Below are 144,179 nucleotides of genomic sequence, written 5' to 3'. Positions count from 1 at the left end.
AAGCCAGCCTAGATCAACCTACTGGTAACCTACCCACAGAAAAGGAGAAAACCAAGCTAAGATCAAGAGAGCCATCTGGTCAACTCCCATCTGACTTCATTCTCATAAGCAGTATGTTTATCGTTGAATGCCACTGAGGTGTTGCAGTCATTTGTTACACAGCATTACTGAGGCAATAGATAACTGATTCAGACAGAATAGAAAATTCCCTCTAACATGCTTGATCAAAAAAATATTTATTATTGTTGATTTAGAAAAGTTTCAACTTCACAACTCATATTGGTGATGTCACCAATGTCAAGAATGGTTTGTTAATTTCATTATTCATAAAGTGATAACTTAGCAATATAATTTTTTAGGATTGTTGTCAAATTTTGGGAAAACTTTTCAGGCTTCCTTAACGTTTGTCACAGATATAAATGGTATTTATTTTAACAGTGCTGCTATTGGTTTGTGTCCTACAAACATAGGAATTCAGGTAAGATTTATTTTGCACAATTTTTATCAAAATAAGGCAGAAAGCATAGGTGCATTCACATTTGTATTTGCTGTATTACTGAATATATCCCTGATAGTCAATACCTTCCATTCAAATTGATCTCTATTGGATCTGAATCCTCTGCTTTTTTATACCTGATGGGAAGAGTTTTCCACAGACTATCTTCAGGCTTTGTACACTTCACACCTTGGTTTTCCTTTTGCATTTATGTACTTCTGATGCCAGGCTCTGTAGAAGATGTTTCTATTTTGCCATGACCGCAGGTCCTGCATCTTTCTCCCATAATAACCTGGTGAGTTGCCACATGTGGCAGCAAAAATATTGCAGGCAGACATTTCCAGGTGGGGATAGCCAGCAAAATTTAATCATACATGAAAGCAATTGTGAAACACATAAATATATTTTTCTATACTCAAGTTGAATGTATCACCAACTAAACTTCCCTGTAGCTGGACCCAAAAATGGTTATGACTATTTCAGATACCATCCAGTGGAGGGGAATTACAACAGAAGAAGACAGAAAAAAAGAAAAAAAGCACTTTTGCAAAATGTTAAAAAGACACGACTTAGAAAATACATTGCTCTGGTCCTTCCTCCCAGAGCTTTGAAGGGACCCAGGCAAATGAAGGGCCCTAAAGCAGGAGCTTCATTTGGTGCTACTAATATCCCCCCTTATAGTTTAGAGAGACTGAGAGAGGTTAAGTAATTTGCCCCAGGTCACAGGATTAATTTGATAAACTTGTGAAGAAGACCTGGAGGTTCAGCTAGACTTGACTGCAGCAACGATTACACAATCTCCAACTACGGAAAGAAGAGAAACCTGGAGGCTGAAAAGCCAGCCCAGCAGAGCCTGGAAGTCAGGTGGGCAAGAGAGGTGACCCTGGCGTGGGAAGATTGTCAAGTAGCTGAGAAGAAGGACCCCCCCGCCCACCCGCAGACTGAAGGAAGGAATGACTGAAATGTGTGTTGAGTGGATAAACAAATTATAGATTTTAGTGATTGAGTGGCATTTAAAAGGTTCTGCATGTTTCATGAGTGTGGTTTAACCGACAGGAAAATGTGCAACCTAAATCTTTAACAAACAATTGGTTTTGAAGTTTCAAAGAATAGAGAGTTGGGGAGAAGATGGAAAGAAAAAAATTCAAGCTGAGTATTAAAGGCCTATCAGGAAGAGGAGGAAAAAATTCATTGTCTCCTGTTCAAAACCTTCTACAGTTTGAAAACTATAACTAAGTCTCTTTCAAACTTCTCTATTAATCCAAAGTGTACCTTCAAGACTTCATCAAAGGTTATTCCCAAGTTTATAGTTGCTTTTGCCTTCTGAATATTCCTTAGGTTTCTCATTTTTAATTATAGTATCTCCAAATTAGCCTATTTTATGACCTTCTAATAATGATCTGGCTAAGGTTAGAAATGGAGAGAAAACCTTATTCCTACCAGTAAGCCACAGTCATGTGTTTACATCTATGATGATGTGGTGGTGCATCACCCCTATTGTATCAAATGCAGGTTTCACAATATTCAAGAATTTCAAGCTGAGCTAGTTAGTGTCTCCAAGGTCAATACCACCATGACTTTTCTTCCAGAGTTCATGGTTTTGTGTTCGTGACTATGGACATAAGGTCTAAACCAGATAACACTTGGAGACAAGGGCTAAAGCACTTTAACTCTACAATGACAAATGGACTGTGGACTCTATTCTTTCAAAACACTTTGCATGAAAAGAACTGTAATAAACTAAAAACATAGATGGACATGGAGAGGTTTATTTTTCTTAGCCAAATAATGAGAATAGAGCCCCACATTTTCTCCACTTGATTTTCTATTTAGACTGCAGCACTTCGTCTTTATCCTCTCCTGGGTGAAAGAGACCCCCTAGGCTAAGAGGAAATTGACTGTCAGCAGCAGTCTCCTCAGTCCCTTGATCTGCCTGTTGATCTAATGGGCTCCATCTTTTGAAGAGAGTTGAGGCCAAAACTTTCATTTCTGAAATGTCAATAAATTATTAAACTCATAACACAAATGACATCAAAGGAAACCCATGGTGCTTTTGGTGTCCCGGGGAAAATTTCATCTTATATCTCGGATTAAATATACAGTCTTGCATAAACAGACAAACAAATGAACAAACAAACAAAAATGCAGAGCAGTTAAATTGTCAGTGATTTGGAAAGCCCAAATCAAATATTCTTGAGGATATGGCTTGTTTAATAAATTTTAATGCAGTTTTGGCTGGCTTCATTACATAGAGGACTAACCAGTGCTGCTTTGAACCACTGAAAAGAACAGATGACCTTGGAGATACTGTTTTCACTACCTAATGAGAATAAAATAAACCAAATGTGATTGTTAAGAAATTGCTGTTAGGGGAAAAACCTTTCATTGTTTTTATATAAAGTTGCTATTGCAATGTACCTATTTCAAATCATTTTAAGGTTTAACAAGTTTGTTTATAAACATGGATTTCTTTTACTAGTACAATAAACCCATTTGGTGGGCAATGCTTTTTTTTTTTTTTTTTTTTTTTGAGACAGAGTCTCGCTCTGTCACCAGGTTGGGGTGCAGTGGTGCAATCTTGGCTCACTACAACCTCCACCTTCTGGGTTCAAGCGATTCTCCTGCCTCAGCCTCCCTAGTAGCTGGAACTACAGGCATGCGCCAACACACCAAGCTAAATTTTGTAGTTTTAGTAGAGACGGGGTTTCATCATGTTGGCCAGGATGGTCTCGGTCTCTTTACCTCAGCCTCCCAAAGCACTGGGATTACAGGTGTGCGCCACTGCTCCTGGCCTAATTTTTGTATTTTTTGTAGAGATGGGGTTTCACCATGTTGGCCGGAATGATCTCAGTCTCCTGACTTTGTGATCCACCTGCCTCGGCCTTCCAAAGTGCTGGGATTACAGGCCTGGGGTAATGCATATACTATTGCTACAGTTTATGTATGAGGAAGCTGAGGATTTGTAATGCCAAGTTCACTTACAAAAGGCCACACAACTAATAAGAAGCAGAGCCTGGACTTGAACCCAGGCTTCTGTCTTTTAGACCAGTGACGTTCTTATGTGTTAGTCATATTTTTAACTTTCTGTCTTTTATGACCTTTGATATCTTGGGTTCTTGCTAATGCTAGAAAATCTGCCCCTCCCATGGCTAGCTAATTCCTATAGACAGTAAACAACTTGTCTTTCATATGCAAACCAACCAATCCAAAACCCATACCCTAAACCACCTGCTTTCTTTAACTCTCACACACCAAACTAGTATTTCCCCTGCATTAAATCAACTTAGGACTAGGAAATGATAGCTAGGGACCACCCCTATATTATGGAGTCAAGTGAAATTTTTCAAACTAGCCAGTCCTCAACTGCTTACCTCGCCTCGACTTTTCCTTTCCCCCCAAAACCACAATAAAAGCCCTTTGCCCATACTTTCTGATCATTGTTTCTGCCTTCTGATTGAACCTGGTGCTTCCCCGTGTGGCCTTGTATGGCATGGCATGCCCCTCCACTTGGGAACTGTGGGTAATAAAACTCTTTCTTCAAAGGTAGTTGTCTCTATGGCTGCCACCTTGGCACATCTGATTTAAAAAAAAAAAATTCCAGATACATATCTAGGCATCTTCCCACATCAGCATCATACCACTTTGGTAGTTAGCATTACCCTTGCCCTGTCCCTGGACACTAAGGGAGGAAGCTACTTATAAGGTCCCCCAGAGCTTCTAAGTTATACAGGCCCCATGCAAATAATTTTTGTATGGTCCCTGTCCTTATTAACATTCTGATTAAAAATAGACTGCAAGATTCATCAGTCCTTGCAAGTTACAGTGTTTTATTGATGAAGATTTAGAATAATGGGTAGAGAAGAGGTACTTAGGTATTTGCTTATGATCCAATCAGTGTACTGAAGATTCTTTGTGGTGTCCAGGCATTGTCTTGTTCAGATCCGGAAACCATTTTTTAAATGTTCTTTATTGACAAATGTGCAGTTTCTGGCTAATTTCATATTTCTTACCACAAGCAAATGATAGTAATGCTGTTATTACTCAAAATGTGATGGATCTTTAGAATCTGTTTCATGGGGGAAAATATAGCTATTCTTGCCTCTGTTGTTGCCCACTGCCATTTGTTTACTGCTGGTTAGATCATTACTTTTGATGCTATATTGTCCATCATGCCACCCATGGATGTTGCCTTCCAGCGACTCTGAAAGGGTTTGTTTCTGTGCTTTGTTAATGAGGCCCACAAATGCAAGCCTTGCCCCATCTGTGCAAAAAATGTGAGCAATAATTTGTTTGATGGTCATGTTAAATTTGCCATTCAGAACTTTGTAGCAAAAGCATGTCTTCCAACTGTATCTCCTATAAACTCTTTAGACGATAATCACTGTCTTCTTAAAACTATCACTTTTTCAATGTCACCTGCACACTTTCCTCTATACACTGCTGTCAACAAGAGGTATAAGCAAGGGGCTAGTGAGTGGAGTGAGAAGGGCATTCTTATATGTGCAAAAAATGGCCTCCCTCATATGACATGATTCAAGACCTGAGAGAACAACATCATAATATCAATTAGAGACAAGAGAGGACATGGAATAAAAGGGCCCTTTGGAATAGCAGTGACTGGTCTTTAACACTTTCAGACTAGATAGGTGCAGCCTGCTCTGTGACTGTCAACCATATGTGGCATGAAGCCTGCTGAGAGGGTGGGGTGACCTCCCTGGGTCTCACATAAGCTAAAGGAAGGATGCCTTCTGCCACTCTCACCACCCTCAAGTGCCGTAGACAAGAGGTGGATCCTGGATGGAATTTGGGCTGGTGAAAGGCCAAGAATGCAGCCATAGGCCAAGAATCCACAGTGGACCAGAGGCCTGACTGAGCTCACGCTGCATCTTTCCAGAGCAAAAGGTACTTTGTGTGAGTGTGCCAGCACCACAGTATAGCCCAATTTCTTGTGATCACATGAAAGAAAGCAAGCAGTCAGTAGAGAGCTGCTTACCAGGCCATTCTCCTAGAACCAGGGCCTGACCAGACAGCCTGGGGACAACACCTCAGGCATAAATCAGGGCATCTGTTGATGCCTTGTATGGGAAAGAGAATCAGAGACTGCCCCAAATAGGAAGATGCAAAGACCAGAACCCACAGAGCCCCGAGCTCAGAGCATTCTGCCCTTGTGCCTCTGCCAGCTGGTCCCAGGCACCAGAGGGTCGTAGAAATGTCAAGAATGGCACTTCATAGCACAGGGCTCTTGAGCCGGGGCCTTGCTTGTCCAGGTGTTAGGGTGATACTGATTCCCTGCCCCCACTGCATTTTGTTACTTTTTCTGATTAGCAAGACAATGAAAAGCTCCAGAATACATGATGAGAAGCCTCATTTTCTGTACCAAATATCATCCATGTGCCCCTTCAAATCCATTTCCACCGCTTTTCACCTCCTCTCTGCTCTGGAGTGCTGACTGATAAGGACTGCATCTTCAAGGTCTCTGACCCTCTCACTTCCAGGTGGATTTCACCAATGGAAAGCCCTGGTTGGGGATCAGAGGGAAATGTCAAATGAAATAAGAGAACTATTCCCCCTCATTCTTTCCTTGTGAAATCATTTTAGGTTTGTTTCCCCATCCAAGACCACTGCCCCTCTTAGGCCGCCCTTCCCCATTTTAATCTCTCTCCTGGGTTCTGGCCGCTTCTCTCCCAGTGGTACCAACTTGGCTGCTTCTAGCGCAAGGGTTCTGCACTATCTACAGGGGTAGCGTTACTTCCTTTGTAATTAACTCTTCTAGAATTGTCTTATATTGATACACTTACAAATGCAATGCCTTGTTAAAACATACACAAGTGAGAGATAGGCAGCAACTGGAGAGGGCTCCTGCTTATTGGCCCATGGCCAGTGCAAGCTGCCTACAAGCCTCATGAACAGGCTAGTCTCACTCAGTTAGCTATCAGGGCCTGCAGTTTCTGTCTAAGACATGTGAGCTGTTTGCAACAGAAGACCTGGGCATCCCTCAGCTGGGCTCACAGATCATGACCCTCTGGCTGCTTCAGGGAGCTCCAATTCCTGGTCCTCCTCAGAAAATGTTATGGTTTGGCACAGGGTTATAGCCAGTCATCATGCTTTCCCATCTGTAAAATAAAGAGGTTGGATTAGGGGATGTTTAAGATCCCTTCTGGCACTAGCGTTTGAGATTTGGAGAAATTGCCAAAGTGTAAGTGCTTCCTTCCAGGTCCACCCCTAACATTTGCAGGGCTTAGTAAAGAATGCAAATGGAAGTCATCTTAACTGTGATTCTAAATATTTAGAAGTTTCAAATAACAGTACAAACAATTTTAAAAAATATGTTCTACATTTTCACCCTGACAAATGATTCTTTCATCACAATAAAATATTTTAAATGTGTAAAGCTATAGTTTATTTGCAAAATAGCAAAGATGTATGAATTTTAACCATGACTGCATAAATGTGACTATTATGTTGGTTGGCAATATTTGAATGAGTAATAAAATGAAGATGTGCATAAATTATAAATAATTTTGTATTACTTCCAAATCTAAAAAAAATCTTTATTGTAGTGAAGGTGCTAATTATGGCTTTGCCATCAAAATTTCTTTACAATTTTTGTTCTTCTAACAGGGTCTAAATGATTAAAAAAAAAGGCAATCATATTCAAAGTATACAAATATTTTAATAGATTTTTACACAAATATGACTTACTGTGTAAAAATTCCAAACATTAAAGTTATTTCTATATGTTAAATTAGTTTTCTTCTATTCAAATTTCTTCTAAATATTCAAAATAATAAGCATTAAGATGTAAAATAATATTAATGAATAACAAACATTCAAATAAAAATTATTTAAATAAAGCTAAACTTTTTATTTGTTTGAAAATTTAATTAAATTTTCTTTTATTAAAAATCTCCCACATTCTAGAGTTCATTATCAATTATCCAGCATCTATAAGAAACTTAAACAAACTTACAAGAAAAAAACAAACAATCCTATTAAAAAGTGGGCAAAAGACATGATCAGACACTTCTCAAAAGAAGACATACATGCAGCCAACAAACATGGAAAAAAGCTCAAGATCCCTGATCATTAGAGAAATGCAAATGAAAACCACAATGAGACACCATCTCACACCAGTCAGAATGGCTATTACTTAAAAGTCAAAAGACAACAGATGCTGGGGTGGTTGTGGAGAAAAAGGAAGACTTTTACACTGTTGGTGGGAGTGTAAATTAGTTCAACCATTGTGAAAGACAGTGTGGTGGTTCCTCAAAGACCTAGAGGCAGAAATACCATTTGACTTGGCATTCCCATTACTGGGCATATACACAAAGGAATAGAAATAGTTCTATTATAAAGACACGTGCATGTGTATGTTCATTGCAGCAGTATTCACAATAGCAAAGACATGGAATCAATGATAAACTGGATAAAGAAAATGTGGTACATATACACTGTGGAAAACTATGCAGCCATGAAAAGGAATGAGGTCATGTCCTTTGCAGGGGCATAGATGGAGCTGGAGGCCATTATCTTTAGCAAACTAACACAGGAACAGAAAACCAAACTGCATGTTCTCACTTATAAGAAATGGGAGCTGAACAATGAGAACACATGGACACAACGAGGGGGAACAACACACATTGGGGCCTGTTGGGGTCGGGGTTGTGGGCGGGGAGAGCATCAAATATAGCTAATGCATGCTGGACTTAATACTAGGTGATGGGTGGATCTGTGCAGCTAACTAGCATGGCACACGTTTACCTATGTAACAAACCTGTGCACCCTGCACATGTAGCCCTGAACATAAAAGTTGGAAATTAAAAATATATATCCCACAATTCTAGAGTTCAGTGTCCATCTAGTTGTCCACATAAAATGTATTCCTTTTACACATATTATTTCCACACCTGATATATACAAGCTTAAGATGAAGATGAATTGTTTAATAACCTAAAATCTTACTCACCAGTCATGTACAACTGTTGTGAAGAGTAGGCTAATTTGCAAAACCTCCAGAAACACAAATTAGAACACAAAAAGTAGGAGGAAAACGAACATTTGGCACTACCAAGAAACAATATTTCATTACTCACAGGGGCTGACATGTGGTTGGGCACAATAAAATGTAATTTTTATTAGTAGAAGTATCACTAGTCATGAGTAATAGTTGTAGTATTAATTCTGTTTATTTTAAAAATTTTGTTGCTTTCTGCAACAACAGAGAGCAACAAAAGCTTATATACAATAAGTTTGTATATATCAGGTCTGGAAATAATATGTGTGAAAGGAATACTTACTTTTTACATTGGCAGCTAGGTGAACACTGCTCTCTGCTTATTCTTTTGCTCTGTGTTGCAGAATTATTTGGGGGCTAATTTAAATAAATACAGCCTATTCAATTTCTCCTCTATTTAGACCAAATTAAATCCTAATTTCAATTCAATAGACAATTAGGGGGTTAATTAACTACTGTTGTCTCAATAGTTGTCTCAATCTTACCTAGAGAGAAGAGTTTTTAGTAAACAAAATCATAATTCTGTTAGAATCTAACTGATAAGTATTTAGCAAAAAGTTTTGATTCAGATACATTTTGAGCTAAATTGCCTTCATAATTTGAACACTGAATCTTGGCTTCTAATTTCAAGGACAGAAATGTAACTGCAAAGCAAAATTTTATACAAAGCCTGATACTTTATCTCTTTCAACCTCAACAGGGTAGGAGTATTATTAATAGAACTTTAAGAAATAATCTTTGCATTCCTTTGTCCTATATTAATTTTCATTTCTTTGCCTTTTGTCTTTTTAAAATGTCTCCACTACCTTATCAAAGAGAAATTGGCAATGATCACATTTTCTACCTCGATTTTCACAATGGGTATGTTTTAAAATGTAGACTAATAGACCAAAAGGAATGGAGTTGATCAGAGAGTTCTTGTGCTTTGGCTTTTGTGAAGCAAGCTCTTCACATCAACCGTTGCAAGATTTCTGTCACACTGGTACCTTTTGAAAGTTGGGTTCTTTCTCCTCCAAGAAGGAAAACAGAATTGAGCTTAAAGTGCTTTTAAAGTAGTAATGGCATCTGGAAAAATTATATTTTAATGCTATATGAAAGAACATCCCCAACAGAAATAACTTATCTTGAAATTAGCAGAAATGTCACCTAGATTGAGAATGCATGAGCACCTTTTATAAGTTAAGGTGGAACAATTTATAAATACAGTAATGAAACTACAGGTATTGGGATAGTATACTGCTTTTTTCAGCTGCTTACCAATTCCTTTTTTCCTTCCAAAGAATGAAAGAGAAGGATAGAAGCCACAAATCCTTCTCTGTTCTCTTTAGTGGAATAGTTATATGTAGAAGAATTCCCTAAAAATTTCCCAAGACATTCTGGCCTGACAGCAGAAAAGGAAAGCCCACAGTCAGATAGAGACCCTAAATCCATTTCCATCTGAATACAGATTATCCGAGACCTCTCTGCTTGTGGAAAATATTTCTAAATATCCAAACAAAGGAACAAGTCTCTGAAAAATGGGGCAATAATCAATGTTTGAAAAGGAACCGTCCTGGTAGTATCAAGCATGGCTTATGAATATTCAAATTTTAATATTCAGTGGCCAGGCCTCGAGAGCCCCGACACAAAAAAATAAAATAACATACAAATACAAATAGCCACTGCACCTGGTCAGTATCTTAAAGATTCTTAGAATGTTTGAACTGGCATGGATTCTAAGTACCACATTTTTCAGAAGAAAGAACACCAAGAGGTAGTGACCTGGCCAATGCCACAGCATTGGACCTTGGCAAAGGCAAGGACTGTGAAGATATAGAGGAAGTGTAGTGGGGTAGAAAAATCAAGGGTTATGTGAAGAGGCAGACTTTGGTTCTAGTCTCAGTTCTGCCACTTCCAAGAATGTTGAGGAAGTCTCTTAATGACACTGCCTTTGCAAAATTATGACTGAGACAGCGAAAGAGATCTAACATAACTGATTCCACCTTGCTTCTAACCTCCAAGCTGTCCTTGTTCATTCCTGGGCGTAGACTGAACAAACTTTGGGAGAAACTACTTTTTTTTTTTTTTTTTTGAGATGGAGTCTCGCTCTGTTGCCCAGGCTGGAGTGCAGTGGTGTGATCTCGGCTCACTGCAAGCTCCGCCTCCTGGGTTCACACCATTCTCCTGCCTCAGCCTCCCGAGTAGCTTGGACTACAGCTGCCCACCACCATGCCTGGCTAATTTTTTTGCATTTTTAGTAGAGACGGGTGTCTCACTGTGTTAGCCAGGATGGTTTCGATCTCCTGACCTTGTGATTCGCCCTCCTCAGCCTCCCAAAGTGCTGGGATTACAGGCGTGAGCCACTGTGCCCAGCCGATACTTAGTTTATAGTTTAAGCAAAGACGGTAACAGCCCTTTCCCAAAGCAGACCTCCTTCTTGCCTGGGGACTAGATTGCCTTTGCATGACTAACATTAGCCACAAGATTAGAAATTATGGTTTAGGAGTCATGCAGCTGGAGGCTACAAGATTCTGACCCTCCTTAAACTGCTCCTAAAATCAGTGCTTGAGATATTTTGCAGACCCTGCACTTGATGGATCAGCTGGCACCACCCATATCAATAAATTGGCTCATCTGATCTTGTGGCCCCCACCCAGGAACTGACTCAGCACAAGAAGATAGCTCTGACTCCCTATGATTTCATCTCTGACCAATCAGCACTCCTGGCTCACTGGCTTTCCCCCACCCACCAAGTTATCCTTAAAAACGCTGCTCCCTAAATGCTCAGGGAGACTGATTTGAGAAATAATAAAACTCCGGTCTCCTGCACAGCCTGCATGAATTGCTCTTTCTCTATTGCAATTCCCCTGTCTTGATGAATCAGCTCTGTCTAGGCAGAGGGCAAGGTGAACCTTGGGTGGTTACATTAACATAACAGAGCCCCTGTATCCATTTTCTTGTTTTTCAGAGTGAAGCATACTATGTGTTTATGGATTAAATAGACAGTATATAAAGTGCCTAGCACAGACCAGATGTGTTGTGAACATAGATTATCTCTTTTTTTCTCCAATCAAGAATTCTTTGAAATACAGACCTCTGTATGTGATCCCACTAAAGGCGCTGAATAAAGGGAAATGTATAGTAATATTTGAAAAAAAAAATCTCTGACCTAGAAAGTCCTTACTTTCAAAGCAATAGGTGTCAGTGACTCATTACTATTGGACTCAAACAGAAGAAAAGGGATGGGGGTTGGGAGGTTCCTATCAAAGCAAAATAGAGGACACAGATGAATAAAAATACACACATATATGTTTTATACACACATGTTAAACTATCTGCATTTAGGTGGAACTAAAGAGAGTTCAATCATAAGTGATTCTACCCTCTTCTGACTCATAAGCAGCATTAAGTAACTTCCTGTACTCTACTGAAATGAGTTTTCTCTCTGCCCACCCCAGCACCCTGTAGCCTGAGAACCTGGCTTCACTTCAGAAGTTGAGTCACTGCCTTTTTCTTAAAGACCATTTCTGCCAACACATTTCTCCATCTAATTTCAGAAAAGAAAGATTCACAAAGTCAAGGAGTCCCATTTGAGTAGTATCTTTTTTTCCCTGGTGCAGCTGTAATGCCACCATGCATTTAAGGTCAACATTAAAGAAACAGAAGGGCAATTTTGAGAAGTCATCTAACCAAAGAAAATTAAAATAAAATTCAAACAAAAAGAAAAATATCAATGTTTCAACATCCCTCACAGTTGAATTCAGCTGCAATTTCTAATTTGCAAAAGGAAGTGGTTATTCATCTTAGTTCATAACGCTCCCCAAAGTGCTCAATTTCTCTTGCTTCTCTTAATCACAGACTCTAACGGGACATGAGAGATGTGGATTAACAACGTGGAGATTTGAAATTGTTTTTAATTTTGGTACTATCAACTAAAATATATAATCTTTCATTAATTTAAGGAATTTCAAATTGAAAGGAAAGATAATTTTCTTTTCTTTCTTTCTTTTTTTTTTTTTTTAAGATGAAGTTTCACTCTTGTTGCCCAGGCTGGAGTACAATGGCATGATCTTGGCTCACTGCAACCTCTGCTTCCCGGGTTCAAGTGATCCACTTGCCTCTGCCTCCTGCATAGCTGGGATTACAGGCACCCGCCACCACACCCGGCTAAGTTTTGTATTTTTAGTAGAGATGGGGTTTCACCATGTTGGCCAGGCTGGTCTCGAACTCCTGACTTCAGGTGATCTGCCCACCTCGGCCTCCCAAAGTGCTGGGATTACAGGCGTGAGCCACTGCACACAGCCAATAATTTTCTTAATTCAAGAGCACTATAAATTCATATAGAATTAAGCAATAGACACATTAACAATAAAACGTGACTTATCACATGAAGTAAGAAGTTAATTATAGTGAATGTACTCAATTTCAATATTTTTTAAAACTCCAAGAGGAAATTGCTATGTTGAAAATAATAAGTGGTGTACACATGCATGAAAAGGAAGATCATGGGAAATGTGATGTATATGGTTACATCAGATGTACTTCTTTTCCATCCCTGTAGCTATGGTTTGGAGCAGGCTTCAACCAGGTTTGTACAGGCACGACCTGATAGTCTTGCTTTGAGCTATGTCATATACCTCATAGTGTGGCATGGGAAGCCACTTGGTGCTCACCCACGTGTAACCTGGAAGTACTGAAGAGTTAACACTGATAGAGCACACTTGACTAATGAAGGATGGGGCTGCTGGAAATGCTTCCCCCTTGGATCTTCTAGAGGGACAATTCTGACATTCATTACATAAGGCTCCTCAGAAGGTCCTGCTGGATGGAGCATCAGTTGACCATAGAAGTAACCAACACATGCCAGGCACGGTGGTTCATACCTGTAATCGCAACACTTTGGGAGGCTGAGGCAGATGAATCACTTGATCTCAGGAATTTGAAACCAGGCTGGGAAACATGGTGAATCCCCGTCTCTACAAAAAATACAAAAATTATCCAGGCATGGTGGCATGTGTCTGTAGTCCCAGCTACTCAGGAGGCTGAGGTGGGAGGATCACTTGAGCCCAGAAGGTTGAGGCTGCAGTGGACCAAGGTCATGCCACTGCACTCCAGCCTGGGTGACAGAGTAAGAGCCTGTCTCAAAAAAAAAAAAAAAAAAGAAGAAGAAAAGAAAAAGAAAAAAAAAAGGTGACCAACACATTCTTACATTGCCTTTCCCTCCTTCTCTGCTTGACTTCCTGTATCAGCTATCTATTGCCATGCAACAAATTACATAAAAATCTTAGTGATTTAAGACAACAATTTTTTTATTTTTGAGACGGAGTCTCGCTCTGTTGCCCAGGCTAAGAGTGTAGTGGCGCGATCTTGGCTCACTGCAACCTCCGCCTCCCGGGTTCACACTATTCTCCTGCCTCAGCCTCCTGAGTAGCTGGGACTACAGGCACCTGCCACCACGCCCTGCTAATTTTTTTGTATTTTTAGTAGAGACAGGGTTTCACCGTGTTAGCCAGGGTGGTCTCGATCTCCTGACCTCGTGATCCGCCTGCCTCGGCCTCCCAAAGTGCTGGGATTACAGGCATGAGCCACCGTCCCCGGCCTAAGACAACAAACATTTATTCTCACAGTCTCTGTGGTCAACTTCAGAAGCAGCTTGGCTGAGTGGTTCTGTCTGTCTCAGGGTCTCTCATGAGGATGCATTCCAAATGTGAGCTAGGAGTGCATTCATCTTAAGGCTTGGCTGGGGCTGGAGGACCCACTTCTAAAGTTACTTACAGGGATGTGAGCAGGAGCACTCAGTTTCTCACCACATGGACTGCTGCTCACAAGGTGGCAGCCAGCTTTCCCCAGAGTGAGCGATGCAACAGAGGGCAAAGGAGAGTGCAAGCAGGAAGCCACACTATCTTTAATGACCTAGTTTCAGAAGGGACATACTGTCACTTGTACTGTATGCTACTGGCGACATAGATCACCCCAGGTTCAATGCAGGAGGGGATTACACAAGAGTGTGAATGCTAGGAGGCAGGGAACTAGGAGGCCATCTTGCAGGTGAGGCACACTTTCTCTATGCCTCACTCATGATCCCTGGGGTCATTTCAGAAAAACCACTTTTCTATTGACAGCACATTTGTTAAATTCCCCCAAATTCAGATATTGAAATCCTAATCCCCAAGTGGTGGTATCTGGAGGTGAAGGGTTTCACCCTTGGAAAGTAATTAACCATGAGGTTGGAGCTCCTGTGATGGGATTAGTACTCTTATAAGAAGAGACACAAGAGAGTTTGCTTCTTCTCTGTCCCCACCAGGTGAAGATACAGCAAGAAGGCATCTACTCGCAAACCAAGAAGAAGGCCCTCACCAGGAACCGAGTTACTTGCATCTTCATCTTGAACTTCCTGGTCTCCAGAAGAGTGAGAAATAAGTTTCTGTTCTTGACGTCACCTATTTCATGTTATTTTTGTTATAGCAACTCAAGTTGACTAAGATACACTTGTATGAAACTCTTTCATCACAGGCTCTAGACTTGGATAAAAACTATGATAACACGGTGAATGATTTTCTCTCTGTGACTTTTCTAACGAGGTAGATCTATACGTGTATATGTTGATATATGGAAATATCTTTCCAAAAGATGTTATTTTGTGCAAAAAGTAAGTTGCAGAACTGTTCTATTGTATGCATAAAACCAAAACATTATAAAGGAAACTTAATAGTCGTAATTTCAGGGGAGAAGGAGATGATGAAAGACTTTCTAATTTTCATTTTATTATTCTGAGCACTACTTGAATTTTTGAAATATATTTATGTATTCCTTTAAACATAATTTGATTTTTTGGGGTGGTGAGATTGTGGGTCACTTTAAATTTCTCTATAATTATCTATACACAAAAGTATCATAGTGTTTTTAAAAATAACAATTTTAACAGTCAAAGAAACCCTCTTTTGTCAAGAACTATTAAAGATGTTCAAGAAACGGTTTAGTTAAAACAGTACATGAGGCCCCTATGTTTAATCTCTCCAGGTAGTGAGCTTCTGTGTTAACCCAATTATTTCACACAACAGAAGTAGGGAGACATTCCAAACTCCAAGAATCCACGCCCAAAGACAGCACACTTCTGTCAATCAGTCATTGTGCTGGCTGGGAGTCGATTCTCTTAACATTGTGTTAAACCCGGGAGCACATGGAAGAATTACCTGGAACCATGCTCCAGAATTTTGCTCTTGTCCTCTGTTACTTTTCATGTGTTTCAAATTAACATAAACCCCTCAACAATACAGCACCAAGATAATGTGAATCCTGATATAAAGCAATTGGCAATTGGTTGCTACTATTTTCTCAAGGGAGGTCAGGTAAAAGATCTTATCTTGGAAATGTCAGGCAACATTGTGTGATGAAGCAGGTGATAACGTGCAGGGTGGCTCCCTGCATCCTCGGTATTTTCCTAGCCTAATCTCCCACAGTTACAGCCAGAGAAATGGCGATCAAATAACCAGAGCTGGGGTTTCATTGAGCCTGTCCTGGAAATCTCCTGACCACTGAGATAGTTAAGCTGTTTGTGGACTACTGCCACCAGGTGGCAGCAAACTTAGTTGGGACTAGGATGGATTTAGATTATGCTTCCAGATCTCTCTTGTCAATTGGATACACAGATCCTACAAGCAACTCATTAACCTCGAATAATGCAACCCTGCATTTTACCCTTGACTTTTTAAAACCCCACTTATGTAGTTATGGCAAGATTTTACTATCGTAAGATGTCTCTTACAGCCCAGATGATCTCTCAATAATACTAATTTATATTAAAACCAGAAAAGAACCTATATTAATCTATTAAAGAATTTGAGTTTTCAACTTTATTTGACTGCAATTGTAAGGAATGGAGGAGACAGACCAAGATGCTAACAATGCTTTTTGAAATCATTTTTTTATAACAAGAAAAAAGGTGAAGGCATGTAGCCTTCCCAAATTATAGGAACATTTCTTGGTAAGAAAGTTTGTGGCCTGGAATTTTAATTGCAAATCCAAGTGTCCTTGCCAAGTTTTCCATGTTGTCAGTGAGGAACAGAGACGACTGTGGCTAAGACATTGCATCCTTTGGGTGCTGTGGGCCATGACCACGGTGCAGTGGACACTAGCAAGGTTCAGTATTACAGTCAGTATTGAAGTCTGTGAATATCTGGAATGCTAATATCAGTCAGTAGATTGGTGGATGCCTAATATATTGCATCACTTTCTGCTCATCCCAATATGAATTTAGTGTCCCCCACACTTCCAGCTTATTTTTGTGTTTAGCAGAGACACGAAAGCATGCAATGAGATCGAAATCTTGTTAACACGAAAGAAGTTCAAAATGTGACATAAATATAGAAAAAATGTGGAAAGTTTTTTTGTATAAACTGTCTGTCTTGTCCTATAAGTTTTGTCCCCTTAAAAAGTTGTTGGTCCGCTATACTCCTCTGAATGCCCCTCTGAGAGAAGTTTTGTTTACTCAGGACTGATACATATTGTTGGATTTTCATTTTTGCCTTTTTATGGTGAATACATAGTGTGTGGATATAAGATTTAGCATACAGTAGATATTTTTTGAGTAAGGGTAAATGTGGCTACAAATATCCTTGCCAGCAACAGAAAGATCAGTAGGTATAAATTTAAATTCTATGCAAACCCACTTCCTTGTACTCATTTACCCTTAGCTCCTTTTTATCAAATTAGACTGAGAGGTAAATATTAATAAAATGTGCATATATTAACAAGTTTTCTCAGTTATTTTCCTCTGTTGTAAAAGGTTTTGAACCATAGAGACAGCAATTCTTCTTCTTTTTCTCTGCTGATGACTCTTTTGGCTGGGAGAGACACTGCATTTTTGAAGCCCGACCCAGAATATTCTTCTCTTAACCCAATTAACTATTTTCATAATCACTGTAAAATTTAACCATAAAACTCATCTCTCCCACCTCAAGTTTTTTGTTTCTCAAGTGAAAGTAGAAAAACCTTGTTTATGTGAGTTCCTCATAATTGCTCATCATTTAGAGTTGTTGTTTGGAAAATCTTTGCAAAGATTCCTGTATCTTCAAGGATGTGGTAGCTCACTGACTGTAGAGACCAGACTTAACTGAAAGTTCTTTCTCAGATATGAAGAGTATAGTATTTACACTCTCCTTTTACTTAGGGAAATTAAAAAATATTATTTGGAAATTGATTTGTGGACATCAATGTAAATGCAAATAACAAAGAAAAAATTCTTTTCTTGGTCATATTCCAAGAGTTTCCACCCGGAGGAGACTCAGTTTTGGAGTTAACACTTTGGTGAGCCTGTTTGGAGTCTCCAGGGTTACAGGTTGACTGGCACCTGAGATAGATTTCAAGGCATGAGGGAGAGCTCTACTACCTGCTTAGGAGGGGAGAGATTTGAGACTTCACATGGGAAGGATGGTCAGCGGGAGATCCAAAGGCTGGTAACTGAGAAGAAAGGTTGAGAAAAATTTATGGCGATTTTTGGAGTTAAATACCATATGTCATGCAATGCAAGCTCTCCCTTAATGTCCTTTGCAAAATCATTGGTAAATTTGCATTGCTCACTCATGCTTCATAGAGAAGAGTTTCTGTTGGGAAAAACTAAAAAGTACTGAATTAAGGTTTGTATAAACTGAAAGAAGCTGTCTGCAGAAGAAATTACATATAAGATGAAAAAATATTTTAATAATATGATTTTCAAGCTGGAGAATCTCTTCCTTATCTAAGATGCCACACTTCTCATAATTTACATGAATAGAACATCAGTTTAGATGTCCTAAGAATAAATACTTACAGTATGTTAAAGGGAATGGTCATACTTAGTGTGTACCTCTCTGGGTTTGTTAGGGAGCAAGGACTTGAAGACAGAAACATGTAAGCCTGATGCCTGAAGTACCTGAAACCTCTGGAATTGTAAATTACATAAACCAATGATTTCCATTTAAGTTGGTTTGGTTTGAATTTCCATCACATGCAGTGAAAACTCTCTTGCCTTTGATGCATACAGTAATTCTAGTTATCATCAGAAGTGGTCAGAAAAGGAAGACTCATGGGGATAAGAGACTGAGAATAAGGAAGAAACCTGGTAACCATGGCGATTTGCCATCCTGTCTGCCTGGTCTGATCAGTATCCAAGTTCTAGCTCCAGCACTAGGCTGGGCGCCTGAAGAATTCCAAGGACTTCTTTATGTGAGAAACATTCTATCAAACCTTACCTGTGCCTTGGATATTGACGAGTGCTATGATTTGGATGTCCCCTCTAAAATTCATGTTAAAAGTTTAATTGCCATTGTAACAGGATTAAGAGGTGGCACGTTTAAGAGGTGATTAGGGCTTGAGGGCTCTGCCTTCATGAATGGTTTAACATCATTATCTCAGCAGTGGGTTAATTATTTCATGTGTGAGCTTTTGATAAAAAGGTGAAGTTCCGACTCCCATCCTCTCTGTCCCACATTCTCTCTTGCCCTTCACTATGTTATGATTCCTCAAGAAGGCCCTCAGCAGAGGCTGACACCATCCTCTTGGACTTCCCAGTTTCCAGAACCGTAAGCCAAATAATCTTCTATTCTTTTTAAATTACTCTGTCTGTGGTATTCTGTTATAGCAGCAGAAAACGGTCTAAGACAAGGAGCTGGCCAGCTGCCGACTTGATCACAGAGGATGGATCACTGAGGGTAACTGGGATGAGAAGTAATGCATAATGGTGCACAATGAAGCAAAAAGGTCATTTCTGGTCTAAAGATCTGTCTTACCTCTGAACTAGCCTTGACCCTCTTCCTTGACCATACTTCAGCCAGTTTTTCCAACTTGACTATGTACACTTCCTATTCATGACCCTGGCTGAAGCCATCTCCTTCATCCTTGACCCTGCTAACCCAGTCATTACCCCATACCTCCCTGGGGATTGCCTGAATCTATCTCCCACTGGGCTGACCATGCCCAACTCTCTAGCTATGTTTGCAGTTGTAAGTTTTGACTCCTGCCATCTGTTCCGTTTTTCACACAGGCCCTCAGTGGCCAGGCCAACATAATGTTCTATCCATCATGTTTTAACAAGGTGTTAACTTTGGCTCTTTGGGGCCTGTGATTTACTACTGTGAGAGTTTTATTTGGAGGCTTGTGGGCGGTAATAACTGAACATGGTAGTTTAGAGGAAAGAGCAGTGAGAAGACACAGCTTGGAGACAGAAGGAATAAAAATTAAAGATTATTAATAATCTTATTGATTGCTTAATAATTTTGATCTTCACTTTCTTTCCATTTAAAAAAAAAACTCTCTTGTGCTTTCTTCCATCTCCTAAAATTAGAGGAAGAATTCTAGTCATGATTCCCCAGGGTTTTGCGGTGAGCTACCATGATGGTTTCTAACCTTTGACATCTGGGTATATCAAGGCCTGAGTCAGGGGAGGTCAGCTGAACAGCAGAATACCAAGTTAATACTAAAATTTGTCTTGACTCCCAAATTCTTCTATATTTTCTATAGCTCTCTCAATGTGGCTTTCACTTCAATCTTCCAAAATAAATAGCTCCTGTCAAGGTCACTAAATGAAGTCCACTTTTTAAAAACCAGTGGGAAATTTTCAGGTTGCTTACTTATCACAAGTGATTGCACAGCAGATCCTCCCTCCTCACTTGGCTTCCAGGGCACCATACTGTCTGGTTTTCTCCCTCGTAAGTTGATGCTTCTTACCAATCTTTCTTCTGATTTCTCGTCTTTCCTATTCTTAATATTGGAGTGGCCCAGGGCTAAATCACTGGACCTCTTCTATACTCAGTGTGTTAGTGATCTCTCATGTAATCTCGGGGCCTTAAGTACCATCTATTTGCAGATGCTTCCCAAATCAATATCTCTGAGCTGATCTTCTCTCTTTAATTCCCAGGTGATATATACAACTTCCTACTTGATGGCTCTACTTGGATGTCTAATTTGCATCTTAACTCTAACATCTCACAAACTGAATTCTAGATCTTCCTCTTCAAACCTTCAACCTCCTCCTCACATAGGCTTCCCCATCTCAGTGAATGGCAACACAAGCTGTCTAGTTGCTCACACCAAAAACTTTGATGTAATTCTTGTTTTTTAATTTAATTTAATTTACTTGAATTTATTTATTTTTATTTTTTGGAGACAGAGTCTCACTCTGTTGCCCAGGCTGGAGTGCAGAGGCACGATCTCAGCTCACTACAGAACTCTCTCCTGGGTTCAAGAGATTCTCCTGCCTCAGCATTCCAAGTACCTGAGATTACAGGTGTCTGCCACCACGCCCAGCTAATTTTTGTATTTTTAGTAGAGATGGGGCTTCACCGTTTTGGCCAGGCTGGCCTTGAACTCCTGATCTCAAGTGATCCACCTGCCTTGGTGTGAGCCACAGCACCTGGCCTGACGTCATCCTTGAATTCTGATTTTTTTTTTTTGGTGATGGAGTCTCACTCTGTTGTCCAGGCTAGAGTGCAGTGACATGATCTCGGCTCACTGCAACCTCCACCTCCTGGGTTCATGCCATTCTCCTGCCTCAGTCTCCCGAGTAGCTGGGACTACAGGCAGCTGCCACCACGACCGGCTAATTTTTTTTGTATTTTTAGTAGAGACGGGGTTTCACCACGTTAGCCAGGATGGTCTCGATCTCCTGACCTCATGATCCGCCTGCCTCAGCCTCCCAAAGTGCTGGGATTACAGGCGTGGGTCACCGTGCCTGGCCCATCCTTGAATTTTTTTTTCTCGAATACCTCCCATCCACTCCACCAGCAAATCCTTTTGGTCTAACTTCAGCTTATACTCCACCCACACTACCCTATCATCAGAATCCTGTGTCTGAAATAGCCTCCTACTGGTCCCATTTCTATCCCTGCTCCCCTAAAGTTTATTCTGAACATAGCAGCTAGAAAGATTCCTTTGGGGGTGGGGGGGAAGGGAGATTACGTTTTTTCTCCACTCATAAATATCTAATGTCTTTCAGTGTCTTCCAGAGTAAAAGCCAACAGCCTTATGAAGGACTATGAGTCCTATGCAATGTGCCCTTTTTTACTCCTCTGACCTCATCCTCTCTGCTCTCCCTTCAGCATACCTCCTCTTCAGGACCTTTGCCCTTGCTGTTGCCTGGGCCTGGAACACCTTCCCACACTCCCTTGCCCTCTCTCTATCTGGGCTTCAATATCACCTTCTCAGTAGAGCCTTCTCTGACTACCAAATCCCACACCCCTTCCCCGTCTCTGTTTTGTATTTCTGCATACTTATCACCCTCTGACACATTCCATGTTTTGTTTGTTAGTATTCTGTCTTTCTCTAGTTAATCTTATGCTCCACCAGGGCATACAATTTTGTTTCATTTACTTCTGTTCTCCACCTAATACAGTGCCTGGCACATCAGAAGTACCCTATAGATATTGACCGAGTGAATAAATGACGAAAAATAAATTAATATTTCTACTTTTACTATGTAATCTCCCCTACCTCCCACAGAAAGAAAATTAGTAATAAACACTATCTGCTAGAGGCAGTGTTAAAGACATGGCTCTTTCCCCACTCATATGTATGCAGCAGAGTTTTATCATACATATTTCAAGACATTTAAGTATTAAAAATAAAGTTGATGCAGAAAAAATTTATGAATATAGTTTCTGGAAAATTAAATGTAAACAAAAAGTTTTAAAATATATAATTGTAAAAGATTTGGGGGGAAATTACATTTGGAGGATATGAAAGTCAAAGTAAACATTTTAAAATTATCAACAGGTAGGTATAAACTTAGTTTTAAAATTTGACACCAGATGACAAATTTTTATTCTTGTTATTGACCTGTTATGAAATATTTTAGATTACAGATAACCTAATAATTTCAAGGCTGGAGAGACTTTAGCTTAGCCAAGAAACAGTTTTTCTCATCCACATAACGCCAAATGGGAAACTTCTGAGATAATTACAATGACATTTAGCAGTATCTGACCAACTTTAGAAACATACAATGAGAGTCTGCCACTCACCATTGTTCTGCTGAAACATTAATTTATATAAGCAATGGCATTGAACAAAGGGAAAGGTCATTATTTAAATGACAAAATTTCAATAAAATATCACTTTAATCAGAGGATAAATGAAACCTTACTTTATTATATTTAAATTCATTTAGGGAATGTATTTTACCAACAATTTATCTATAAATCAATTAAATCATTGAGATTTTCAAATATGATTTTGGAAAATATATGTAGAGATTTTTTTTCTTTTTCTTTTTCTTTTTTTTTTTTTTGAGACGGAGCTTCGCTCTTGTTGCCCAGGCTGGAGTCCAGTGGCGCCATCTCGGCTCACCGCAACCTCTGCCTCCTGGGTTCAAGTGATTCTCCTACCTCAGCCTCCCAAGTAGCTGGGATTACAGGCGCCTACCACCACGCCCAGCTAAGTTTTGTATTTTTAGTAGAGACGGGGTTTCACCATGTTGGCCAGGCTGGTCTTAAACTCCTGACCTCATGATCCACCTGTCTCAGCCTCCCAAAGTGCTGGGATTACAGGTATGAGCCACCGCACCCAGCCCGAGATTTTTTTTTCTTTCACCAAAAGAATATTTCAGGCTATCCTCAAAAGACTAGTTTCAATAATTTGAGATTGATGCTGAGAATTCCAGAGGTGCAGATGGGTCAATATAGATTTAGGTTTGCTAGTGATGAGTAGGAACACCTAGCGGAAAATGTCAGATAAACCAGGGGAAGCATACACCAATATCCTGCTTACCTTGTTACTGTGCCTGACTTCTCTCTATTTACCTATTTACTTCCTCTGTGTCAACCTTGGCCTACTCTCCTCTCACCTTCTTCTTCCCTAACCCACTAGAATCATATCTTATCAGAAACACTCTTAATTAAACAGACACACAGCATTTTATACATACACAAACCCTTCCACACACCCTCTTGCACACACAAGGGCACACATACAGACACACAGGAGCACACATACACATGTCCCATCGTATTCTCATATATATCAGATTTTATACTACATTTAAATATGGTGCTTCTGTAAACACAGGTACCAATAAACTTGTTTATAGACCCTAACACAAAAGCTGAAAAATGAAATATTAAGCCAACACAGGACTTTTATTTGTATACAATTTATTGATACCAAGTCATTGAAGAAATGTTACTACAATAATGAAAATAAAGTGATACTACAATTTGCTTTAGAATGTTCTTGTGAAAATTATTTATTCTTTAGTGTTCAAGTTTCCTTTATTTTAGTAATTTGGTTCATAACATTTGGTTTGTTTTTTGTTTGTTTGTTTTTTTCTTTTGTTTTCTTTTGAGGCGGAGTCTCGTCTCGCTCTGTCGCCCGGGCTGAAGTGCAGTGGCGCAATATCGGCTCACTACAAGCTCCGCCTCCCGGGTTCATGTCATTCTCCTGCCTCAGCCTCCCGAGTAGCCGGGACTACAGGCGCCTGCAACCACACCTGGCTAATTTTTTTTGTATTTTTAGTACAGACGGGGTTTCACCGTGTTAGCCAGGATGGTCTCGATCTCCTGACCTCGTGATCTGTCCGCCTCGGCCTCCCAAAGTGCTGGGATTACAGGCGTGAGCCACAGCGCCCGGCCAATAGTATTTGTTTTCACCTCATTTCCTGTGATTGTTCCCCCTCTGTCTTGGAAGGTATAGAAATTGATGTCTTATTTGATCTATTTATAAGTACATTGGGAGCATTTTAGCATATAATTTGTAAAAGAAGGGGGAGAATGGGGAGAGGGGTTACATAAAAGAGTGTGTTTGTTTTTCTAGGGTAGTGTAAAGGGTAGGTTCTAAGCTCAGTGGGAGTTGAAGTTAGTTCCAGTGTCTTTGGGATTGTGCTATGAGAACTATACTCAGAAGGAGCGTCCTTATCCAAGTTTCCAAAGTTCTAGAACTGTCCTTAACACATGAACCAGTTTATGTGTAGCTGAAGTGGATTGTGTATATTCCCTTTTCTCATCTAAATGCTTTATGTTACTTTGAAACAAGCTTTAGAGTGTTTTGCACACAGTCAACAATCTTTAGAGACTTTAAAACATATTTTTAGAGGAAGCATAATGAAATAGTCATCAAAATTCTTTGTGCCTCTGCAAATAGTTGAATTCAGAGGGTTAAGCAGCTCAGCCAGAAAGTGCCGCTATGATGTGGATGAAACAAAATGAAAGCAAACTTTATTCAATGAGAAAATTAGCACCAAAGAAATATTATAAATGCTTACTACATAAGTATTTACGCTATGAGTCATGACCCATGGTTAGTGAAGTATTCCTCTTCAGCTTTCAGTAACCATGAAGGTAATTTTTATAAAAGTAGTTTTTACCCTACCCATAGTGATAGCTGGAAAAGATAAACTCCTACACAAAGTAGTGGGGGCGGGTATCGGAGGAGGAGGTTACGATCTGTGTGGGAAGCTGTAGGTTGTTGGGGACGCTTTATAGTTCCAGATGGCTCCTACTCATTCAGCATTAGCAATCCCCTGCTTCTTTTTCGTTGCTTAATTGGTCTGTTCTCTCTCTCTCTCTAATCCAATACATAATTTCAAAAAACAGCTTACAGTTCTTATTAAAACGCTTGAGTTTGTATCAGATTGCATCAGCACATGGAATGAATTATTAAGATCTATTCACACACATTTTATTATTCAAGCTGTGTGTTCCTGTAAATACCTTATTGACTTGTTCCATTTTAAAATAAAGATGCTGTGTCATTCAATATATTAAATTCAGCATTTCATTTGAAATTATCCAAAGCCTTAGGTAATACTGTTCACAGCTTTTTCCAAGGAAATAATTTCTATCTTTCATGGTTTGATTTAAGATTGTGGCTCAAAATTACCTTAGTGGAGAATGTTGTCCCCCACAGAAGCATTTACCAAACAGGGATTGCTGCTCTGAATTTCTATGTCTCTTAAAACTGACTGAATGAATCTTCAGATCTTAATAACAATTTTAACTAGTTTTTATCAAAAAACAAAGAATCTCAAACTTTCAACATAATACATGTATTTATACAAATACATTTCTATGTACTATAAGTATCTATGTCTTATATATACTCTGTGTGTGTGCACAAACACACACACTCATATATAGAAAAGTAAATGAAATGAAAAAAATAAAACAGAAGTCACAGCAGCAGCACACTGCAGTTTCACAACCATTCTCAGGTATTTTTACAAGTTCACCTCACCTGAAGAGGTCTCTGGTGTGCAACGCTAATTTGAAAATCTGACATATAGAGGTAATCCCAAGCACCCCCAGTTTCCCTAAGGAGCTCTGATGATGAGGCTATGCCCCTCTGTCTTTTTAAGAACTCTTTTGCTCCTCATAGTGTGGGGTAAATTGAGTGTGATGCTTACTTCACCAGTCTCAACAGCCTGTCACTACAACCCAAACAGGAACTTCCTCTTTATCCACAATTTTGGCACAAGTCTCTGGCCTAATTTCCAAAACTTAGCTTCTCTCAAAATGTCATCTCAGTCATTTCTGAGAACCCAAGGGAACCATACCATATATCCCCCAGGACAAATGTCTCCGGGTTTTCAGATTCCAGCAGACTTGCCCGACAGTTGCTCAGCTGCCGCAGCTGAGTTGACCTTCACAAGCTTGTGGCCTTCTGTGGACACCAGTCCTCCAGTGTGATTCTGCTGGTGTTCCCTAGATGGCTTCAGGGAGGGTGGCTGCTCCTCAAAATTCCTGTTGCACAACTGAGATCAGGCTGTAATTTTTATCAAGAATTTCCTGAAAAGTTAACAGGAATGTAACTCAGAAGGCAGCTTACAACTGCTACTAGAGATCAAAAGTGGCCTTTATCTTCCTGGGTAGCCTGTGATCAAGGCCAGCTCAACTCCCTCTATTCCCATAAAAAATTTTAAATGTCTAAGCCTCATGATCCAGGGCCCTTCTTTTTTGCCCAAGCTGATTGACATAACATGTCCTAGGTACTGTACATACACCCTCTTCAATTCTCACAACAACTCAATAATAATGATTATAACAACAATAATAATCCTACTTGCAGATGTGAAAAATAAAGCCCAAAGAGGTTAAAAGTTATCCTAGCCAAGATCACAAAGCCAGGATTTGAAAATCATCTAAGTATCTGACTCCCTCACATTTAGCTTTGGGAATCTAGAAGCAACTAAAACTCTGATAGTGTTTAGAGCACTGACCTCAAGTACACATTTTAATGAAACTCTAGCAGGCTTACCATTTGATGCAGCAGTTCCACTACTGGGTATCTACCCAGAGAAAAATAAGTCATTATATGAAAAAGATATTTGCACACACATGTTTATAGCAGTACTGTTACCAATTGCAAAAATATGAAACCAGCCCAAATGCCCTTCAGTCAGTGAGTGGATAAAGATACCGTGAGTCCGGATGCTCACGCCTGTAATCCCAGCACTTTGAGAGGCCGAGGCAGGTGGATCACCTGAGGTCAGTAGTTCGAGACTGGCCTGGACAACATGGTGAAACCCTGTCTCTACTAAAAATACAAAGAATTAGTGTGATGGCAGGCACCTGTAATCTCAGATGGTTGGGAGGCTGAGGCAGGAGAATCGCTTGAACCTGGGAGTCAGAGGTTCCAGTGAGCCGAGATCATGCCATTGTACTCCAGCCTGGGCAGCAAAAGCGAAACTCCGTCTCAATCAATCAATAAATAATTTTAAAAATTATATATATATATCAATACTACTCAGCCATAAAAAGGAATGAAATAATGGCATTCTCAGCAAATGGGTAGAATTGGAGACCATTATTCTAAGTGGTTATACTCAGGAATATTATACTCAGGAATGGAAACCAAATGTCCTATGTTCTCACTCATAAGTGGGAACTAATCTATGAGGATGCAAAGGCATAAGAGTGATACAATGGACTTTGGGTATTCCGTGGCAAGGGTGGGAGGAGGGTGAGGGATAAAATACTACAAATTAGGTACAGTGTACTCTGCTCCGGTGATGGGTGCATCAAAATCTCAGAAATCACCCCTAAAGAACCTATCCATGTATCAAAACACCCCCTGTTCCCCTAAAACCTATGGAAATAAACAATAAAAATAATAAAAAAAGAAACTCTGGCAGTCTTGAGTGAAAGAGATGAGTGGGTACATGGGCAGTGAGGAAGGAGCCAGGAGCAGGAGAGCAGCAGCTCATATTGTGGATAGGCTAGGAGGAAGAGATGACTCAGGTAGACCCACATGGGAAATTTGAAACACCTACCTTTTTGGCCCAGCAATCTCCAGCAGAATTAAAGCTTGTGTGCTCTGAATTCAGAGGAAGAAATGTTCCTTCCCTCTGGCTGCCTTGCCTTGTGGCAAGAATCTCAATAGATCTGGATACTGCACCCCAGTATCATGTGTAGCAGGGAGAGAGGGAGGCAATGCTGTTTCCATTGTCCTTAAGCAAAAGTCTCTTCCTATTCCAAAGAAAGTCCAAATCCTACAGGTAAGACATGAGTTAAGCCATGGTTCATTTGATGGCTTGGACGTGAAGGTGGTTCTCTATAAGCCATAAGTCACCGTGTTGTTTGCAGAGGTGTGGAATGTGATGTGGAGACATTAGCACCAAGAGCTAGAACCTGGAGATCCAAGGCCAAGGCCAAGAAAGGCGTGTGAGCCCCAGAGAGGAAGCTCACCATTGGAGAGGCCAGAAATCAGAAGAAGCAATGGGTGTGTAACTGGTGGGCAGCCACAAGTCAAGCAATAAGGTCAAGGCAAATTATTCATCAGTGAGACAAGCAAGAACACAAGTTCTCTTCAAAAATGTGGATAACAATTTATAGCTGTATCTGCTTGACATAATTAACTGCAGATGGTACAATTCTTTGTAGTGTCATGTAGATTTCACAATTTCTCTAAAATATAAAAATTTCTCTAATTATTTGGGGCAACGGTCTCATCTTCAAGTCATTTTACCTTTACCTTCAAGATTCTACATGCTCTTATCAGCAAAAAGAGTGACAACAATTCTTATAAGTTTGTATATTTGGGTCAAAATCTGAGCTGAGAAAGTAAAATGCCTTTTTGAGATTTTATTGCAGAAATTTCTGTGTTCCAACAGCATGCTACTATCTTCAAGGTAATTTATACAGAACTAAGATAATACACTTCTTCCTCAGTTGTGATAAAAACATGATTATTGAATATGTACATATATTCCTGAACAACATATTTTAGCTCTACCCTCTAAGTATAACTAAACCTGACTTCATAATCCTAAATTCTCAGGTCAATAGCCAGAAGGCTCCTTTTGACCACAGAACTTCCAGAATTGTACAAGCCTCATGGACAGACAAGCCATCCTCCTTTCTAAAGAACAGTACTCATATGATAATTCTAGAATCTGCTCTACTCAGAACCACCTTCCTCAGGGAGTTATATTTTACTTAACTTTCCAGACTCTGACCTAGCACTTTTGTTCAGTCACACTTTGTGTGTGATTTCAAGCTATCCTTTCACTGGTCAAGATTTCCAACAGATGGCAACTGGATGAACTCATAATCACTGAGGGAATTCTCCAGGTGAGAGATTGTAATTTTTTTTTTTTTTTTTTTTAGTATTTATTGATCATTCTTGGGTGTTTCTCGGAGAGGGGGATTTGGCAGGGTCATAGGACAATAGTGGAGAGAAGGTCAGCAGATAAACACGAGAACAAAGGTCTCTGGTTTTCCTAGGCAGAGGACCCTGCCGCCTTCCACAGTCTTTGTGTCCCTGGGTACTTGAGATTACGGAGTGGTGATGACTCTTAAGGAGCATGCTGCCTTCAAGCATCTGTTTAACAAAGCACATTTTGCACGGCCCTTAATCCATTTAACCCTGAGTTGACACAGCACATGTTTCAGAGAGCACGGGGTTGGGGGTAAGGTTATAGATTAACAGCATCCCAAGGCAGAAGAATTTTTCTTAGTACAGAACCAAATGGAGTCTCCTATGTCTACTTCTTTCTACACAGACACAGTAACAATCTGATCTCTCTTTCTTTTCCCCACATTTTCCCCTTTTCTATTCAACAAAACCGCCATTGTCATCATGGCCCGTTCTCAATGAGCTGTTGGGTACACCTCCCAGACTGGGTGGCAGCCGGGCGGAGGCACTCCCCACCTCCCAGACGGGGTGGCTGCCGGGCGGAGGCGCTCCTCAGTTCCCAGACGGGGTCGCGGTAGGGCAAAGGTGCTTCTCACTTCCCAGACGGGGCGGCCGGGCAGAGGCGTTCCTCACATCCCAGACGGGGTGGTGGCCGGGCAGAGGCGCTCCTCACTTCCCAGACGGGGTGGCTGCCGGGCAGAGGCACTCCTCACCTCTCAGACGGGGTGGCCGGGAAGAGGCACTCCTCACCTCCCAGACGGGGTGGCTGGGCAGAGGCGCTCCTCTTCCCAGTTGGGGCAGCTGGGCAGAGACGCTCCTCACATCCCAGACAGGGTGGTGGCCGGGCAGAGGTGCTCCTCACTTCCCAGACGAGGTGGTGGCCGGGCAGAGGCGCTCCTCACTTCCCAGACGGGGTGGTGGCCGGGCAGAGGCGCTCCTCACTTCCCAGACGGGGTGGTGGCCGGGCAGAGATGCTCCTCACCTCCCAGACGGGGCTGCCGGGCAGAGGTGCTCCTCACATCCCAGACGGGGCAGCCGGGCAGAGGAGCTCCTCACATCCCAGACGACGGGCGGCCAGGCAGAGACGCTCCTCACTTCCTAGACGGGGTGGCGGCCGGGCAGAGGCTGCGATCTCAGCACTTTGGGAGGCCAAGGCAGGCGGCTGGGAGGTGGAGGCTGTAGCCAGCCGAGATCACGCCACTGCACTCCAGCCTGGGCAACATTGAGCAATGAATGAGCGAGACTCCGTCTGCAATCCCGGCACCTCGGGAGGCCGAGGCGGGCAGATCACTGGAGGTCAGGAGCTGGAGACCAGCCCGGCCAACATGGCGAAACCCCGTCTCCACCAAAAATACAAAAACCAGTCAGGCGTGGCGGCGCACGCCTGCAATCCCAGGCACTTGGCAGGCTGAGGCAGGAGAATCAGGCAGGGAGGTTGCAGCGAGCCGAGATCACGGCAGTACAGTCCAGCCTCGGCAACAGAGGGAGACCGTGGAAAGCGGGAGAGGGAGGGGGAGTGGGAGCGGGAGCAGGAGAGGGAGATTGTAATTTTTAACCCACAATATCTTTTCTACAATCTCCAATAACCACACAATTATTTTATTGAACCTTTCGAAATACTTTCAAATCTGCTTTATTGGGAGTAACTGCCACATTGATGTTTACCTTGATTCCTCTTCTTTTTGGTCAACCTAGTTTAACTGTCTACCTCTAACTATCACAGCAAAAAGTCAGGAAGTAGTTTCAGCTCAAGCCAAGACCTTTGATCTCCAATATTACTGTTCTATGATTGTGCAGATGTGGACCCAAAGAAAGGTCCTGGGAATTGGATACCCTCACAACCCTTTGATCTTTTCCACCCTTTGCTGCTCATAGGCAATGATCCTAAGTCTCACCTCACTGCCCATCCCGGGATTTTCTGAAGCATGAAGCAGGAAATATTGTCTAGATGAACTTTCCATTTATAGGATGACACAGACCCCTTATAGGAAGGGCAGGAACGGGTAGGAAATTTTAGTCTCATCTCAAAGGGTCCTGGGATACAGTAGTTGTTCTGACTACTGATGCTAATGGTTGATTCCACCATGTGATCTCTGACCCTGATCTAGCATGTCCTCCTGTCTGACTACTCTGGCCTGTCTGCCCCTTGGTTCTGTGTTTTGAGTTTCTCCGGTAACTTAATATCCTGGTTCAATGTTTTGACTGGGTTTTCTGTACTCTCTGGCAAGTCAGACATCCTGGCCTCCCACAGAGCACTCTGCTGCCCATAGTCTAGCAGTTCTGCCAGCTGAAGCTCAACTTGCACTGAGACATTTCCCATTAAGGCTTTAGTAACTACTATAACAACAGTTGCTTTCCAATTTCTGCTTGTTCTGAAACTACTTGCTAACTTGAGGAAGTTATAAAAAGTTATCTTCTCATTCTAAACTTTGTTTGCACTAAGCCTCGCCTCACTTTGTTTTTTCCCCATTTGAACTCTTAGTTCGGGTACATCCATTGGGGATGACTTTGGCAATTTATCCAAAAGGCGTATACAGAACTCTACATGAATGTGTGAATCATTCACAACTCTGAGGCTCTTTTATTTTCACTTATCAACCCCAGAAGGTTTTGCTTAGGTGCAAGGTGGATATCTTTTTCTGAAAGAGCTTTAGGAGTTTTTCCCATAAGAAAAGCAATCAAAGTGAGAACAGAGCCCAGCTTTCCAAGGAGCACTGGCCACAGCTGTCTTTATGAGCAAAGGACCAGAGGACGTGCAGCTGCTGGATCTTCAGGCTACCCCAAAATAGGCAGGGACAGGTCCCCAGAGTCACTCCCTCAGAGAGGCAGCAAAGCATGGCTTTGTCAGAGACGGGAATTGAGGAGCCTGGGCGGAGAGTGTGCTAGGCAGAAGTTTGAGATGTGGTTTCAGAATGAGGAAAGAAGGTCTCCAGACTTGCTTGAGAGATGTCAGAACAAAAAATAATAGGTAATCATTTGCATTATTTGTTTCTTTTCTTGGAAGTGGGCCTGTGGGCTGTGAATTGGATATCCTTCAAAGTTTTCCAAAAGACAAAAGTAAAACTAGAATTAAATTGTAATGTTTAATAGTTGTACATATTTTAGTACCTGATAAGGCAGTCTATTAGTTTTTGCTGTATAGCAAATCACTCTAAAACTTAGTGATATAATATAACAACCAATTATTTAGCTCTTAATTCTTACAGAGGCTGGTGAGGCCGGGCAATCACACTTCTGGGGCTTGGCTGGCTTTAACAAGGAGGAGAGTGAGTAGGGCATGGGAGGCACCTGATGCTATGTCTCTACTCTTGATGGAAGACAGTAAAAAGTCACATTGCTTCTTTTATTAAGAGGTGGAATCTATTTTTCCAGGCCTTGAATCTGGAATGCCCTTGTAACTTGCTTTGGCCAATAAAATATGCAGGAAGCATAGTTGTACCATTTCCGAGCCTATGCCTCAAGAGATCTATTCCCATTTACTCTCTCTCTCTCTTTGTTTTTTTTAGAACTCTGCTAGTCACCAATGAAATATTAATGAAATTTCATTGAAATCTGAATTGCAATTTTGGGAAGAATGCATGGTTTAAAACTGGCTATTTCAGGTAGAGAACCAAACTTACACAATATTGAGTTGCTTCAATAATTTAAGGAAAACTCATTATCTATCTTATGAAGCGGTAAATCTGCCATTACCTTTTACCCAACTCCATGAAGCACTAAATTTCTTAGGAAACAACAAGTGTTTAGGTTATTATTATTATTATTTTGGGACAGAGTCTTGCTCTGTTGCCCAGGCTGAAGTGCAGTGCCACAGTCTCAGGTCACTGCAACCTCTACCTCCCAAGTTCAAGCAATTCTCCTGCCTCAGCCTCCTGAGTAGCTGGGATTACAGGCGCCTGCCACCACACCCAGCTAATTTTTGTATTTTTAGTAGAGACGGAGTTTCACCACATTGGCCATGCTGGTCTTGAATTCCTGACCTCAGATGATCCGCCTGCCTTGGCCTCCCAAAGTGCTGGGAATACAGGCATAAGCCACCATGTCCAGCCTTATGTTTGTTTTGATTATCACAGACCTACTGCTCTGCTTCACTGATATAAACCAGATTCCATATGGAGGTAGCTATTACTGTATGACTTATAATCAAGCAGGCTTTTGAACCATGTGCATAAATTATTTTTAACATAAACTAGAGAAATTCATAGAAAGCACTTCTCTAAGATCCGGAGAAACAATTCTGAGTTTTGTTAGAATACACTAGTGACACAGACAGCATGGAAGCCTCAGAGTTTGAAAAAAATCAACAGCCAAATATGAGATTCCAGACCTCAACTCTGGGGTGGCTCGTGGTCTCAGACACATACAAATCATATAGAATGGCCTCACTGCCCAAGAACAAGTGGTCTAGAGTAGACAGTGACTGAGATTCACATGATTTCCTGTTCCATTTGGAAGGCAATCACATAGATCAGGTGGGAGAAGTGACAAAAAGATGCTTGAACAAACAGAAATAGGCCAAGTCCAAGTGAAATACACTTATAGCCAAGAATGGCTGAAAAATCTTGATACTCCCACACTAGGATGAAATACGAAAAGATGTTTCCAGTGGCCCTTCAAGGGCAGGACAATGAAGGAGATCCAATTCGAGAATATGTGGACTCTGAGAGCTGGAAAAAATGTAAGTTTGCCATAGCTTCTGAAGTCAGACCCAACAAACAAGAACCTGGGGCTAGAAATAAGCAAGTTCTCCAATTGCAGTCAGCAAACACCTCACCTATAACTTTATTCTCTGACTCCATACACTCCGATCAGACTGGATCTCAGTTTGGAGACCCCATTCACTAATTTGTCTTCATCAGGACGGGATGAGTCACAAATGGGAGGGGCACTTATCGCTGGTATTCACAAACTCTGCTATGGATAGGTAATGAAAACACTATCTCCTTGATAACATTCTGCTTCTTGATGTGGGTGCTGGTTACGCTGGTGTATTTAGTTTTTGAAAACTCATCAAATGCAAATGTATATGTACTATTTCTATATATTATGCATCAATTTAAAATGTAAAAGAAAAAAAAGAAAGATTACCTCCTAAATGCTTTCAACATTGAGGTTTGGACATAGGCCTGTATTTTTTTCCAATGAGTTGAAAAGGGACATCTAGAGGCAGCTTGGCTTGTAACTTGAGACGATGTTTTCCAGAGAAACAAATACTCTCTTTCATGTTACCCATGGTCCCAGCCCGAGCACACTCCTCTTCCCAGTCCTAGGAATGAAAGAAGGAATCATCCAGACACTACTCCGCTAAATCTGGCAGAGGCTCCTGAGTGCAATGACACTGACCAGGAAAAACAAAGATGAGGATCCTGCTGGACTGTAACTAGGACTCTGGAGTGCAAAATGAATGTTGACTTTCTCAATGTGGACAGTGACATACGTTTTACTACAGTTTCGCCAGAAATGCTTCATAACCATTTATTGTGAGAATTACAGTCAAGAGAGAAAATTATTACATTCTTTAGATGGTCCTTTTAGGTAAATGACCCAATCTGTGGAAAGTCAGGTTCTATCAGTCCTCAAGGGGACTGGGCTTTGTTTCATGGTGGCTGAGACATCAAACTACTTTGGTGGGGTCTGGATATATTCAAGAGAAGTAAAGCAGAAAAAATGGAAGTGAATGCAGAAGTTGAATGGGCAGAGAGAAATTGGAAACAATGAAATCTTTTCAGTTTAGCTTTGGATCAGGTTTTCACCCCAACTGACTTTAGAAATTCTTGGTTTATTTGTATAAAAGTCATAATAATCACTGTATGAGATTGTGGGAAAAATACAGGCTTCTGAGACTCACAAACCAGGGTGTGTTGGGCCTTAGATTCTGCATTGCTATCAATTTTCCTGGTAATACCAGCACTGTTGATCCAAAGACTCCACTTTAAGTAGAAAGTAGATAATGTTTGTAAAGCATCTGGTATACCATAGATGATCAGAAATAATTGCTAATCATTATTTTCAATCATCATTGTCATCAAAATCACATGTGTGAATTCCTTCCATTACAATTAATTATATACCACAACAATGATAATGTTATTAAGTTAATAATTGTAAAATACTTATTTCAGCAATAAACTCTGTCCGTATATGCTTATTCCTTATATTACACAATTTTTTAGTATTTACAATTTTAAAAACAAGAGACTATGAAAGCCTGTTGAATTTATGACATTTTTTATTCTCTCTCTTCATTGTAATAGATATAGAAGATTGTGTGAAGTATTCTTAGTATTGCCCAATTAGAAATATTATTACCAATAAGAATACTTTTGGCTTCATTCAGTAACAAAATGTTATGCCTCGTACAATATCACTTATTATATGTATAGAGGAGATAAATATTAGAAGAATATACACCAAATTTTCTGAAAATGACTGTCATCTTTGGAAATCACATTCTAATAATAGGAGTCTACTTCTCCTTCTTTTTCCTTTTCATGTAGTATAGTTTTATACTACTTAAATTTTGCATGATTCTTATGTTTGGCTTTGTAATTTAAAATATTTTTTAAAATAATTATTATTTTGGGTCTTTGGCTATGCTTGACTTTCCAGAATCCTAGCATCTTTGCAAAATAGAGAAAATTGTCTTAAGACTGAAGTGCTTCTTCTTAATGTCAAATGTTTTTACAGCACAATGAAGTACACAAGAAGACAGCTTTTCTAAAGGCCTAATTACTCCTTTTCAGGAAATTAAGCATTCAGTTATATAACTGTTAAATTGTACTGGGAGTCCAACTCTTTTAGGTCTTTGGTACTTTGGTTTAATATCTGAAATCAGTTATGCTATTAATTCTGTAAGTAGAATCAACTCAGAGTATACCCACTGTAGAGCAATGTGAGGGTCATAGTTTTGGGATATTTTTTCACAATGATACAAAGGACCTGAAGAAGACTATTGATTTCATGCCATAAAACCAATCAAAATGGAAATGTGTTGTTTGCTATTTGGGGTGATATCAAATTAAACTCTTCGACTGGGAAGGGATTTTTAGGCACTATGTATACCAGTCTCATTTTTAGATAAAGGAATTGAAGCCTCCAGGGATTAAATGAATCTGATATGTAATAAGTATGTTAGAACAAATGCCCCTGGAGAATAATGCATTGGTTTAAATTAAACTTCTATAAACGGTTTTCTCTCCTTGGTGTATAAAATTACTTTTGATACAAGCTTTAAAATGTCTTTGTGAGTTTCAAAGTGCTAGAGGTAAACTTTTACATTTGTTATATAATCTTTTGGGTCTTTTGGGATAAAACAATGAGGGCTCTTCTCAAACTTCAGCTTAGTGAATGACTTTACCTTAAAATATCCATAAACTTAATCATTTTCGTAACTGTTTTGATAGTTCCAGAGTTCCTGTCTATTCCCAAGTGCATGAACCCCACAATACCGTAGAGCTGGAGTGAAGATCTGAAGATCATATAAAAACAACTGACTGTAAATGAAGGTCATAGAAGGTGGAAACCACAGCTTAACATTAGAAGTTATTTTTCCATTTTAGATTTTCAACTGAAAACAAGAAACTGCTATAAGAAAAATGTCCCTTCAAATGTCTCTATTAAAAACAGAAAAGGATACAGATATGGTGAGGGTAAAAGTCAAAAGGCCCCAGTGTCGAAGAGTTCTCTGGGGACTTCTCTGTCAACACCTGGGATTGTCTTTTAAAGATCACCATGTCTTTTGGGCCTGGCCTACAGTGATAACTGGACTTTGGTCCCAAACAGCTGCATTTCTGATTTATCTACATCCATGGTTCATCTCCTTTTTTTCATCCTCTTTAGTAAGGAGATTTATGCCCATCCTCTGTCCCAATAGTTTACATGATATATCCTCTTTTTGGCAGCATTTTACAGAACAAAAGTTGACTACAGTTCTTAGGAAAAAGCAGAACTGTGATACTTTAATGATTTAAATCATGTGTTGTTTACCCCTTTGCTATCCATGTCAGAGTAAAGACAAAAGCACATATACAGTAATGGAAGAGAATGTAGCAAAAATGCATTGAATGACTTGTTTCTCTAAAATAAGAGTCATCAAATATTGAAATCAGCTAGCCATACTTCTAGTTGTGATATGAGTTTGTATCTGTGAGAAAAAAAATGCCATTCTTTTTTATGAAGAGCAGAAAGCCCAAACTAACACTAAAGTTTGTTCCTAATAAACTGAGCCAGGAGAGAGCAGAACACAAGCCCATATTATTACCCTTTCTAGTTTGATATCCAGTCCAGCTGAGGCTTCTAGCACAGCCACCCTCTGTCCTTTAAGTAATATTACAGATGATGTTCTGAAGTTGCCATGGGAATATACTCTCTAGTTTGCCTCTCTCATCAAAACAATAAAGACCAAAGTTTGGCAAGAGGCCATGGCCTCCGTCTTGAAAGACACCGGAGGGTCATTAAATGTCCCTAATCCACAGAAAGCTCTCACCTAACAGACAAAATCTAGATCAAACACTTCCTGAGGAAACTGTACTTAAATGGGACAAACATTGCCAGGTTGGCTTTATCACACTTTGTAGAAACACCCTGTGGTGGTGAAGACTTTTAAAATAATTTCCTCAACTGTGACAACTACATTTATTGTCTCCACTCAACCTCCATTTCTTACCCATGATTTGGAACTTGGATGTTGGGAGGCCGAGAGGGAAAGCAGCCTGAGTCTGTGGTGGAGAGGGAGGGAGGAGAGTGCCTGGAATCTCGCCAGAAAGTAAGCATGTGGAAGCACTTTGCCTGTCTTCTCGAGGACACCTGTGGACAGCCTACACACGAGGCATGCGGTGAGGTCCGTGAGACCTTACTCTTGAGTGACGCATTCAGCTCATCTTCAGAGACAAGTTGGATTTTCCCTTTCTCAAGCCTAAAGCTTGGAAATTTTGTTATCTTAGGCTCTTTAATACTCTCGATGAATAAAAGGAGAAACATTGAATATGACTGCTTATTTCCCCCCAACTCTAAATGGCCTTGTCTTACTTCACCAGGTCTCATTTTCTCCTTTCCTCCCCCATTTCCTTCAGACACTTGTACCCTCAGACATGTGAAATTAATTTTGGATCGATCACTTTCGACACTGGTCTTCAAGTTTTATTAATTTTTTTCCTAACTCATTTCCTCATTTTTCCCTGAAGGTAAATCACTAAACAAAATACTCTATTGTGAACAGTAAAAATCATTTAGTTGGCACATTGCCAGTTTCTGCTCACAGTTGATGTCAGGTGGCTTAGATGTATACAAGAAGCAATACAGCATTTTATGTGCAAATAATGCATTTATTTCATGGTGGCATTCAACAGAGTCCAGTTTCCCCTCTACAGTTAGAACGGTGAGAAGCAGTGATAACAACATCTCTCTGTTTTATAGACTCTTCTCCTCCGCCAATAACAGTTCCATGAGATAAATAAATATGGTGTCTTTCTACATTTTCATTTGACTAGCATTACCATCCTCACCATCCATCTCAGAGTTTGGGGTTTTTTTGTTTGTTTGTTTGTTTGTTTGTTTGTTTGTTTTGAAACGGAGTCTCACTCTGTTACCAGGCTGGAGTGCTGTGGTGCGATCTTGGCCCACTGCAACCGCTGACTCCCTGGTTCAAGCGATTCTCCTGCCTCAGCCTCCTGAGTAGCTGGGATTACAGGCAGGCGCCACCACACCCAACTAATTTTTGTATTTTTAGTAGAGATGGTGTTTCACCATGTTGAGCAGGATGGTCTTGATCTCCGGACCTCGTGATCTGCCCGCCTCGGCCTCCCAAAGTGCTGGGATTACAGGCGTGATTTGTTTTTTTTTTTTTTTTTTTGGAGGCAGAGTCTCACTCTGTTGCCCAGGCTGGAGTGTAGTGGTGTGATCGCAGCTCACTGCAACCTCCACCTCCCAGGTTCAAGCAATTCTCCTGCCTCAGCCTCTTGAGTAGCTGGGACTACAGGTGCATGCCGCCATGCCTGGCTAATTTTTTTGTGTTTTAGTAGAGATGGGGTATCACCGTGTTGCCCAGGCTGGTTCTGAACTCCTGAGCTCAGGCAATACGCCTGCCTTAGCCTCCCAAAGTACTGGGATTACAGGCGTGAGCCACCGCACCCTGCCACGGGTGTTTGTTTTTTTAGAGGCAGAGTCTCACTATGTTGCCTAGGCTGGACTAGAATTCCTGGGCTCAACTGATCCTCCCACCTCAGCCTCCCAAGTAGCTGAGTTATCCCATAGTTTTTGATGGAAATAACTTCTTGCTTGGATCAGCACTCTCTGAAATATGCTTCTGTACTCTCCCTCCACACTTTAATTGATGTGATTGTCAAATGAAAAGACATGTGGCTTAAGACAAGATCGTCTTTCAACACACTTTGGGAAAACTTCAGTTCTAATAATAGCAATCACATTGTGAATTTGCATAGCATTCTGTAATTTTAAAAGTACTTTCAGGAAAGAAAGACATTAGTTAGATCTGAAGATTCCAGTCTGTAGGGATGGCTTAAACTTTAAACCTCCTTGCTATTGACTGATTAATTTCTCCTTGTTCTTTTGATATTGCACTAAAATAGCATACTCTTATGAAATATTAAGTAATTAATTTTCTCACATTGAAAGAAACTAACAGGGTAAATGTCATGTTGTGTTCATTTAAAAGGCTTTTTAAAAGACATATTCAAAATGCTTTAGAGGACCTTGAAACAATGGAATTTTCATATCAGATGTATTTAATTTAATAACTCAGGTTAAGGATGGACTGTTTACTTCCTAAGCTCTGTTTTGATTTTCTTTTTCAGTTCACTGCATATGCAAGCTACATCATATAATAGATTATTTTTTAAAATTTTTGAAAATACAGAAACATAAAATACAGTACAGAAAAAGAAAATACAGTAAAGAAAAATGTAAGAAACAGTTACAGCTTTACCAACCAGGATTGATATTTACAGCATTTTGTAATGAAAAAGATAATGTTGAGGCCCCCTTTGTCTCACACTTCCCAAGGCATGTCTGTAGAAGTGGAAGTGTAGAAGAGGCTCATCGTTGTCCATCTGCTTTTCTGAAGTCTTAACGCCTGTTGTGATGAGAGTTAAAGTAGAGCAAACAATCAAGCTCTGAGACAATGTCTCCTCCAGCATATCGCCAGTATGCTAGCTGCCATTTTCTTAATCTTACCATGCCTATCTGACAAATGAATACTTCAATATAAGCAAATGGTATAACTAATCAATAATAATCACTATTAGGCACTTCATCAGCAAACGTTTTATTCCCAAACTGGTACAAATGTCTTTAGCAGTTTGGAGAGGTTTGCCACTACTAATGATTATGCAGACTGTTTTCTGGTATGGCAAGAAAAATTCACATAATTCCTCATGATATAGTGCCAGTGAAGCCACATAGAGACTCTAAATATAATTTCCCCTCTAAGTAAGAAAACACTCAGCAAGTCCTATTTTTAAAAGGTAAGCAGCTTATTTCTAAATTACTTTAAAGGATGACTGTTTAAATGTTAACCTGGGTGCTAGCTCTCTCAGGGAAAGAAATAGGAAGATGAAACACAGGAACATTCCTAGAAATGAGTGTGTGACCCATGTGGTCCTTACAGTAAGTTATACTAATTCTAAATTTATGTTTATGTGTTGTGGCCCTATTAAGCTGATCTAACTTTTCCATTAAGTGGGCAGGTAGATTTCCTGTAGTACTCCTGATTGCCTGAAGAGGTATACTGTTTTCTTGTGTTTCCATTACAACATAGAGACTAAGAGGGAATCCTCTGTGGTATTTTCACATAGGTTGTGAATCTTTTATCTGTAGGTTGTATTTGTATCTGAGAGGTGAATATTAATAGTCTCTTGGCAGCTGAATGACTTTCTTAAAAAAGGGGTTTCCCTGTGTATGGGTGGATTAACCTTTCAAAATACATGTTTCTACTTAAACCACTTAGTTACTGTTTGATTCAAAGAGTCTTAAAGACAGGTCTCCGTATTAGACCTTGTAGTACGCTTACCTAGATCTGAGAAGGACTTTCAGGATAGAACATGGTGAGTAACATAATGTCTTGTGCCTTTACTTTCATTTCGCTTACTTACCAGTGTTGGTTGTAACTTAATTTCTTTTTTAAAATGCATAAAGTTCTCGTATTAAAAAGACATATATAACTGATCAGGAACTCAGTAATATTAACAATTAAGATAAGGTTTTATGTGTTCCCGGTGAGAAATAAGATAGAACTTGTTGTAAATGTAATAATGCATGCTGTTTCCTTTACATTTTTTATTTTACAGCTTTTGCTAGTTGGCCCCTTTGTGCACATCAGATAAAATAAGCTTTGGAAATGACACATTTAACTATGTGAATGTTACCCTATTTGCTTTATTACTTCTAAAAATGCTATAAATAATAACTAAATGTAAGTACTTATATGAATAATTATGCTTTCCCTCTTGGGATATTACAGGGTTGAACAATCTTGACTAAGCAATGAGCAGAGCCAGCACCCATTTAGTGTATTCCTCTGCAGGGGACATTTTTCACCGTGTTCTTCATGGTGCTATAGAATCACATCAACGGGGAGCATAAAACATTCTAAAAGAATGTATTTCTGAATATAAAGTTACTGGACTGTTTTATTTAAACAGTCATATTTCCCAAATGAGATTGCAAAATAAACTTCCCTAGGAATAATTTAAGTGTGAACAGTTAAACTATCCTGCAAGGAAGGTTCATTTTAAAAGCCAGCAGTAGACAAAGGTAGACTAGATGCTTACAGGCGCAGTGCTGATATTTCTTGAATCTGATAACATTTGCTTTCTGGCTTAACCGCAAACTCCCTGCTGTGAAATGCTGAGAACTTTGTTCTTCTTAGGAATCTCGATCAATGCCCTGTGGCAGAGACTCCCAGAGTGTCCTTTCAAGTGGCACTGCATGCACAGACCTGTCCCCACAGTGGAAGGCCTGAATCGGGCCTTAACCTAATGAGCAAAAAGCAAATATTTGTGGAATGGATCAACGTTAACAAACTATTTTCAGACATGATCTTCTCAACTTTTTTAGTCTATTTTTTATATCAGAATTTTAATGAATTTTTAAAGTCTAGAAGAGAAAAACATTATGCCTTTTCATTTTCTCTTTTCCTTTTCACTCTGTCTCTCTTTCTTTGTGCCTCTGTCGCTATCTCTCTCTGTCTTTCCTATGTGTACCTCTGCCTCTGTCTGTTTTCCTGTCACTCTCTGTCTCTGTCCCCGTTTGTCTGTTTCTGTTTCTCTCTTTTTTGTCTTGATCTCTCACTGTGCCTGTTTTTCTGTCTCTCTCTCTTTCTGTCTCCCCTTCTGCTTGGTCCTACTGTCTCTCCAAGCATGTATTTAATTATCATTGGCTTCCAGTACAATTCTCTCAATGAAATTTGCAGCCATTATACAATTTCCCAATTTTAATGACATTAATGAGGCATGAATGAGGAAGAAATAATAATTTTTAAACATGGGAAATTGACTGTTAAATACAATTCCTCCTGTTAAAGGAACCTAAAGCACATAGCTGTCAAAGAGACCTGTGGCACAGTGTAGAAGAGACAGGCAAAGTTCCCATTTATCTCATCAGTCAAAGTCCCTGATTCCTCAAAAGTCCTGGGGGCCTCCTTGTCCAGGTCAGGGGCAAAGGTAGAGAAGGAGTGAGAAGGGGAAGGCAAAGGTTCTTACTAAGTTTTTGGCCAACTAAATACTTCCTGCTGAGGATAAAACCTTAGACCTCACTTTAACTGTTAACTTTTCAAAATTGCTCTTTAATACTTTACTCTTCAGCTCTTTTTCTAAACACTGCTTTCTTGTTAAGATCAGATAATGATGAATTATTAGAGGAACACCTATTACTCATAGTTGTACTCCCATCTGTTTGGAGTTGTGACAGTTTGGATCTTTCAAATATTTATTTCATGAAGGATAAAGACCTTAGAACAAAAAGAAATCACTTTTCACGTGTACATCCACAAGTCTTAAAGAAAAAAACAAGAATAAAAAATGCTTTTCTAATGAAATTGCACAGAGCATGAGTAAAAAATCAATTATATTTGAAAACATGGCCAAGATTAAATATCCCCTTTGTTTTGAAACAAAGACGTCATATGGGGGGAAAATATTCTAGTGGTTGCAAAGCACAATCCAAACAAATGAATCTCTTGATTAATCTAAGTATGTAAAAAACATTGGATGACAGTCACAAGGGGCAATTAGTACATAGTTAATGGATCATTGTGATAAGTAATAAAAATTAATCATTCTCTGCCATTGCTAATCTGACATGTATGAATTCTGCAAGAAGAAAGGATATAGGATGTAATGTAGTATTAAGCAGTATAGTTAATAAAATACATTTGAAGGCAAATGATCCCTTTCTCAGTTTTCAATTACATCTTAAATTTCAAATATGGTGAAATGTTTCCTTTTGATGTGAATAAATATAGATATATAGATTACAGCCAGATGACTCTCGGACACAGTGTATGCTGACACACTATATTCAGTATGCTGTTCAGTATGTTGTCATTTTTTTTCAATATTAGAGAATATGTTGTCATTTTCCCCCAAACTCTTTACTTAGAAAGGTGTTCAAAAATCTTCTAGGAAGATAGTTCACATTTTTTAAATTACGAAAGGCAAAACAATTGTAGATATTAAAATAAGAGAAAAATTGTTCAGCTTAACTTTAAGCTATAAAAATCAAATTTTATTTCTAATGAAAAGAAATACCTAAAATCATTTAACAGAAAAAAATGAGTAGAAAGATTATCAACTTTAAAGAGCTTAAGGTAGACAAATTAAAACCTGCCTAAATATGGGTGAAAACAATAAGATGAATTTCTAATTAGAGAGTGTTCTGTCACTTGTTTAAAAGCAAGAAAAATATCAAAAAACATAACCATGAATAACATGAACATTAAAATATAATTAGTCTGAGAGGATCATGAGCTTTACAGGTAAAAGCCAAAGTGTGGATTCTGTATCGGAAGTCCAGTGCTCAGGGATCAAGTCTCATTTCAACTTTTCTTTTTCTTTTCTCTTTTTTCTTTTTTTTTTTTTTTGAGACAGAGTCTTGCTCTGTTGCCCAGGCTAAAGTGCAGTAGCACGATCTCTGCTCACTGCAACCTCTGCCTCCTGGGTTCAAGTGATTCTCCTGTCTCAGCCTCCCAAGTAGTTGGGATTACAGGCGCCCACCACCACATCCAGCTAATTTTTGTACTTTTAGTAGAGACGGGGTTTCGCCACATTGGCCAGGCTGATCTCAAACTCCTGACCTCAGGTGATCCTCCCGCCTTGGCCTCCCAAAGTGCTGGCATCTCAACTTTTTATTATCAGCAGAGAGTACTAATTAAAATCAGAGAGCTGAGATCATTCATTATTATTCATTATTATAATTGAACAGTCTTCCATTTATTTTCATTTGAGGAATTGAGACAGCATAGTTCTTTGTATTGATGTTTGTTAATCTGGGGATAATCATTGTGTAGCCTCCCGTGGTTAGATTTAGCACAATTGATTGATTTTAATAGTAATAATGTATGTTTTTTTGAAAGAATAGTCTCTGATATGGCTTCTATTGCTGAAAATTTGATGGAAATCAGAATTCATTATACTCTTTCCTCTTAGTTGCTAATGATCTGTTGACAGGAGTAGATAAACTAGTATTACAATTATGCATATACCTACTGTGCTAATGGATAGGGAAGCTAAGAAAGGTGTTCAAGGACACAGCTCTGGCTTCTGCTCTTCATGCTCTGAATCTCGTAAAGCTATGATGAAATACAAATGTGATAACGAGGCATTTTACCTTTTCTAGTTTCTGTAGAGCCTTGTAAGGTCTAAATAAATGTGGTGGAATTTAAATCTTGTTTGATATTCAAAACTCACTGGAAAGCAAGTAGCAAAAGCGATTTTCTTATAGGACATGAATATTATTGTGTGTTATTATTTAAAACCATCTTTCAGCTACTTTACCATGCAAATAATGAGAACGAATCCAGCATTAAAGTTTGAATTGTTTTTGTACAAGACCAGGTTTAAGTTTGGTCATTGCTTGCTAAGCTGCATTCAAAATTAATGCATAGTTATAAAACAAAATTTATTACTTCAGAACAAAATCCTGGTATGCAAAGATATCTGATAAATTGGCTCAGGCTGTCCTTTACTTCCCTTTCAAGCGGGTGAGCATCTGCCTGGAGGAACTGATACAGTTAGCAGGAGGCTAAGGATGGGCCAATGCTGGCACACCTGTAATGGATATGAAAGCGATCCGTTACTAGTTTCACCTGAAGTATATTCTCATAAAAACAAACACACCTGGCTGGGCGCGGTGGCTCACGCCTGTAATCCCAGCACTTTGGGAGGCCGAGGCGGGTGGATCACGAGGTCAGGAGATCAAGACCATCCTGGCTAACACGATGAAACCCCGTCTCTACTAAAAATACTAAAAATTAGGCGGGCGTGGTGGTGGGCGCCTGTAGTCCCAGCTACTCGGGAGGCTGAGGCAGGGGAATAGCGTGAACCTGGGAGGCGGAGCTTGCAGTGAGCCAAGATCGTGCCACTGCACTCTAGCCTGGGTGACAGAGCGAGACTCCATCTCAAAAAAAAAAAAAAAAAAACGCACAAAAAACACCCTCAGCTCCACATTTTCATGATTTTCAGCAGAACAACCAACTATTAATAACTAATAACATGTATAATAACATTTATGTCCCATAAAAATCACTTTCTCTACAGGCTTTCCAGTGAGTTTTGAAGATTAAACAAAATTTAAATTCTCTCACATTTATTTGGAGCTTACTATCTGCCATGCAACACTAGAAAAGTCATCTTATAGTGCAATTGAGGTGGAAGTTGCTTGTAAATGCAGTATCTTGTTTAATCATTATGGACTTTTCTTTGAAGAAGGGAAGTATTATCCTTACTTTGTAGGTAAGGACAGTGGGGCTCAGAGTATTTAAATAATATGCCCAAAGACATATAGCTTGTTAAACGTGAGAGACAGATTGGAATACACATCTTTTGACTCTAAACCCAATCATCCTTCCAATACACGTTTGAAAAAGCGAATTTGTAATTTGGGGTGCTTTGATGAAATTTATCAGTAGAAATCCACAATACAGGAATATTCCCAAATAGAGCTGAATAAAGACTCAGAACAAGGATATGCTCATTTTTCTGCAGAATGAAGGAACATTCTATGGAAAACTAGGTCCTCTTCGCAGGGGAAAAAATTCACTAATATTTCACTAAGCCTCTAAGATGCATCAAGAGCAATATAGCAACATTGCAAAAATCCTAGGATGACCAGTTTTCATAACACTTAAGTATTAGGAGCACTCTTAGCTACTATAATGTACAATCTGTTCTCGTTTTAGAGCCGGTGATTGACATTCAGGGACAAGCAAATGTAGTGATAGCCCTGGTGACAGACAGAATCTTAGTCTCCTGACTCCTGGTTCGGGAACTTTTTTAGATTCAGTCCTCAAATGTCAGTTTTGCATGAAGAAGAAATGCAGGTGTTCTGATGTGATTGAGCTGTAGAGAATCTGTGGTGGCAAAATACTTTAGTGCTATAAAACAAAAAGACTTCTTAGAAGGAAATAGGTGATGAAAGTCCCCTGATTTGACACCTTTCTCAGAAATATGAAATGGAAAAAAAAAATAGTTACAGCTCTTTTGGGTAGTTCTTTCTTTTGGTTTAGCCAAGCGATGTGTAGCCAAAAATCTCTTTCTTGTTCTCAATTTCCCTTGAGCCATTACTGTAAATGAGAGTGGTGTGTAATTTTCCTCTCCTCCAATTTCTTCCACACTGTAATCAAAGGTCCTTAAGTACCTGTTGGGTATAGGAATCTTATTTGCTAGAGGGAATAAATGAATTAAAATGTGTAACATATCCTTTTTTTGAATATCATTATCATATTCTTAAAAACATTGAGCATTTGCCTCATTTTGCATAGAAATTACCTGAAATCTTTTATTGCTGTTTTAGCTTTGTGCTTGTAAATTTAGGTTAGTTTTATAGTCACGTGATCTGCTTTACTCTTCTGTTTCTAGGCTAAGTGAATTCCTTTTTCTTTTTTAATGTTTATGGAGATAAAATGACTGATAGGGAACTTTAAGGATAAAACTTCTTGAACATACAAACTGGGTATTTTATATATTAAGAGTGATTTAGACTGAATATTAAAGATATTATTAGAAAAACATAACCAAGATTTTATACTAAAAATGTTATAGTTCTTTACATTTCTTTCTTACCAATAATAGCAAGGATCTCAAAATGTTGTCCATTATCATCCACGTATTGGCAACAAATATCTCAAGCTTTGGAAACTGCAAAAGGCCATGAGAATTGCTAACAGTAAACCAAAAATTTTTAAAGAGCATTATGTTTTATTTGTTCTCATTGATTTTTTTAAACAGAATTTTAATACCTTTGGGGAGGATATGTCTTCACTTACTCACCACAGCCCCTACCACCACTTGTCACCAAATTTATGTCAGCTTCCTGACTCTGCAGGCATTTTCCCACTCTTGACTGAACGTATTGCTCTTTTTCATCCCCTACTCAGCCAAATCACAGCAGGAACGAATCCTGCTGTCCATTCACTCAGTAAAACACACAGACTGGCACTTAAGGCATGCTGAATGCTCACAGCTAAGGACATTCACTTATTTCTGACTCTAAAAGTTAAGTGGTACGTTTACCCAGGATCAGCTTTGTTTATTCCCCCACGCTATTTATGACAATTTTACTTTTTTGCAATTATATATTTAAATAAAATGTATATAAGCCGATAATACGTGAGTACCAAAAGGTTAAAAAAAACTTTGTTTCAATACAAGCTAGTTTTAGCATCTTGGAAACATCTAGTAAAGGTTAAGTTACCAAATTTGAATTGGATGTTGGTGAGGGCAAATACAAAAAAAAAAAAATAGTTAATTATCATAAAAACCTAAAAGCATTCTGTTTTCAGATTGCTTTATGTCTTAAAATTTTTGCTCCCCTGTAAAGAAACCAAAACTAGAATTCACCAAGGATTTATTGTGGGCCAGAAGACACATGTGGACAACCATTAATAGATCTCTCCTTAGAAAACAGAGCCTAGCAATGATGTTCACCTATGTATTTTCAGTGACATTAAATTAATATGGTATTAATGTATTATTCTTCATGAGTCCCAGCTTTAACTAATATTTTGATTAACTGACTGCCTACCTGTAGGTCTCTTACGTGATCAATAAGAAAGCTTTTCATGTATTCTTAAATGGTATAATGTCATTTCTAAAAAATTAATATGTGCTTTTATATCTGTAAGCATGTGAATGTACACATATGTATGGTTTTCAGCCTATTACTTTATAGAATCTTTATTATTTATTATATATGGATACAAGGATAGTAATTTTCGTGATGGTTTAGTACCTGATGAGGACATTTTATCCTAAATGTATTGAACCTGGTTAACATTTAACGTTAATTTAGTAAAGATAGTGAAATGAAACAGTTTCCAGGAAGGTATTATGAGTTGTAAATTGTATGACCCAGAAAGAAACACATTTTATATAAATAAATATGCCTTGTCAGCTTCTAGTCCTTTCTACCTTAAGTAAAGTTTTCATGCCTTTGATTGTATGTGAATTACATTTGGACACCTCTCAATGTATAACATAGACTTGAGCAACATAAATGTAAACAATAGTACAAGAATTCATTGGTAATTTTTTATATAACATTTTCAAGGTCTGTAAAACCTATGTGAGCAAACTTTGACTATGACTGGTAATACGAACAACCTGCCCTTGAATCTGACTTTAGAAATCCAAGTATATTAAAAGCTGTCACCAGAAATGTCCAAAAGCTCATAAAACTTGGTTAACTTCCAAAAGTAAGTTTATCCTTCAAAGTTGGGTTATTTTGGAACTATGGATTGTGTAAACTTCTGCTTAAACAATCAAACAGCTTATGATCTTCACTGATGTGCTGAAATGCATCCAAGAATAGAGGACATCTTTCGGCTAAGTGAAACAGAAAGCAACAGCTGCTTCTTTAGCAGTATAGGAATTCCTAAAAAAAGAGGAAAAGGAGGAGGAGGGAGGAAAAAGGAGAAGTAATCACAAGATGGAAACAAAGACATGTGTTTGCTTTTAGCTTCAGAGGATGCTCAGCCAGTTGGGTACTCTTACTTCTATGGGTTTTTTGTTTGTTTGTTTGTTTGTTTGTTTGTGATGGAGTTTCATTCTTGTTGCCCAGGCTGGAGAGCAATGATGTGATCTCGGCTCACTGCAACCTTCACCTCCTTGGTTCAAGTGATTCTCCTGCCTCAGCCTCTTGAGTAGCTGGGATTACAGGTGCACACCACCACACCCAGCTAATTTTTGTATTTTTAGTAGAGACACCATTTCTCCATTTTGGTCAGGCTGGTCTCGAACTCCTGACCTCAGGTGATCCACCTGCCTCGGCCTCCCAAAGTTCTAGGATTACAGGCGTGAGCCACCATGGCTGGCCACTTCTGTGGTTTTTAATTGTAAATCTTTTTGTTCTCAGAAATTTTATGTGGCTATAGCTAGGGAAAGTAGTGCACACCTGTAGTCCCAGCTACTCAAGAGGCTGAGGGAGGAGAATTGCTTGAGCCCAGGAGTCCCAGCTACTCAGGATCCTGAGGGAGGGGAATTGCTTGAGCCCAAGAGTTCAGAACTATAGTGCACTGTAATGGTGCCTGTGAACAGCCACTGAACTCTAGCTTGGGCAATATAGTGAGACATCGTCTCAAAAGAAAGAGAGACAGAGAGAGGGAGAGGGAGAAGAAGAGGGACGGGGAGAAGGAGGAAGGAAGGGAGGGAGGCAGAAAGGAAGGAAGCAAGGAAGGAAAGAAGGAAGGAAGGAAGGGAGGGAGGGAGGAAGGAAGGAAGGAAGGAAAATAAACTATTGGAAATTATAATTATGCCTTGGATATTGACTTTTCTGATTGTCACTGGTTAATATTTTTACTTCCTGGATAGAATAATAACAAATGTAAAATTCTAGCCTAGGAAAAGGCAATTTAGGAAGGAAATACAATGTTCAGTAAACTAATTAATGTCTTTGAGACAATTTCCATCTTGTCTGTTTCCAGTGCCTCCAAGATATTATTTGTAAATCTTAAACTATACAATATTAAGTCTGGAGATTTCCCTTTGCACATGCCATTTTTGGGGTGTTTACTACCAGAGTTCAAACAATACAATGCCATTGCCTAAGAAATGTAGTTTTATGATGTTGTATCTGTAATGTAAAAATTTTGTAGGTTAGTTTTAAAATATATTAGTATTAAAATATATCAGTATCTAATTTTATTTTATTTCAAACTTAAAATTTCCTCTGTATAATTTTCAGTTATGAACAACAATGGAAGATCATGACTAGGAGTCAGATGGTTTGGTGTCTAATCCTAGATCAGTCATTAATTAGCCAAGTCATTTGTTTTCTCTGGAGTTCTGTTTCCTCTACTGTAAAATGATGGCATTATAATTCTTAGCGTGTTCTCCACAGTGTCAGATTCTATCATTCCCTGATACTCCAGGACTCCATGTGTAATTTTGCATATGCTTGGAAATTAGCATTTTAAAGGTAATTTTTGACATAGTGAAAGAATATAAGACATTTTAAAAACCTTACTACAAATTTCTTTATTAGTTAAATATTTAAGACTTCATGTTTCAGAAATGGGCACTTATTGCAGTCACTCTATCAGATGGTTATCGCTTGGTTTCCTCTTCAACATATTTGCAGAATTGTGTAATATCTCCAGCCTTCCATATAAACAAGATGGGCAGTTTTGCAATTTTGCATTTTTAAAAGATAGCTCTACTAGTTGGTGGTCCAACTCCTCCAGTCATCCAGAAAGGCATTTGCTTTCATCTAGTAACTGGCTACCATGGTGGTAACAGATGATTTTTAAACAGCTGTCACAAGCCGAAAACAATACAAAACAAAATAAAAAGCCACCCGCCAACACTATGTACAGCCAGCTTGCCAATAGCTGAAATGAATCTTTCCTGGAGCATTTTAACGAACTTTTTTTTTTGGTTGTTGTTACAATTAAACAGAAATGCTTGAAACTCAGACAAAGTGGCTTCGTGTTTCCCATGGGCCTAACTCCTAAATTTTCTGATGGGGTCTCAGCAATTGGTGGTTTCCAGATGCATTTAAAATGTGTTAATTGCCTGCAGGAATTGGCTTTTAAAGCATACACAAATCTTCAAATTCTTCAATCTCAAGATTCTACTGTAAGTCCCATGACATACTATGTAGTCTGTATAATATTTGTCCACAGTTTGGTGCTTAAGTTGCACCAAACTTAAGTGAAATTTAATAATACATTTAAAAAATGAGAAACAAATTCTGTCGCAAGTACAGTTTTTTTTCTCTTTTTTTCTTTGTCCCATTACCACTTCCCTTGTTACCCTGAAAATCATAGAAATAATCAATAACTCCTATTGGAGAAAAAGTTGGCATGAGCGGTCTTCCTAGAAGAAAGCTGCTGGCGTCCTGGGGTCAGTAGGCACTCCTGGAGAACTCATTCCTAGACTGGGGTTAATTAAACTACAAGCATGTCAGTCTGACAACTTTAACCGTTCATGCTCTATGTATTAGAATGCCTAGCTTTCTTTTACTTGCTCCTGGACAATTTCTCCCTGTCATGAGATTCTTCCTTAACTCACTGAGCCTGTGTTTACACCCACTGGTTTACCTTTCATTGAAACTAGGCAGAAGGCAGGCTTGTGGTCTGTCTTCTCAGGTCTGGCAGGGCTGAAAACAAGACATGAGAATAAAAACATGGCTTTTGATGAAAAATGCATTTAACAGGTGGTTTTCTCCTTTGGTGACTGACATAGTTAACTTCCCTGACGTACATCTGAGCCTCATGTCCTTCGTATTTTCTTCTTTTAGATTCCACGTGGATGGCTCATGAACAAAAATGAGAAACACGACGATAAACTGGTAATGTTCACCAATCAATCTGAAGATTCTGAAAGGTAATAACGGTTTATTTGGAGATAATATGCTTCTAATACTAATATTCTAATTAGAGCACTTCTGCTTTGTGGCAATGATAGTGTATTAAGAGTAGAAGAGAAGCTGTCTGAATGGAGCTATATAGAATAGAAAAGGAAAAGATGACGGGTAACAGTATGGCCTATCTATCTGAACATATTTTCTTTTATTGCTATCCAGAGGGCAAAAGTCATGATAGGTTATGAAGATAATTTGATTTTTAAAGTATTTGTAAATTTCCATTGACAAGCCTTGGTGGATGGTTTTTCTGTAATTGCACAAATTTTTCTCCTAGGAAACAACTGTATTCCACCAGTAAGTTGAAGGGGTTGCTGTATCTTTTCTCCTGATTTGCTTAATCCTTAGCTCACCTGAAGGAGGGTGAGAAGTTTACTGAGTTCCTTATGAAAAAAAATCCCTTACTTAGGCACTTTCCACATTCTATCAATCTTTCAATGTTTTTTTTAAAGCCTCCTTCTATTCGTTGGTTCAGAGTTATTTCTTTTTTTTTTTTAATGTGGCACCTAATACATGCAAGATATTGTGCTTGTTCCTTGCAGAAGAGGAATCAGATTCAGACCCTATACTCAAGCTGCTTAAAGTTTAGAAGTGAAAAGCCATGCAGATGCCTAAGCATCATATATGGTAGGATGCTCGGCCTCATGAAAGAGGCACAGATAAACTGTTCTTGGAAATCTGAGGAAAGTGAAATTTCCAGAGAGTGGGATAGAAATACACGAAGAAGTGGTTTAACTTAATTTCTGGCAAAGAGAAACAGGAGAAAGATGGAAAAATAGAAGGAAAGACTATTCCAAGCTGAAGGCAGAATGTGTACAAAGACGTGGTGGTAGGAAAGTCACGTATTTGTGTGTGGATCAACTAACAGTTTGTTTTGGCTTCCACAGGTGGTGTGTAGTAAAAAGAAGGAAACTCAGTTGATACTCTCTCTTGAGTGAGAGACTAAATAGCTGAGAATTTATTCTACAGGCCAATATTTCTGTTTATAAAGACAAAACTTCTATTTTGTGATACCTTTCAAGTGAAAGATAATTTCAAGATATAATAATGATCAAGTTCTTAAGTCAGTATTTCTTAAACTAGGGTTCTGAGATCCTGTGTGTCTGGAGTCATATTCTCAGATTCTCTATGAGAACGTTTTCATTAAAAGAGGCCCATCTGTACTTTCAATATGAAAATCATGACTTGACAAGGGGTACCATTAAGAATTTTGAGCCAAGGATTTCCAATAGGCTACTCTAACAATAGTGTTTAAAATTAATTGGAAAGGGAAAAGATCTGAAGTTCAAATAAATATAGAAATATTGATTTCTCCCATTCACCTCAATCAATTACATTCAGTATCTTTAACAAGCATTTTAGCCTTCAATTGTACATAATTTAGCATTTTCCTGTGCACTATACTTTATGATTTTAGAACTGTGTTGGGTGTGTAAGTCTCTCCTTGTCAATATGATTTTACCTACCTCAACGGAAAGACTCGACATGCAGCAGAATATTCCCCTCGAAGACTGTGGGTCTACAATAAGCATTGATCTGTTTTATATACATTTGAATAAAATATTAGTAAAATTGAAATTTACATCACAGGAGTCATTTAAGGATGAAGTTATTATACTGACAACCTCTAAGATACTATAGGCATTACAGAAGCAAAAAATATATGATGTGATGTTGAACAACTTCTAGGAAAGATGATACCCATCCTCCTTTGGTAGCAGAAGCATATGCTTGGCAAAATTTCACCGTGTAGACATGAAAGAAAGAAGGAAGGGAAAAAGAAAGGAAGGGAAAAACCTATTATTTCTAAGAGGTAGGGGCAATCCTCACCCGGCCACCTCTCCTCATTCACAAGCCATTTCCTTCCACATGGAGAATTCTGAGGACTTTGTGTGAGCTCCTGAGTCCCATTCTCTTGCCTCTTCTCCACAGCCAGCAATGCAATTTACTGTTTAGTTCTATTTACCAATGATGAAAATTATGTAGAATTTAGTAGTTAACATTTTTTCTACAGTGGTTAAAAATTTGTATTTCTGAAAGAAATAGATAGGGTTAGGTTCTTTAATAGTAATCTAAAATGTTCAGAAGCTGGTTTTCAAGTTGCCTTCTAGGGTGTATATACCCGGAAGTGCAGAAGGAAGGATGAGGGATGAGGCAGTGAGGCAGGGGCCATGGTCCATGTCTTTGTCTGAGGGAAGTGGGAAAGAAAAATAAAGACGAGAGGCGAGAGCCAACAGGACAGGAAGAGAATAGTGAGCACCTGAGTCATCTTTCCCTCTATCACTTCTGAACTGACTCCTTTCTCATTGAAGTGCTTTAGGTCCTACGTATTGATATTACGGTAGCCACACCAGGTTTCCTTTCAAAGGAAAATAAAGGAGCGGAAGGAATAATTTTGATTGTCAGTGTGGGGGATTATCAAAGTAAACATGATGTTTTATAGTTTTTATACTTCCCTTTAACACAGTTTTGAAGCATATTGTTATTATGAAAGCAGTCCCACTCAACATGTATGATCGTGGGGTCATCCTTTTTTTGAAGTGCTCTTGTAATACCAGTTCCTCATTTTAATATTTTAATTTTTCTAAAGCAGATGGTTTCCTGTGGTAATATTGTAAGAAGAACGTCTTTTTTTGTTTTTTTTTTTTTGAGACGGAGTCTTGCTCTGTTGCCCAGGCTGAAGTGCAGTGGCACATCTCGACTCACTGCAAGCTCCACCTCCAGGGTTCATGCCATTCTCCTGCCTCAGCCTCCCTAGTAGCTGGGACTACAGGCACCCGCCACCACGCCCAGCTAATTTTTTTGTATTTTTAGTAGAGATGGGGTTTCACCGTGTTAGCCAGGATGGTCTCGATCTCCTGACCTCGTGATCCACCTGCCTCGGACTTCCAAAGTGCTGGGATTACAGGCGTGAGCCACCGTGCCCGGCTGAAGAATGTCTTTTTTTAAAAAAAATGGATTATGCATTCAGAAAATTATAATTATAACCGTGCAAGAAAAACGACTACAATTCATTTTAGCCTGAAGTAGAGCTCATCTCAGAAGACTGAGATGACTTTGTGTTCTCATGAAGTGACCCTTTTACCTGGCATTAAATTCATTCACAACAGCAGTCATTCAACCTAATATTAAACAGGATCAAATGCCATCAGTTTTTCATGCCTTCTGGTAACGATATGGTGGATTTCAGATGCACTTAAGGAGCTCTGTGTCTTTCTTCATATTCAAGTCATTCAAATGTCTTTATGTAAAGCATTGGTGGACATTAAGAAAATTAAACAATACTTTTGTCTTTTTTTCTCCATGTGAGTAGCATACTCTCTTCCAGATGCAACATTGAGCAGCCAAACAGCTGCTGGCTATTAAAAGTCCCTTAAAGCTCTATTTTTTTTTTTTCTCATAAAAGGAAGAGAAGTGTAGGAATGTTTATGGGGTGACAGGCAGATGTTTTAGTTGTACTATGTATGTGGTAAGTGAAAACTAAAATGATCTCTTTTATGATATCATCGGCATTCTTACAATTCTTTTGGCCTCTTTATTTTTAACCCCCTTCTTACCTGACTCTAAATTAAACTATTCTGGAAAGGCAGAAGAAAGAATCATTTATACAGTTGCGGTAAGTTAAGTTTATCTCACACCTTTTCATAAAGACAGACATCCCTGAAAATGTATCTTCTGTCCATTCATATTGTTTTGTTAAGTAGAAGAGAACCTTATAGTTTGAAGAACTAAATAAAAGTATTTTTCTTTTCACTAAACAAGGAGCAGCACTGATGAATAAGTATTTTTAATGACAGGCAAAACATCATAGACCAATCATAATTTTTTTCATAAATTTTACTAATTTATTTGCAATTCAAATTTGTTAGTTTTTCAGAAATTACATGTCTTCAAACTAATAAACATCAAAGTCACATTGGGTTTCTGGACAATAGACTAAGTTTCTTCTCTTTCCACACTAAGAAAGCAGTCTCTCAACCTTATTTATTTATATGTAATATATTAGATGAAATTAAGTTTTATTGGATGGATAAATTCACAGAGATTTGAGAAAAGGAGCTTTGGGACAACTTGTGCTTTGAACCAGGCTCTGTAAAGCACATTTCAGAAAAGCCTCTTCCATGCAAACAACGCCCATGGGATAAGCACAGATTTCCATATTCTGAGGCCTACCTTATCCAGAAGGTCCAAGAAGATATTTAGAGTACACCTTTTGTTCTGTCTGCCTTGAATACTTTATGCTTGCATAAACTCTTGGATTCAATGTAGAAGTTACTTGTAAGGCTATTACTGTATGCTAGAAAGTGTTTGGGAGATGTTGTTGAAAAGAATACCAAATTAGAATTTTCTCAAGAATCAACTTAGCATTTTTCTGGGAAGTACTGGTACCAGCATAAAATTTGTGTGTCTAGAGACTGGAAATCACTCAGCTTTTACCTCCATGGAAATGTCTTTGATAAAAGCTGTGGTGGCACAGAGCTTGCTTGGAGGTCTGTAGGAGGCCCCAGGCAGGCCAGAGACAACCTGCAGCCAGCTGAATGAATTTTAAATCTGTCCTTTCTGTGTGTGGTAACTCTAATGAGTTGCTCTCTTTTTGCAGAAGGCTTCAGAGTTTATGCTGAAAACATCTCCTCTGAGTTGATAATTCAATATACAGACCCTCCATGGCAGTACATTCCATTTCTGTGGCTTAAATTTGAAGCAGTTTCAAAGCCAGTTAATATAATAGAAGGTATTGCATTAGTAAAATTCTAGTTTTCAGGGCAATTTGGAAATACCAAATTCACAACTCTCTGTGCTACTCTGACAGGAATTTGTGTAAATGCACTAAGTGAAGAAATAATGGGGGAAATGAAGAGACTAGAGTTTGGAAAATTCAATTTGGCTTTGGTTTGAATCTTTTTGTTTTTATTCCTTCACGTAAATTGAAAATTTAAATGTAATATCCTCAGTGAGTTGGGTTTTCATCCCTTGTAGGCTTTGGCTTGGGATACTACTTATGTCTCTGTTCAAATATGCATTTAGAGAGTAGGCAGGTTACACTGAGGATTTGTTTTGAATACCTTTTTATTCCTCTTTTTAGTATTTTATATCATTTGCTAGTATTTATATTGACATAAGACTCTAGCTGTCACTTCATATTCTAAATATTCTGCTCTGTTAGTTAAATTGGATCATAATTATTTAAATCACACATCACCCCTCTTTCCAAGCCAACTGAACTAGAGAGTCACTTTTCAGTTTCACATCTAGGTAATATTTCTATGTCAGGGACATTTCTGCTTTCCAAGTCCAGTTATTTTCATTGTTCTAACCATGTAAGTTCCTTTATTTTCTTTATATTTACCAGATCAGGGTTTTCAATTATGACAGAAAACACCAGCATACTAAAATGCAAAATAATATTTATTTTAAGATCCAAACCATTTGATGATTTCTCTTTTTTGTTTTCATTTTTTGCTGTGCTACATCATACTTTGTTTTAGAACACAAGAGTGGGACTGAATTGTGTCCCCCTAAATTCGTATGTTGAACTCCTAAACCCCAATGTGACTGCATTTGGACATAGGGCCCTTAGGAGGTAATTAAGGTTAAGTGAAGTCATAAGGGTGGGGCTCTGGTACAATAGGATTAGTGCCCTTATAAAAGGAGACACCAGAGAGCTTGCTGTCTCTCTCCACACATGCACAAAGAAGAGGTCATTTGAGCACACTGCAAGCCTTGAAAAGAGGCCTTAGAATGAAACCTACCTGCTGGCACCTTGCTCACAAACTTCCCAGCCTTCAGAACTGTGAGAAATAAATACCCATTGTTTACACCCAATCTATGCTGTTTCCTTATGGCAACTCAAGAAGACTAAGACACTATTTATGCTACAGGTACTTAATAAGGATTTTATTTGCTTTTCTTGTTGATCTATAATGATTTCAGAGGCTGTGTGAAGGAGTTTGGCTTAAGCGGCTATTAATATCTAATAAACATCTAGAAGTCCAGGCAATATATTAGAAGATATTCCCTTAGGGGACCACCAATACTGCTGTTATTCAAGATATCATTACTAAACCTGATTCAACTTCAGGCTATTAAAAAATGTTCCAGAAAACAAGGACTTATTTTATCTCTATGTAATAGTAATTTTTCCTTTCTTTATTATAAATTATAATTCATTAAAGGATGGTGAAATACCTTTTCATCCATGGGCTCAGGGTACCTCATACCTACCCTTTTGAGCAAAGCTGATAGCAAAAGTTCTTATTTATTTAGAAGTGAAAAGCATCCACTATCTCAATGACACCATTTAAAATCAGTATTATGGTTAAGAGTGTGGTTTCTTGAGTCAGACTCCCTGAGTTCAAATCACGCTTCTTAGGTAAGTCATTGACTCTAAAACCTTAAAAATACTTCAAATTTTAATAATTTTCTCTTTTCTTAGAAGCACTCATGTAAAATTCAGCAAAACTCTATACATTACCAGAAAAATGTGCCACCAACTAGTTTTTTACAGTAAGAAATATACCATAAGAAGTACCTAGAATAGTTCTTGGCCTGCAGCAAACTTCAATAAATATTTGCTTAGTGAGTGAATAAAAGTTGCATAACTAAAATGATCAGTAAAACATCAATAAAATAATATAATTGATATTTATCTCTTCCTATTTGGAATAAAAAATAGAAGATCTTGAATCTTCTGTATTTGTTTAATGGAGCTTCAGAGGTACAAATATGTGTGATATTTGCCATAACTTTATTGGTCTGAATTTACAAGGCTAATCTGGAGCCTAATTATTTCCTCTGGGCTCACTGTTCCTTCTAGGAATAATGCTGCTTGCTTGAGTTCATTTAAGCATCCATTATACCCAGCGTGACATCTTTTTTCTGACCACAAATGCGTAGTTTTTTTCCCACAACTCTCCATGCCAACTATGTGTCCAACAATTCAATTTGGTGTTGACACTACCAGAAGTTAGTACAGACCCCACATGTTAAGGCATCAGTCCCACAAGACTGCCCACACTTCAGAGGCCAGTTATAAGTCCAGTGACCACCCATACTTCTGACCAACATGCTACAAATTCAGAGGTTACCACAACCCCATCCTCAGGTTTGGTAATTCATGAGAAGGACTCACAGAACTCAGGAAACACATGTTGCCAGTTTATTATTAAGATACAACTCAGGAACAGCCAGATGAAAAGAATCCGAAGGGTGAGGCATGGGGATGCTGTCACACAGCGTCCTCGCCCTTAGCAAACCTGCCATCTTCCCAGCACATCAATGTGTTACCAACCAGGAAGCTTTCCAAATCTCCTTGCTCAAGAGTATTTATATCCATACAGAACCCAGTAGACATAAATTTTTTAAAAGAGTATTTACATCCCAATGTCCAGCTCCCTCCCCTTCCTGGAGATTGGGGAGCTCCCTCCCCTTCCTGGAGATTGGGGAATGGGGCTGAAAGTTCTTACCTTCTAATCACAAATTTGATCTTTCTGGCGGCCCCACCCTGAAGCTCTCCATGGATTCCACCCTGACAGACTTCATTAGCATAACTTAGGTGTAGTCCAGAGGACTGTATAGTTAAAATAACAAGAGACAGTCATTCTTATCACTTAAGAAATTCCAAGGGTATCAGAAGCTCTGTGCCAGGAACCAGAGACAAAGAATGTATTTTTTATTATATCACACCAACTTGTAACAGCCCAATGGATTCTCCTTGCCTGTTGCCTAGACAAAGCCAACTTATCAAGACAGAGGAATTGTAATAAAGAAAGGATTTATTTCAGGCATAGCCAGCTGAATGAGAGACCAGTTTTATTCTTACTCAAATCAGTCTCCCTGAAAATTCAGGGATCAGGGCTAAGGATAATTTGATGAGTAGGGGATTGGGACACGGGTAGTGCTGATTGGTTAGGTTGGAGATGAAATCATACGGATTTGAAGCTGCCCTCTTGTGCTGAGTCAGTTCCTGGGTGGGGGCCACAAGACCAGATGAATCAGTTTATTGATCTGGGTGGCTCCAGCCGACACATAGAGTTCAGGGTCTGTAAAATATCTCTTCTTGGGTTTTACAATAGTGATGTTATCCCTAGGAGCAACTGCGGAGATTTCGAATCTTAGTGTCTATGGCTGCATGACTCCTAAACCATAATTTCTAATTCTGTGGATAATTTATTAGTCCTATAGAGGCAGTCTGGTCCCCAGGTAGAAGGGGGTTTATTTTGGGAAAGGGTTGTATATTAGTTCATTTTCATGCTGCTGATAAAGACATACCTGAGATTGGGAAGAAAAAGAAGTTTAATTGGACTTACAGTTCCGCATGGCTGGAAAGGCCTCAGAATCATGGCAGGAGGTGAAAGGCACTTATTACATGGCAGCGGCAAGAGAAAATGAGGAAGATGCAAAAGCGGAAACCCCTGATAAAACCATCAGATTTCATGAGACGTATTTACTACCACAAGAGCAGTATGGCGGAAACCACCCCCATCATTCAAATTATCTCCCACTGGGTGGCTCCCATAACACATGGGAATTATGGGAGTACAATTCAAGATAAGATTTGGGTGGGGACACAGCCAAACCATATCAGGTTGTTATCATCTTTGTTTCAAAGTTAAACTATAAACTAAATTCTTCCCAAAGTTAGTTTGGCCTACATCCAGGAGTGAATAAGGTCAGCTTGGAGGTTAGAAGCAAGATGGAATCAGTTAGGTCAGATCTCTTTCACTGTCATAGTTTTCTCAGTTACAATTTTTGTAAAGGCAGTTTCAAATTTTTGGTCTCCTTGTCTAAATTGCTCTCCTCTGTGTGGCTGCCATGCCCCAAATCTGCAAGCTTATTGTTTTTATTAACTAATACCTTAAGTCAGTGTTAAAGTAGTTAAATAAAGCATTTAAACATCACTGAAATTATGAAATAATACAGAAAGTAAGATTTAAAGATATATAGCATCTGAATATAATTAATTGCCTAATCCATTAACATTTAACTATTATAAATCATTCATTGACATATCCTGGTTTCTATGAAACTTTAATAGATTTAAACTGAATGGAATTTTCTTGATTTTCCTGGGACTTGTTAGTTGCTCTTTTTAATTTAGAAGTTTCTGCTTTATAGCTATCAATGCTTAATGTCTATTTTATGCTTTGAGTTAAAATATGTCATTGATCATTGTTTTTTACTGTTCTTGAGGCTTTTTTTCTGTACTTCTGAACAATTCTCTGAATATTCAGGCTTCCTTCCTCTTCTTCAATTTCCAGTCGTTAACAACAGCAAGCAAAACAAAACAAAACAAAGAACCCCAGATCACACATACTATATTTTCACTAATATGATCTTCCATGACTGTTTTTTTCCAATGAAAACATTTTCCTCTACCTGATCACATTTTTTTGCCTTAGCTGTTTGCCCTTTGGAGTCTATATTTGAACTTATTTCTATTTTAAATTGAAAAGTTGACCTTTGAATTCATGTACAACTGCCATGAATTCAAAATTAGGTAGCTCTGTACCCTCAGGAGCTTAGTGCAAGAAAGAAAACATGGCTGGGCTCAGTGGCTCACACCTGTAATCCTAGCACTTTGGGAGGCTGAGGCAAGTGGATCCCTTGAGTCCAGGAGTTTCAGAGCAGCCTGTGCAACATGGTGAAACCCCATCTGTATTAAAAGACAAAAAAAGAAAAAATTAGCTGAGCATGGTGACATGCACCTGTAGTCCCAGCTGCTGTGGTCTCAGTTACTCAGGAGGCTGAGGTGGGAGGATCTCTTGAGTCTGGAAGGCTGAGGCTAGTGAGCTGTGATTGCACCAGTACACTCCAGCCTGTGTGACAGAGGGAGACCTCAAAAAAGAAAAGAAAAGATAAAACACACACACACACACACACACACACACACACACACAAAATATATACAAATTTAACATCTCAACACCTTTAAATACATTTATATTTTAAAAGTCAGAACAATAAATTTATGATAAAATTCATGTGAGAATAATGAATAATTTACAGATTATTTTTAAGGAACAAGTTGATTATCATTAAATTTAACTTAACCGAGGATCAGGGAATAACAGCTCCTTCCTAATTGTGTTAAGGTGAGGATTAAATGAGATAACGCATGCAAAGTGTTTAGCAAAAGGTTCATTTTGATTAAGACTTGTGTATTCATCTACCTAATCAACATGTCTACTTGAGAAGTCTAAAAGACATCCCAAGTAAGAATCTCCTAAGACTAGTCTAAGTTTGCTCTTCTTTTGGTCTTCCCTGTCTGATATTGTTTGGCTATGTCTCCACCCAAATCTCATCTTGAATTGTAGTTCCCATAATTCCCAGGTGTTGTGGGAGGGATCCAGTGGGAGGTAATTGAATCATGGGAGTAGTTACCCCCATGCTGTTCTCATGATTTTGAGTGAGTTCTCAAGAGAGCTGATGATTTTACAAGGGGACTTCCCCCTTTACTCGGCACTTCTCCTTCTTGCCATCCTGTGAAGAAGGTGCCTTTCTTCCCCTTCACCTTCCGCCATGATTGTAAGTTTTCTGAGGCCTTTCCAGCCATGCAGAACTGTGAGTCAATTAAACCTCTTTCCTTTATAAAGTACCCAGTCTCAGGTATTTCTTCATTAGCATGAGAACAGACTAATACACTGTCTCAATAAAGGGCAACTTTATTATTTCCAGTTTCTTAATCTGAAAGAACTTGGAGGCATCCTTGAGCTTTTTCTCTCTTTCCCTTTTCCCTCCTACTGGCTAAATTCAAATTATGCCCAGAATCCCACCTTTTCTCTCCACATCCCTCACTACCATTCTGTCCAAACCACTAGCATCCCTAGCCTGCATAATTTCAAGAGCTTCTTAAACTGTCTCAGTACCTTTACCCATGCTTCCCTACAGGCTGTTCTAAATCCACCAACGAGAGTGATCTTTCCAAACTATGTCATATCATATCCCTCCTTTGCTGAAAACCCCCATTCACTCAGAGTAAAATGCAAAGTTTTTACAATGCCCACGAACCTCCTTGAGCTAGCTCCCTTTTACCTTTCTGGTGTAATCTGCTACAACCCCCCTTCTTACTCCCCCAACTCCAGCCATATTTTCCTTCTTGCTGTATGTTGGAAAAACCACACAAGCTCTAGCCTCAGAGATTTTGCACTGGCTACCTTTACAGGGAATGCTATTTCCCCAATAAGCCACATGGCCCATACTACACCTCCTTCACTCCTTGCTCAATTGTCACCTTTCAATAAGTCCCACCTTTGATCACTCCATTTAAAATTGCAATTCCCATCTCCCCAGCTAACACCTCATAACCCTGATTCCACTTACATTGCTCTATATTTCTTCTATGACACTATTACCTGTTAAAATGCTAACTAGACAAAGAACTACTACAAATGGGAAAGGGAAAAGACACCCGTAATGAAAAATCAGTCAAGAACCAGAATGAACAATTACGGAAGAGAAAAGCAAATGAATAATGAACATACTGAAATATGATCAATATCACTGGTAATTAGGAAAATACAAATTAAAACAATGGAATTCTTTGGTTGGCAAAAATACCAATAACACCTAGGACTGACTTCAGTTGTAGGAAAATAAGAATTCTTACACATAGCTGATAGAAATGAAAATTATTGTAACCAATTTAGAAAATAACCAAGAAGCACTATTAAAAGTTTTAATGTCCATACCCTTGGACCCAACAATCTAACATTGGTAAATCTATTCTATATAAATAAAATACTAGTATGTAAGAATTTATCTAGACAGGTATTTCTATTGTGCATTGATTGTAGTGACATCAAGAGGAAAAAGTAATTAGAAACAACTTGCTATTCCATCATAGAGAAATGATTAAGTTGTGAACCCTGAAAATCTGAGACAAGTCTCAGTTAATTTAGAAAGTTTATTTTGCCAAGGTTGAGGATGCACGCCTTAGGAGGTCCTGATGACATGTGCCCAAGGTGGTCAGAGCACCATTTGATCGTATACATTTTAGGAAGATATGAGACAACAATCAATATATGTAAGACAACCATTGGTTTGGTTTGAAAAAGGCAGGACAACTTGAAGTGGGTAGGAAGCTTCCAGGTCATAGGTAGATAAGAGGCAAATGGTTGCACTCTTTTGACTTTCTGATTAGCCTCTCCAAATGAGGCAATCAGATATGCATTTATCTCCATGAACAAAGGGGTGACTTTGAATAGATTGGGAGGCAGGTTTGCCCTAAGCAGTTTCCAGCTTGACTTTGCCCTTTAGCTTCGAGATTTTGGGCCCTAAGATTTATTTTCCTTTCACAAAGTAAATTTGGTCCATTCATAATTTTCAAATATTATTTGGCTATTTAAAATAATTAGAGCAATATGTATGAACTGATGGAATAGTCAGAGATTTTTTTCATAAATGCAAAATAACCAAATAGCAGTTATATATAATACAATATTTGTTTTAATATTAAATATTTAATTTAAAAAATATATGTATTTTAAAAAGAAAGAAAAATATTTTGTGTATTAGTATATATATATACACACATATATTGTATATATACTCTACTTATATTTGTATAAACACAGAGAAAAATATGGAAGAATGATATTAACACTAATTATTAGAGTAGAGTGGAACTGAAGGAAGCATAAGAATATTGTTAACTTTTTTGTGTTCTCTAATGTTTGCTTGTTAAAATGGGTATATTTCTATAATGTAAAATAGCCATTAAAAAATAAAACAGGCTACTATTTGAAAATACATGGTCCAATAACCTGATAAATAAGTTTATGTATTATATCAGATGACCTAAGTTGTTTTGAATGTTTTATTTTAATAGGTTTTTGGGGAACAGGTGGTGTTTGGTTATATGAGTAATTCTTCAATGGTGAATTCTGAGATTTTGGTGCACTATCACCCGGAAAGTGTACACTACCCAATGTATAGTCTTTTATCCCTCACCCCTGTCCCATTCTTTCCCCTGAGTCCCCAAAGTCCGTTGTATCATTCTCATGCATTTGAGTTCTCATAGCTTAGCTCCCACTTGTGAGTGAGAATATATGATGTTTGTTTTTCCATTCTTGAGTTACTTCACTTAGAATAATGGTCTCTAATTCTATCCAGGCTGCTGCGAATGCCATTATTTTGTTTCTTTTTATGGCTGAATAGTATTTCATGGTATCTTTCTATCTATCTATCTATGTATCTATCTATATATCTATCTATATCACATTTTCTTTATCCACTCATTGATTGATGCGCATTTGGGCTGGTTTTGTATTTTTGCAGTTGTGTCTTGTGCTGCTATAAACATGCTTCTACAAGTATCTTTTTCATATAATGACTTCCTTTCCTCTGGGTAGATATCCATTAGTAGGATTGCAGGATCAAATGGTAGATCTACTTTTAATTGTTTAAGGAATATTCACACTGTTTTCCATAGTGGTTGTAGTAGTTTACATTCCCAACAGCAGTGTAAAAGTGTTCCCTTTTCACCACATCCATGCCAACATCTATTATTTCTTGATTTTTTTGATTATGGCCATTCTTGCAGGAGTAAGGTGGTATTACATTTTGGTTTTGACTTGCATTTTCCTTATAATTAGTGAATTGAGCATTGTTTCATGTTTGCTGGTCATTTTTATATCTTCTTTTGGGAATTATCTATTCATGTCGTTAGCCCACTTTTTGATGGGGTTATCTGTTTTTTCTTGCTGATTTCTTTGAGTTCCTTGTAGATTCTGGATATTAGTCTTGTGTTTCATGTGTAGATTGTGAGGATTTTCTCCCACTCTGTGGGTTGTCTGTTTACTCTGCTGATTATTTCTTTTGCTGTGCAGAAGCTTTTTAGTTTAATTAAATCCCATCTATCTTGTTTTTGTTGCATTTGGTTTTGGGTTCTTGGTTATGAAGTCTTTACCTAAGCCAATGTCTAGAAAGGTTTTTCCAAGGTTATCTTCTAGAATTTTTATGGTTTCAGGTCTTATATTTAAGTCTTTGATCCATCTTGAGTTGATTTTTGTATAAGGTGAGAGATGAGGATCCAGTTTCATTCTTCTACATGTGGCTAGCCAATTATTCCAACACCATTTGTTGAATAGGGAGTCCTTTCCCCACTTTATGTTTTTGTTTGCATTGTCAAAGATCAGTTGGCTCTAAATATTTGGCCTTATTGCTGGGTTCTCTATTCTGTTCCCTTGGTCTATGTGCCTATTTTTATACCAGTACCATGCTGCTTTGGTCAGGTCACTATGGCCTTATAGTGTAGTTTGAAATTGGGTATTGTGATGCCTCCAGATTCATTCTTTTTGTTTAGTTTTACTTTGGCTGTGTGGGCTCTTTTTTTGGTTCCATATGAATTTTAGGATTGTTTTTTCTAGTTCTGTGAAAAATGATGGTAGTATTTTGATTTGAATTGCACTGAATTTGTAGATTGCTTTTGGCAGTAAGGTTATTTTCACAATATTGATTCTACCCATCCATGAGCATGGGATATGTTTCCATTTGTTTGTGAGATGACCTAGATTTTTATCTCAATGCTTCAAAATAATGTGACATTTAAAATAAATTATATGATTTCAATGTTGGAGTTTAGGCAGTTTCCTTAATTTACATATGAGGAAAATGTGATCCTCATGTACTGATACATAGCAGATTCTTGATATATAACTGTTGAATAAATGAATATGTGTGTATTAATTAATATACAAATGAATGAGCTAAGTAATTGCCCAAATCATAGCTAGTTGGTTAATCTAGAATACAACTCTTCTGATTCCAGGTCCAGGGCTCTTCCCATCATGACACAAGCCTGGGAGAACAACATGCAGACATGTATTGCATGAAGCTAGATAGGCTTAGCTAGAAAACTCTTACAAACATTCTAGCTCTAAATTTGCCTAAGGCAAAAATCATGATACTCATGCTGTAGAGCCATATTTATGTCTTCTTAGAAAACCTATTGTCTTTTATTTTGGGAGTTTTGTTTTATTTTGAGACATACAATATAATGCTTAAAAACTAATTTTAAACACATGAGATACAAAACAATGCCTAGTAACAAGATGTTCCACTCTGGACCCTGCTGCTCTGTAAGAAGCCAGCCATTGACCACACGCCATCTTGCATAGAACGTCCTTGTGGTTTCTGCAGTAAGCCCTCCTGTGGTCCTTCCAAGCACTAAATAAAGCATCAGTATGGCCACTCAGTTGTCCCCTTTCATGGAACATTTGATTAGCATGTTTTCTGGACTTTCCTCATACCTCAAAACTTTCTTTCCTGCCCCCTACTCATCCAGACTCATCAGAAGCATCCATTTACATAGCTTAGAGTCCATTCATAAATTAATCATGGTTATTGCAGCCACCAAAGTTCCCCTTGACCTTCAACTCCTACTCTCTTCCCCAGCACACAGTTCCACTTTTGCTAATATTCAGAGTATCTTACCAAAAAGTGACCTTTACTTTCACTCTCACCAAGCAGATCCAAAAAGCCAGTTTCACTTTGTGACACTTCCCTCCGGGTTTATTTCTACCCATGATAAGTGATTTTCCAGTACAGTTTTGTTTGTTCTCTTAACAGAGCCTGAACAGAGGACTTGAAATGGCCAGCTGAGCTGGGGTTCCAGAAATCTGCTGGATAAAAAGGAACAAAAAGCTCTCTGAGGGAATTAAAACAAAAATAAACAGCAACAAAGAATCTGTTGAAAAAAAGGTAGCCAAGGTGCCTGATTACTGGTAGTAACTCCAGGATCATTAAACCAAGAGCTTTGGCATTAAGTGTTTGCAACAGTTCTCTTTGAACTAGATTGTTCTATCATAGGAAAAGACAGAAGTTTGTTGGTGGTTACTAAAAGCACCACAGGAGCCCACTGGTCAGGGTATGTGTGCTCGGGGGTCTCTATGAATCCAGAGACTGCCAGGGACCCCACAGCTGCCAACTGTCAAAGCTCTGCGTAAAGATGAAAAACGTTGCTCAGAAGTGTGGAAAACCCCCTCAGCCTGATGAGTTCTAACTAGGTACAGTTTTGAGACATTGTGTCTAAATAAAGTCTACTGAGGGCCCTACTATAAAGTTTTTGAGAAATCTTGGACTGTAAATATTCCTCTTCTTAGTGGATTATGCAAAAGGGAATTTGTAATTTTGTAGCATCTCCGTCGAAACTCTTCTGCAGTTGTCTCGGTGAACCCATTGTTCAGCATTCTCAGGGGTGGTTTGTGTTACTTATTTGGGTGAGAACCAAGGCAAGAGGAAGCTCCTTTAGCATGTCTGTGCCCATCTGGGGGCAGTAAAGGAACCCAGTGAACGTGGTCACAGTGTTGCAACACACAAAAGAAAGAAATGCCAAATGCCATCTCAATATTGACAGGTAAGGGCTCTGCCTCTGACCGTGGTTTTTGAGGGGATGCAGTTCCCAGGACAATGCTAGCTTGTGTAGTACCTTTGTGTGATTGAGAAAAAAGCACCCTTTCTTCTGGGCATATGCAGCCCCACACGAGGTGTCTTGGCTGGGCAAGTAGAGAATGGGCTGTATCCCAGCCTTCGCTCCTAAGCCATGTGCTGTTACACAGCAACCTACACAACCGTCCTCAGGTACCTAGCCTGACAAGTTACCTACTCTGATGCCACTTGAAAAGATTAGGCTTCCTTGGTTTCCTTTCTTATCTGAGGGTACCAAAAGAATGATGCCTCTATTCTGGGCATTGTGAATTTGTGTTTGCATGATCAGCTTTCTCTTCTCCAGGCCATTCTTCTCAGGCTGCTGAAGCTTGGCGCACACACTATTCTTAATTCCAGTGAAGAACAGAGGAATGTGGGAGATAAAGATCAATTCAGTGATAAGCTTAATCTCAGATCTCTCAGCTTGTCATGGGTTGAAATCTGTAATCAATGGTTCCCAGGCGTCACTTCCTCCTCCCATTCATTGATCCCTGCTCATAACCAGGGCCTTTGAAGACCTTGCTTTTCCTGCCCATCTACCTCTGCCAGAAAGGGGTATTTCTGGGCTAGAAACATAGTAATATTGTTTTCTTATAGACCTCATGTCCGACTTCTTTTAAGTGCAAACTGCTGTCTAAGTAACAACTAGCTTTATAGGATATCTTGAAGCTTAGTGTGCTGTAGATACTATCAGTATTTTGCTAACAGTTTCCCAGCTCTAGCATCCATCCCTTCCTGGTTCCCTGAAGTTGTATCGCCACCATTTCCATGAGTGTGTCCCAGGTTTCCCTAAATTTTCTGGTTTTGTTTTTTGTTTTGCTTTGTTTTTTGTTTCGAATTATCTATCCACTCTCTCTCCTTGCTCAATGCTTTCAGCTGGACCTGCCATGTCACATCTGAGTTTTCTCAAGTCCCTTTGTTTGTTTGGTTGGTTTTAGGATTTCACTAAACTTCCTCTTAATTGTTTACAACTTTGTGTCTCTGGCCATCAAAGAGGATCTATACCCTTTTCAAAGATCTCTTTTAAAGGTTTACATGTTAAAGGCAGTCTCTTTCTCATTATCCTCTCTAATTCTTCATTTTTATTTAAAAATTTTAAATACCTCAGAGCTATATGTATATTTTATGACAGCTCAGGCCATCATTACTTTGAAAGAACAGCTTGTTCTCATAACATATTCCATGATTTTGTTAACACTCTCTTTGAACTTATATTTTCCAGACACATAAACCAACTTTTAAAAATTTTGCCTTAAGGCAACCCATCTTCTTGATCAGTTGAGTTGGCCTTCACTAGATCTTTCAAGCCATGTTTATTAAGCAACTTGAGCGTAAATTCACTATAAGTTTGTTTAGAGGCAAAATAATGCTATAGTTTTTGTTGTTTTTAACAGAAACCTTGAAATGTAAGCTCCATGAAAACAGGGATTTTTTTCTGTTTTGTTCATTGACATAATATGCTCACCACTAAGAAACGCATCTGGCCCATAATAGGTGCTCAGTTGTTATTTGCCAAATGAATGATAAAATCTAGTCATTGAGAAATTTTGCACTGTAGCTCTGTGAGAATGATTTCATAAGCAAACAATCTAAATGCCTTGTAAACCTCTTTGCACCAGAAAGTTTATGCTATATATATCAAATCCATATGTTTTGGGTTATTTTCTTCTCTAAACGCAATTCTTTACAATGAAGGTCATGTGCTACTTTTCAGCCTATTCCTACAAATTTGTGCATTTTCTCTGTAGCTTATTCCTTTTGCTTTAGCATTTTGGTTTGAAAAGTCCTAAAAATGTCATTGCTTACTTTCTCTTACAAGTAATTTCTAAAAAAAAAAAAAAACAAGAATGAAACTTCTCCTAGCCAAGGTCCTTAAGAAAGAACAAATATTTATACTCACCCAGAAACACATCTATTATCCGCATCCTCTAGTTCTTTTCTAGGATCTATTTTTAAAAACATGATGAACATTTTCATAGTTACTCAATATTTAAAATTGCCTTTGCCTGTAATATCAGTGAATCTTTCACATGTGTATTTATTCAGTCAAGCAAGATTCGTCATTACAGAAACTTTTCTTTCCATAGCGCAAAACACTTGAATAGTAGTGAATCTATACCATGACATTCCATTGCTCACTGATAAGGACTTTGACTTTCTTATATGGCTCTCCTTATTAACAAGAATAATACCAACAATCTTCATTTCTCTTTCATGGTGGCTAATGTATTTTGAGGAGGATTTCTAAATTTGCCCCCAAATTGCTTCAGAATTCTTGGGTAATTCCCAGTTTTTTGTTTATGTTTAGTTTTCCAGCTAGGTTTGGAATAGATTTACATGTTAAAGATAATCTCTTTCTCATTACTCTCTTCGATTCTTCATTTTTATTTACACAATTTAAATGCTTCAAATGTGTATTTTAGCTCGAACTTAGGTGTTCTTTTTTTTTTTTTTTTTTTTTTTGAGACAGAGTCTCGCTCTGTCACCCAGGCTGGAGTGCAGTGGCCTGATCTCGGCTTACTGCAATCTCTGCTCCGCCACCAAGCTCAAGCGATTCCCCTGCCTCAGCCTCCCAAGTAGCTGGGATTACAGGCACCCGCCACCACGCCCAGCTAATTTTTGTATTTTTAGCAGAGAAGGTGTTTCACCATGTTGGCCAGGCTGGTCTCGAACTCCTGACGTCAGGTGATCCACCCGCTTCAGCTTCCCAAAACGCTGGGATTATAGGCATGAGCTGCTGTGCCCGGCAGGACTTAGGTGTTCTTAAAGAGAGCATTCATGTAAGAACATCCAAAGTCTTTAACAGTAAAGCTAAACAACAAGTTTCTTAACTCTTAGCAGCCATCTGCTTGTAATTTATGAGTACAACTTTTATATTGCACTGATAAATAGCCCACTGCTTTCTAGTTGATTTTTTCCCATTTTTGATGTATTTAACACGTTGTATTTTTTTAAGTTCATTAAGACTTTGAGTCAAGTCTATTTGTGTTTGTTCTTGAATGCTTTAAACTGAATTCTTATTCTACCCATGGTTCTTTGAGTAAAAGGAGGAGAATTTTATTTCTTATGTTTTTTTAATGACTGATAAAACACTAATCAGAAAAAATAAAATATAAAACACTATGTATCTCTAATCTCAATTTTAAAAATACGTATATAAATAGAAAGAAAATAGAAGCAAATCTATCATAGTTTTATTTTAAATTTTCTATGTTGAAATTGTATTATTATAACAATTATTATAAAAACCTTTATACAGAAGATTAAAGTACTTGCTTTTTCTATTTATTTATTTATTCAGCATTTGTTGAGCCTTTGCTAAATATTTATAGTTATCTTTGGTATTAATGTATATTACTAAGCAATTGTTAATTTTTTTCATCTTCAAAGTTGTATATACTTTATATCTCAGGTAATTTGTAATTCCATTAAAAAAACAAATTCTTTGGTTTTCCAAACTGGGAATTTCACATTTAATTGTTATGATTTCTATTACATAGTCAACCACACACAATTGCTTCCTATACCAATTCCAGAATTTTAGCTCTTTAGAGCCAAATATTATATTCGTCGATTTATTTTCTAACTTAAAAAAACCCCATACTTGTTACAGGAAAAAACTTATTAAAAAGACCTACCTCTACCATTATCACTAGTTGATCTGTCTTAATTCTTTACCTTTAGCAATTTACAAACACAGGTTTAAAATGGATTCTTATCACAGTATTAGTTTTAGACACAAAAGCTATAAAAAGAAAGTATTGTGGACCTTGTCAATTTATTTCTGAGTACAGAAAATGGATCATTTATTCCTGAGTAAATGCAGTGGTTAAGAGCTCACCGTGAGCAAATTACTTAATCTCTGTGAGTCTCAGTTCCCTCAACTCTAAGAACAGGGAGACAGTTTCCACCTTAAAAGGGCCTTCTGAAGACTTAATAAAATCAAGCGTATGGTGTTTAATGCAGTGCCTGGCTCCATGAATCCTGCCATCACTGTGACTAGTCTGGGCAGGAGGTCTGTTTGTTTGTATGTACTTCTACAAGCATCAGCAACGTGAGTGTAAATGTCATTTATTTAGCAGAATGCTACTGTTTCCCATTCATCCTGTCATCACTCACAAAACCAGTTCACTTCACTCCCTGCTGGTCCTTGTTCTTACTACCGAATGCTATCAGCCCTGGTCAGTTTATTTCTGAAATGCCAGCTATAGTCAGACTTGCCATTGATGCCAAGTAATCTAACTTACCCAGTTTTAGGAATTTGTCTTCTAGCCTTTGTATAGCTGCATTACTACAAATGCTAGATTTGCTTTTATGTCAATCATATAAAGAGGATTATGAAGAACAACAAACAACTTTATTCCAAACAATTTTAATACAAATAACTTTTAATTTCCTGGTCTCTCACATTGTCATGACCCTTGTTAATTCCCATCTGAATTCGATTGTTTGACATGTTATAATAAACAAAGAGAACCCAATGTTTTTGACATTTCACCTGTGAAAAAATGGTCCACTCTCTATAATCAGAAATAAATAAACAAGGTCCATAATACTTGGGTTTTATAACTTTTCTAGCCAAAGGTAATGCTGTGATATAATTCCATTTTAATCCATGTGATGCTGTCTGATGTCAAGGCTCATACCACTGTTGTTTAAAGAATAATTTAAAAAATTCCGTTATATGCACATCTCTTCCTTCTATAATCCCATCTGAAATTATGAGCATATAGACAGTTGATTTTGAAGGTGTACGGGGGTTACTCAAAGACGTTTTTAAAAAATATTTATTGACTTAATTGAGAAGTTTTTTTTTTTTTTTTTTTGCTTTTTCACCCAGGCTGCAGTGAAGTGGCACAATCTTGGCTTACTGCAACCTCTGCTTCCGGGGTTCAAGCAATTCTCCTGCCTCAGCCTCCTGAGTAGCTGGGATTACAGCCACCTGCCACCATGCCAGGCTAATTTTTGTAATTTTAGTAGAGATAGGGTTTTGCCATGTTGACCAGGCTGGTCTTGAACTCCTGACCTCAGATGATCCGCCGATCTTGGCCTCCCAGAGTGCTAGTATTACAGGCGTGAGCCACTCTACCCTGCTGAGAAGAAGTCTGTGTGTGTGTGTACGTTTTTTTTTTTTTCTATTGTTCATGGATAGTAGCACTCACTCATATTTCCAAAGGCAGGTTTCTATAATCTGAGGATTCCAACAGAGCCTATTTGTTTATTATGAGAAGTCCACAGGGAGGTGAAATGCCAGCCATTAAATAGAGCAAAGATGAAGACACTCAAGGTTTAGGGGTTTTGTTTATTTTGTGTTTTTTACTATTTGAACTTTAAATATTATAATGGGAGTATTTCATTTCATTTTCTGGAATCCTTGGGCTAGAATACGCCATCACAGTAATATGATGCACACAAATGCTCTTCCTCCACAACCTTTTAGAAAAACAAAACAAAAACTAAATCATCTTAGTTGCTTTGGTTTGCACTAATTTCGTAAACCCCAAGAAAGATTTATTGGTCTGCATCTTAGTTCCTGCTACATAATGAAATGCTAATTTCATTTTTATAAAATAATTTCTACATTGAGCAAAAGATAATTTTAAGATCAAATAAGATCTTATTTTTTAGGTTTAATATTTTAATTGCTTTTTTGCACATATAAAATAATTTTAAACTTATCAAAAAATTTTTAAGAAGTGCACAAAAATATTTTTTTCCTCAGTCATTTGGAAATAAGTTACCACTGAAAGTTTAAAGTCTGCTTTGTGAGAAAGAAAAAAATTTTAAAAAGGTACCGCTGGATGATTTAGTATGCATATCCTTAAACAAGGATATACCACAAGATAACCATCAAAATCAGAAAATGAACATCAATACGGTACTACATCTAATCCTCAAACTCCATTCAGGTTTTGCCAATTATCCTATTAATATCCTTTGCATAAAAAAGGCTCCAATCCAGGATCTTACATTACATTTAGTTTTCATAAGTTTTATTCTCTTACAATCTGGGTCAGTTTCTCAGTCTTGGCTTAACTTTCATGACCTGACACTCTGGAATATTATAGGCTTGATATTCTGTAGAATGTCTCTCAATTTTCTTTTGGCTAATGTTTCCTTGTAATTAGATTCAGGTTGTATAATTTTGGCAAGAATATTACAGATGTGAAACTTTTTTTATGCATCTTGTCATATGATCATAGTTTGGATTTTTCTCATTACAGGTGATTTTAACCTTGATCATTTAATTAAAGTGGTACCTGCCAAGATTCCCCAATGTAGCGTTATTCTTTTACATTTCCCCTAGTATTCATTACATGCTTGGTGGTAGGAGTATGAAATTATGTAAAGATCCCATTTCTTATCAAATTTTCAGCCACCAGTCTTAGCATCTATTGATACTTCTTACCGAGATTATTACTATGACGGCTGTCAAATAATGATTTTCTAATGGGATAATGTTCTCTACACTTATCAGTAGGCATTCTAATGTAAAGAAAAGCCTTTTCTTATCCCCATTTATGTTTATTTTAACATTTGCATCAGTATAGGTTAGTAATTCCTACTTTATTTGATGAATTCTAATGTATTCTTATTATTACATATTTTGATATTGAAAGTATGCCATATTTGATCAATTCTTTGAATCCTGCCTAATTTCTGGCACGAAAAGAAATTCCAGGCTCATCAATTTCACATCCATATGAAGATCACAGAAGAAGAGAATGAATATGAATTATTGCAATTTTTTATAAAAATGAGCTTACATATGACAACATAATGTCTCTTCTCATCTCTGATAGCGTGTCCCAATCTTTTTGTATAGCTGATAAAGCAGAAGCCACTTTTTGTCAGACCCCTTGCATTAGTTTTGTTAGAGATGATACGAAATATTCTGAATCAAATCATGATCTGTTGTTATGTATAGGGTAATTCTACATATATATAAAATGAGAACTGTTTCTGAAAAGCTTCTACAGAGCATATAGGAGGAAAGTTATTGGATGTAAGTCTATTATATAAATGTCCAACAATGATTGCAACTTAAAAACCAGCTTTATTAAGGAATAAATAATTGTGCTCACTTCAGCGGCACATATACTAAAATTGGAAGAATACAGAGGCAATTAGCACGGCCTACATGAAAGGATGCAATGCAAATTTGTGAAGCATTACATATTTTTTAAAAAAGTTTTAACATAAATGAGACAAAGGAAATGAGTTATAATTATTACTCACATGTACACCACAAATTCTCTACACCCATACCCCTTCTCCGGAACTCAAAATTCAAAATGAAAACCTTGGGGAAAAAGCGCAAGCAATCTCAGAAACTATTTTCGACCTGAACTGAGTGCAGAGTGCCCTCTAGAGGCATCATTAAATCAATGCAACTTTTCCAATGGCAGAGGAACTGTTTAAAGCTCGATAGCTTTTCAGAAGCAGTTCTCGTCAAATAGGTAGAATTACCCTACACATAATAACAACTGATCATGATTTGTTTCAGCATATTTTGTAGCATCTCAAACAAAACTAATGCAAAGGATCTGACAAAAAGTGGCTTGCGCTTTATCAGCTACACGAAAGGACTGGGAACGTGCCATCAGAGATGAGAAGGGAGGTTAATGCTGTCCTATGACATTTTGTAAGCTGTTGTGACGTCTTCCAAATATTTCACGCAGAAAGAATGTCTTCAATAATTTATTCCATTATTTCTTAACATTCCTTAACACCCACAGACAGTTCAGGCGTCGACTGAGATTGGCAAACTGCTTCAGCGGTCAGACTTGGCTCGGCATCTCTTTTGTGTATGCACACGAACTTAAAAGACTCTGGTGAGGTAGAATCAAGACTTGTAATCATGTCTTGAAAGGAAATTCCAATATAGATGTGAAAAAAATTCACATTTAAACTGTTGTTTCAAATAAATGTTATTTAATGATTAAACAGAAAGGTAATGCATTTCTATTATAAAATTTTTAGACAGCTCTTAAATATATGGTATCTAAATAACTTAATATGCCAGATATACTTATACAAATTATGTCTTTATCACCACCTTTGTCATAATTTCCAAAGATTTGAATAAAATTATTTTTATCAATGGCTGTGTCTTAAAGAAAAAGGTCCTTTCAAATATTTGTCCCAATGAAACTCAGCCTTAACAATATTGGTTTGAGTTGAGAGAATAATTTTAAGATAGTAGTGTTTTGTTATAGGATAATAATCTTTACTTAAATACATAGTTAATAAATAACAATGAGATACTAGGGAAAATTATTAGACATGACTCAAAATTTAGTCTTCTCATATTCCTAGAGAATGTCACAACTTGGAACTGTACCTGTCTAAAATTCAGGTAGCGATTTGAGAGAAACATTTTGATAAGTTAAAGGACAACTATAGTTGACACAGGATGTGGTTACATGAGGTGAATGTATCAGACATAACTTATATACTCTACTTCATTTTGCAACATAGACGCAACTGTAAAATACATCATTTAAATGTTCTTGTTGAAATGCCTATTTCCAAGAAAACTAACAATAAAATACATAATTTTTCTGTGCATGTGTAGCTAGGTTAACTTTGTTCTCTTCCAGGTGTTTATCAATAAACCCATCTGAGTGTATTTCCACTGTAGAACAATGGTGCAAACACATTAACAGGTGATACAAATGTTAGATCAAGTGCCAAGTTTTTCTTCACCTAAATATAGGGGCTCAGCCTTGTTCATAAAGTTGATTAGGAGCCAATGTTTCCTATTCTCTAAATCTTTGATTGTGCATTCCTTATAGTCTCTGCTTCTTCACGAAAATAGAATTTCAAATAAATAAAAATAACCTTAATGATAACATGCCATACTAAAATAACAACAACAACAACCAAAACAAAAACAACAAAAACAAGGAAGCTCCCCTCTGTTGACCCAAAATGCTATTAAGCTATGTTCTTCCTGTGTCCCTGTCAGAGGGTAAATTTTGTGTAATTTTCAACTTTGGAATAAACGGTAGTGAGAGTAACAGTGTTTGACCCTCTTCTTAGTTTTGTCCTTTTTCTCTACTAGGGTCCTAGCTCCCTGGGTAGAAGATCACATCTTAGCATAACTTGGTCTTCCAGGCTTACCTTACCCATGAAATCTAATGTGACATCATTTTTCTTTGAGCTTTTATGAAGAAACTCTCTGAGAGTTTGTTCGGGGAGTATTGAGCTCAACACTTACCTTCGGTTAAGGTTCTACCCTTATTCATATTTATTTCGAGTATTGGCCTGACTATGGCTTTAATTCCAGGGAACTTGGAAAGGACTTCTGAACTCCAATATACCTCCAGATCCCTGCTCACTGACATTGACATTCTATGGCTTGTAGCAGACAGGTGTGTCCCCTGTTACGCAACTCAACTGTTAAGGCTTTGTCAGCCCCTTTTCCCAGAATAGGATTTACTGAGGCTGAGAAGGAAAGACATAATATGGATAACTTAGATAGAGTGCATCTGAAGAAGACAGGGGACCAACTTGCACAGGACTTTTTAATGGGAGCTTCTCCTCTTCCAATTCAGATCTAGTTATTCTTGTCAATTTACTCTCTTGTCAAATACTTAATAAGTATGTGAGGCTCTGAAAAATACAATGATGAGGCTCTGTGAGGCTCTGAAAAATACAATGATTAGCAGGCTAAACCTGTCTCTGCCTTCATGAAGTTTATAATCCAAAGGATACTAAATATGAGTAAACACGCCAGGCAAAAAGGCCAAGATATGCATGTATCAGAATATCTTCTGTTAAAACACTGTGTTTTCAAAAGCTCTATATTCTGCTTTAATCTGTCACTCTGTTTTGTGAATGAGATTGTTTCACCCATGCAGAGCAGTCCCAAGAAGAAGGCCAAACCTATGTCAGCAGGATGCCTGTAGGAGGATGTGGTTTCTACACAACTCTGTTCACTCCTAACCTCTCACTGGGGCTAGCACCAGCACCTGCAGCCGCACTCTATCTCTGCTCCAAACTGGCTCCTCTGCCTGCACGGTCCTCCTGGGCACAGCCACAAGAGGTTTGGATCAAGTTTGTGGCATCAGTATAGTGAGCTGGCACATCACAAAAGCAGGGAGGAAATAAACAGGGAGCTAGCCAAGAATGCAGATTGAGGGCAATAACAGAGCCCAGGTTTATAAGAAACATTCCCCACCCTATTCTCTGGGCTTTCATTTCAGACATGCAAATACAATTCTTCGATATCTATTTAAATTTTTAAACCACATAGCCTCGGGTAAAACTTTAGAAATGTTCCTTCTTGTCTGAGGAAAATGTTACTTTCAAAATTCTCTCAGCAAACCCTCTCTCTTCTACTACACTCTTAAGCCACAACTGTTAATATTTCCAATTACTCAAGTAATTAAGACACCTGAACTCAGTGATCTAAAACACACATACACAGAGTAACTTATGAGTCACTTGTTTCTTCCCAAAATCACCAGGAGCATACTTAGAGTAAATCATAAAAACAAAAACTAAAACCTAAAAATTGCTGCTTGATTAGCATCTTTTACACAACACTTCTCATTCTGGGCCACTCAGATTCCTGATGTTTGAACATCTGGAAGCATTTCCATTATAGAAGAATCTACTGTCAATTCTTCCTTTTCTCATATTTGAAGATGAGCTTTGTTCTCCAGGGTCTTTCCTGAAAATAATGGTTTATGACATAAGATCAAAGCAGAAAATGTGACCTTGGCAATGGACTGGGAAGAAATGTGGCATTTGAGGTAGGCGAGTGTGTGGAGGAAGAAAGAACACTAACATCCTAAATTCTTATTCTGGCTTTGCTATCACTTAGCCCCACTGAGCCTCATTTCTTTTTTATGTTAATGCAGGAGGTCAATGAAATGATTTTTCAAGTTATTTCTAAGACTGTGGTTATGTGTTTTTCCTATTGAATGTAATTATTTTCCTCTAGAATTTACACTACTTGCCAATACTAATGAGGCAACCATACCATGTAACCATAAAAACCAAGTCTGGTGGTTTGGGGTTGCATGCTCACCAGGCATCATTAGTGTCAACTCGAAATTCAATGGTCTTAAAGTACTGATATCCAGGGGTGTTAATGTATAATTTACAAAAAGTTAAAAACATGATGTTCATGCAAACAAAATGAACCCATGTCCAAGGTTTTATTCAATGTATTAATTAATGAGGTATCCTGAAACATGAGACAGCTCATTTCAGGAGCATTTGAGGAGCTGGGTATTCATAAACAATTTAATGGAGAAGTGTTAGAATAGGATGATTAGATACAAAACTGCCATTCAAGGCAGTAAACCATAACCTTTTGGATTATCTTCTCTACCAGATAGGATTCTACAAGTTTAGAATCCTATTGATTTAGGTTCTAATCAACTAGTAAAATTTAAATAAACTTTAGATGAGCTCATTAAACAATGACATTCAACAACATATTGGACCCTTTAGATAATTTTTTGGATACGTCTGTACTGGAGACCTTTGAACAAGTAACAAAAATATGAGGGCTCCAAACACCTGAAAATCATTGATCTCTTCCTGTGTCCTCTCTGGCTGCTCACAGAGATTACAGGGCAGATTGTTATTTCCCAATGTTAGTCTTGGAAAAACAGTTCACAATAATATATAACTTAGGTGAGAGTTTTTTTTTTAGTTTCATTGTCAAATTGGTTAAACCTACTATCCTATTGATAAAATCTAATTCATATTAATATCATTTCTATTTAATTTCTATGTTGATTTATTCTTGTGAGTGAAGGGCAGGAAGGAAGGAGATTTCTGTCCATGTAACTTTAAAATAAGCTGTGGAGAAGCCAAGACCCGACAGGTATTTACTGAGTTTCATTTATTTCTGTCACTCTCACCTCAAACTCTTAGCCTAATAATATTGCCTCCATAATTCTCTGTTCATTTATAATTTAGTCAAGAGGCCCCCTTAAATCAAGATTTTAGTAATAGTATTTGGTTCAAAGAGTCATTTCTGAATTTTTATAATTCCTGGATGGTTAAAAAAAAGGAAAGAAAGAAAATGTAGTAAAAGCATACTCTTAGACCAAAAACAGTAGTCACATGTGAAAGTAACTAAAGTTGGGTCAGGGCTTTTAAGCTTTTGAGAGGTCCAGAACTTGCTAGAGACCCTATCTTCAGGAAGAGACGATAAACACATAGCACACATATTATTTTGTATTTAATTTGATTGAATCCCATCCATGGACTTTGGTCAAAAATATAAAAGATAGACCTGATCCCTATATCTTATCTCCCAAGCCTCTCTGAACATCTGACTTTACAAATCAGCTACATTTCAGTTGGAGGGACCTATAGTTGTTTTCTTTAGAACTAGAGCAGAAATGCCTGTCGAAATGGAAAAACCTAAAAAAATTCTTTGGAAATAACATAGCCCTCCATGGTCCTTCTTTATTAACAGTGGCTGAGGTCACTAAGATCCCAGATGTAGAGTAAAAAGTCACAAGCTTCAGCATGAAATCTTACCCTGCTCTTCGTGAGTCAAGCGACCTGGGAGAAGGGGTCTAGCCTCACTGCTTAGCCTCACTGATGCTCAAGCTTCCTATCTGAAAAATATGTATGAGTAAGAGGTAGGGCCCAGAGCAGAGATCATTGGAGCCATAACTCTCAATCAGTTGAGCAGATTCTTGGAACAGATCCCAAGGTGGGAACAACTATGTACCCACAGAACTAATGCAAGGGTTATATAGGATCTGTTCTATTGGTGTTTAAAAGTTTGGTAGGGTGTTTTTGTTTGTTTGTTTGTTTTACCCTCAGGTCATAGTGTTGTATTAAGAGCACAACACTGTTGGATGCAATTATTAAGTGATCTCAAGAAAAAAGGAGGATTTTCCAACTTTAGTTAATTCTGCCTCTCAATTGTCAGAATGTTGAGCTTTATAGGAAAAAATGAACTTTGATAAGCACTTTCTTCTGTGAAATAAATCTAGGTCAAATCGAAATTTATGAAACATAATGAATTTCACTAATTCAAAAGAGAATGTAAAATATTTTTCATGTACAAATTCCTACATTAATTAAAGAATAATCTAAAAGGTTTCCTAAGAATGTTATAAAGCCCAAGTAGGTGACATCATTCTCATTTATTTGAGGTGTGACTAAACTTCTTGAGAATATTTTGAACCCAATGAACATTTTTTGTGCTTTTCTTTTCTTTATGGTGGTATACTAAATTTATGGCTCCTACTTTCCAAACTTGTTTGTTAGAATGTTTGGTAACTATTCCAGACCCTCAGAATAATAACAATAGTATCGGTCACTGAGCATCTATGGCATGCCTGGCACTGTGCTAAGCATTGTACATATGGCATCACTAATCCTACTGTCAGCCTCACAGCATTACATTGTTTTCCTCCGTTTACAAAACAGGCCAAAAAGGTTCATAGAAGCTAAAGGACTTACACTAGGTCCCACTGTTATGTTCAACTCTAAAAGCGTGTTGATTTTCTACTGCATCACAATGCTTCTTTCAGAGGGTTCATATGCAAGTTCTGAGGCATATTCATTATAGTGACAGTGACAATGTCAATCATATTGGCAATGAGAAAAGACAGTGAGTGCAAGTCCTTACTGTGCTACAATCCCTGGAGCTCCACCCCTCCTGTGTCCTTTCAGTTCCCAGCTGGATTCCTGAGTGCTCAAAACGTATCCCTCCCACAGTGGTCAACACTGACGCCCACTCTCTCCATAGGTGTGACCAAAACCCCCCACGTCTGGTCACCACCATATGGTTCTCTTTTTCTTTGCTGCCACTTCTCCTCTTTCTGTAGTGGCTGAAGTTAGTGAAGCTGTAGTCACCACGCTCAATCTCACTGTGCGCCAAGCCCAGAAAACCACTATCCTCATGAGGGCCCGTCCCTCTTTGGTTGTGGTCCTGAGGGACGTGTGCTGAACCAGGCTCACGTGAGAGGATGCAGGGCCCCCAGCTCTGAGGCTGATCCTTCACCACTCTGTCCAAATGAAGAGGGAACAGTAACTGCTGGCTTCTAACATGCTTGCCACTGAAGTTGAAACAATTTTAACAGTGATGACTGCATGTGATTATTTCTGCGAAAAGTCAGTACCTTGCAATAATGGATACTCAATTGTTGTTTAATATCAAAGAACACATATAATAAAGTAAAAAAGAACAAGGCAGCCATGAGGGCAATACCAGCTGAGCTTGAGTGTCCATTCTGAAGCTGCTGCTAGTGTTTCCTTGCTTACTGATTTGTGTTTCCACTTTATCAGTCCTATGAGTTTGAGTTTATTTACATACATTTTAGATAAGCACTTAATTTATTGGTTAGATTTGAGTTAATAGTTAGGTATTTTGAGTTAAATCTCTTCCTGGAGTCATATTTATTCAATAACAAATCCTTATTGACGTCCTACTGTGTGCTAAGAGACTGAGCAGTGAATAAACACAGACAAAGGTCTTTCCTCTTTCCTGGGACATAGATGGGGCAAGGGAGGAGAAAAGTAAACAAATAAGAAATCAAAATAATAAAAAATTCAAAGAAGAAAATAAAACAGAATTAAGGGACAATAGTGATGGGGCTCAGAAATCTAGTTCAGATAGGTTAGTCAGCAGAGGCTTTCGCCATAAAATGACATTTAAGCCAGCACTGAATGAAGTGGGAGAGCAAGTTTTGCAGAGGAAGAGCAAACACCAAGGCCTGGAGTGGGAACTGCTTGGTATGTTCCATAAAGTTTGACGATGCAAACGTGTCTGGAAGAAAACCAGCATGAAGGAAGAGAGTAGAAGGTGAGATTAGAAAGATAGCAAGGAAACGAGATCATTTGAGGACTTGTAGATCATGATGAGTTTTATCTCTAAATGATCCTGCCTGGGATTGAAGTGGCTCAGTAACTTTTCTGTCACAGAGGGATGTAGGACCAGAAAGTCTTGTGACATCTTGGCAGGCAAGTCTGGTTCAGAATAGGTCCGAAAGCTGCCTCAAGAGCTTAACATTTAGACTAGTCCAATTCTGTTGCTACTTGGGAATCTAATTAACCTGAAGGATTTAAGGCAGTTACTAAACAAATTTTGTGACTTTCCTCCTCACAGGTTTGTGGAAAAAACCTGAAGATAGGTCCAAACTCATTGTTATGCATATGCAACCTTTTGCACCATGAAGGATTTACCGTAGACCCAGTAGCCCATATTTTACAATGGGATCATAAATGGCACATGATGTACAGATATTTCACAGCCTGAAAGAAACAATATAAATATGAAAGTCAAGGTGCATATATAGGGATTTTTGATTATAGATAACAGAAACCAAGCAAAGCTAGCTTTAAAAATAATGACAGAGAATTCATTATAATGACATGGAGTGTTTCACAGAATCTAAAAGTTGGAAGGTAGTCAGGCCTTAGAAGGGGCTGATTCTAAACCAGAAAATTGTCAGGACTCTCTCCATCTCTCAGCTCCGCATTTCTCTACCCATATGCTTCATTCTCAGCTCGCTCCAGACACAGAGGAGAATCCCACTGGCCAAACTGGGATCAGTTGTTTACTCTTGGTCCAATCAGTTATAACCGAAAGGCAAGTTCAAGTCATATCAATGGAAACATGGCTGTCAGAGCCTACTCCTGTGAGCTACTCTCAACAAGCGTGGTGGATTGAGCAGACAACCCTAGCAACCTCTGCCATACAGGCATTTGATTAGGCCATTCATCTAGTTATTTATTTTATTTGGAGACAACTTTGAGAAGTACTCCTGCAAGAACTCCTCCCTCAATCCAAGAGACTATTTTCAGGGGGTGAGATATGATGAGGCAGGCAAAAAAATATACATATATAGAGAGAGAGAAAGAAAAAAAATCACACAATTAATGCATTTTTCCTTGTGAGTTGTTTTTAATGAGAAAATTTCTCCATTATGCCAACATCATATAAAGCAGTAGTCCCCAACCTTTATGGCACCAGGCACTGGTTTCATGGAAGACAGTTTTTCGATGGACTGGGGCAGGGGGTAGGATGGTTTCAAGCACATTACATTGATTGTGCACTGTATTGGTATTATTATTATATTGTAATATATAATGAAATAATTACATAACTCACCATAATGTAGAATCAATGGGAGCCCTGAGCTTGTTTTTCTGCAACTAGATGGTCCCATCTGGGGGTGATGGGAAACAGTGACAGATCATCAGGCATTAGATTCTCATAAGGAGCAGGCAGCCTAGATCCCTCACATGTGCAGTTCACAGTTAAGTTCTCACAACCTAGACCCCTCGCATGTGCAGTTCGCAATAGGATTTGCGCTCCTATGAGAATCTAATGCCACTGCTGGTTTGACAGGACGTGGAGCTCAGGGAGTAATGTGAGCCATGGGCAGGGGCTGTAAATACAGATAAAGCTTTGCTCACTTGCCTGCCTCTCACTTCCTGCTCTGTGGCCCTAACAGGCCAGACTGGCAGTGGGGGTTGGGGACCCCTGGTATAAAGGAAAAATAAAAATTTGATTTGAGTAGGAAGCTCTGGTTTAATTTTGGCGTTATCAGCTAATGGCCATGTGACTATGAGCAACTCCCTCTGGGAAGCAGCTGGACTAGATTCTCCTAAGGGGGCTTCCAGATACTCTTCAGCTGTAATATATTATTTCCATTTGGTGGCAAGTAGCTGCTTAGGGATTTGTTTTCAGGTTAATTGAAGACATACAGCAAAAATGGTTGAGACAGACTGTATAATTCTACAGGTCTGAGTTTGATCTTGGCCCTGCCAATGTTTCAGTTTGACTTCACTTAAGTTAGTAAGTTAGTTAACTTCCTAAACTCAAGTTTACTTACCTGTCTAATGCCTGGGACAGTGACTACTTTAATAGGTTGCTGTGCACATTGAATAAGAAAATGCATGGAAGAACCTGGCTCACCGTGAGTGTTCGATTCAATTCTTGCCATTGTTCTCAGACTGAAAATTCCTAAACTTGTCCGTATCTTCCTTTGTAAGTGAAAATTAAACTCTAATGCTCTTTCAAAGTGCTCTCATGGCATGGACTAATGAAAACATAATGAGATTAGAGTTTGGGAGATCGTAGAGAAGTATCATACATAAATAACACCTCCATGTCATCCATAAACTCACTCTACGCCTGAATAATTTTTAATTACCTTTGTATAATGTAACTTTCCCATGTCTTTCTGGGCAGATGTGAAAGCATGGAGCTGGACAAAAAAATCCAGGATCTGATTGAGAGAAATGCGTCTCCTCATCCAAAACGGTACACCCCAGAGGCCATGCCAACTCACAGAAATCTATGTTCTCCGAAGGTAAGAAAACACCTTTTTTCTCCTTATCTCGATGTACCCTTCAGCAGTTTATTCATCAAGAAGAATTTGTGGGGACAGTCCCCAAGTCATTTACAGTCAGTCATGTACTTCCTTGTCAGCTGAGAGGATAAACTGAAGCAGTATAAAACTTCTCTCACACAGCCACTTCCTGTTACTAAAGAAATTCTTCAGCAGAAGAATTTGCTGGCACTTTCCAGTTTAAAGTGTCCAGGCAGCTGTGACTACGAGAAGGTGAGGAGATCATGCTACTAGAAAGAATGTTTAATGCAGGGACAACTCTTTCCTGGGAAGAAGTAACCCATTTAAATTGGGTTACCAAGATCAGCACAACTCATGTCGATGATTTTTTGTAGTTGTTTTTGTTTCGTTTCGTATTTTTGTAAGAAAAAGCAAGGTTTCATTGATTAAAGGAGTTGTTTGACTTTGAACTTCCACTCGTTTCAGGGTATTTGTCTATGGTGCTTTATATAAGCAAATAAAATTCAAGGGTAGGCTCAAGCTAGGAATTTTACAGATGACTTTCTTGACATGCATCCTATGACAACATGAACTCTTAAACTCTGTAATCCTCCCAATTAAAAACTATCTTTCATGATTCTTACTAAAAAAAAAAATCTAATGTGAGAATGTGAGTAGTTTGAGAGCATGGCTGGCATTTTAAGCAGTAATTTATACTTCTTTATAAAAATAACATTAGTTCCTCTTTCTAAAGAAGTTCTTACTCAGTGTTGAAAATGTATATGGATAAACACAGAAAACTATAAAAATCATGTAGAGACAGATTCACTGTGGAGATAATAGAGTGTGGGCTCCCTTAAGCAAATATTTACTTTTATAACTAATTTGCATCCATAAATTTGTTTCTTTTTTCTTTTAAAGGAAATCCCAGAATTGTATAGGCCTCAGACTTCACTAAACATAGAACTGCCTCTGAAACCACCAGTAGGCTCACCACCTATAGAGACCGTCTCTTAGCATTTGGGATACCTCTGTGTTTTACACACACACACACACATACACACACACACACGTGTCTTATTAACTTACCCTCTTCACTTAATATGCTGTGGATACTCCTGTACCTCTTTCTTTCATTCATGTCATGAACAGTGTTGTGTGCTTTCTGCATTTAGTCACTTTTTCATGTCTGAAAACTCACTTCTTCCTGAACAGGTTGTCTTTATTTTTGGAGTTACAGATGAATGTGTACTAATGGTTATGAGGTCAAATAAGGTCTCTTTCTTCTGTTTTCTTCTGCTCTTCTCATCCCAGCTCCAAGCCCTCACATATACACCTCCAACTCCCAACTAGAAATTTATTCCTTCATGGAAATATGTGCTTTTTCCAGCCACCTTCTTGTCTAGCCTCAGAAAGAAATTTCATGGTGACAATATCAATTCCCTCTTGTACCCTCATCCTCATATCCTCCCATTATCATCCTCTAAGACCTATTTGCTCATGACTGACCTTCTTTGCAATTCTGTTCATTCGTCTTCTTGGTCCTCCTTTACATGGTAAAAACCTCTTCTACATCCTTATTACCTTCCTCTTAGCTACAGGTTATGTCTCCTTTTGGGACTTCACTGAAATTTATGTCTCTCTCTCTAAGATACTGATTCTCCTACGACCTCATTGAGGAAACTTGCTCATTCTCCTGCACTTCACACTTCCAGGCAAAGGGCAGCAGATTCTTAGCTGATGTTTTCTATTTTCTTTGTGAAGTGTGAGGTAAAGACATCTACAGAGACTGAGAGGGTAAGAGGTGAGACCCAAGGCTTAAGGGAATTGGGGAAGATATGAAATGACTGTTGGAAGGCAGGGAGACAGAATAGATAAGTAAAACGAAAATGAGTTGCAGAGTAGTAGTGAGGACCGAGTTGAGTTTGAAAACCACCACTGTATGATAAGACCAATCACTTAACAGTGTGGGGGTTCCTGTATCTCTAATCTCTCCATCACCTCTCACCAGCTCAAAATATGTACCATTCTCCTCTGCTTCAAACATATACGAGACCCCATCTTCTTTTATGGGTAATGTTTGAACTCACTCTTACACAACATAGCCAAGCTCATTGATCACAGCATCCAAAACTTTCCCTCTCCTATCACACCATTAATAACCTCTATCTGGATAAATCCAATGGTCATTTTGCATTTTACTTTTCACTTGTCTTCTTATTTGCATTTGACACTATTTAGTCATTCAATTTTCTTAAAATATCTTACTCCTTTGACATCTATAATTTTTTTTCTGAGGCGGAGTCTCGCTCTGTCGCCCAGGCTGGAGTGCAGTGGTGTGATCTCGGCTCACTGCAAGCTGCACCTCCTGAGTTCACGCCATTCTCCTGCCTCAGCCTCCCGAGTAGCTGGGACTACAGGCACCTGCCACCACACCTGGCTAATTTTTTGTATTTTTAGTAGAGACGGGGTTTCACCATGTTAGCCAGGATGGTCTAGATCTCCTGACCTCGTGATCCACCCGCCTCGGCCTCCCAAAGTGCTGGGATTACAGGCGTGAGCCACCGCGCCCAGCCCAACATCTATAATATTAATTCCTGGACACCCTCACCACCCCCCACCCCCCGCTTTTTTTCTCTGGTCTCTCCTTCTCACTCACCTTCACTGGCTTCCCTTGCATCACCTGCTTGTGCTACATTAGTGTTACTCAAGGATCTGTCCTGGGCTCATTAAACTACAAACTATATGACAATGACTCCAGACACATGTACTTACTAAACATGGAGTGCTTTTCTACATGTACTTTCTTTCCACTCAGTCTTTCCTGAAGTGAATTCAATATATTTCCTGCTATATATGCTTGTCATCCCTCCCCCACCCTGGCCACCACACACACATTTTCTATGCTGGTGAGTGAATCACTAGGCACCCAATCATCCAAACTTGGGGGAATCCTGGATTCCTTCAGGGCCACCATGCTGCACCACTCAGGTGGCACCATTCACAGAATAGTGCCATCTTTCCTTCACTCTGGACCTTTCCTAAGGGAAGGTCTAATCTGCCTTTATTATATCTTTGGACTTTTTTCCTTTTCTTCATTCTATCAACATAGATCTTACTAATGTACTTAAAACCTAAAAGTGCTTAAAACTTAAAAGTAGATCTCTTTACACACATCATTGAAACCAAATGCCTTTGCCTCATATATACATTCCTCCAAGATATAGCTTCTGTCACATTTAGAACAAAACATTAGAAGAAGGATGTAATACTTGTTGGGGTAGATACATATTGGGGTAAGTATTTTATTTTGTTTTCTACCTACAACAACACTTAAATATGACTGTCTTTATCCACATTTTACAGATGAGGAATTAAGGCTCATAGAAATTTTAAAACATTGCTTAAATTCACAAAGTTGTATCAGGATAGAAAGCCAAGTTTGCACATATATTTCCTGTAGTGTTTTAGTGTCTTCTATACATTCTGCTATTTCCCAAAGTGCACCCTGTGTTCTAGCTACCCATAAGCCTTTAACAAACCATGAAGTTTCCTGTGCTATCATTTCACACGCTGTTTACTCTTCCTGGAAATCCTTGCTTCTTTGCCCATTTGATGAACTGCCTTTTTTATCCCAATTCAAACCTTTCTGGTTTTGAAACCTTTTCACATTCTCTAGTCCCACATGGTGTTACTCAGCCCCCTCCCTGCTTTGTCCTACATCTTTATCTTCTTTATATGTCATTTATAGACTTTATCATTTTGTTTTTGTGATCACTTATGTATCTATGTGTTTTCTCTCATATGGATTATGAGAGACTCATGGATTTCTTGAGGATGGGGTATAAAGTGTTCCATGAAGGTATAAAGTATCACAACATAGAATTTTCTAGAAAGCAACAGTAGTAAACAACTTGTTTGGTTTCATGAGACATGGTAACACTGAATATACAATCGATTTATCCCTATAATTCCCCTACAAATAGTTCTCAGAGTCTGCAGGGGAGTATCAAATGTACACTCTTAAGCTTAATCTCTCAGTTCTTGTATGGAAGCTACTATTTGGTCTTACCCATCCTGGTGTCATGTAGTTATTGACTGCTGAAAGTTTTCCGGTGCTCAAACTGTCCTTGTTTCTCAAAGTTTGCTGTACCACTCTTAGGAGCACCTTTGGGTACCACTCACTGTGCCAAGTGTGCTCAATGTGGAATATGTCTTTGAGAACTCCAAATGCAACCAAACACTATTGCTCTTGCGACCGAGGTGAAGAGACTTCTTCTTTTCCAACTTTAGCTTGCACTTCCAGTGTTTGCCGGAGGGTCAGAGTCCTCTCAGTTTGTCGTTGTTCAAGTTTTAGCTGCTGTGTATTGAGCACCTACTCTAGGCCAGGATTTTTGCAAAGTATTTCTATTCATTAGCTCATTTCATCTTTACCCCTCTACAGATGGGAAAACTGGAGTTCAATGCAACTAAACAATTTTCTCATGATTGTACAGCTAATGGGATTCAGATTCTGGACCTAAACTCAAATATGTCTAATGAAAACAATTGCCCTGTACTTTCTACTTTTAATTTTCCCTCCCTCACCTCAGAGTTATTTGAAGACTAGACCAGAGCTCCAGCTGGTGTCAGGAACGATACTGTCATCAGACTAACTCCTCCTCTTTGAGCTAAAAGCACCACACTTGGATCAAGCCACTGTTACTTGATTCTCTCCCCCGGGTAAATTCTCCTAGAACAGCCCCCAGGAGTCTCCATTCTTTATCCCAATAGACCACTGCATATCCTCCTCAATTGTCCTCTGCAGGTATTTCAAATATTTGATTCTTTGAGTAAACATGGTTTAGTTTCCAGGTGGAATCCCTGCTGAGCTACTATTTGCACAACAGCATTCTGCAGAAAGAAACCCTATATTCAAAACAAAACAAAGACCTTCACATTTTTGCTGAGATATTGATAGAAAGGGAAAAAATATAAGAAAATTTCTATTTGGTTAACACAAGGGTGAGCCAATGACAGGGAGTGAAGGCTTCTCTTGTTTTCACACTGAATGAAGTTAGCCTAAGAACAATAAGGTAGATTCCCTTTCCAGGAGCAGGAAATTAGTTTCTTTATGACTTTATGGGATGTGAAGGGTGTGACTGAATAAAACAGATATTATTTAGTGAAAGAGCCTGAGATATATGTCAAGTTCCCTTTTTGTTCAACTACTATTGCCAAGAATATGTAAAGAAGAAGAATTACTATAAGAGAAATGAACAGACTGACTCACTGCTTTGAGGAAACAGAAAACCACTATTGATGAACATGAGGAACTCCATGAGCATGAAAGTGTGCTTTTATATTCTGGGAGAGTTGAAGAAGTAGAAAGTTAGTGGCCAAAGGTCATTTAAAATCTTGTAGGCAAAGGAAAAATAATTGCCTAAGTGAGAATGAGATTAAGATTCCAAAATGAATGTTAAATGAAAGTTATATATAACCAAGTTATAGTCCAAGTACTATGAGAAAATTATGAAAATAATATATGAATCTGCAGTCATGTATCTTCAAATATAAAAGAAAGGGACAGGATGCTTGAAATGTATTTATTGGATAAACAAATACGGCTCCAATAATGCTTGAAAACAAGGATGAAACCTGGGAGTGAAAGGGAAAATGCCCAAATTTTAAGCAGACCTGCCAGAATTGAATTTACCTAAAAGCTCCAACCTGTCTTTGGATTCCATTGCTTCTGATTTTAACTTAGAGGCAGAACTAGAAATGGGCTTTTAATGACTTTTGATACAAGTTAAGGGAGGAACTCCCAGTGGCTGGGGACAAGTTCTAGACCTGGACACTCTTCCCAAGGTAAAAAGCCTTGAGAAATTTCTTTGGTTGGTTCAGAGATTAATATATACTTATGACACTTCAAAAGATTGTGAGGGAAAAACTTCTTGCAAACTACCGTAAATTGACACATGTTTTCTGTAACCACACTGTAGGGAAAAAAAAAAAAAATCTGGCTTTCCTTTTCTTATTTCCCTTTTTTTGAAAGCTGTTTTTTTTTTTTAATCAAAATCTTGTCTTCTTATCCGTACAATGGGTTGTGATAATTATACAAAGTGAGAGAAAGTGCACCCTGTAAATATAAAGTGCTAAACCAACACAACACTATCATCATCATCATCATCATCATCATAATGCTAGTAGGATGAGCTTGAGCCTCAAAATTTTCTTTAATGGTTTTCTCATACAATAACTGACTTTCTCTTTGGATCTCATTATCTAATTTCAAAGGTTGTAGCTGTGGAATGTTTTGATCTATTTTTTCTGCTAGAAAAAAAAAGTTGCATTGTTGTGTGAGGATCTGTTTAGCTTTCACTGGGAAACCTTTGGATACCTGGCTGAAAAGCTCTGCCTGCATGTTCTCAGGCAGTGAGGAGCCTGTCAGCTCAGCTGCTGCACCTTATGGCATTTGACGCTCATTACTGGCAACATGGGTGAAGTTATTTAAATGAGCCATGCATCTTTCTTTTATCTGTAAAGCTTGGCTATTCTGATTCTGAAAGTATTATAAGCCCTCCAAATTAAACAGATTAGTGGATAAATAGGCCAGGTTGTATTTCCCAAAATATCACCATAGAGTTAATTTGATCCCATGGTTAATTTATGACATATTTCTCCTTCCATTCATTACAAGGATTTTTAAAGGATTCCACTCTACATGAATATGAGGCGTACATCCAGATAAGGAGATGTGACTGCATATGCCCAGCTTGAACTCTATTTTCTAATAAAGTACACCACCAGACAACCCAGGAAAACAGAGACATAGGTCTGTGAACTAAAATTGGATCCTAAGACAAAATAATTAAAACTCATAAAAATTAAGGGACAGAAAATATTTCCCTAACTTTTGAAAGCCACCCATCTATTGGGCAGAAATTTCTGTACAGGACAGAAGTGGTGCAAGGGGGGAATATAAACTGAGGCTCCATTCTTGTTGTTAAATAAGACACACTTTTGAGTAGGATGCTTTCTATTTACTCAGAAGTCATCTGTTCTATCACTGGGAGAATTTGTCCCATGTTCCACAAAAGAAAGAGTTACAGAAAACTGGGAGATGCAGATTGTCTTTTGGAAGATGTAAGCAGTAGGTAGAAGAGGATTCTCTCTGCCTTAGTGAACACAGCAGTCCTGGCTGCTCCAATTTGGGTCAATGGGGTGGGCAAGGGAGCAGACGACAACACTGGGAGGCTTGGTGGGGGAAGCAACCAAGACTTGAAGTGAAAAGTGGCATCTGTGTGGAAATTATAAACGATAATTAGAAGAATATAAGTCTTCCTAGAACCCTACAAAGAGAAGAAAAAGAACTTGAGGTCTCAGGGTTTCTACTGAATGGACACTTAAAGCCAAAGGTATTATCCTTACTTTTGGAATTATCACTCCACCTTTGTCTTCCTCCAGACTTGCATGACTTCAGCAAGTAAATCTGAAGAAGTTTTGGATAGGTATTCCTTTTAATGTAAGAAGAAGAAGAGCATAAGCCTGTGGGTTAAGAAATGTGTAAACTCATGACAATGTTAAGGAAGCAAAATATTGGGCTTGAGAGATACCATAAATAACATGTTCATAAGAGTTGTTTAGCAAATGTGTTCATTATATTCTTGATCTGTTTAGCTTTGTGACAGGATGTGGGTGTCTCCTAGGGACATCTCAACCCAAGCTGGGTTTTGGAATCTAATGCATCAATAAGCCTTCTTTCTCAAGTAAGCCTTCTTGTTTGTAGTTTGATTGAAAATATTTTTGAATGGGTATGGGAACAGTACCAGCAAAATGGACACTGTAAGCTCTTGCTGAAGAATGTTCGTGTCATTCTCATGTCCACCTTCTAGATGAAATGTAATAAAAACGCTTTTTACTTTATTTTGTACTTGTGGGGAGAGTGAGGCATAACTCACAAAGTATGTAAATATGTTTTCTTATGGGACTCTAGAATAAGTAGCAAAAAAAAAGATCAATTATTCCTTTTTTTTTTCCAGTGAGGAAGATAGCTATTCTGATTTCTTTTTAAAATAAATGTTTGTCATTAAAACCGACTTAGCAAATATTTGCAATTTTTTAGGCTAGCATATTGGGAGATTTTTTTGAGTCAGGCTTATTTTCAGACAAAACACTTCTGGTATGTGTTCCTTGTATCACCCATGTTTTGAGTCCTCACCATAGCCTTTCCGTATACCTACATCATCTTTATATGCACATGTTCTTTCTTATTTTTTAATTTTGTTCATTATTATTATTATTTTAGAGACAGGGTCTCGCTCTGTCACTCAGGCTGGAGTATGGTGGTGCAATCATGGCTCACTATAACCTCAACATTTTGGGCTCACACGATTCCCCAGTCTCAGCCTCCCAAAGTTTTCGGATTATAGGTGTCAGCCACCATGCCTAGTCTCTTAATTTTTATAATTATAACGTTTGGTATTTAAAAATAGTGTCTAAATCTATAGATACGGTGTTGAAATATATTGCCTCAGGAAGAAGGTAGTTCTCTTTCACCTGAAGTATCCAGGCTAATCTGGACAACCCCTTGGCAGGAATGATGCAGAAAAGATTCCATCATCAATGGAGTGGTCCCCTCTAATGTTCAGATTTTATATTCAGAAAACAGAAAACACAACTGAGATGTGCCTTTTGCTCATCTTCATATTCTAGTACTTAGCACAATACTTGGTCCACAGACAATAATCAATAAGTATTTAATATAAGAATGCATACATTGGTCAGGTGCAATGGCTCATGCCTGTAATCCCAGCACTTTGGGAGGCCGAGGCAGGTGGATCACTTGTGGTCAGGAGTTTGAGACCAGCTTGGCCAACACGGTGAAGCTCCACCTCTACTAAAATTACAAAAAAATTAGCTGGGCGTGGTGGCACACACCTGTAACCCCAGCTGCTTGGGAAGCTGAGACAGGAGAATTGCTTGAACTCGGGAGGCAGAGGTTTCAGTGAGCCAAGATCTCACCATTGCGCTCCAGCCTGGGCAACAGAGCCAGATTCCGTCTCAAAGAAAAAAGTGCATACATGAATGAAGGTGAAGTCAACACATGAGCAAAGTACAAGAGAAAAACAGAGTGATCTGCATTGCTATAAAATGATCAGCAGCTAATTTCCTTCCACAGAAAATAATTTTTTAAAAAAAAAACTCAAACACAGATTACAGTTTTAAAAGGCTGAATTTCTCTTTTCTAACCACTATAGTTTTTGAAGGCTGAATTTTCTCTTTTCTGACTACTACAGTTTTTAAAGACTGAATTTCTCTTTTCTGACCACTAATTTCTATTTTGGAAATACAAATTAATCTCTAGGCATGCCATGGTGGGAATTTGTTAAGATTTTGTTTGGATACAACGTCAAAGGTCAAGCCACCTCATATCTATCCCTCAAAAACGCTTAATTCCCATAAAACTTCCCTGAATCGTATTCTTAATGGCTTAGGCTCCTGCGATGCTTTTCCATCATTGGTAAATGATGTCTCCTGCTATAATTTTTAGGTGTGTTATTTACGTCTACCCACACAGATAAAAGGTTCTTTGGGGGAAGTAAACCAGGAAGACTAAATGAGCTCTGATATGGGTTCAGCCACCCACTTGTCACATCATAATTGTGAGCAAGTCATTTGCCATCTCTGAATTCAACTTTGTCCTCATTAGCATTAAAGCTGCCTCTTCTTACGGGGCTGTTATGAAGTTCAGATTGAAGCAAATAAAGTATTTTAGACCACATAACTCCTTAGTACAAAATAGTAATTTTCTTTGTTTTCTTAACTAAATTTAGTTCCATTCTAGGACCTCTAGCTTGTCCTTTGGAAAATAATTTATCTAATTGACCGCAGAAAATTTCAGTCACTTCAGTGTTTTCTCAGGCAATTTATATTTTCTGTGCAGTGGTATGCAAGAATTATCCCCTGTCCCTTCACATAATGGTACCTAGGGATTTGTGGAACAGACTTTGTGAAATAATCTGGGTGAAATAAGGTTGCCAGATGTAGCATATAGAAATATAGGATGTCCACCTAAGTTTAAATTTCAGATAAACGGCAGAATATTGTATGAGACAAACATACAAAAAATTGTTGTCTATCTGAAATTCAAATTTGACTGGATATTTTGTATTTTTCTGGCAACTTTGGGGTGGAGACATCAGGGTTACAGTGATCCCCCATCTGACACTGCCATTGGCACTGATGTAGTCTATCCCTTACGGGTTTTTTCATTGGCCTGTATCCTCACTGGCAATCACTAAAGCTTCCAGGTCACTCAGCACATCTCTAGTCCTTAGGGTCATGTGGTAAACACTACATCCTCCTCAATTTGACTCTGAGGCCTCCTCAAACCCTCAGTTAACCACACTTTCATCCTTCCCAGGAACATAGGAAATCTCTGGCTCTGCATCCACACCACTCTAAGGTTGAGTTGTCTCAGGACCTCTCTACTTAGACAAGTCATAAGGCCATGTCACAGCCGTGTACCATGGTGGTGTGGAGAAATTCTCTTCAAGGCTTGTACCTTCCCTGGACTTAACCCAGTGAGTAAGGCTGGAGCTGACTCTGCTCTTTGATGTTCAGTGTAAGCAATTTGGAAGATGACAGATGAGTACCTAGAAGTAGGGGAATAGGGGCCAGGTGTGGTGGCTCATGCCTGTAATCCCAGAACTTTGGGAGGCTGAGGCAGGTGGATCATTTGAGGTCAGGAGTTCAAGACCAGCCTGACCAACATGGTGAAACCCCACCTCTACTAAAAATACAAAAAAATTAGCTGGGCTTGGTGGTTCATGACTGTAGTCCCAACTACTTGGGAGGCTGAGGCAGGAGGATTGCTTGAACCCAGGAGGCAGAGGTTGCAGTGAGCCAAGATCGCATCACTGCACTCCAGCCTGGGTGACAGTGTGAGACTCCGTCTCAAAAACAAAACAAAACAAAACAAAACAAAAAGTAGGGGAGTAGGGCTCCATTTCCTCATGAGAACTGAGAAACATCCAGGCAGTACTCTTTTTGCCTGAATCATTTTCATTTTCCTGAGGTATGAAACCTTTCTCTTCTGGGGCAGATGGTGAAAGTGGTAAGGACAGGTTACACTGACTCTTCATCTACTCATTTGTTTCATCGGTTATTCTTGGTATAAGTTTTTATGCCTTGATTCAGACTTTTCCCCTAACATTTTATCATGAACATTTCAAACATGTAGGAAAGTTGAAAGAATTGTATGGTATACACACATACCCACCATCAAAATTCTGCCATGAACATGAACATTTTACTCTACTTGTTCACCATGTATTCATCCATCTATCAACCCCTCTTTTAATCCATCAACTCATGTAACTTTTTGAGGCATTTCAAAATAAATTGCAAAAAATAAATTAGCCTAAAATCTTTAAAAATTGTTTTGAAAACACTAGCTCTTGAAATTCAAAGGTTTGATTCTCCAGATGGTGTCTAGAGTTTGGAGAGTCTATTTTGAAATGCAAAGGCCAAACAGGGGCTGTTCTCCTCTTTTTATTCTATGACAAACTTATTCTGATGAAAGATATCCCTTACTGGCGAGGCATGGTGGCTCACGCCTGTAATCTCAGCACTTTGGGAGGCCGAGATGGGCAGATCACCTGAGGTCAAGAGTTTGAGACCAGCCTAGCAAACATGATGAAACCCCAACTCTACTAAAAGTACAAAAATTAGCAGGGCGTGGTGGCAGGTACCTGTAATCCCAGCTACTCGGGAGGCGAAGGCAGGAGAATTTCTTGAACCCGGGAGGCAGAGATTGCAGTGAGCTGAGATCATGCTACTGCACTCCAGCTTGAGCGACAGAGCAAGATTCCTTCTTTAAAAAAAAAAAAAAGATATCTCTTACTGAGCAAAGAAAGAATTAGCTACATAAAACAAAAGAATAGTGTGTGTTTTGGGGGATCATCAGTTAATACTTCAATATATTAACTTATAAGATCTTAGAAAGCACCATGAAAATGTAGAAAGTATCATTAAAGACAACAGTTCTGCCTTTAAAAAATTTTCCCATAGCATATCTAATTATTTATATTATTTATTTATTAAATATTAATCAAAATCAAGTAAAAAATTTTAAGAGGCATTTGTATGAAGGCTAAAGACTATTGATCATGTAACCAAAATAGGATAAAGTAAAATATTTGCCTATAAAATGAATAAAAAGAAAATACACGGAAACAGGCCAGCTCTTTAAACGTGTGTTCACAGTCCTACCTGATCATTTCTGGTTTGGAGGCAAAGCCTATAACTTTGTGTATCCCCGTGGTCATTGTGTGCTCTGGACTGTGTTCTGAAAAGCAGGGGTGTGCTACGATTTTGTACTGTAGATTCATACATAAACAGACTCATTCAATAAAAATGTATTGTACTACTCTGTACCTTGAAGGTACTGTAATAGTTCCTAAGGCTAAAATGATAAATATCGACCTCATCTTCAAGAAGCTTATAGTATCTCAGAGGAGAAAGGTACATCGAATTAACAACTGCTTTACAATAAGTGCTAGAGTTGATGCTTCACGAAGCACCATGAGATCATAAAGAAGGAAGTAGCTAACTCCACTCTGGAGGACCAGGGGAGCCGTCACAGAGGAGCTGATGGTCAAGGTGGGTCAGATTGTTTACTGCTTTGTGGGCACTGAGAAATCTTTAAACATGGATTTCACGAAGTCTGCAGTTTTGTAGAGGCTGCAGACTCGTCAACAAAAGCCAATTTGCCTTCTAATGTATCTGATGTGCCCTACAAACTAAAAGTGTATAATCAAGACAGACTGCAAACAACCTCGCTATATCACATAGGAGCATTGTTTCAGAGTTCCAACCAGGCGGGACACAAGCGAATATCCTCCAAGAGGCTGTGGAATCTGTGACACCCCATTCCCCGACTCTGCTAGTTCAAAACCAGGTTTGGGGGATCAAAGAGAGGTGATTTACTAGTTGGAAGCCAAAAAGTTGAAGTTTCTGATCTTTAGATCCCATTTAATCTCTTGAGAAGACGTATGATTAGGGAACATCATACATTTGTTTTGGGGTAAGGAAGGCAATTTGTATGTGTGAGTCCCACATGAACACACACAGGCACTAAAATGGCACTACTTTGGGCTCGAGAAACACAGAGTGAACACAACACACAAAAGTTGCTATCATGGAGTTTACAACCTAGTGTCGGGAGGCAATCAACAAAAAGAAGAAAAAAATTTAGTGCTATGGAAAAATAAAGCAGGAAAGGTGAATGGAAAGTGCTAGGGTGGAGAGCAATTTTAAATTGGGAGGCCAAGTAAAGACTCAATAAACAGATGTCACTCATACCATTACCTGACAAAGGTGAGGGGATGTACCATGTGGAGATCTAGGGAAAAGACAGTTCGAGGCAAGAGAGAACAAGTTCAAGGAGCAACGGTGTGGCCAGGGCATGGCGCAGAATGGACTAACGGAAGGATACCAAGAATGAGGTCAGAGAGGCCAGGGCTAGATTGTGCAGGACCTTGCCACTATAAAGAGTTCTGCTTTCACTCTGAGTGACATGGGAAGCCACTGAAAGGTTCTGAGCAGTGGAATGACATGAAATGACATTTTAAAAGTCTCACAGTGGCCACTGTGTTAATAATGGGGAGGGGGGAGTGGAAGCAAAAATAGAAGCAGGAAAACCCTTAGGTTATTGCAGTAATCCAGCTAAGAGATGATGGTGAGTTGGTGTCATGCAAAAATGCCAATCATCTTGCCCAAGGTCACATAACTAGCAAGTGGTGGAACTAGGTTTGACACACAGTCAGAGATCAGTCACTGCTGGACACGCTCTTAAAAATGTTCCTATGAATAAAATCAGGAAGCAAATATTAAAGTCCTCATTTTGAAAAAGTTATTAAAAGGCATTTTTTTTTTTTGAGAAGCTGTGGTGGGAGGATCATTCAAAGCCACGAGTTCAAGACCAGTGTGGGCAATATAGTGAGACCACATCTCTACAAAAATGTAAAAGATAAAAATAGCCAGACGTGGTGGTACACACCTGTAGCTACTCAAGAGGCTGAGGCAGCTGGATTGCTTGACCCCAGGAGTTGGAGGTTACAATGAGCTATGATTGTACCACTGCACTCCAGCCTGTACTACAGAACATAACTCTGTCTCTTAAAAAAAAAAAAAAAAAAAAAGAAAAGAAAAAAGAAAAAGGCTGGGCATGTTGGCTTATGCCTGTAATCCCAGCACTTTGGGAGGCCGAGGCGGGTGGATCACAAGGTCAGGAGTTCGAGAACAGCCTGGCCAATATGGTGAAACCCTGTCTCTACAAAAAAAATTAGCCAGGCATGGTGGTGCATGCCTGTAATCCCTGCTACTTGGGAGGCTGAGGCAGGAGAATTGCTTGAACCCATGAGGCGGAGGTTGCAGTGAGGCGAGATTGTGCCACTGCACTCCAGCCTGGGTGACAGAGCGAGACTCTGTCTCAAAAAAAAAGAAAAAAGAAAGAAAAAATGGTAAGTTTATTTCACCTTGCCACTTGCTTATTAAACTGAGAAGTCTCTAGGCTTTTGTGTCAATGTGCTCCTCCCCGTCTGGATATATTTTCAAAAAGCCTACAAAATGTTCAGATAGATTGGATACAGGATGTAAGAGAAAGAAGAGTCAAGGATGACTCCAAGATTTTTGATCTGGAGAATAAAAGGTGTTATTAATTGTAACAGGGAAGGCAAGTTTTGCAGGGAAAATCATAAACTAAGCTATCCTGATCAAACAGGTCAGGTGAAGAAGGAGGTAACTATTATGCATACAAGCAGAGATGACAATTCAGCAATTAATACAGGAGTCTCGAGTCCAGGGATATGGTCCATTCCTAGTGCCCCTGGTGAACTGATTGCCAAATATTCTGATTGTCACAGCTGTTAAAATAAATATTTTGAATATTACTTTTGCTAATGTATATTAACTGCATTGCAGTTTCCAATCTCTCCCATTTAATACATGATGAACTAAAACCAATTAAAAAACCACTTTGATCATGTAATTCCTTTGCCCAAAGGTCTTTAGTAACTCCATACGGCCTATAAGGTCAACATTTCTTAATCTGAAATTAAAATCTTTTATGATTTCATCCAAATAAACTTTGAAAATACCACATGGACCCTACTCTAGGTAAACTGGATTTATCAGAATCCTTCATAACTAGGCTTGCCCAGTTGTGTTCTGTTTCTTACTTTGCTTCCTTTGCAGCATTTATAGCTCAGCTTTCACTCTCTATCAAAATCCTATCTACCCTTCAAGGCCCAGCAGAAACTCTGACTCTTTCCATAGCTATTAAAGGTGAGAATGAGCACTCTCTCCTCTGAATTCTTACAGGCCTTATTGTCTCTATCATTCATTTCCTGGTTTTCATTTACTGTTTAGTTTTTCAAATATATATATATATTGACATACACACAGCCACACATACATATGTATGTGTGTGTACATTTCATCATAAGCAGGGAATTTTTGCTTTTGTTTTCCTTTGGAACCCACACAATGTCAAGTACAGGGTGAGTGATGCATAAATTGTGGATTTCCCTTTCCTTTTGTCATATTATTTGTTTCATAAATAATTTGATTGATGGTCCTATCTTTAAAACCAAATTGGTATTACTATATAAGCTCAGATAGCAACCCTAGAGAAGGATACTATTACTATCCCATTGTATAAAATGGAAATTGAGCCTTAGAGACCTTATGCGTCTTAGATGACCAAAGGCATAAGCAGTGAGTGGCAGAGCCAAGCTGTGAGTCCAGATAATCTAATTCTAGAGCTAGATCTTTTAGTCATTACTAATCCTCTCTTTCCTACCTACATAGCACATACACTTAAAAATTCATGCAAATAGATTCAGGAAACGAAGGTTTTTCAGCTCCCATTGTAAAAGCATAAAAAGGAAAAAGGCATGTTTCTTTTACCTGCCAAAGAATGCCTCCAATAACTTATAGAAATATAGTACTCTCCTCTTGGACTAATTTTAAGATAATTATTGTCCACCAGAATGATGGTTATAGACCAGTGACTGGTAGTCCTTGTTCCTTTACCACATTTCCCTTTGTTAATTTTAATTTTCTTTCCTCTGTATAATATTTTAGTGACTTCAGAAATGAAGACTCTTCACAACAGCCTTGGAAACATGGAATGACACCTCTGTTTCTCTGAAAGTGATTTCAGCTAGTGATAATTCTCATGAAACAAAGCTTGACTAAAAGCCAGACTCTTAAAATATGTGGCACAATGTGAGAGGGATGGAGGTGAAGTGAACAGAGCATATGTAACAGAAAAGACCCAATTAATTCTTAGGGATGGCGTATTGAAAGTCTCATTTTTCTGAAACCAAACTTGTGGCTCTTCAGAAGAGTTATTACTTATTCATAAATAACCATATGGCTCTCTTGAGCTAATAGAAAATCTGTTTGTTGTTTATCTGCATAGCAGAAGAGGCAAAGGAATTGTAATGAAAGAAGCAAAGGTATAGAATTTCCATTTAATAGAAGCCATCACACCTAACAATGTATGTGCATCAGGATATTTTACAGGGGAGACTCAAGAGGCACAATGCCAAAGATGGTATTTCCTGGCAAGAAAATGTTCTTCCCACCCACCTTTCTAGGTCAATGTTACCACATCCCTAGTTTATTACTACCAAATACAAAGTTAAAGCTGAAGAGAACCTTACACTATATAAAACTATGGAGTGTGTATGTGCATGGTATGTTTCAGAAGAAAAATATTCTTACAATAGAGTTTTCTTTTTCTTTTCTGATGAGCAGATTTTACTGTTGATAAAGTGTCAGTTCAGGAAATCTCTGCGTCTGTACCCTAAAGTCAGATCTTATGTGAGTTATAACTTTTTACTTTCAGAACTCCGAATGAACAATTTGATTCCTACCTGTGTTTTTGGATTTTGCCTTAAAGCAGCGTCACTCCCTTTCACTCAAGCGTAGACCCAAACATAACAAGAAACCAGAAGGAAGTAAACACATACACACACACACACACACGCACACACACACAAACTAGCAAAAAGTTCATCGATTTTGTAAATCATTATATAGATATTCATTCATTTATTCATGTAGCAAAATGTGTTGAACGCCTGCTGTGTGCCAGACAGCTCAGTGCCTGGGTGCGTGGACACAGAGATTAACACAGGAACATGGAAATATGTAATCATAATGCATGATGAAGTGCTCTCCTTAGCTGATTAGAGGAAGTCAAGAGAAGATCAGAAGGAAAGAGAGGCATTGACTGTAGGTTTTCCCCGTCATAAGGTTGGATGGAGGGCCCAGAGAGGAGACATCTGAGGTGGCAAGAACAGCATGCACAGAGCTCAGGGGCGTAGAACCATCTCACTCATTTCAGGAAAGGGAGGTCAGTCAGGATGGTTGGAGCACAGGGGAGAGTTGGAGAGTAGGGGGAGATATTCAGGAGAAATGGGAGGGCCAAATGTGGGACACTCAATCACTCCCTTTTGAATTTTAGGAGTTTTAGGCTTTATCCTATATATATGTGAATATCTCGTAGGCAGGTTAATGAAGTTAAATGATTGACCATAAATTCTTTTCTCTTTTTAGTTACACATTCTTTCCTTTTTTGTATTCCTTGCCTCTTTCCTTTTGTTCCAAGTCCAAAATGAGGTCTTCTGTTCCATCGCAGTTCACTTATGCAGCTCCAGGTATCTGCCATTTCCACACTTTTATCTGTACTATCCAGTAGTGCTCCATTACCTCAAGGCTCCTAAAATGATAACAGTCAAATAATTAAAGTGAAAATGATTCTCCATGAGAAGATTTCACTTCAAATGAGTCATGGAGACAATCTGGACTTGATTTATAGAAAAGACAGACTTAAACTTGAGAGACAAGTTTAACCTTTCTGCCAATATAGAAGATTAGATTTGCAAACAATGCCCATTTTCTTTACAATGAATTATTTTCCCTTTTATTTCTATAAGAATTAGTGGCACTTATATTATTATGTATTATGAATTATGTATGACTCATTAAGTTCTACCAAGCTACACTCACATTTAGAAGGCATTGCCAGAAAATCTCGCCTTTAGGGAAACCGAGCTGTCAAAAAGTCAACAGTTACCTAATTGCTCTGGGAAATACAATGAATTTATAACAGTTAGGCTACTGAGGAAACACTTGGATTGCCCAGGCTTTCTGTGGCGGAGAACTTCCTCCTCCAGTGGGAGAAACTGCCAGTAAAGGAAGAATGACGATTTACATACTATAGCAAGGCTAATCTGCCCCAGGTCTTAGTCACGGCCTGCCTATTTGAGACATCCTGGGAAATCCCTATTTGGAAGAGAAGAAAAGTTAAAATCCCAGTTGCAGTGCTTATAACTTTATTCTGTGTAATTCCTATCCACAGTCACTTCTGTTCATTTTTAATGAAAACCTATTGCTGTTATTTTCTATTATGAGTTAACGGTGATGTGTGTTTTTTAAATTTTGTATACTTGCTCTCACCCTAAAATATATCTTAAGAGGCTTTTCCCCTGTTTTTCTTTCTGCTTTCCAAGACTCCAGGAAAAACAGCTTCCATGGCACATTTTGTACAGGGCACATCTAGAATGATTGCTGCAGAAAGTTCTATGGAGCATAAAGAGGTAAGAACATATTTCTAGGGGATCAGTTGATCACATCTAGCATTGATGGCGTTTCTAGTGGTTAATTGTGCACTTATTAATAAGAACAGAAATGGCTAGTTTGCTTTCTTTAGCTAAGATTTGCTCTATATTTTTAACCAATATTATGTAACATAGAAAGAAATATCTAAGTAACCAGTACATTGCTTTTAACCCACGGGGCTTAAATTCCTTTCAGCCTTCCAATTCTGTGGGTTCCTTATTTTGTTCTTGATTTTTGTTCTATAAAAATCTTAAAAGAATACTGTATTGGTGTGGGTAGAAATAGAACATATTGTAACAATAGAGTATCTGTAGTAATATTTTTATATATTTACAATTGGTACCATAGATTTTGTTCAGCAACAGAGACTACTGCTAATTGAATGAATGAATTCAAATATTTTCTAGTTTTCTTTTACAGATAACCAAGGTATAATGGGAAACTAAATGGAAACTTCTATTCATTCAAGTTTTTAATTTAGTAGCATCAGACCTTGAATATACATTGGTAAGGATGGTATCATAGAGAAAGAAGTGCCCAGATGCTTTGAGCAGAAATTCTACTTTACAGGGAATAATTATAGGAAATTATGTATAGGGAATAACTGTTCTGTAAGCAGCCGTTACTAGAATCAATGACTGAAAATCTTTGTAGTTACTGCAAATCAGATGCCTTCATTAGCAACTGCAAAGCAAAGTAAATACAAATTGAAAAGGTCCCCCAAACCTTTGTATTTGATTAATTTCGCTTTATTTTATAGAAACCTGAGACATATGAACTATAACAAAATGTTGATTAATCTCCAGAGGAAGCTTTGGTGATACATTTGTGACTTACATGCCATTCCTAGTCACTATGTTTTCTATTTTTCCTCCCTCCTATCCTCCCCCACCTATAACTGAATATTACTTATGAATTTCAAAAACTAGTACTCATGCAGTTACAAATAGAGCCTCTTGCAGATTTGGTATCTAGATTTTCAGTAATTTTTATTTATTAAAGAAAAATCAAGGGTGAAATGTATTATAATTTTCTTCCAGAGAAAATTGTTTATGGGGAAACAAACAAAAAGCACACTGTCTCTTGTTCCACATCTGGGCTCCCAAAGGCAGGGACATACAAATGTTTGCCAATCACGGATTTTTGTCTACATCACAAACAGAGAGGAGACATTTTTGAGGACCCGTAATTTATTCCCTAGAATGGGAATATATTGAACTTTAGTATGAATCAAGATTACCTAGGAAATGTATTAGAAATAGAGGTGCCCTGGCTGCTCTTCTAGAAATTCTGATCCATTGTTCAGGATGCTCTATGTTTAGCAAGCTTAACGGTGACTTTGATGTGCTCTTGTGGTGGGAACCACTGTTCTAATATCCAGTCTTACTGTGCCCCTACTTTGCTGATGACCTCAAGATACACTAAGTAGGGTTGGCTCACAGCATTTTCCAGATCAAATATGCTTAATAGCTAGTCTGTTCTAACCCAGAATGGGTCCAGTTTCTTGGAAGTCTTCCCCAAAAGAAGAAGGTCCAATTACGGGCCCCAACATACTTGACACTTGGGTTTCAGTGTCACCCTTGGTGCTCAGCCAGAACACCTTCTTGAGGTCAAGAGCAAATATAATCATTCAGAATTTATTGACCCACAGAAGACTGTCTCTTTTTAAATGTGGTCTTAATTGTAACATAGGTCTAAATAGGAAGAAGCTAAGGAAACGAGAACATCTATGCTTACTTAAAATACCATCAAACCCTAAAATGCTGAAACATAAACAAACAGAGAAAAGATAGAAAATACAGTTTTATAAATAATTTCTGATGAAAAAAGGTGCTTGAAATCCCATGATGATTGCAAAAGAACAATTTCCTGTACACATTTCTGGCAAAGACCAACAACATGTTTTGAAAATATTTCTTAATGGTTCACAAATACCTTTAAGCGACTTAGTAATCCACAGTAACTATTAAGCCTGAAACAGATTACAGATGTAGGAATTACTCTCATCATCCAATAAATTGTATTACTTATATGACTCTGAGATGAGATAGTAATAAGACTATTGAATTATTATAGAGGATCCAGTCCTTTATTTAAGTAAATATTGTTCTTAGTCGATTTAGGCAGATGGCAGACAGCTTCCACAGCTTTTGTGTTATCTTTAAATGAATACTCTCACTCCTGAAAAAAATAACTGAAAAGAAAGGTGGTAAATTTTCATTATGCCAGTAATTTATTATTAATCTAAACTAGTAACCTAGTGACTTTATTCAAAGAGCTGGCTAAAATTACAGAGTAATTACACAGTAATGGCTGTATGTGTTTGTCTTTTTCTCGATGATTTTGTCGTTCCTCTGACTTTTACTGGGTCTACTTTTCAGAATATTACTCACATACATGTTCATGGGCACAGCTACCAAAATGACTTTTATGAAATGTTTACTATAAAAATACCTAAAATATATCCATGAAACTTACCTGATTTCTGAATTGTCATTTTTTTGGAAAAGGATTGAAATCCAAATTCATAAAATTTTAATTTTAATTCATAAAATTTTTTACCCGTTATAGTATACAGATATATTTATAATTTATTAAAGAATTATATTGGTAACTAATTTATGTAAAGCATTCTAAAACATAATATGAAGCTGATTCATCCACCAGCCATGATGAAGGACTTAGGGTATGAGGATTATTACTGCTAGAATCAGGTATTTTTATAAATCGCAACAGGAGAGTTGGCCAAATGCATGGGGTTTCTGAGGAACAGTACTTCTGTTTATTTTGTAAACAGCTTTGTTTCAATCTTCTCTCTCTCTTTTTTTTTTTTTTTAAGTGTGCTGAATCATCAACAAGAAAGAACTTGATGAATTCTCTTGAACAAAAGATAAGGTGTTTGGAAAAACAAAGAAAAGAGGTAACTTAGAAATATTCGCTAAAGCCACAGGTGCCATGGATTAATGCTGAGGATAAAATAATGTATCATCCTTGTGCCTTTTATTTTTGTTATCAGGTCACAGTATTTATCTTTAAGATACTGGACTGCACTATTTTGAAAGCAAACGCTTCTTTCTTATTCACCTGTATGTTTCATACTTGTTGTCTCAGTGTCTGTGCAGTGACGAATGAAAAACGACAAAGTCATAAGTCTGGTAATATAATCCTAATTTTCTCAAAACTTAGATGTTTCCTCCACACAGACCAAGTTACTTTATCCTTTATGCCTTTATCGTTTGTGCCTTATGACCTTTACCCTTTATGCCTTGCAACTTGACACACCTTGAAACTCAAGGTTTCTTGAGTTACTTGAAAAGTCTTTAAGTATAGTTGATTTAGGTGCTATGACTTCATGAATTGGGCATCCAAACACATGGGAGTTAAAAAGCATTATCATAAATAAAGTTTGTTTCTAAAATGTTCCTGGGAATTAATGGGTATTATTTGGAGTTTTATTTTTCTGAGCTTAATGAATGTTAGAATCTCTTTACTCTTCTTGACAGAGGAAGTAGTGAAAAGTATAACAATTTTAGCACTCTGTATATTGTCAATTTTGTAATTCCTTCTTTTTTTTTTTTTGAGACAATGTTGCTCTGTTACCCAGGCTGGAGTGCAGTGGCACGATCTCAGCTCACTGCAGCCTCTGCCTCCAGGGTTCAAGTGATTCTTGTGCCTCAGCCTCCCAAGTAGCTGGGATTACAGGCGTGCATGACCACGCCCAGCTAATATTTGTATCTTTAGTAGAGATGGGGTTTCGCCATTTTCGCCAGGCTGGTCTCGAACTCCTATCCTCAAGCCATCTGCCCACCTCAGCCTCCCAAAGTGCTGGAATTACAGGAGTTAGCCACCGTGCCCAGCCTGTAATTCCTTTTCTAATTCATTCTGTGTACTACATCTTTCATGTTCTCTTGCATGGTGCCTTCTACTCTTCTTTGATACTTGAAGAATATTGTGACCTTCTGGAAAATTATTGAACTATGGCAGAGTAATGTTACTATAGTATACACATGGGAATCCCTAAAATGCCAACAGAGTAACTCTCAATATAATAATATTATACAGTTTCATACTAAATAATGATATGTATTTTCAGCATAAGAGTTACCTAGTAACTGCCACTCTGGATTCAGTAGTTTGCTTTTTAATTAGGAGAAAGTTTTGCTACTTTTTAGTTATTATGACTGTCTTCTCAGTGTCTGTTCCCTATAGATAAGCATTGGAATTTCTCTTAATGCAGAAAACTACAAACTTCCCCAAGAAAAAGCCAACCACATATCATAGCATTTCTTCTGCCTTCTAATTAGCAGATAGTCTTAAGATCTTTAAATTATTTGTAGCCTAAAATGCATCTAAATATTGTCCTACGACAAAACTATAATTTCTTGAAAATCTAAATTTTCAAAATGGTGATATTACCTATTTGTTGAGTATTTATTATAAATCATGTGTTAATCTTTTAAAACACATTATTGCAAGAAAATCATGATCAGTTAATGGAGCCTAGGCTTTGTTAGCATAAATTCTGCTTTAAAAGAGCTGGAAAAAATATTTCATTATAATCAGTGTAAGCACAAAGAAAAATACAAAAAAGTTTGGGAAAAGAACCTTCATGCATTAAGAAATCTTACAGACAATCATCAATACTTACAAATTTTTATCAGATTGTGGTTGGATTAAACAAAGAAAATGAAAATCCAAATAACTAAAAAAAGTTAAAAGTTACTGATAAACTGTTCAGCTGACTTGTCAAGATATACCTGAGACTTAATGGTTTTTCTTTTCTTTTCTTTTCTTTTTTTTCTTTTCTTTCCATGAGATGGAGTCTCACTCTGTCGCCCAGGATGGAGTGCAGTGGCACAATCTCGGCTCACTGCAACCTCCGCCTCCTGGGTTCAAGCAATTCTCCTGCCTCAGCCTCCCGAGTAGCTGGGACTGCAGGTGCATGCCACCACTTCCGGCTAATTTTTGTATTTTTAGTAGAGACGGGATGTCACCATGTTGGGCAGGCTGGTCACCAACTCTTGACCTCAAGTGATCCCGCCTGCCATGGCCTCCCAGAGTGGTGGGATTACAGGCGTGAGCCACCGCACCCGGCCAGTAGTTTTTCATATACGAACCAGCTATAAACAGTGAGAGTGTGTTCAATTTAATCATCCCAGCGCAATCAGAACTTGATGGAAAAAAATATTGTCTTCATCCATGGCTTCTAAAACCTTAATAAGCTCAGAAAGTAATTTCTTTTTGACCAAACTTCCAAATGGGCAGAAATTCTTTGTTGATTCACCAAATTTTAATGATTTCAGCTCCTGGAAGTTAACCAGCAATGGGATCAGCAATTTAGAAGTATGAAACAGTTATATGAAAGAAAGGTAAATACCTCTCTCTATTCGGTATTTTCTTTAAAGCCATTATCCTGGTGGGGCCAGTTGTGTGAAGAGTCTCATTCATTTCAGCTACAAAGAGCTTTGTGGATAGCCAACTGTTGGAAAATGATGGGGAGGGTGCTAAGTGTAGTATTGGTCTCATGGCACTGAAAATTAATGAACGGTGTCAGTGAGTTGTCTTGAGCAATAGCTAAAGAAAGGTGCAAAAATGGCCCCCAGTGATGTCTCAAGAGTTCTTGTGCACATTTATCGTGGCTCACAGAGTATCCCAGCCTTACCTTTGTCACTAGAAGCCACAAATACACAAAGTTATATGTGAGGTGAGATATGGTTTAAAGTCCATACTGTTTACGCCAGGTTAGCCCTAATTCTTTAATTAGATAGCATGACCTATTTTCCACAAATAGAGAAACAAATGGTGGTAACAGTGAAAATGTGAGTAAAAATGGAGCAACCTCCTCTTCCATCTAAAGCATATTTGCTCTCAAGAAGCTCTGGTGAGAAAGGGGCTTTTGGAAGAAAACCTCCTTTAATACATAAAAGACAATTTATAATTTAAAATTATTCTATTTTCAAAAAGAGATAAAAAGAGCAAGTACTTTCCCCTAAATAATTCAGTATTAAGAAACTTGACCATGAGTATTATAATATAGCAGCATTTTTCCTTTCTTCCTCATTTCGTTACCCAGAAGTATTGAATTTAGAAGGTGCAGGATAATGTTCCTGCTGCACCAGGCAATGGTCAGGCAGCCTTGCAATATCCCTGCTGGGGCAATCCGGGTCTGTAAATGTTAAAGATGATGATCCCAGAGAGAATGCTTAAGCTGCTTTCTCGAACGGCTCGCAGGTGTGTGAAGACAGTGTTAGTGATGGCTATAATCTCCATCTTGGAAGATGCATCCATCTCTAAGATTCTCCCTCTGGACTGTGGCCACTCTGAGGACCTGTCACTCTGTCATCAGAGTGATTTGGCACCTAGTAGGAGGTCAAGTGCTGCAAATTACTGATAAATTAAAGGCCATGTCTGTTTTTCTCTGGTGTAGGCATATTCTACTTAACCTGCTGCCCCTCATTGCCCTTTCCAGACCAGGCTAGGCTCACCTGGAGAGTTGAGAATAGAATGACAAACCTACAGATTCCCCTGGGTATGGTCTAAGTCTTTTATCCCCTCTGAAGTAGGGGTGGTTTGGAGAAAAGAAGGAAGAGCTGGGTAGTTTGGAGAAAAGAAGGCTGTTTTGGTGCAAGGCCAAGCTCCCTTTGAAACGCGAGTATCCCGATCTGTGTTCGGGACGGTGGGAGCTAGAACCTCTCCTTAGGGGACGTCCTGGGGTGGGGCGTTTCTGCCAAAGTTCATAGCCTGGGAATAAATCCAGGGTCTTGTGAGCTTCACAGAAGGTATCTGCAGCTGTCTGTGAACGACCTCCTCAGGTAGCAGAGCTGAAGACGAAACTGGACGCCGCGGAAAGATTCCTCAGCACGCGGGAGAAGGATCCGCATCAGAGGCAGAGAGAGGACGACAGGCAGAGAGAGGAAGACAGGCAGCGCGACCTGACCCGGGACCGGCTGCAGCGGGAGGAGGTGGGCGGGGCCCGGGTCCTCGAGCCCAGAGGATCCAAGTAAAAGCAAAGGGGCGGGGGGATTTCCTGTAGAAAACCTACCGTTTTATTAAAATCAACTCACTACTGAGCAACGACCGATGTGCAAGGGTGCATGGGTTACGCAAGTCCCCAAGAGCCATGAACAAGGGTCACTTCTCTAGACTAAGAAGGAAGGAGATTCTCTGCCGGCTTCCTCCTGGTTTGCATAAATAGGCAGACAGTCATTCCCCAGGCCCTTCCAGGAAGAAGAAAACGGATCCATAAATTTGCTAACTCTCTAGGGCATTTCAGCCTAGGAGAAAGTTATTTTTTTCTTTTGCTTTTATTCGTATTTATTATTTTTATTAGTAGGGTTCATAATAATAATATGGCAATACCTTGTATTTGTGCAGTAGCTTTTCAAGCTTACAGAGAGATTTATATATGAGGTCTTACTTCTGTCACCATAAATTTATGACATTTTTTAAAGCCTTCGTCCTCATTATCTCATTTAACATTCTTGGCCCACCTGTGAGTAAAATATTATTTTTGCTATATTAAAAATGAGAAAGCTGAGATGTAAACAAATTGAATTGCCCACGTTGATAAAAAGGGACTTGAACCCAACCTCCAGATTCTAAAGCTCTATCAGTCCCTTGCTGAGAACTGGATGGTGACAATTGAGATGACAGCTTTTCCTAAAGAACACTTTTTCTTCCTGGTTTTACTTTCAATTATTGGACTTCATGAATATTGTAGAAAATGGGAGGAAACCTTAAACTCTAATGGCCCCTCGTTATTTTAGGTATAGTAAGAAAAAACAAAGTGTAAAGACTCTGAGGGGAAATCTTATCACTGATATCGTGAGGCGTTGGCAATATTTTAAAACATGTACAAATCTTAAGGCAATGTCTGAAATTAGCGCAGACAATGCCAGTCCAGGTTTTCCTATCTTGCTGAGGATGTCTTTGTCACAGTGAGTCAGGAAAACAGAGTTTAGCAACACTCCCTTTCTGCCATGTAGCAGTCATTTCCTTTTCCAATTACACTCTAGCCAGGAATCTGAGTAATTTTTCCCTCAATGCAGTTGGGACCATTATCTCATTGGAATAATTTTCTCTTAAATTATGCTAAATTAGAAAATAATTGGCTTATTTTCTAAGTGTATATGTTCATTCTATTTAAATAAAAGCAAATAGAAATATTTTCCCTTTTAAAGAAAATGAATTACCTAAAGCGGATATCTTAAATTTAATAATCATATGGGGAAATATTAGTTACTCAAATAACACACTTTAACACATATATTAGCTATTTTTGCATGTCAAGTTACCTATTTTCTGCAATATTTATTTTACTGGGTTAAAATCTCAATCTCATTAAGAATCCAATTTACTTCACAAAATGTTTGCTATCTATTATACAAAATTAAGAGGTAGGAGATATTGTCTGAATCCAGAGCCTGTTGATGTTTAAGCAGCTAACCTTCAGTTGTTTAAAACGCTGCACTTCTGGATGACAATTTTAGATTGTCATCTAAAATTGGAGGAGTGGTGGCAGTTGGACTAGTTGATTTCTACCTTTTAAAAATAATAATCACAACAATAGAGTGCTCTAAATAATGATCTGTAATGAAAGGTCTTATTGGCCTAAAGATTATTCTCTTTTCCCTCGTTCTAATACAGAATGATGCAGGAATGAGCTTTGAGATATTTAGTATTGTTTTCTTACAATGAGAGTTTTTTCTTTTTAAGACTTTCAGCTATTTTTCTTAATCACTTATCCATCACCTAGTAACAGTATATAGGGACTTGCTTATCCTGCAGACCCATTTATCTGACAATTGAAAGTAAGAATTGGGAATCCAGCACTTTGGGAGGCTGAGACGGGCAGATCACGAGATCAGGAGTTTGAGACCAGCCTGGCCAACATAGTGAAACCCCGTCTCTACTAAAAAATATAAAAAATTAGCCGGGCGTGGTGGCAGGCACCTATAATCCCAGCTACTAGGGAGGCTGAGGCAGGAGAATTGCTTGAACCTGGGTGGCGGAGGTTGCAGTGAGCTGAGATCACACCATTGCACTCCAGCCCGGGAGACAGTGTGAGAATTCGTCTTTAAAAAAAAAAAAAAGAATTGGGAATTTTGATTTTTTTTTTCCTGGGGTCACAAAATTTCTAAGATACTTCAGTAAATTCTGATAAAAGAAAGATTCCTTCAATCCTAATTCTAGTGTGCATCCAAAGAACATTGCTCAAATGGAACATTAAGTTTAAAGTCTTGCAGGTCCTGTTTTTATTGTATTTCAGAAGGGTGACCCCTCAATCTGCCTGCCATGGCTGATATATCAGAATTCCTACAATATCATCTCATTTGACTTGTACTGACTTTTATTTTCTTTTCTTGGTCTTAACTTCAGAAGGAAAAGGAACGCCTAAATGAAGAATTACATGAATTGAAGGAAGAGAATAAACTTTTAAAGGACAAAAATACTCTTGCAAACAAGGAAAAGGAACATTACGAATGTGAAATAAAACGCCTCAATAAGGTATCAGTCAGGTCAAGCATGGGAGATTAAAATGAGAAGTCCCGGCATAAAACATTCTTACTGAGAGCCACAACAAAATCTAGGCTGCAGTGTGGGTCCCAGCCTTGGAGGCTTGCACAAGAAATTATCTGTGATTTTATAAATCACTCCTAGCTGCAGCTTTCAGCCATACTTGGCTAAGGAGGCTTTAGGAAATTTTTGTCCCTACAGAGATTCATCATGAAAAAGAGAAATGAGGAGGAATTACAGAGACAGTAAGAACATTTCTTAGTTTGAAGAACCACATAAAGCAAGTGGGTGTTTGCGAACAATAACGTATCTCTTGGTCAACCGCAAAAGCTTCCTCAGGAAACAAACTGCTCTTTAAAATGATCACTATGGAGTTGGGTGTGAAACACACTCTAAGGAAGCATGCTAAATGCCGAATCCAAGGCTGAGATGATAGCTCTCTCAAGTGCAAGCCTAAAACCTACTTTAAACCTACTTTAAAGTCAGAGAGAGGAAAAGTGTGCATGTGTGCATGCAGGTGTGTATGTGTGTGTGTGTGTGTTGTTTTATGGACTAGTTCATTCATGTTTTGGAGGAATGGGTCGCTAACTAGTTCAGGAAAAATAATCCTATACTGTGGACTTTTCCAAGAGCCAACCCATATGTGGAACATAGGAATGCTCTAGCACATGGTTGAGTTGAGATATGCCTCTCTCAACTAGACATTTCATGATAAAAGCAACAGAAATTGTCTTCTGAAACAAGAGTAGGTGATTGGACTTGAAACAGGTGCTCAACCCCTGTATTTTGGACCACATGCCCATGATTGTAGTTTACTAGTGTTCAGAGATGTCATTTAAAGATCCTCAAAGTATTAAGTATGTGCCTGCATAGTTGATAGGATGCTTTGCAAATGTGATCCTGTAGTAGATCTGTGTGTGGGACAAGTTATTCTTCAGGAGAAAATGGGAAAATGAGGATAAACTTCATAAACAATATACTTTATCCTCTAAGACAGAAAAACCATGCTCAGACGTACAAATGCGGCACAAAATCTATCTTTCACCTTTTTTTCTTTTCCAGAAAATGTTGCACAAATGCATTAGAGGAACTATAAATAATTGAGATTATATTTAAAATCCTCCCATTTTTGATACCATGTTACAAGTTTTCTTACATTGTCTAGTTAATTTCCCTAAATGTAGACACAAAGATATAAACCTTGTAGATATTAGAACAGCCAAGAATGCTGTATTTTTGCTCATGTCCATGTACACTCTTCATGTTTGTGTATCCATATTGGTAGTTCACAGAAAATTGTTTTAAGTTAGAAAAATATAATTTTTCATCATTCCGGTGATTATATAATTTAATAATTCTACACGAAATTTTACATTTTAAAATTTTATGATTTTATAATTATAAAATCTCAACGAGAAAAAATAATTTGAGTAAAATCAGATCTTTATACAAATGTCACCTCTCAAAGATGACTTTTCTGGCTATCCTAATTAAAATTACATACTATACTACTGGTGTTTCCCGGTTTAATTTTTCCTTGGAATTTATTACTATCTAATATATAAATAATGTCTAACTTTTATGACTTTATTTGTTTTCTAGCTACTAATCTTGGTTGTTAGTTCCATGAAGGTAGGATTTTTGTGCCAACTCCTCCATTAGGCACCAGAGGCACAGTGGCCAGACCTATAGTATTGTTAGGGACCCATAAGTATGTTTATGTTTAATTTCTCTTAAAATTAGAAGAAAAAATAAACTTTGGGGTTGAAAACACATTTTCATATATTATGTATCCATCTTTATAACAACGCATTTGTAAAATATCACTTTAACATGTATTTTTAGGGAGAGAGGGACTCAGGCAATGTCGTAATGTGGTTCTGAATTTTTTCTGTTTTGTTCACTGCTTTATCTTGAATACCTAGAACAGGACTTTGCTCAGAGTAAGTTCTTAAATATTTATTGAATGGGTGAATGGATGAATTTAATTAACTAGTATATAATATGTTTGGTAGACAATTCTGGACCCAGAATTCATGCTTTAACAGGCATAATACATTACTTATGGGTAGTGAGCAAAAAATAAAAGGATGCTTAAAGCCAGAAAAGATTTCATCCCACATCTATACTTTAAGCTGTCCCTTAAAAGTATAGATACAAAGTGATGAGTTATGACAGTAGATTTTTGTGTTATTTAAGATGGGTATTGGTACCTAATGTAAGATATTATTGTTCTTCTATTTTACAATGAATATTTTTCTTTTCCTTCTTACCAATGTGATAAACAAAAGTTACTCAAAATGTTGATTTTGGTAGCTGATTTTGCACACCTTCCATCACAGCATGGAATCCAGGGCCTACCCTCTATGTACAAGCTGAATGCCTGCTGACCCATTCACTCAGAAAAAATTTGTAATATGTCAGCTTTGTAATTAACATACTGTTTTTAGAAGTTCACACAATTACGTGTACTCTATTCAATTCATTTGCATTGAAGAAAATAGGGAAATATACCTAGGAGTTTGTTTTTATCAGGCTCCTGAAGCCAGATGTTTAACCAAAGTGAAAACAATTACCTAAGGCTACTCAGCTCGTGCCACCCATGGGCAAAATTGATTTGTCTAACATCTCAGTAGATCTGTTTAGGATATCCATACTAATCGTAAATATTCTAGAATAGGTTATAGGTGTTTGTTCAAGGAAGTTGGGAAAGCCCAAAATGGAATAAATATCTATTAGACTCATCTTTCATTTATGACTCATTTACAAAATTTCTAGGATCCCAAATAGCATGAAAAGTAGATCAGAAAATTCAAATAACAAGATCTACAAAAGTAGTCTATTCCCAGGTGTAGGATAAGGAACCAGCATATTCCATTGCCATAATCCATTTGGCCCATCCCACCCTAGATTCTCTTTACTACTATTCACCAGTTGAAAAAAAAAATTGAACTATTCTGACACTTCCTAGAGCTTAACACAAATCCTCACAAAACATAAATTATTAAACTACTTTTGTTGTTTCTTTAAATTCTCCCTGAAGGATGAAAAAAGCTCTTTTTTTCTCTTACAACTTCCTGAAAAAAAATGATATTCATATCAGGCTAGACCGTATTTGTATATTCTAAGACATTCTATTAGGAAATTCCCAGTCTATTCACATACTCAAAACCACACATTTGCTTTTCTTTTCCTACCTTTATGACCATATTATATAGTAATGCAGTGGAGTAAGTTACCACTAATATCACCAAATAGACGCTGTTGAAGTTACTAAAGAAATACAGAAGCAAATTATTCTTAGATCTCTGAAAATGAACCTTTTCTTTTTGTACAGAGGACTCATTTGATAATGAGCAAGTAGTCATTTTGTGGTCTCTGAGGCCACACCAGGATGAGAAGTGTTCTGTCACAATATTTGGAAGTCATTTTTATTGAACTTATCATGAACCAAAGGTCTTCAAAATAGAGGCAATGTCTTTCATATGATGTTACCAAACATAATGTAATGATATGCCCATCATGAGCTAATGACTAAAGATGATAATCGTTCTGGTGAATACAGGTATTACTTCTTTCTTTCCTCTCCTCATGTCATGCTAAAAGCATCAACTTATACTGGATGTCAAGAAAGCAGGGCACTCTCTCCACTCGGTAGTGAGTTAATGAATGTTTTAACAGAAAATAAACAGGACTGTGGCTAGGCCAGAGCAGAAGAGCAGCGCAACAGAGCTAACAGATAATGAATCTGCATGGGCTTTCATTTCTGTGGATGTCCCTCTCTCTTGTTGGAGGCATGCCATAGTTATATAGTAGAATATTACTCAAAACATCACCTGGGACCAGCAGCACCAGCTTCTGAGAATGCAAATTCTCAAACCATACCCTCCAGCCTACTGATTCATCATCTCTGGGAGTCAGTACCAAGGGATGGGCATATTTGCTGCCTCTGATTTTCCCTAAGGCTGAGCATCATTGAAAGTGTATACATTTGACTGAAGCAGAGAATCTGGAGAAAGTCTATAGATACAGATTTTGTTTTCATAGTTGGCTAGGTGGAGGAGGAGGGTCCAACATCAAAGCCTAAATAATAATGAGGATTGACTAACATAAGCATCATCGTGGAAAAAAGACAGAGATTCTGGAAAAAAAAATACATATAGGAGAAAATCAGAAAGAAGAAAGTTACTTGGTTATGTAAGCAGCGTTAAACATGAAATGCATATTTGTGGGTGCATTTGAGATGATTGTAACAATTATAAAAGAATTCATTCCATGTGGTAAATCTTAGATCAACAGTGTACCTATCTTATTACGTAGGCTCTTCAGGATGCCTTGAATATCAAGTGTTCATTTTCCGAGGACTGTTTGAGGAAGTCTCGAGTGGAATTCTGCCATGAGGAGATGAGAACAGAGATGGAAGTTCTGAAGCAGCAGGTGAGAAGCTGGAAGTGGCATGATCCTGTGGAGAACATACTGCCCATTGTTCATGCTTCTTTGGGCATTTTTAGATGTCTTGCTGCTAGAAATATGTCAAAGGTTTTTGCATTTATTTTAAGTAGAATTATCTAATTTTCAAGCTTGATAGAAAGAATACAGATCAGCTAGTTCAGTCCCAACATTTAGAACATAGGGAACTGAGTTTCAGATGGATTAAATGCTTACCCAAGATCACACAATTAAAAGAGGGGCACGCCAATTAACCTTTGGGTGAGGTTCTACTAGCACTGGGGCTAGGGAGTTTCACGTAGACATGGTTTTCGTTTTTGTTTTTGAGACGGAGTCTCCCATTGTCACCGAGGCTGCGGTGCAGTGGTGCAACCTCTGCTCACCGCAACTTCCGCCTCCCGGGTTCAAGTGATTCTCCTGCCTCAGCCTCCCGAGTAGCTGGGATTACAGGCGTGCACCATAAAGCCCAGCTAATTTTTGGTATTTTTAGTAGAGATGGGGTTTCACCATGTTGTCCAGGCTGGTCTCAAACTTCTGGCCTCGTGATCCACCTGCCTTGGCCTTCCAAAGTGTTGGGATTACAGGCGTGAGCCACAGCACCCAGCCACGTGGTTTATTTTAAGAACACTATTAATTCCAACTCTGGACCTTTTCAGAAAATGGTAGCAGCTGAGTGGTGATTCTGTAGTTGCTAGCCTCTAGGCCTTCGCACAATAAGAGCAGTTCTAAAGAAAATACTTTGTACTTATTATAATCACTGAAACCAGGTTTCTCAGCTAGTCCCGTGTATGGATGGCACCACTTAGCAATTCACTGATGCACAAGAGCATTCTCCTCCCCACTCACCTAACCTCACGCACTATTGCCAAGTGGACAGCAAGAGTAAGGATGCACTCTCTACAACTTCCTCATGTATCTATTGGCAGCATAGGGCTGTGGAGATACTGTATTGGTTAAACTACCTGTGTCTAAATTTAATCAATCTGCTGAAATTCACTTAGCTGAGGGGCCGACCATGCATATCATGTCTCTTTTTATGTGAGAGGTTAAATTAATGTAGAGAAAAATCTGGAATGGTTCATGGCAATAATGATAAATACAGGATACATAAAGGAACCTCAGTCCCTGAGGCACACATTGTTAGTAACATATTAGCAATGGGAGACAGGGTGTCACAGAACAAAGGGCTGGAAAGCATTATTTTTCTGATGTCCCTGGGTATGATTTACTGACTGGTTTTGCCCTGAGCAAGTACTAATTACAAAGATTTTTGTTGCAATACATGGAAAAATTCAGCAATTATGTTATGATTGTTGCTATTTACTTTATTGTTATTGCTTCATATGAAGTAGCCTGTGAATAGATCTAAAAATTTTATAGCATTTGATGGTGAAGTTGGATTTTCTCTTCTGTCAATTTTACTTGAATAATCTGCTTCATTATATTCAGGGTAAAATACATAGCTGAAAAATAAACCGACGAAGAGAATAAGGGTAATATGCACAGTCTTAAAGCTCTGTCAAACTCTCAACCCCTAAAGTAACTGTTGGTGCTAGCCAGGATTTCTTCAAAAACCAAAAGTACTGCTTATGTTCAAAACACTTGACATCTTCGGAACTCGCATATAAGGTACACCACGTGCAAGAGTCACTTTTACACATAAAGTTTATAATAATGGTTTGATTCATATCTGTTACAGTGACAGATACTCTTTTTTCATAATCCCTGTGGGAAGACCAAAATCCATCTCCGTAGTTTTGCAGTGCCTCTACTGCTGACTTTCTCCATAAATATTTTAACTGTGCACGTTTCTAATCAGGCACCCGCAATCATTACATCACCAAGTGCCACATGAAACACTAAAGGGTTTAAATGCACAAAGAAACTGAGTTGGAATCTTGGCCCCTACCTGACTAAAGTGATGATGTTGCCAGTGTTTAATTCTAATCAGACGGGCTCCTCCCATTTAAAATGCCTCTGGTAATTGTTTACAGAGCATTAGTTTAACTGTCTCTGGAAATGAATGTCAGTTCTCAACCAAAAAAATCATCAAAATGTCAGTGTGGCTGGATGTAGTTTCCCTTCAGTGCTTCTGGTGAATAAAGCCTTAAAAATGTAATATGTGTATCTGCATGTAGATCTATACAAAATTTTTAATTTCTTCCCTTGCATATTTTGTTCTATTGCTGTCGACTTAGAACAATAAAATTGATAAACCTTTAGTTAAAATTTGTTGGGCTGTTAGTGATGAAAGTGTAATGTGCATTAGTTTTAATAGATAAAAATCTAGCTATAGGTTCCAATATAAGTAGTAATTGAAATCAGAATCTTAGAGGAATGTTTTTACTTCACTCCTTACCTTTCATTTGTTTTCATAGCTTTATATACCAGTCTGCTAACCTTCAGTCAACAGTAAGTCAGTTGAAAACAGTAACAATAATTAAACCTGTTTTTGTTTTTAGTTTAGTCACTTTTCTCAAATATTTGGAGTGCCTCTCAAGAGATGTTCCACTCAAATATTACTATTATTTATGATATACATCCAAAATAACTTATAAAGGGAAAATTTGTGAATACCTTTTAACAATCATGCTTTGCTTTTCCACATATGTAAGGGTTTCATTTCTTTTTTGCATTCAACTTATAATTTATGTCTGGAAACGGGCACGTCAGTATTTAGTGGCATCACTTAACAGCTATTGTCAGTAAACTGTCTTTTAGAAGTTCAAGCAGTATTCATACATCAAAGCCCTTGTGTTAGGGATGGATGACTTGCTCCAAAACAGTGACACTGAACACTAGTTGGGAGGGTTCTTTACAATAATGGAGTAGGCAGCAGTCATTTAAAATAAAGTCATTTAAATGGCTTAAGTGAAAAGGAAGCTAATAGTAACAGCAAGCTAATATTTCTTAGGTGCAAATATACGAAGAAGACTTCAAAAAGGAACGATCGGATCGAGAGAGACTTAATCAAGAGAAAGAGGAGCTACAGCAAATTAATGAAACTTCCCAATCCCAGTTGAACAGGCTGAATTCCCAGGTACAAGTCAAAACAAAATAATCTTTGCCAGCATGTATGTATATTTTTTTCATTTAAAAAAATTCAAGACTTTTGGACTTCTGTTAATTGACATTGAATTTTTTTTGAAAGGTCAGCACCTGGGATGAAGTCATTCTTAAACAATCTTGTAAAGAGATGAAAATGACTGGAAATTTCTTTTAACTTAAGTATATTAAGGAATTGCCCAAGAAATTGCATTCCAAAGTTTTTTAAATAAAATACAGTCCTTTTGATCTTTTTCTCATAATATTTATCTTGGTAGAATGAGAGTTGAACTACCTAGTACTCAAATAAAGTGAAGTGGTTTTTAAAATTCTTGTCATTTTCTTTGAAGGGCTGTGTTGGAATGCTCCTGTCTGCCAAAAACATACGTATTTCTAAATGCCATTTATATGTGAGACTGAGGATTTTGTTCAGTGGTCCCCAAATGTAATGTAACTGGAGTACTTTCAAGGAAGCCAGATAATGGTCACCAGTTTATTAAAATAGAATATATTAAATGTAAGCATACTAAAATTAAGTGTAATTGAATATATTAAAGTAGACTCAGGAAGTTGCCACGATGGGTAAATAGTGATGTTAATGAAGGAAAATGTAGCTAACATAATTTTGCCTTAAAAAAAAAACAAACTGCACCACTTTTATTTGTAAAATATTGCAATACATTTAAATAAATAGAAAATTGTTATGAGAATGCTGTGGCAGCTCTTAGCTTCAAGATTCTTCGTCATAAAAAAATTTAAAACAGTCATCATTTTCTTCCAAATACAAAGTGGATTGTGAATTAAATTTAATTTTATCTCTGATTTTTTTAAGATTAACTTGAAATTCTTAATTTTACATGGAAAAATTGTTTTGCAGAACCATTTTCTCTGTAAGAAATTAGAAAAAATAAAATAGTAGTAAAAAATCAAATAATTTTATGAAAGTAATTCAGGCAACCTAATAAATAATTCATACAATAATAGGTAAGACAATGTTCTGATTACTCTTGGTAAAAAAAAGATTATACATTGTATATTCTCTCTCTCTTTTTTTTTTTTTATGAGATGGTATTTTGCTCTTGTTGCCCAAGCTGGAGTGCAATGGCATGATCTCGGCTCACCGCAACCTCCACCTCCCAGGTTCAAGCTAGTCTCCTGCCTCAGCCTCCCAAGTAGCTGGGATTACAGGCATGCACCACCACGCCCAGCTAATTTTTTTGTATTTTTATTCTTTTAATTTGTTTCTTACATGCCCAACTACTCTAATTTCTTTTAAGTTGTCTCTGCACAAACTGTTTTACTTGCTGCCAGTAAAACAGTTTTAGAACGAAAAATAATTTGTTTTTTAAAGCAATTTTAAAATTTGCTGCCAGTAAAACAGCAAGTAAAACAACTTTAATTTTAAAACAATTTTTAATAATTTTTATATGATAAATTATATATCAATATATAATTATATTTAATTAAATAATTTTATTTATTCTACTATATTAAGATTGGTGATAGACTGGCAATGTCCTTGCCATTACAGAACTTTTAGTCTTGTCAGGAATGTATATCTATCTACTTAACGTTATATACTATAATCCACAAGTCCTTAAATGTGTCACCTGTAAAGTTGATTGGTATCAACAAAATAAATGTATTTTCTAAATGCAGTATGTATAATTGTGCCTTGAACCTAAAGGACAATCTTAATGATATCTAAAGTGATAGATTAAAGCTATGAAATTTTTTCTTTAAAATAATGAAAGCCCAATCATTTTTTTGTCTCATTTATTCAATAGGAGAATGATAGAATTCACAGAGATGTAACAGATGTTTGATGATCTATGTTAAATGTATTAACAGCAGATTAAATGCTATGATATTTTAAAAAGAACTGACATTACCTTAGTTGAATAACATATTATTTGTTGTCCAAGTGGACTTTTAGAGGACTATTTAGGTCAAATCATTCTGGCATTCTCAGTTGCTTTCTTACCAGAATGTATTCATTCTATCACTGAGGATGCGTTAAGTCAGTGAAAATAAGTAATGTGGTAAAGTGAAAGATGCTTAGGGTACTTAGAAATAGGAGAATTTAGGGGGAAAAGACTTGGTGTTCCTGCCTGCTCTAATATTCCATTGGTGGTAACCTTGAACAAGTTATTTAACTTTTCTATGCTTCCTTTTCTTCATCTGTACAATGACAAAGTTGAACTAGATGATCTCTAAAATGCTTCTTATTACTCTAAAATCTCTCTCTAAAAAATAAGTTACTTAACCTCTTTTAGTATACCTGCCTGTAAAATATAGATAATGAAACCTACCTTGTGACTTCACTAAGTTGTTCTCAATGTTAAGTGAAAAAAGCAAAAACAGGCCGGGTGCGGTGACTCATGCCTGTAATCCCAGCACTTTGGGAGGCCAAGGCAGGCAGATCTCCTGAGATCAGGAGTTTGAGACCAGCCTGGCCAACATGGCAAAACCCTGTCTCTACTAAAAACACAAAAATTAGCTGGGCATGGTGGCACGCGCCTGTAATCACAGCTATTTCGGAGGCTGAGGCAGGAGAATCACTTGAACCCAGGAGGCAGAGGTTGCAGTGAGCCGAGATTGGGCCACTGCATTCCAGTCTGGGCAACAGAGTGGGCTTCTGTCTCAAAAAGAAAAGAAAAAAACAAAAAAACCCTTTAGAAAACATTTAGCTCAAGTCAAGTCATGGCTCTGAGGTATTTTATAAATTATTTTAGTCTATTAGAAGAGGGGGCATGTTTAATAGTTTCATTTAGTTTATAATTAGCATGGTACTTTCAGTTCTTTGTAATCTAATTTTGATGCTTTCTTTTTGCAAGGCATTCTGCTATATGCTGTGAGAAAACGAAAACTGGTTCTTGCTAGTAAATAACTCACAATATAGTAAAAGAGACATGTACAGTCTATCCTCATCATCACAAATTCTGCATATGTGAATTTCCCTACTGACTAAAATGCATTTGTCATCCCCAAATCAATACTTGTGGTGCTTTGTGATACATCCTTACATATGAGCAGAGCAGCAAAGTTGTTTCCTGACATATACACATTCCTAGTGTTCTTTTTGTGATCTATTTAGTGCCATGTTTCCTGCATTTTTGTGCTATTTGTTGGTGATTTCGTGGTTTAGAATGGCCCACACATATATGCTGACATGCTCTCTAGTATTCCTCAGCATGAAGGATGTGATGTGCCTTATAGAGAAAAAGTGTGTTAGAGAAGCTTCATTAAGGCATGTTATAGTACTCTTGACTATGACTTCAGAGTTCATCAACAGTACATATTAAATAAGTTGTCTTTAACCAGAAACACACATGAAACAAAGTTATGTATTGATCCGTTGACACAAATGTTGTGACAAGAGGCTAGCAGAAACTTAACCCAACATTTCTCCTGGGAGCAGTGGTTCAATATTCACTAATTCAGTGTCCGTGGTGACTTTATGGAATATGACCACCACAAGCAGCAAGAATTGCCTGTAAATAGCACACATTGGTCTAAAAGATCACACAGTAAATGTACAACACTACATAAGAGGACAGAATAATTCTGATAAGTGGGACTTGGAAAGGTATCATTCAGAATGGGATATTTGACCATCCCTTATGGGAATGTGGGACATGGAGTGTAGGAATGACAATGATGTGAATGAACAGTCAAGGAAAAACCAGCTTTCTCTAAGTGTGTCTTAAGTTAAGGGAACCCAGGGTAGGTGATTCATCTAGATGAGGCTGGGCCTTAAGTAGTGAGAAGCCGTGGAATATAGCAGTGTGACTTTGAACAAGTTACTCAGAATCTTATGTCTTAGTGTTCTCATCTATAAAATTGAGATAATATTAGGTATCACATAGAGGGATTGGGAGGATTCAGTGAGTTATTGCATGTAAAAAATTTAGATAAGTTTCTGACATGGATTAAGTGCATATATAACTTCTAAAGTTTATTGTGGAAGCCTTTGAATGTCAGGTTGACAATTCCAATGTCATTCAGTAAGCAATGGAAATTGTTTCTATATCTGTATCTAAATAGATCTACCTAAAACAGAATTGTAATGGCCTCAAAAAACTGGAATAGCAATTTAAAACTATCACATTTTTCAAACTGCAACTGGAAATTTTAAGATTCAATGGATGTCTGCAAAAACCAACCTGTGGCTGTTTTTGTTGGTATTACTGCTGTCAATACCTGACACTTGAGTAGGTCAAGAGTGGCTTGGGAATTAATGATTTTAACTTGTCTTGATTAACAAATGCCTTTGTTTTGTCTTTAGATAAAAGCTTGTCAGATGGAGAAAGAAAAACTAGAAAAGCAATTAAAACAGGTATGTTGATCTAATTTTCACGCATACATTTATTCCCATGTACATCATTTCTCATTGTCCCAATTAAAGACATATTCAAGCTCTGCTACAGGTGGCCTACAACAACCCATGCTTTTCATTACTGACTACACCATCAACGGATAGACAGTGCTTAGGCACCACCAAGGCCTTTCAGCCCTAACACTCATAGAAAGCATATGCTTTATAGAGCATGTTACCAGTAGCACAAGTCTTAGTGCTCCTTAGACCCACAAGCACCTGGAAATAGATTTCATTGGTATTTCATGCAGTTGCTCACACAATTAACAGTAGAAAACTAAATCAAATACTGCCTCTTTTGAAAAAATAACATGCCTTCTTGAGCACTGAAGCATTCTATCCCATGGGTTCTCTAATAGCCTTAAATAATGAATATTATTTGTCTTAATTCCTAATTTCCTTTCTGGATTTTAGTTTTCCCTGGCTACAATTTAAGAAAACCTATTTTATGACTCAGTGAATAGATTTTCTTCATTGCGGGCCCTCAATAAAGATAACTCAAAAACATAAAGTTAACTCTATATACTTTTCAAGTGTGTCTAATTTCTTCAAAATGGGGAAATGGTTATAGTTTCACCTTAGGTAAAACTTGACCTGTGAGCCTCGTCTGTATCGGTCCTGAGTCTATTGACATGTTTACTATTTTGAGTTATAATTATGCCAGATTAAGTGGAACCTTAAGATTGAAACCAAACCTTTTGTATAAAGCAATGTCAGTGCGACTCCTCAGTCTCTCCCACTGGTAGTGAACCCACAGCTTTGTTCTCCTCAGATGTATTGCCCTCCCTGTAACTGCGGCTTGGTTTTCCACCTGCAAGATCCATGGGTACCAACAGGCCCTGGAGCTGTGCAGAAGCAACGGGAGCACCCAGTAAGTAAGAGTGCATTTGAAAAAGTGCTTAGTATACTGTTTTGGTAGAAATTATGTGCATCTCTGGAATTTCAGCACATTATATTATCTACAGCAAGAGCCTCTGTTTTCTCTCAGCCTCTAACTTGCAAAGTTGGAGTGGTCAATGTACACTAGAATTATCTTTGGGACACTGAATCCATAGGACACATAGATACGAATAAATTAATTGAAAGGTATTAAATTGGGAATAATTCCTTGAACAACATATAACATTTTCAATTGGCATAGTTCATTCTACCCAAAGGACATTTTCTGTATAAAGTGTATTTATGTATAAAGGGAAGTGGATATGGCAAAACAAGAAAAATGAGATGCTTTTGTTCAGTTGTAAATTTATATTGAACTACTATGGATATTGCTACATATGTGCAAAATAGTTTTTGACATTTTCCAATTGAAAGGATTTTCTTAAAGGATCCAAGAAAAAGTGACCCACTTAAGTTGTTCTCCATGGCTGTGTCTTCCCAGACAAAATGAAATGCAGGGTTGAGCAATTATTTGTGAGGGGAATTGATTTGGACAGTCAACCTGAATTAGTGAGGCCCAAAGCACCCTTTTTTTCCTTCTCAATAGCAGTATTCCACCCACCCTCCTCTACCTTTTATTTTGCCTACATAGATAGAAATTTATCCAGGAAAAAAAATATGCATTTTCTGCATTTTTGATTTACCCATACAAATCCCGCTACCCTTTAGGTTTGATTAATTGTGTTTCTCATGATGAAAAAATCTAAGATTTTTAACTGGTATTTTCCTACCAGAGTGCTTACAGAGAACATGATTCTCTTGGCTTCCTGAAAGTTCTCATACTTTTGTTCGAGTGTGACTCAAAACCCTTTTCCCAAGGGAGGAGATAATGACTCTTTGGGTGGCTGAAGGAATGTGAGGATTTAATGAGCATCTCTTATTTGACCCTGGTATGACACAGCACACTGCTAAGAATTGAGTCTTTTCACGTTATTGCTGGTTGCTAGTTCTGTCTGCTCTCCCTCCCCCATTTCCTTTTTTTTCTTTACCTGTTTGCTTATTTTTCAGTCTTTACCAATAACATTAAATTTTTTTTTCAAGAATGTAGAAGTCAACTCAGATTGTGAGAAACATAAAGAGAAATTTACTGTAGGAGTGAATTAACCTATAGGAGTTGGCTTCTACAGGTTGGGGGATTGGAGAAATATTCTTATGAAAGGTTAAGTATAAAACCAATCAGTCATTCACATTTACCTAGGAGTACAAATTATTGTTTCAGTCAAATATTTCTTTATGGAAAGAAGGAAGGAATTCACCTACTATAGCTCATCAAACAGTCCATATCAATTAAAAAAGGCAAGGCAGTCCAGGTCACATAAAATTGTCACCAAATAAAGGCCTATATTTGAAAAAGGACTCCAAGCCATGTAGAATGGCCTACATTTTCTTTCTTTTTTTCTTTTTTGTTTTTTTTGAGAAGGCATCTCGCTCTGTCATCCAGGCTGTAGTGCAGTGGTGCGATCTTGGCTCACTGCAACCTGTACCTCCTGGGTTCAGGCAATTCTCCTGCCTCAGCCTCCCGACTAGCTGGGACTACAGGCATACACCACCACACGTGGCTAATTTTTGTAATTTTAGCGGAGATGGGGTTTCACCATATTGGCCAGGCTGGCCTCAAACTCCTGACCTCATGATCCGCCCACCTTGTCCTCCCAAAGTGCTGAGATTACAGGCATGAGCCACTGCGCCTGGCCAGAATGGCCTACATTTTCAAGCAGTAGTCAGATGAAAAAAATCTCAGCATAACAGTAGAGTTTACAACCAAATCCTCAAAGTTAATTTAAAAATAATATTTCGTGTTTCTTGTCTATATCGAAGGCTGAATTAAGTCACATGCTATAGTGTTGGTAACATTACAGGATATTTACCTTCTCTTGGCAACTCTCCTGGAATATAAAACTGAGGCTCACGTCACTTATCCTATGTGTTATTTGAGACATCTAAAAATAAACGAGAAGATAAAAAACAGAGTTGATCTCATTTCCTCTTCTAGCTTTTTTATAAGCCAGAGGAGCCAAGGGCCTAGGTGTCTAGAGTAGGGGTACAGTGGGGTCAAACTGCACTAAAAGCAGCATTTCTCAGTGTCTTATTGAGTAATTGAACTTTCTGGGCTACTTTCAGTGGTCTGGCAGCCTTGTAAATGCTCTCTGTTGGCTCATGTTAGAAAAATTTTCCTCAAGTTATTTTTAGGAGATAATTGAATTACAGAACAAAAAAAAAATCTGTATTCTCTGTGTCTTGTGGAGAAGTAGGAGGCAGGGGTGAGCATTCAGAGCAGAAAGACAGACCTGCTTTGTGGGCAGGTAAAGCTGAGATTGCTCCATTCCTAAGCGTTAAATACAGAGGTGCTGGCCTTGGAGATATCTTGATAATTCAGGCCAATGGGTTTACTATTTATTCAATGCAATTTGTTCGACATTCAATATCTAGCTGTTCTTAACTGGTGTAAACCTAGGAGAAAATCCCAAGAGAAAAATCTTGTCTCTGTAGACTAAACTATGTGAGCAATTTAGAGGATAGGTTCTGCTGGATCGGTTCTTCACAACAGCAAAAAGGGAAAGATTTGCCCTGCTTCACCATCCTGAACTTCTGTCAATGCCAAATCCCCATTTAATAGCTTAAATTTCTTCCTTAAACCATTAGAAAACTTGTATTAAACTTTTTTTTCCTGGCCTTCTCATTGCCTCTAGTGTGAGGGTCTCAAAAAGAGTATTTGTTGATGCTAAGTTGCTTTGTTTTATTGATGGGCTGTAGTAAGTTTTACAAGTGTTTATACTTCTGCAGATATTCAAAACACATCTGTTTCAAAAAAAGAAAGAAAACATGTCACAGCCTCAAAGTGGTAGAAATTCTGGCCAAACACAGAGTGGATTTAAGAGGGGGTAGGGAGAGATGATGGCAGTGATGGGGGGTAAGCAGGATGAGTGAGGTTGGCAATAGGTTTGGATAGAAATTACTTTTGTGTTGCCTGCTTAATAAAAGCCACATAGCCTAATTGTATTTTTGACATGCCACTGTATTTGAAGTCCATATTGCTATAATAATGTTGTATTGTTCCACACAGCCAGACTATCAGTGGTATGCTCTTGACCAGCTTCCGCCAGATGTACAACACAAGGCAAATGGTAAGACCACAGCTGTATTGAGCATTCTTTCATGTTTACATCTTAATGGGATCTTTTTGGGATGTTTACTCAACATACATTCATTCGTACTTGGGGAGGACTTACTATAAAGTTGTGTTACATACATAACTTTAATTTGATGCACCTGGGGTTAAATTGAACTCCTCAAGACAAAGAAAATGTGCAAATGCAGAAATGCATGACCCTCAATTCTGGCTTCTGTTCCTTTTTCAGTCTCAGAGTCAGAATTCCATCTGGGGTTAGAAATGAAAACTGTAAGCAGAGCTGTATTATAACAACAACAAAGCTCTGCAATTGTACTACAAAGCACAGATGCACACCCACTATTCCAGGTTGAGTTTGCTAGACAGATGTTTTAAATGTCACTGGCAGACAGACAGAGGAAACCAAAGGCTCAGAACTGTGTTCCCTTATGACTAAATGTCAGACTCCAAGGCAGGGCTCTTAGTTTAGGCCAGGGTTGCCCACAACGCCCACCTCAAAGTATGCTGTGGAAAACTAAAAGTCACTTATGAAGTACTCACAACTAAGAGTACTTTTTTAAATCTTATTTTTTATTGATTTAACATTTTCTGTTTTCTTTCTAGAATCTGCTATACTTTCTACTGCTTGTTTCTATGGTCTTGTGAGGCCACCCAGAAGCGGGCTGTATAAACTGAGCTATAATCAAAATCCCACTTCTATTCTCATCAAGTATACATAATCAAAAGTTAGAAATGTCTGCTACATGTTTAAAGTCTCATATGACACACACCTGGGACTCTTGTTAATTTCCAAAGATTTGAATGTATCTAAAAATGCTGAAGATGAGCTATGTAGTCTAATTTCAGGCCATTCTTGAAATTCGATCTCGTTTGAAGTCAGAGCTGAGATCACAGAAATCTAGTTTTTAATACAAGGAGTCTGTTATGGAGTGTAAATAAGGAGTCAGGGATACCACATGTAGTTTTGCAGGTTGTGAACTTTACAAGTCTGAGGGGCTCATCATGGTACTCTATGTGAATGGAGCCTGCTGAAGTACAATACGCAATCTGGACAGCTGTACACAGCAGCAATGGGAGTGACAAAGGCCATAGATTACAACAGCATCATAGAAAAGAAATATGAAATGTGAGAATTCCATTATAAATTATCCAGGTATTTATCAAAACACTATAGGACTCTCTTTTTTCTTTGCTTTCTACTACAAATATAGCCAGTGGTTTTAATGAAGTTCTTGAGTTCCAACAATAATGGAGTTCTTTTATTAGAAAGGCATACCATTAACCAGAATGAGTGTTGCATAATATATGCAATTTTAAAATCTATTATGGTATAATAACAGAATTGCTACCCAATTATAATTTTCCATTTTATATTGCTCTGGAATGACTATTAAAGATATTGTCTTTCTGAATTGGAGTTTAATAACTGGAAAATAAAATTACTTAGTACAGAATTTAGTAATACCATAAGGTCATTTATATATCATTATTAGATTCTTGCTGGACCAATATTACACAAGCTAATGATTACATAAAATAGAAATGAATTGTGATGACATTCAGAAATTAAATAGAATATGCAATAATGAAATGTTGTAGTCAGTGTATGAGACTTACTGATTTTTGTCTAGCTAGGAAAAATGCAGTGAGCTTTGTGATGTATAAACATACCATGTAACAGTGTCTACAGATGTAAAACTACAACAAAAAAATCTCCATGATGTACCAATCTAAGCTTTGGTTTTTTTTGTTTTTTTGTTTTTTTTTTTTGTCTGAGACAGTCTTACTCTGTCACCCAGGCTGGAGTTGTGCAGTGGTGTGATCATAGCTCACTGTACCCTTAAACTCCTGGGCTCAATAAATCATCCCACCTCAGCCTCATGAGTAGGGCTACAGGCATTAACCACCATGCCCAGCTAATTTTTATTTTTATTTTTTGTTCAGATGGTGTCTTGCTCCACCTCCAGTCTGTTGCCAGGCTGGTCTCGAACTCCTGGCCTCAAGTGATCCTCCTGCCTCTGGCTCCCAAAGTGCTGAAATTTCAGGTGTGAGCCACTACACCCGGCCTGTTTTTAAAGCATTATTTCAATCTTCACAACAAAGCTATGAAATAGGTTTTGTTTTGCACTATTTGACACATGAGGAAACTGAGGCTTAGAGAATTTAAGTAACACGCCTAAATCACACAGTTAATAAAATTTAGCAAGGGGATTAGATTATTTGATATATAGGATTCTAAAACATATGGTTTGTATTATATAGTACAGTGCCCCTCTTACTATACCTCTCTCACTTTATTGAAATTTTCTGAAAGTATAGATACAAAAGTGAGAAGGGGGCTCTAACATAGATAATAATATGACTAGCATTTAACCCTCAATAATCTCATCTTTGTGTGAACTTACAGCATGCTACTCATTTGACATTTAGAATATCACAAGTAAAAGGCACGGTACTATGTAAGATTAAGTGTGTAATAAATATGTTATGAACTAACCTGTGCATGGACAGCCCTGGTGGAACCTGACCAGGGTATGTTGTCATTTGAAACCTATCCTTTTCCATACTAACACAGCTCTGCAACTAACTATGGCTGGCCAGCAGCAGAGAAGAGGGCTGATCATGGTTAGGGCACCACCAAAAAATTCCTCACTCCAAAGTCTACCTGTTTGGGATTCCTATGCCTCCTTTACTAGCTTCCGCAGTTGATGTATTTCATAGCTTAAGCCATGTCATAAGAATTGGCAGAACTCTGACATCACTCTTGTCACAAATGATGGATGTGTCATTATTTAATTTCAGTAGTGGTTCTTGCTGGTTTGGGGTTCATTTAATTAAAAAGGTCCTTTTAATCTGTTGGTATAACTGAATTGCTCAGAATTCTCATAAAATAATTTTGTGGTATTGACTATTAAGAAATCACTAGTTTAAGGCCAGGAGTGGTGGCTCATGCCTATAATCCCAGTGCTTTGTGAGGCCAACGTGGGCAGATTGCTAGAGCCTAGGAGTTCAAGCCCAGCCTGGGTAACATGGTGAAACTCTGTCTCTACAAAAAAATACAAAAATTAACCAAGTCTAGTGGCATGTGCCTGTAGTCCCAGCTACTTGGGAGACTAAGGTAGGAGGATCACATGACCCCAGGAGGCCAAGGTTGCGGTGAGGTGAGATCACGCCACTGCGCTCAAGCCTGGGTGACAGAAAATGACTCTATCTCAAAAAAAAAAAAAAAAAAAAGAAGAAGAAGTAACTTCATGCATTTGAAAAGGTATGGCAGATAATGAGTGATTAAATTTCAATGATGCCACTAAATCCTCCTCTAACATTTCTGGGGCCTAGAGCAAGAATAAGTGGAGAGCTACATCCTATCTGTGTAAATCTCATGAATCAAGCATAGAAACTGTTAAAGTATAATCTATCCTCCTACCTTGATAAACATACATGGAAAACCAAAGTACAATTTACAATGCTCAGTTTCAAAACCAGTCTGTGACAGGACATGGTGCACAGGGAGACCTAAGCCCTGGCCTCCTGCCTGGGAACCTCGACCTTCTCTCCCCACCTTCCCATCACAAGGACTCTTGAGTGCAGACTTGAAGACAGCCCAGCTGGGAGATCCCACCCTTGTCCATACACCCCTCAACACTCTACACACAGCACTCTTTGGACAGCCTTCAGGCTGGGAAGAGGACCACATGAGTCTTGGAAGCAGGCCCAGAATCACCTGGGCAGGGACTTCGGGGATGTGCATTTTGGTGCCAGGAGCTTGTTCTGGAGGAAACGTCGCTCACACTGTGAGGAAGGGTGTGGCTGGAGGAGGGCCAGAGCAGAGTCCTCTATAATATGGGGACACCAGTGAAGGGCTTCCTGACTAGGGACTGAGGGTGGTAGGTGCTGAGTACCATGGTGCACAGCCTTCCGGTCAACTAATTTCCAGCTTTGCTCTCAGTTACTGTCTGTGGTTATTTCAGAATGCTTTAGAGACACATTGAAAATCAACCCTTCTTTCAAAAACTAAAGATTTTTAATGAAGGGTTTCGAATGTTTTCAAGTCATTTGAGACTTGGCTTTCTCTCTGTATAGCATTAAATAATGATGTTTTTAATACATTGAAGTCCACAGATATTAATGAGTTACAGCTTTTGTTTAGAAACACGATTTTACAAAGAACATTTTCATCTTGTTTCATCTGTTATCAGAATGAGATGCAAAATGACTTCCATGTTTATAGAACAATTATGTCATAACAGAGTTAGTTTATCTTTGAAAAACATGTTGTTTGTTTCTTCCTTTCTGAAATGTCAAAAAGCTATGGTTTCTGATTGCATTGCATGCCAGTCACTTCTGTACATTCCAAATTTTTCATAGGGTACAGAGTTATGCTTTGTCTAATGAGCCAGAGCTGGATTATTAATGTATCTAGAAAGGCATAAGATGTAGGGATGTGAAACTGTGTTGTGAAATCATTTCTTTACAATATAGAAGATCAAAGCCTAAATATTATGATTAGCTTTTACTAATGTCTAATACTAACCAATTAAATACTGACTGGATTTGTCTCCTAGGATTGCCATAACAAAATACCACAAGCTTAAAATAGAAAAACTTTTTTTTTCATAGCTCTGGAGGTTAGATATCCAAAAATCAAGATGTTGGCAGGGCCAAGCTCCTTCCAAATCCTCTGGGGAGGAGATTTCCTTGCCTCTTTCAGCATCTAGTAGCTCCAGGTATTCCTTAGCTAGTGGCAGCATCACTGCAATCTCTGCCTCGGTCTTCACATGACCATCTTCCATCTGTGTCCAAATTTTCCTGTTCTTACACGCACACCAGTTACAGTGGATTAAGGCCCTCCTCCCACCTTCACTGTACATTTAGGGAAATTCTGCCTTCCCTTCAAGAAACTAAAGACCTATCTTTGTTTTTGTTCAGATTTCCATTCTGCCATGGATTATCTCATTGGCCACAGCCTCTCTCCATCTAAAATATCAGGCTATTGATCTTTAATTCTATGCCTGTTTCACAGGAGCACTGTACAAATTGAAAAGGAGTTAATTTTAAAATATTTAAGATACCTAGGGAGAGGTATCATTAGTGGATTTATTTAATGTTAACTTCAGATTGGTTAGATCAATTAATTTATGCTTCTGAGTTCAAATTTATGTTCTCAACATATTAGATACCTTTTTAACATAGTGACCACAGTCCTCAGCAACATAATTTTTCAGCCTGGAAAAGTAACTTATTATCTTCCTATTTGCTTTTTCTGTTACCAAAATGTTAGTTTAGCACGTCTTTGGTATACCAAATGAGGACAACAAGTACAAAACATTCAGCATATTTTTAAGTTATCAGGGATAAGGATAACGCTTTGTTTCTTGGCATTTCTATGATTATTTTTTCCTGTTGCCATGAGTAAACTTATTTGACTTTGTCTTTCATGTAGTATTCATTATCAAATAGTACTCAATCAAAATATTCCAGATTTTTCATATTGGTCTTCATGATACACCAACAAGTCTTTCTATAGGATATTTTCTATAGCTTTGGCAATAATGTACCCAGTACCATATATTAAAAGATCATATTTGGCAAGTTTTCTTTCTCTGGGGTAAGTACTGAACCTAACCTAAGTCATATATATGACTTACTTTCACATGCCCAAGCCAAAATGCCAGCAAGAGTGAGAATTAGTATAGAACATTCCTCCTCAGGCATAAATAGAACGAGGCCACAACTTATTTCACAAAATGGTAAGCATATGTCAATGCTTAAAATAATAACCCTCCATCTCCCGCTTCTTGATTTCTCAGTGTAAACTTGTGGGGAGCTTATGAATATAACATAACTTTTTTTTTTTTTTTGCCATCCTGGAACTTTATGTCAGCCTTAAGCCAGAAGAAGAGAAATGAAATGTTAATTTTTAATCTAAAACATTTTCCTACTGTTTTCCATAGGTTTATCCTCAGTAAAGAAAGTCCATCAGTAGAAGTACACACTAACAGAGAGAGACAACAGGCAACGAGGGAGCGTGGCTGAGGACCCTCTTCTTTGTTTATACTGAGGCTTGTTTCTGCCACAAAGGCACATCATCTACCCTGTTATTTGTGCCTGGTCATGTTTTCCTTTGGCATGAATACGGGAAAAGGCTTCTGACAGCTAAGATCCTGATCAAATTGGAGGAGCCAGTTATTATACAACCAAATACAACTTCCAGTTTCCTTGAAATGAGACTTGGCAGATGGATGATGCACGACTCCCTGAAAATCTCTTCGGCATATTGCTGTTGGATGCACAAAAATGATTCTATGATTTAAGCAACTCAGTGTTTGCTGCAGGGATATTGTATGTTGATTTAAAGTGCATATATACTTGTGTGTGTGTGTGTGTGTGTGTGTGTGTGTGTGTGTGCGTTTCCTGGGGTAAAAATTTCTGCAGTTGTAAATGTTTAACATTGCTCCCATTCTTCTTCCACAGGGCCTTAGTTCTTTAGCTATTTGACTACATATTGTTGACCTCAGTGATCCTAAATGTAGAATTGAAGAGGTGTATATACCTCATTAAATTAAATAAGTGGTTCAATCTGAATAAGATGGTTAATTGGAAGCTATTCCTTAGACAGATCATTTCTTTAAGATGATGAGAAATTGTGGGCCTGCGTCACAAGACTTGATTATGAAAGATAAAGTCTTGGGCTGGGTGCGGTGGCTCATGCCTATAATCCCAGCACTTTGGGAGGCTGAGGCAGGTGGATTGCTTTGAGGCCAGGAGTTCTAGACCAGCCTGGCCAGCATGGTGAAACCCCATCTCTACTATAAATACAAAAATTAGCCAGGCTCGTGGCACACACCTATAAACCCAGCTACTCAGGAGGCTTGAGGCGGGAGGATCACTTGAGCCCAGAGAGGCAGAGGTTGCTGTAAGTTGAGATCGCCACTGCACTCCAGCCTGGGAAATAGAGTGAGCAAGACTCAGTCCCCCCTACCCACCCACTCCACACCACCAAAAAAAAAAAAAAAAAAAGGAAGACAAAGTCCTGATGGGATGATGATGGCTATATGGCTATGCTGTGTCCATATATACTTACAGAAATATTTCAGGCATATGGATTTATAGTTAAATCTGTGTTTTTCCTTCCTATGGATTTGATTAATTTTAATGAAAAACTTAATTCTGACTTCTCAAGCCAATTAAAATGAAAATGGAATTTATTGAAATTTTATTGCAATTAAATCTTAGAGTGACATGACAGATGTCTAAAGATTAAGCAGATTTAGAAGTATTAAGTTTATCCATTTAATAAGAATTCTGCTAGGACTAACTTGACATCCTCTTCGTGATCCTCTTCGTGATCCTCTATATACATATATACATATATATGTGTGTGTATATATATATTCTCACAAATATGATCTCAAATTATACATTTATATGTATATACATATATATATATACATATAACAAGAAATGTGAGATCCTTGGATATCTATGCTTCTAGAAGTAAACCTAAAGCAACTGCAAAGCTGAAAATGCAGTTGAAGAAAACAATCCAAACATACTGCTAAAATTATCCAGTTTCAGCTTCCAAAAATTATACTACTTTATTCCAGCTCAAATTATTATTATTCCAGTATCTGGATACACCTGAAGCTCTGTATAATGGGAAGATGAAAGAGCCTTAGGAAAATAAATATTTTCAGGTTCAGCCCTTTGCAACCCTGGAACATAATTCTTGACAAAGAATTATCCTTGTCTTACATTAATTTTCTGAAGCTTGTTTCTGTTTATCAAAGAGACAAATCATTCTTGGATATTACTTCAGTATAAGTATAAGCGTAATATAAGTCAGCTGCTGACTTGTTAACTGTTGTTTTCCTGATTCACCTGTACTGAAGTAATACCCAGGAATGGAAACATTTTGGCATTTCAGATTAGTGAAAAAGTCATTGTAATGTCAATTTCTTGTGGTGGATTTAATTTGCCAACTGAGGTATGCCCACTGGGATAAAAACTGAATGAACATCCAAGAAAGTACTCCTTGAGAGGCCAGGCCCAGGCCTATTTAGCAGCAGGAAAATGTGATTTAACTCTCAAGTCCAAAGTCATCCTCTTACTAATTAGCAAGTTGCCAAACATTGGCAAGATTGTGGAAATGCTAATGTAATGGGAGAAAATCCAATTTAAGTGAGACCTAATTTAATTTGAACTCCAGTGGGGGACTACAAATGTGGAAAGAGGAGCCCTTGCTCAGGGCAACTGCCGTTCCCAAAAGATGGATTTCACAACCCTGTCCTGAGAGTGACCCAGCCTCTCCTGTGTCCCTCTACCCACACCATTTGTTTGGGGACTTTTCTGATTCAACTCATTGTAAGAGTTATACCCTGAGCTGTGACTCTTACTTCATTATTAATAATACACAACTTGTGGAAATTGTGTGAAGAATAGCTATGTCCCTTTGAAAGGAGAAGAAGTCACATGATCTGTTCTTAGGAAATGTAAAACTAAGCGTATTTTAGGTTGTTGGTAATCATGAAGATTTTGATCTTTGATTGAAGGTCTCACATGAAGAGAAAGATGTCTTTACTTTGTCTTGGTTGTGATATGGTTAGGTGAAAGCCTTCCTTCAGGGTCTGGTTAGAACTGGGAGTTAGGCCAGCCTCTACTTCTCTTTGCTATGTTTTGTTTTGGGCTCCACTTTTCTTACCAACAAAAAGAATATTTTGGACTATATTGCTAGCATTATTGAGCATGAACTAACTTGTAGATGATCTCCCTTAGTTTATTTACTGAGCTTTCTCACCCAGCAGGAGAGGTATAAATACCGCCTTGATGATTAATCAAGAACACAGAGAGATTCAGTAATTTCCCTAGGTTCTTATGGCAAGTAAACAGTAGAGCCAAGATTCAAAACTGTCTTGAACCTGGGAGCACCCAGTTTTTGGCGTGCTACAATTCTGCTTTGTAGATTACCTTGGCAAGCTCAACTTATTTTTATGATTCTTTTGGGTTATCATCAAGTAGCATTACAGGAGCACACTTCTTAGGAGAAAATATTTTGATTAAAAATACTATAAATTGAATGGGAATTGTAAGTTGCCTCCTGAATTAAGAGAAGTAGTATCTCATTTGCGCTACTGCGTGGGAAAATAAAAGTGTATACTAATGTTAAAGTGCACTAAAATAATGCAACCATGGGCATAAATGGTGCCTTCATGTGTCAACACTTTTTTTTTTATTATACTTTAAGTTTTAGGGTACATGTGCACAATGTGCAGGTTAGTGACATATGTATACATGTGCCATGCTGCTGTGCTGTGCCCATTAACTCGTTATTTAGCATTAGGTATATCTCCTAATGCTATCCCTCCTCCCTCCCCCCACCCTACAACAGTCCCCAGACTGTGATGTTCCCCTTCCTGTGTCCATGTGTTCTCATTGTTCAATTCCCACCTATGAGTGAGAACATGCGGTGTTTGGTTTTTTGTTCTTGCGATAGTTTACTGAGAATGATGATTTCCAATTTCATCCATCTCCCTACAAAGGACATGAACTCATCATTTTTTATGGCTGCATAGTATTCCATGGTGTATATGTGCCACATTTTCTTAATCCAGTCTATCATTGTTGGACATTTGGGTTGGTTCCAAGTCTTTGCTATTGTGAATAGTACCGCAATAAACATACGTGTGCATGTGTCTTTATATAGCAGCATGATTTATAGTCCTTTGGGTATATACCCAGTAATGGGATGGCTGGGTCAAATGGTATTTCTAGTTCTAGATCCCTGAGGAATCACCACACTGACTTCCACAATGGTTGAACTAGTTTACAGTCCCACCAACAGTGTAAAAGTGTTCCTATTTCTCCACATCCTCTCCAGCACCTGTTGTTTCCTGACTTTTTAATGATTGCCATTCTAGCTGGTGTGAGATGGTATCTCACTGTGGTTTTGATTTGCATTTGTTTGATGGCCAGTGATGGTGAGCATTTTTTCATGTGTTTTTTGGCTGCATAAATATCTTCTTTTGAGAAGTGTCTGTTCATGTCCTTCACCCACTTTTTGATGGGGTTGTTTGTTTTTTTCTTGTAAATTTGTTTGAGTTCATTGTAGATTCTGGATATTAGCCCTTTGTCAGATGAATAGGTTGCGAAAATTTTCTCCCATTTTGTAGGTTGCCTGTTCACTCTGATGGTAGTTTCTTTTGCTGTGCAGAAGCTCTTTAGTTTAATTAGATCCCATTTGTCCATTTTGGCTTTTGTTGCCATTGCTTCTGGTGTTTTAGACATGAAGTCCTTGCCCATGCCTACCTATGTCCTGAATGGTATTGCCTTGGTTTTCTTCTAGGGTTTTTATGGTTTTAGGTCTAACGTTTAAGTCTTTAATCCATCTTGAATTAATTTTTGTATAAGGTGTAAGGATGGGATCCAGTTTCAGCTTTCTACATATGGCTAGCCAGTTTTCCCAGCACCATTTATTAAATAGGGAATCCTTTCCCCATTGCTTGTTTTTCTCAGGTTTGTCAAAGATCAGATAGTTGTAGATATGCGGCGTTATTTCTGAGGGCTCTGTTCTGTTCCATTGATCCATATCTCTGTTTTGGTACCAGTACCAAGCCAAAAGAACAAAGCTGGAGGCATCACGCTACCTGACTTCAAACTATACTACAAGGCTACTGTGTCAACACTTTTAATGTGGCTAAGTCGCTAATAGAATCAAATCTAAAAGACATATGACCTCCCAATTTTGTAAATCAATTTAACAATTATTATTTAAATACGTACTTATTTCTAAAAATGTCTAGGCAGCCCACATCTCATACTGCCTCTGTCTCTATGCACTGTGCTTGGTTGAATGCACACTGAGAGTGGAGGACAGAGTTGTTTACCAAACATTATTCCCCTAACTTGAAGGTCCCTTTGCTCTTTTTTTATTTCTGCTATTTTTCTTCCCATCTCCCTGGGGAATCCTAACAAGATTACATACTAGAGAGATAAAATCCATTGCGTTGCTATTGTGGCCGCACTAGGATCCTTCTTTCTCTGGCTCCAATTTGCTGAAGTCCCAATGACACAGCACAAAAGAGAAGAAAATATTTGCTATAATCCCTACTTTTCAATAATTTTAGAAATAATTTCTTTTGCCTAATTCTACCTCTTTACTTTCATCGATCTTTTGCTCCAAGAAAGAAAGGTGTTATGGGGAACAGTTATGCTCACTATCTTTGTGATTCCATAGAAAAGAAAAGGAAGCTTCTGTCAGGACACACACTCCACATATTCATACACACCACAGACACAAACCACACTCACCACACATGCGCACACACCCCACATAAACACACCAGGCACATACTCTGCCTCTGCCTCCCCAGTCCTGAAGGCAACGCTGCAGGTTCCTGGCTTCTCCATTTGTGACTGGGGAAATTGATTCCAATTGAAAAAATTGCATAATAAAGCTAACTTTTTCTCATTTTGTCTCAAATCCTTGTGTGTATAATATATTGCCAAGAATACTGACTAACTCCATGCAAAGATTCCTTCAGGAAGTAATAATGTTGAGATCTAGAACCAATTAATTTGGCCAGTTATTGCTAAGTAATGTGAGGGAACTTTAAATGTTAGGGAGTGGGAGTGTGTGAATCTCACTGCTTTGTGTATTGTACTCAGAAGCTAAAATAATTTCTGTCTGGCCTCCTTCCACTTTATTCCATACTAGTATCAGAAGGAAGAGTACAATGAATGAGGCTGCTGACATATTGTGGTAAACCAAATCCAACCCTTGGGGCTTCCTAATGTACTTAACTTATTAAGATTAATTTTCTGGAAGACTCCATCTTTTAACTGCTGTTCCTGAGTCTGCTCTTTGCTGGGTATGAGTATGCTTCGATGAAACTGACACTCCATTTCCACATTTGTAGGAAAGCCTCTTGGCCATAGGATAATGACCCACATCCATCCACCACAGCCACACACGGAGCTGGCAAGAATGCAGCTCCTCATTCACAGCTGCCTCTGCAGGCAGGGGTGCGGATGGCGCTGAAGCAGAAGAAAAATGGAAAAATGAAGCAAAAGAAGAAAACCTTTCCCTTAATACCTCCCCGCAAACCTGGTTCATCGGGCATTTAAAGGAAGACAACACTCAGTTGGCACATGCAGCATCTCACAGGAACAATTAGGCTTGAGAACAAGAACGGAGGAGTGAGAATCGTTAGTGCAGCACCCTAATCCTGACGTATTCATATTTGGAGAGGATTTAGGAGGCATCAGCGCTGGCTATGCTGCTTGGTGGGTCGCCTCTTGCTCATTTGCCACCCTCGTGGCTCCGTCATGGCCCTGGGAAGGGAAACTGAGAAACAACATGTGTGAGATCTCAGGGTCTGGCCTAATCAGAGGTATTTTGCGTTTATCTCTAGGGGTTCCAAAAATTGGGCAAGATGTGGCAGGTGAAGAACGAGAACGGACTCTTTTCCTCCTTTGATGCTGTTTAAACCATATATGTTCTTTTCCTCTGTTCTTGGAAAGGAGGACCTAATGTCTTCTCACTTCCTGACCTCTCCTGAATTCTTTAGACTGAAACCACGTCTTTCCCTTTGACCTTTATTTCTTTGTTCATACTGTCCTCATATTCCTTTCAGGTAACTGAAGGTTCAAAAAGGCAAGATGGATGTTAGAATGGATGTAGACAGTATAATCTCAAAATTCTCTCAGGAGATGTAGTAACTTATTTGTGATCTCCAGATTCTCATTTCTCAGTCCAGACCTCTCATGATTCCTAACAGAGAACTCAGTCTCCCAAATGGAATTTTCCTTCTAAACTCATCTGCTCTGTTGTTTATTCACTCTTCTTATGTACACAACTGCCATTTATCTATTCCTGCAAACCAGAGACCTATGAGAGAGCAGCCCCTCCACCCTCTGCCAGATGGTGCCCATTCTGGCTTCTACATCTCTTGAACTGCCTCTGCTCCTCTCCAGAGCCTTCACCCTGGGCACGGTCCACACCTGCACCACCTTCACCTGGCCCACAACTGTGGTCCACATGCCAGCTGGGTGCCCTGTCTTGCAACCTTGCGACTCTCTCCAGGAGTGGCTTATAGTGTTCCAGAAGCACTAGGCCCTGAACTGCTGCTTTTGCTGCATGAGTTCAGTTTTGCAGATGATCTCAGTGCTGCTGTGGCTCCACACTGAGCTGCTCCAGCTATGGAACACAAAGTCTTTTCTCGACCGTCCCTGACGCAAGATATGTGTATGCAGTAGAATACTTGGAGAGCTCACTATTCTAGTATATGCTGAAGAAAACAATTGTGTATAACCAAGGTTCTCTGTAATTGCTTAGGCCTTTTAAAGGGAGAGTGGGCAGGTACAAATCATGTTGGTGAAAAGTAAATCCCTATACAGGTGGCATACACTCACAAAGAAGAGCAAAGGATGGGGAAATGGAAAGAACAAAATTCAAATCAAGAATCCGGTCGTTTATGTTCCACCCTTTGGCAGCCCAGTAAAGCTGGCAGAGGCAGGCTATTTTGTCCTCCAGCGTGTGTGAAAAGAAGTCCCCAGAAGCAGTCCAAAGAGCCATCACCAGGGGCAATGGACAGTTAAGTGCTCAGGGCCCTGGTCCTCTACCTAATTCACAGAGAAGCTCCTCTTTCTTTTTCTTTCTTTCTTTCTTTCTTTCTTTCTTTCTTTCTTTCTTTCTTTCTTTCTTTCTTTCTTTCTTTCTTTCTCTCTCTCCCTCCCTCTCTTTCTTTCTTTCTCTTTCTTTTTCTTCCTTTCTCTTTCTTTCTCTCTCTCCCGCCCTCTGTTTTTTTCTTTCTTTCTTTCTTCTTTCTCTCTTTCTGTCTTCCCTTCCTTCCTTCCCTCCTTCCTTCCTTCCTTCCCTCCTTCCTTCCTTCCTTCCTTCCTTCCTTCCTTCCTTCCTTCCTTCCTTCCTTCCCTCCCTCCCTCCCTCCCTTCTTTCTTTCTTTCTTTCTTTTTCTTTCTCTCTTTCTTTCTTTTTCTTTCTAGGTCTCACTCTCTCTCCCAAGCTGAAGTGCAGTGGTGCGATCTTAGCTCACTGCAACTTCCACCTCCCAGTTTCAAGTGATTCTGGTGCCTTAGCCTCCTGAGTAGCTGGGATTACAGGCGCCCACCACCACACTCGGTTATTTATTTATTTATTT

General features: G+C 38.3%; 1 protein-coding gene, 1 long non-coding RNA gene and 1 other non-coding gene across 3 annotated transcripts; 2 read left to right on the top strand and 1 right to left on the bottom strand.

Moving 5' to 3' along the window:
* Nucleotides 1-31,881: 31,881 nt before the first annotated feature.
* On the bottom strand, nucleotides 31,882-37,368 carry LOC134758262 (uncharacterized). The gene is made up of 3 exons (XR_010133250.1): nucleotides 37,348-37,368; nucleotides 34,176-34,353; nucleotides 31,882-32,119 (listed from the first exon to the last, which is right to left on the bottom strand). It is a non-coding gene; the product is annotated as an uncharacterized lncRNA (long non-coding RNA).
* A 38,312-nt stretch (nucleotides 37,369-75,680) lies between these two features.
* Nucleotides 75,681-75,787, top strand: LOC115934421 (U6 spliceosomal RNA). The gene has a single exon (XR_004070226.1). It is a non-coding gene; the product is annotated as a U6 spliceosomal RNA (small nuclear RNA).
* Nucleotides 75,788-85,802: 10,015 nt separating this feature from the next.
* TNIP3 (TNFAIP3 interacting protein 3) lies at nucleotides 85,803-137,729 on the top strand. The gene is made up of 12 exons (XM_055384469.2): nucleotides 85,803-85,912; nucleotides 104,461-104,547; nucleotides 107,409-107,489; nucleotides 109,873-109,938; nucleotides 111,382-111,531; nucleotides 113,948-114,076; nucleotides 118,406-118,522; nucleotides 121,449-121,574; nucleotides 125,868-125,918; nucleotides 126,730-126,828; nucleotides 129,961-130,021; nucleotides 135,978-137,729. Exons 1-12 carry the CDS (start codon nucleotides 85,880-85,882, stop codon nucleotides 136,007-136,009), a joined length of 1,032 nt encoding a protein of 343 aa, XP_055240444.2. The 5' UTR covers nucleotides 85,803-85,879; the 3' UTR covers nucleotides 136,010-137,729.
* The last annotated feature ends 6,450 nt before the right edge of the window (nucleotides 137,730-144,179 follow it).

This window comes from Gorilla gorilla, chromosome 3 (genome assembly GCF_029281585.2).
Source record: "Gorilla gorilla gorilla isolate KB3781 chromosome 3, NHGRI_mGorGor1-v2.1_pri, whole genome shotgun sequence".
In the NCBI taxonomy this organism is placed as follows: Eukaryota; Metazoa; Chordata; class Mammalia; order Primates; family Hominidae; genus Gorilla; species Gorilla gorilla.
The sequence above is the reverse complement of the archived record's forward strand: the minus strand, read 5'-3'. Positions and strand labels throughout refer to the sequence as shown.

Bases quoted from the DNA above. Each gene is read 5' to 3' on its own strand.
- TNIP3 (XM_055384469.2), top strand. From the start codon at position 85,880: ATGCCAACTCACAGAAATCTATGTTCTCCGAAG. The intron at 85,913-104,460 runs GTAAGAAAACAC...CTGCTTTCCAAG, and splicing joins GAAATCTATGTTCTCCGAAG to ACTCCAGGAAAAACAGCTTC. The intron at 130,022-135,977 runs GTAAGACCACAG...TGTTTTCCATAG, and splicing joins TGTACAACACAAGGCAAATG to GTTTATCCTCAGTAAAGAAA.